Raw genomic sequence first — 141,779 nt, forward strand, 5'->3', positions numbered from 1 at the left:
AAGGTCCATACAGGAGAACCTGTAGCTCACCAAAAGAGGAGAAGCCCAAGAGCACAAATTCAGTGTGGCTCAGATTCCCCATGATCCAGGGCTTGTATCTGTGTATGTAAGTGAAACAAGAAACCCAGATGGAAAGAGGAATCGTGGACCCTGACACCATGGACCAGAGATAGGCAGGAACAGAGACAAGGAACAGGAAAAGGAAGCCAAGGAGCCAGCTGGTGATGAACAGGAGGACACGGAGCAAAAGCAACAGAACAACAAAGGGAATATGAGAATCACCCAGAAACAGGGAGCAGGGAAGGTGTGGCCAGCCATTGATAAGGGGAGGGAAATCAGGAACAGAGCAAGAAGGAAAGCAGAGCAATAGACACTGACATTTAGAGAGAGAACAAGAAGGAAATACAAGGGAAATAAACAGACAAGGAATCGAGGATCACCAAATATGGGGGGCGGGGGGGCGCAGAGAGAGATGAGGAGACATGGAAGGAAAGAGGGAAGATTAGGGTAAATCATCCAGAACCCCATGGAGGTTGGTGCTGGGACCCTGTGCCATTCCCCAGTAGCTCTGCACCAAGACCCTTTGAAAGGACCCCTGGAAATCTCTCTGCACTGTCTTCTGAAGACTCTCATTTGTCCACATCTTGCAACTATGGCCTTCACTTGTCCTCCTTTTACAGCTATGACCTTGAAATTAGCAGAAAGTCAGTGTTTTGTGTTGACAAATTAGTTTTCCTTACTTACCCTCTGGTATGTGCTTACACACATTGAAGATAGAAAGGACACAAGAGTCTGGGGGATACCCATGGAATCCAGGCAGCTGCTTTTTTAGTGCCTGCCAGGTCCTCAGGGATGTGCCTGATGGCCTTCTATGCTACTGTGGTGTCCCTTCTCTTTCCCTTCATGGTACAGAGCATGAGCTATGGGCGGGTGTTTTGTAGCTGGGGCAGGGGGGACTATCTATCTGTGTTGAATTCTGCATCCAACTCTTATTTGCTGTGGACCAGAAAACTGCTCCTCTTTTATTGACTTCTTCAATGACTCTTTCCAGGGACAAAATGAAGATAGTAATAATACTCAGGGTTACTGTAAATACTAGGGTTACTGTAAACGTTAAATAGGTAAGTCACTTGATACAGTCATTTACATGTACTGTACTAAGAATTCAACAAATAAATGTTGGGTCTTTTTTTCATTCTTAATTTAATCATTGCTAATGAAGCTTAAATTTGCTTGGTCTACCAGCTCTCCATACTGCCTTAGTGGCAATGTGTGCATGGTGTACAATGTTAGATACTAAAAGGATATTGTGAAACATTTCAAACCCCAAATCACATAAGCATCAACAAGCCTATCAGGAGTGGAGAGAGCAAAGCTCTATACAGGTAACTCTTCTCCTTTCCAGGCTCCCTAAAATCTTCATCTGAGGTGGTGTCCCAGAAACTTAGAAATAGCATTCCAATTTAAAGAAGGCTTCTACCTTTGTCATTGACAAATCTTAACAGTAAGTCAATTCTACACCCAGCATTGACCAAATCCAAAATCAATCCTGACTCTGTACTAATGTGAACCTGATGGATGTACAAACAAGCCACTCACCTTAGCCAAAGAGTTGAGTCTTCTCCTTGTGCTTCACTCATTTAGACACCTATGCCTGGAGTCTCCTGAATAACACGTTCACTCTGTGACATGGGTAACATAAGATATGCCATCATTGCCCTTTGTTGGCATCCTGAAGCTGGCAGGGTAGCACAGGGCTTCATGCATGGCTGGGCGGGGAAGGCACTGCTGGTAGAGTGAGTTGGTGAACCAAACATCACCAGTGCTTATGTTGGTCTCCAAATTCAAGTTTAGCCTATCTCACTACAAAGCTCAGGTGGGAAGTGGAGACAGTGGTGTGGGTCTGGGAGAGAGGAAAGAAGTGCTTTGAGAGATCAGAGAGGAAAAGGGCTGTTTCTTCTCTCCCAAGGATGTGTGTTCTTGGTTCTATCTGCCAGTCTCCAGGACCTTGGTTTCTTGATGCTGGTTAGAACTGAGCTCATGCTGGATGGGAGCTTGCTCTCCAGCAGAGCGTTCTCTGTGGGAATGAGGGGAAGGCAGGGAACCTCCTGGGACTGCTGAGATGCTGGTGATGCTCCTTAGGTTAATGAGAGTCCCCGTGCTCTGATGAAGTAACATTGTGAAGGTGATCTGAGTGAAGACAGGGCAGAAGGGCTTAGACTCAGTTCCAAGGCAATGCATACCTCTTGGCAGTTTCTTTCCTCCTGGGACTATGGAGAGAAAATGAAAAAGCAGTGAAAAGTTACAAAGGATTTTCCCCCATAGGAGTGAAATTTGAGCAAATTGGGTAAATGGCTAGGGCTAGAGTTAGAATTTCCATTTGGAAATTTGTCTCCTTCCCAGATCCAGCTATGTGGGATCTAGGGAGATAGGGAATAGAGGTTCTGAACAATGGTGCCCACATTTTTAGTTCTCCCAAGTGTTATTTGAAGAAGTTTGGTGATCAATACCATAACTGTGGAGGAGAACTCTACAATGTTGGGTGGTGGGGAAAGAAGTATATGTGATCTACTGAACTCACCTCTTTTTGTTGGTAGTGAAGGAGAAGGAAAGGATTGGATGACTGACTCTAGGTGTTTGGATTCTTAATTTCTTTGTATGCTGCAGGAATCCTCTGTTTTTATGTTGGTCTTGGGCTCTGAGAGCTTCACTTGCTGCTCTGACTCCTTATATCTCTTGTTTTTCTGCATCCAATCTCCAACTTTCCCCTAGCACATCTCTGCATATTTTCATTGCTGGCAGAGAGTGGGAGTTGACCTCCTTGCCTCCAGCAAGCTAACAATCAGGGTAGGGTTCTGTCATCCTTGCTAGCAGGAATCTTAGGATAGGAGGTAAACAAAACCCCAGATTATGGGAGAAGAGGTGACTTTCTAGTTATCTTTTGCTACCTTCAAACAGTGGTTTAAGACTCAGTGACTTTATTAGGTCTCCCAATTATTTTCCATTAATTCTACATGTCTACCAATCATTGCCCAGGAACCCGACTCTGCTCATGATTATTGCACAGGGCCCATGCTGATGGAAGCTCCATTTTAACACACTCTTCCATGACCCTTTGAAAGAAAGAGAATGGTGAATTGAAAGCTGGTCCTTCAAGCTTATACTTAAAGTGATTTGTGTCACTTCCATCCATAGCTCTCTGGCTCAGGCAAGTCCTCAAGGACAGCAGTGATGGGTGAACAATAACTGAGCATTGCAGAATTTCTTTTCTTTCCTTTTTTTTTTTTTGAAATTTTCTCTTCTTTGTGATTTTTAGGTTTCACTTATCAAGTAATATAGATAATTTCCGTTGCTCAGTCCCTGTCATTGTCAAGCTAAGAATATTTGAAATGGTCATTGCATTAGTATTCTCGCTCCCTCTGTCCTTCTTGGTCCCCTATGTCCTCCTTCTTCCCTCATTCAGGTTGTCCTGGACACATGTATTGCATTGACAGAATATCTGGAACAACCCTAACCTTGGCCCGACACCCTATGCTTCCAAAAATCTGAATTCCAGATGGTTCAAATAGATTTTAATATAACATGTAACAAATGTGAATCTTTCCTTTTTAATTAATTTAGGAAATGAATATAGGCTTTTTCTAAGGAAAACACAGATCCCAAGAGACTAAAAACCTGTGAAATGTAAATGCATAAGAATAAAATATTTATACTTGATAAGGAACAAGATGTAAAAATTAAAAACATGTGAAGTAAGGTTTATTTCATTTACACAGAAAATCATCTTGAAAACCAGTAAATTCATTAAAGAGGAATATAAACATTTCTATAAATTAGAAAAGGCATTTTACATTGTTCACAATTAAAATTAAAGAAAACTTAAGCCAAGCCCTGTAGTACAGGCCTACAATCCCAAGTACTTGGAAGGTCCTGGCAAGAGAATCACAAGTTCAACTTAGTCAGATTCTGTCTTGAAACACAAAATAAAAAAGGGTTGAAAATTAACCAGAATATTTTTTGAGTAACTATTGCTTTTGACAGGGTGTTGGAGTGTTGGAGCACATTCTTACACTAGTGATGAAGGGGATTCATAGACCATATTTGATGAAGACTGGTATTACCATACATTATACAAACATGCACACACACACACACACAATTACAATTAGGGAATCATTTTGAAAAGGAAAGTGGGCAGTTGGAATAACCTCCATTGTAGCATAAAGTGCCGCAATCTGGCTGGGCACAAAATAACCAAGCCACCACAAAAGCCTTGTAGATTCAAACAGCAACTCTTTATTCCTCGAACCCTTACTGGCACTCTACACGCACATTCTGGGAAAAATACGCTCCCTCCACCAGGCTCTGCGTACCAATACTCTCAGAACCCCGTGAGAACAAAAGAACTCTAAAGAAGTGGGCGCCTGAGGCAGCAGGATATGCCCTATTCCCAGAAGGATCCACCCTAAACCCGGAGCCACCCTAATCCAGCAGGATCCACCCTAAACCCGGAGCCACCCTAATCCCTGAGCAGGATCACCTTTCAACCAAAAATGCCTACTTGGCCATGGCTCTCAGCAATAAAGGAGATGTGAGGGTGTGGGCATTTACACCCCTGAACCAATAAGGCCTTGGAAGCCCACTGTCTCTGATGAGGGGTTGTAATATTGGGGAGCATTCCTCTTTGGGGTTGATTTCTGGGAGACCCTCAAATGTGGCTGGGGAAGTGAGTACCTTGGTCCTCCCCCACAGCAGCATCCGCCCTGGCAGGGCACCTGGATGTGTCTGCCCAGGTCAGGGGAGGCATCTGCAAGAGAGTGATATTTCCTGATGTCTGCAGGTGCTTAGGCAGAGCTGGGCGGGAGACAGATGAGCCCCTCAAGATAAGGTGGGGTGTGAGACAAAGCCCTGGGAGGGACTAGGAGATACTAGGTGTTTGAGGGCAGCATGGGGTAGCAGGAGAATGAGATGATTTAGAGAGAGAACATTTAAACAGGATTTGGGGCTTTAGGCAGAGGTCAGTGAGAGAGATTTTTAGTCATGGGAGGGACCTATTCTGAGATGTGTTTTAGAAGCTCACTGGGCCTGCTATGAGAGGAGAGCAGACAGAGGGAGGCAAGGTTAGACATGAAGGTCAGGCAGGAGGCTTTGGTGACAGTCAAGTGAAAGATTCCTTCTCATTTCCTCTTTTATGGACAAAGAACCTATATGTGGAGTAATGGCTTTATCTATAATAATGCATACTTTATCTATAATAATGCTTATTGGGGCAATAACACTGTCTTTTTTCACTCGGTCACCAAAGTGGCTTTTCCTTTCCCTGGACAAGAAGACTTCTATTTCACCTGGGTTCCCAATGGGAAAGCTGAACATAGACATGATGATCTTGGCATTAACCTTGTTCACCAAACAGTTTTATTTCCCTGTAAAATCAGTAACCTAGGATGGGTTCATGCACTGGATCAGGTGTGGCATGTAATAGTCTTTGAAGATATTCAGAGAGAAGTGGGGTTTTGACAAAGAAGTTGGCTTTGAGGAGAGTTGTAAGAGCAACCAGTGGAGAGCCTCTATGGAGGCAGAGAGGCTCAGTCCTCCATCAGGAAGGCCAAGGATGACTCCATTCCTGCTCCATGACTTTGGACAAGGAAGAGATGAAACAAAAAAAAAAAATGCATATCATGTACATCCATGCCCTGATATCATAGATGAGAAAAGCAACTCAGAGGAGTGCTATTAAGCACCATTTCACAGCTCATAAGCAGAAAAGAAAGAATTGTTCAGGTTACCTTACTCCAATTTTGTGAATTTATTCATGATGTCATCTTGAAATTCTTCCACTTTTACCAAAGATGTTGCACAATTTAAAATTGTGCTTTCAAAATTAAAGGCTGTATTGGAAGGAGATTTCTGTTTTTCCTTTTATGACGAAAATTCTGTATTCCCAAAGGAGGGTTTGCAGAAGGTTACTCAAAAACGTTTTGGAAGAACTTGGCCAAAGAGACACCTGTTCGGAGAAATGTCTAGGAGTCACTTGTCACACTCTGATATCTGTTAGGGTTACACGAGCTCTTTCATCCTCCTGCATCCTGTTCTGCTCTCTCTCCTCATGTCTACCCCACCCCAAAGCCACAGTCTAATAACCACACTTTCTCCACTTACTCTATTTGCCTTCTGAGTCACTCCAGGGTTACCTTCATCCTTCTCCTGACTTTACCTCATTTTTTTATCTCATCAGGCCCCTGAAAAGGAGTGACATTCCCTGTTACATATTTAGATTTATTTAAAAAAAATATTTTCGACTGGATTTCAATTTTATGCAGTAAAAGCAGTATTTTAAGTGGAAATTGTAATGAGTTTTAACAAATTCATATACAGTTCAAATTTCCACTGCAATTAAATTATACAACATGTTCATCACCTGACAGGTTTCTTTATGTGTCTTCCACGTCAGTTTCCAATCCCGTGCTCAGTTTCTGGTAACCATTTGCATTCTGCTGGTATTGATTTAAGGGGTGGAGGTTGTATTTCTTAGGTTTATTACTAGACGAATAAAGCATTGGTTTTTATGTCTAGATCCTTTGGCTTAACATAACCTTTTAGAAACCATGACTCATGGGGATGTTTCTATCAATAGTGAATTCCTTTTAATTGCCTAGATTTTCACTGTATGGATATACCACAAATTATTTGTTCATTCACTTAACCATTATCGTGTGAGTTGTTGGCAGTTTTTAAAAATACATACATAAACACATTTTTTGGTGTGTGAACACATAATTTATCTTGGTAAAGTATCTGAATGGGACACTATGGGTCGGTATGTTAGGTATATGCTTAATTTTTAACATTGTATATATTGTGCACTCTAATCAGCCAGGTATATGAATTCTAGTTGCTCCACATATTCACTGAAATTTAGTGTCGTTATAGTCAATAGAAGATATATACTTGGATCTGAGTCTGAATTCTCTGTTATTTTTGTATATGTGTTTACTTACCATACTGTCTTTATTACTGTGGCCTTATAGTAGATCTTGAAATTAGATATTATGAGCACCCACCTCCAGATTTTTGTTTTTCTTTTTAAACACTTTTTTTGGGCTATTTTAGGTCCTTCATAATTTGGATGGATATTGCATTGAATCTATAGACTAAATTGGAGAGAATTGACATTCTAACAAATTGAGTTCTCTGATTCATGAAAATAAAGTATTTCAACATTTACTTAGGTTTTTAATTTTACCCTGCAATGTTTTATATTTTTACTTGTGTAGATCTGACTTTACATTGTTAAATGTATTCCTTCATTTTCTTCATATTTCTGGATGTTATTGCAAACTGTATTTTATATTCCCATTTCAAATGTGTACAACTAAAAAAAAAAGCAATACCAGAGATTTTTGTATATTGATCTTTTATCTTGTGACTTTACTTATTTTTTTAATTGATTTTATTTTTTAAATACATGAAAGCGGAATGCACTACAATTCTTATTACATATATAGAGCACAATTTTTCATATCTTTGTATATAAAGTATGTTCATTCCAATTCATGTCTTTATACATGTACTTTGGTGCTTTTTTTTGCAGTACAGTTCTTATTTCATATATATACCAGAATTATTCAGATCTCTGTTTGTATATAAAGTAGGTTGACACCCAATTCGTGTCATACATGTACTTTGGATAATGATGTCTATCATATTTCACCATCCTTGCTAATCCCCTATCTTCTCCCTTTCCCTCCCTCCTCTATTCCCTATCTAGAATTCATCTATTCCTCCCATGTTTCCCCTCCCTACCCCACTATGAGTCACCCTCCTTATATCAGAGAAAACATTCGACATTTGTTTTTGGGGGATTGGCTTACTTTACTTGACATTATCTTCTTTAACGCCATCCAATTACCTGAAAATGCCATGATTTTATTCTCTTTTATTGCTGAGTAAAATTCCATGTGTATATATACCATATTTTTTATCCATTCAATCACTGAAGGGCATGTAGTTTTAACTTGTGACTTTAATAATCACATTTATTAATTCTCCAAAACTTCTTAGGAGCTTCAACATATTGGAGTTGAAGCTTTAAATAATTATATTTCTTTATTTATTAACTATAAGTTTTAAATTTCATTTTCTTGCTTTATTGAATTGGCTAAGAATTTCATTATAATGTTGAATAGAAATAGAGTAGATATTCTTGCCTCGATCCCTATCTTGCAGGAATAGTATCAAGACTTTCATGAGTAAGTTTGAAGTTAGTGGCAGGTTTTAATTGTACATTTTATTTGTCAGTTTGGGAAAGATCTCTTTTGCTCCTAGTTTGTTCAGTTTTAAATCAATTGAAGTTGATTTGTGTCAACTGCCTTTTATGCCCTTATGCATAATGATCAGTGGGGGGCTTGGATTATGTCTCAGTGGCAGAGTTGCTTACCTAGTGTGTGTGAGGTTTAATCCTCAGCACCACATAAAAAATAAATATATAAATAAGCTAATAAAGCATATTGTATCCATCAACAACTGAAAAATGTTTAGAACATGTTTCATGGGCCTGGGGCTGGTGGCACACACCTGCAATCCCAGTGTTTTGGGAGGCTGAGGAATGAGGATTGCAAGTTCAAAGGCAGCCTCAGGGACTCAGCGAGGCCCTTAGCAACTTAGTGAGATCCTGTCTCTAAATAAAATACAAAACAGGGCCAGAGATGTGGTTTAGTGGTTGAGTGCCCCTGAGTTCAATCCCCAGTCCACCCCCAAAATTGATCCATACCTTTGCCCCTTTAATTCTGGTAACACAGTGAATTACATTGATTGATCTCCTAATGATAAATAACCTCTGTTTCTAACATAAAAATCACCAATTTGTTGCATGTACATATATTACCTTCCCTACACATTGCTGGATTTGATTTTTACACTATTTTGTTAATAATTTTTGCATGTTGTTCATAAGGACATTTGTGTGCAGATTTATTTTCTTGCATAGTCTTTGGTGTCAGGATAATCCTGGACTTATAAAATAAATTGAAAAGTATCCCCTTCTCAATTTTCTAGAGAATTTTGTGTAGGATTGGTATTATTCCTTCCCTAAATATTTGATAGAATATAACAGTAAAGCCATCTGGATTTGGGTCTGGAGTTTTCTGTGAAGGAAGATTTGTAACTATGGGTTCTATTTACTTGATATATTTAGAAATATGCAGTTATTCTACTTATTTTTGAGTTCGTTTGGACAACTTTTATCTTTTAAAAGATTTGTTTTTTTCATTTTATCAGTTTGGCTAATTGGTATTTGAGGTATCTTATTTTGTTCTATTCAAGTTAAAATTAAAATTAAATTTTAATTATACCTCTGTTCATCCTAGGTCAGGCAAACAAAAGTTCTCTAATACAGTCTTGGAAAGTGTGTGAATTAATCCAAAGACTTTAGAACATAGTTTGGCACTATAAAAAAGTAATCTACCTTCAAGAAATCTACAGCTAGAGATTCTAAATGTAAACAATTATTTACATATTTATTAATGTCTGAGAAATATTAATAACATAGTTCATAATAAAAATGGAAACGACAAAATTGACCACAGAGGTCTAGCTAAGAAAGAATAAAGCATGCACACAGTGGAATATTCTGGGAAAAAAGAGTGAGGCAATACGGGTTCACATGGAAAGGGATCTTGATTTGTTAGTACATGACAAAGAAAAGGTTACAAAACAGATTTGCAGAGCATTCTTTTAAAAAGACAATGGAGATCCAAGCTTAGAAATTTCCTCTAAAATTAGGTAGCAAACTGGTTGAGTTTTGGCATTTTAAGGATTTGGGAAGAAATAATATTCCTGATTTACACCCTAATGTACCAACTGACATTCTCAGATTTATCAAGCATACTCACAAAGAAAATGAAAACCCATATAAACATGTCCTAGCCCTCACTTTTCCATCTTCTCCAGCACCAAGCAGATTTCCTAGTTACATTTTGTTCATTCTTCTATGTTGTGTATAGAGCTGCTTGCAGAAGCTTCCCTCTGCCCTCCCCATCTTGAAGGGGCCCAGCTGGTAATCAGAAGCTGCCACAGAAAGAAGTGGCTGGGAGAACCTTGGGCGAAGGCTCACAGCTGTGCGCATGTGCAAGAGTGAAAACCTGAGCCCTTCCAGAGGGGAGTGGAGCTTGACTCAGGGGCCAACCCTCTCTACAGCATCCTGCAGGGGCCACAGTACCAAGAGCAGCAGCCTGCAGAGAATGAATGACTGCGTAGGGGATTTGGGGTAAAGTTAAGGCTGTGACCAAAACCAGTATGCTGGGCCTCAGGGAAGTTGGTGCATGGTTTAGAGGCCAGCTGTGATGCCTCCTATGGAAGGAAGGAGCTGATTTGGGCTCTGAGGAGCTGAGAAACCTGGGATTGGCCTGAGATGAAAAGCATAGTCTTTTGGAAAGCTCCACTTGAGGCATTTGGGGAAGTGGCCTGGGGTGAAGAAGTCCCTAATGGGTAGGATTTCAGGGTTTTCCACTCAACAAAATCTTTACAAACTTCTAAAATTTAATTGGTCAAAATAGAAATAACTAAAAGTGTTTTCTGCTCTCCCCAGGCTGATTGCTTAGGGAGTCCCTGAACCTGGGCTAATTAAGAGGAGGGAGCTCAGTGGCTCAGTCCTCTTGGGAGGCGGAGAGAGGCAAGGAGAGGGAGACCCTCAACTCTGCACAGCACTGTTATTCCTGGACTTCTTCTTGAGCCCCTGCATGAGGACCACTTCCTTCTTCACGGGAGTGCAGACAGCTGCAGCTCAGAAACTCAGTACCAGTGGGGTCAGGAGTGTGCAAAGCCTCTGTGTAGAGGTGAGTGCCTTCTCAAGAGTCCCCCTCTGTGAAGGGGACAGTAGGAGGGAGCTGGTGGCAGGTTCAGGGCCTGGCTGCCTTACAAAACCAGGTACCTGGAGCCTGAGGATTGGGCTAGGGGAGCAGCAGAGTGGACAGTCTCAGATCCAAGTCCTCCTGCTGGGCAGAGAGCACCCTAGTGCTGCACAGACACAGCACAGCTTCCTGACATTAGAGAGCTTCCTGGTTAGGACAGGCATTATTTAAACCATGTATCATACATCACCACCTAGGAAATATTTTCAGCATTCCTTATGTGGCTCAAGAACTTTATGTGTGAGTGCCCATCCCACCCCCTCCAAACACAAATACATGTTTGTGTATTTTTTGGCATCAGGGACTGAACCGAAGGGCACTTAATCAATGAGCCACATCCACATTCCTTTTTTAATTTTTCTTTTGAGACAGTGTCTCACTAGGTTTCTTACACCTTGCTAAGTTGCTGAGGCTGGCTTTAAACTTGTGATCCTCATTCCACTGCACCCTGTTTACATGTATATGTGTGAGTGTGTGTGTGTGTGTATGTGTAAATATCTATAAATTTTCTGTGGCAGTTTTAGAATATAGGTTTTTAAGGTGTCCTTACCCACATAGAATTTATTATTGAAAATCATAGATGAAAAATACATAAAATAAAATTTCCTATACCCTTCTTGACTTCATTTTTTCTATATGGCATGATCAATATATTAGTTTAGTATGTGTTGTGCTTCCGTTTCTTCTGTGTGTCATTTGGCCCTTATCTCTTACTTGACTATAATAAATTCCAAAGTACAGGCATTCTCTTTTGTTCTGTTCATGACTCCATTTTTTTTTAATTAAATGAAGAGTGAATAAACAATTAGACATATAAAGTCAGGCAACAGAAATTGCTATGAAAAAAGTAAAGTCCAAAAATACTGAACATGCTTTTCTGTTTTGAGTAGGGAGACTGGAGAAGTCCTTGAAGTGGTGATAAGTGAGAGGCAGGTTCCGGACATCCCAACATCTGCTGGTCCAGGGCTGTCCTTTCTGATCCAGGTACTCTGCCTCCCAGCACTTCCCAGGAAAAACAGAGTTAGAGAAGCTGGGTCAGCTTTCAGCAATTATCCCACGCCCCAGGGTTCTCAGGTGGCGATCGGGCCACTCTGAGATGTGAAGGTTTTAAAGTCTGGGAACAGTAAGGAAGTGGGTCCTAGTGGCCCACAGTGTGTCTCCATGTGGCCATTACTGTCCAGGGCCAGGGCTCAGAGTCTACTCCTGAACATCATCTGGAATGCCTGGGTGTCCTCTAGGGCAGTTAACTGGGAGGGAATTGGGCAATTCCAGAACCAGAGTGGCCTGATTAATGCAGCCTTAAAACGGGTAGCTATAATGCGCCTATTAGAAAAACTTAAGAGAAAGGAAAACCAATAGATAGAGAAAGGGGATCATGGGAGGAAAGAAGGGAGTAAATGTGGAATTTCTGGGGATTCAAATACAGTCAATTTTACTATATTCATTTATGAATATTTTACACTGAACACACTGAACCCCACTATATGTATAACTATAAAATACTAAAAAATAAATATATAGAATTAAAAACACAGTGGCCTATTTAAAAGATCTGAGGCTCCTTCACCTCGACAAAAGGCATATTCATTGCAGAGAACAATAAGGGAGGTTTTCTTCACCCCAATAGGCATCTCCACCATTCAAGAGAGTGAGCACTGTAAAAAGGGAGTCTCACTTACAGACTCGATGCTTCCATAGTGAACTCTGGCTGTGTGCAGAGAACAGTGCTGTGCATGTCTCCTGATCCTCAGGTGGGAAAGAGTTTCTCATCCTGATCTTCCTTCTCTCTTGAGAGCAGGACCATGGGGAGTAATGCTCTCTCTTTATTTTGTTCTCCAGGTTTCTCAAGAAGCAGAAGCGAGAACCCAGTGATGGACAACCACTCCAGTGCCACTGGATTCTGCCTTCGAGGCTTTCCTGGGTCCCAAGATCTACGCAGCGCTCTTTTTGCTCTATTCTTTTTCTTCTACTTGGTGACACTAATGGGAAACATGGTCATCATCACCATTATCGGTGTTGACAGGCGTCTCCAGTCCCCCATGTATTTCTTCCTCGCTCACCTCTCTGTCCTGGAGGTCCTGATCACAACCATAATTGTCCCTGTGATGCTTTGGGGATTGATGCTCCCTGGGACGCTGACAATATCTCTGAGTGGATGTGTCGTCCAACTCTTCCTTTACCTTGCTTTGGGGACCACAGAGCTCACACTGCTTGGAGCGATGGCTGTGGACCGTTACGTGGCTGTGTGTGACCCTTTGAGGTACAACGTCATCATGACCAGCCGTACCTGCAACTCTGTGGTAATTGTGTCTTGGCTCTTTGGGTTCCTTTCTGAAATCTGGCCAGTTTATGCCACATTCCAGTTTACTTTCTGCAAATCAAACCTGCTAGACCATTTTTACTGTGACAGAGGACAATTGCTCAAACTGTCCTGTGATGATACTCTTTTCACAGAGTTTATTCTTTTTCTGATGGCTGTTTTCATCATCATTGGTTCTTTGACCCCTACAATTGTCTCCTACAGCTACATCATCTCCACCATCCTCAAGATCCCCTCGGCCTCAGGCCGGAGGAAAGCCTTCTCCACCTGTGCCTCCCACTTCACTTTCGTTGTGATTGGCTATGGCAGCTACTTGTTCCTCTATGTGAAACCCAAGCAAACGCAGGCGGCGGAGTACAACAGGGTAGCATCACTGCTGGTGTCTGTCGTGACCCCTTTCCTGAACCCTTTCATCTTCACTCTCCGCAATGACAAAGTCAAAGAGGCTCTTGGGGATGGAGTGAAACGCTTCTGTCATCTCCTCAAAGATTAGCCCTTCTCCAAGTGAGTGGTAGGTGGTACCTGCTCTGTGTGGATTATTTAGTATCCTAAGAAATCCTAACTCCTCTCTGCCACATTGTGTGTTCAATTTCTTGGCATAATTCTTATGCCAAGAAAGTTAATACGTATACAAAAACAAATTCTAGTCTCTGCCCATTAAAATCTCATAATCTTGTTATCTGCCCATGTCTACTGTTGAATTCAAAGAAGCATGTTCCTGGGATATGGGAGGAGCTAGAGAAAGGAAATCAGCAATTATAATCACTTTGTTAAAATGTATTTCCTGGGGGAAGAGAGGAAGGGGGAGAGAGGTATGTGTGAGTGGTGCCATCTCCAGATTGCAGAGGAGAGATGCTCACTTTGGTCCTCATAAGCATTGCAAATTGTTTCCCTGTACCTTTGTGTGATGTTTTAATGATATGCATATGATATGACCATATACATTTGAAATATCCCTAGGCTTTCTTTGTGTGGTTATGGCTTGATGCTATTGCTACTACAAAGTAGCATCATTTACATCTTAGCATAGAAACACTCTGGAATGGAGATGGGGTGTGGAATATTCTCCATTTGGCAACTCTTGCTCATGTTCAGAAGAAGAAAGTATTTGGCTTAGGTGCAGGGGAAACATTCCTTTTTCTAAATTTCAGAGTCTGCATAAATTTCTCTTTGTGGCAGGCAAAGAAACAAGGGCAAATAAGAATTAAATGACTAATTTTAGAAAGAGCATCTTGTGTTTTACAGATGCATAAATCATCCATGTCTATTGAGACTTCTCCTATACCCAGCCTGCAAACTTCATAATGTTCTTGTTTTTGTCTCTCCCAAATCCAGCAGTTTCAGTAGAGTGCCATACATGTTATCTTTGGCACATTTTTTTAAAAAAAATGTGAGGTTACTTTTTTTTTATAGAGAGAGAGAGAGAAAGGTTTTTTTTTTTAATATTTATTTTTTAGTTTTTGGTGGACTACATCTTTATTTTATTTTTTTATGTGGTGCTGAGGATGGAACCCAGCGCCCCGCACATGCCAGGCGAGCGCGCTACCACTTGAGCCACATCCCCAGCCCATGAGGTTACTTTTTTGATTCCCAAATTCCTAGCAATTCAAGGACTTGACTTTTGGCAATGCACACACGTGGAAATTTTGTATAATGTTGGAAAAAGAGTTACAAGGAAGGAGTTTACCCGAATGCATGCAATCAATAGATTCTGCCAGTCCTAAGTGGTGGAAGAAATTGAGCTGCCCAGTAGTGAGTGAAGGGCTATTACAGTTCCAAAGAGTACTGTGGGAGCTGTCTGATCTTGTCTAGTGAGGGTGACCAAACCATCAGATATTTACCAGGTAATTTGCACTGCAGAAACACAACAGACAACGTGGTGAGTGCATCCTTAAATCCCGCCAGCCCATGCTTTGGGAGCTGACCCATGAGCCCAGTGAGGCTGCACTGGTTGGAGAAAGCACTTCTGGTTTCCAGGCCAGTTTAGGAAGATATGTTCTCATCAGAAGAAATACCTTTTTTTTTTTTTCCTAATTTATTAATCCAGAGAAGAAGCCTCTGATAGATGAGAAAATAGAGGCTCAGAGAGGTGAAGTAACTTGCCCACATTGACTTAGCCATCAATTCTATTGCAGCCCTGTCTATAACTCTGGAGTACTAATTGTTAATATGGATGCTGGAGAATAAGAGTTTTTGTCCATTTCTGATGGGGATAAAAATGAATGGTCTCAGTAATAAGAAATCCTAATAAGCAGCAACAGTGCGCATCCTCTGGCCTACATACTGGTGGCGGGTGCTAATGAGCCCACAAAAGGAAGTCCTCAGCCTCAGGCTGTGTTTATTACTTTTTCTTTGGACTCAGTTTCTGACAGTTTTTATCCCTCTTCTGAAATCTCTCTCTCTTTGTGCATATTGTCTACCTTTCCATGACATCATTTAACACCTTCGTCCTTATAATGCTTTTCGTTAAGTATTTTAGGAGTTTGAATCATTTATTGATCATTCACTGTATTCTTAGTGGGTGCCCTAGGGCTTATCTGATCAGAATTCACTTAGTATTCATACTTAACAACACCAGGGAGAAGAAACATTGCTGGATTCCCCCTGCCTCTCTCTTGGGTTATCATTGGAGCATATGTTTTATTCATTTAGTTACAATCTCAAAAATACTTTCTTAAAATTATTATTTGTGATTTTTAAAGAAGTTGGGAGAAGAAAAAAAAGCAGGAGCATGTTTCTAACATTTGTTATTTTAACCTTATTTACATTTTCTGGTTCTTTTCACTTGTTTCCCAGATTCAAGTTACCCTTGGGGGTCATCTCTTTATTTCAAAACAGTTTTGTTACCTACCTATCTTTTGTGCTTTTATTGTTAGATATATTACATTTCTTTATGTTTTCTATTTAACAGCACAATTATGTATGAACTGTTTTATACAGTTGCTTTTTAAATCAGGTAAGAGAAAGAAGGAGAAGAAATACAAATTTATATTTTCTCTTATAATTAAAGAATTGCCTCTATCCGTGCTCTTTGTTTTATTTGTGTGAATTTTAATACTGTCTGGGCTCACTTTCTTTCATTATGAATTATTGTGCTTTTAGTCTCTAGAACTTTCATCTAGTCCTTTTTATGATTTTGATATTTTCGTTGGTATTCTCTATGCAGAGAAGCATTGTCATCGGACTTGATTTCTTAAGCATTTGCTTTCTTTAGTTCTTTAAATATATTTATAACGTGGACTTAAAAATTAAATGTCAAATACGGCATCTGGTCCTTCTCTCGTGCAGTTTCTGTTGTCGACATTTCCTCCTGTGTATGGGTCATACTTTTTTGTTTCTTGAAAAATTATTTTTTTTAAATGAGATATTTTAGATCTTAGCTTACACGGGTCATTCTGGACAATCGCACTCCATCCTCAGGGGCTTGTGATTGTAGTTTTCTTGTCAATTGGCTTAACGTCCCTGAGGGACCATTTTGGTGAAGTCATATTTCCCTGGCCATGTGTACCCTTATGACTGCCCCTCAGACGGGGTAGGCTTGGGCACCCCTGCAGTCACCCTGAAGTGACAGAGGTCTCCTTGATTGTTGCTCTCATCACACCCACAGTTAGCCTCCTCTAGTTGGCCGCTCATTGTTCTATTCCTTTTTTAATGCTCTAGGGCACAGGTTGCTCCACAGGCTGACCCAGTTGGATTCCTTTACAAAGGTGGGTTTGGGGGTGAGCATTGGAGATTTATTCATTCACCAGAAAAAGTACTTCTTACCTCTCTCTTCCTCTGTTCCTCTTGGTGGAACTGTCTGACCTATACGTCATCTCATTTCTCTTGTGCATTTATCAGACTCCTTTGTTTTTTGCTTTCTATGAAAGCCCCCATTGTTTGAGAGGCCTTCAGACTGGAACTTCCCTACACTCTGTTTCAAGTAAAGTCAGTTTCCTCATAACTTTTTCTTTAATGATTTGACCCTCCCACTGGAAAAAAAAAAAACAGTGGAGTCCTATCTCTGGCCCTGGAGGTGGGGACAGTTGTGCCACCCTCCCTTAGTAACAGTTCATCGTAGTTGCAGGGTGTTAGGCAGGGGGCAGCTTTTGAACTTTTGACTGTAGCATTGGAGGCGGAACCTGCACCCTGTGGGTGAGCAGGACTGGGGCCCACATTCCCACGGTGCCGCTTCTGAATGAAGAGTGAACAAAGGAGGGCCTGTGACCTCCTGGAAATTTGCTTCTGCAGCATGTGGGGGAAGAGAGGGATGAGAAAGGCTGGCCATCTGCTGCTCCGGGAGGACACCACAGCTCTCAGTGAGGGCTGTGGGAAGGAGTCAGTGTCCTAGCAGCACCCGGCTGCGTGGATTTCCATCACGCTGAGCTGTGAGGAGGCAGGAAGAGAGAGGGGTCGTGGCCCTCACACCAGACTCCCACTGTTCTTACCCAATTTTAGTAGATTTTGAAAGGACACTCGCAAAGTCCACACAAAGTCCAAGGACCCCACCGCACACCAGAATCCCACTGGAGAGATTTATTGGCAGAGCATGGAGCAAACTGACAAGGCTGTCCCTCAAAGGAGAGCAGCAGCTTGTTGCACTGACAGAGCAGCTTTAGAGCCTGCAAGAGGAATTTCACAAGCCTGCCTTAGGGGTTATGTCATGGCCTGGGGTGGGGTCCACCCTTGAGCAGGCACCTGTACTTAAGGGAAGCCAAGCAGCATTGCCTCAGGGTCTCTAGAAAAAATGGCTCCTAAGTCAAAACGTCGGAGTCCTAGATAAAATGGCTCCCAACCCCAAATGGCAACTGTGATGCCAATATCGATCTGATGCCAATAGATTTTCTTACATAAATGCTTTTTCCAATTGCTGCTTGCAGTTAGCGTAATTTCAAAAGACTATAAATGTTTCTTTTTTTCTTAAATTATAATTTTCAACAAGTATCCTTGTTTAATGGCCAGGCAATCTGCAGGCTCTTAATCAAAGCTGTTTAAAAGTCACTAAGAGTTTCAATATCTGGATCAGTGCTGCATTTGGTTTATTGCTCCTCTTTTCTTGAAAATGGATTGTTTCTTCCTCCTTCCCCTCCCCCTCCTCCTTCACCCTCCTCCTCCTCCCCCACTGCTGCTCATTCTTCCTCTCCTCCTCTTCTTCTTTCTTCTCCCTCCCCTCCTGCTCACCTTCCCCCTCCCCTCCCCCTCCCCATCTCACCGTCCTCCTCCTCTTCCCTCCTCCTCCTCTTCCCTTCTCCTTTCCTCCTCCTCCCCCTCCTCCTCCTCCTCCTCCTCTGCCTTCTTCTTCTTCCTCCTCCTCCTCTTCATTCATGATATTTTGAAAATTAAATCTCAGATGTTGTAGGTGGAACAGTGAGTGTCTGCGGTAGATAGTATTTACTCCTGGAAATGATACTTTTTATCTAGTCCAGATGTAAGTGTGATGGCTTCAGTTAATCTGGTCAGGAAGTTGAGCTAGGTTAGGGTATTTGGTTGTCCTTAGTGAACCACATGCTGCAAATTCCTTTAGTCCTGCTGCTATTGTTTTGGGGCCTAGAGTATTCAGACTAGATATATACATTGGGTGTAACATAAAAACAAAAACCACCTTAGCACTCACTATGTATGAAGTGTTTTAAAGTATTTACAGAGTTTTTGCAGGGGACCTTGATGTTGATCATTCCTTGGTCTCACCAGATAGATATTTGTAGGAGGGATAATTCCCCAATTCTTCCATCTTTATTTCTACTACGCTGAAACATCCTGGTCTTGATGAAACAACGTGTTCACTGATTTTTCTTCTGAATATATTTCCTGTTATTCTCAAGCCAATGAATATGCACAGTTCAAAAATGTTTTGAGCAGTTTTACACAAAATCTCCCATGTGTACAAATTATCTCTTAATTTACCTAGACTTACAGGCAATTTCTGTCATGAGGTTAGCACTAGCTACTGTTCTTAGAGAACTGATCAGTTTTAAACCTGTTTTCTCACCACCACAAATTATTTGTTTGTTTGTTTGTTTTAGAATTAGAAGGCAGAAAGGATAAAAATTATTCTTTTAACTTTCACTTTCACCTCCTATTCACTTCTTAAGAATAAGTCGTTAAGCAGTGCTGAAAACTTCAAGAGCTGTTCTAATTTTATAAAGATTAACCAGGGCTTTAGCCCTATACATGTAAGCAGTTCAATAATGTATTCATAGCATCTTTGAAATTTTCCTCATGTTGGCTCTTCGGTCTAGTTACTAAAGCCAACTCCATTTGTGGACTCAACTTCACTCACATTGGATATCAGAATGGCTGTCTTCTCTTAAATGACTTTTTTGGAAATTGCAGGTTTGGGGCATTTTGTAAGACAGAAGAACCACCAGCTAATCGGGTGCCCCCTACTCACCATCCCCTCTTTCAGGCCATTGTCCCCATCCTGCAGCTGCTCACAACCTCACCTTCGTCAGAGAATTGCCCTCAACTGGACGGGCATCTCCTTGGGTGGGAGGCTTATATTCTATCCCTACCTAAGCAAAGCCCACCGCCTAAGACAGAATGATTGACCGACAGATCCAAAATGTCATTCAACTTGACTTATCACATGTCCAAGTCTATGGAGCGTTTCTTTCCTTAAAAGTCCCATGGGGATGATCTCCCAGTTCTTTGATCCTTAATTCCACTTTCCTGAGACACTCTGGCCTCCATCTAGGACAACAGTTTGGGTTAGCTTTCTCCCCTTGCCGTATGCTGCTTCTCTCACTCTCCTTTCCAAGAGAGTGCTCCTATGATAAATCATTTCCACAAGAATCTCTGTCTCAGGCACTGGCTCTGGAGCACACAATCCAAGTCAGTTGATACTAGAAGTGGTCCTGAAAGCAAAGACACTGGAGATGGATCCAGATTCCTTAGTCAGAGGTCAGTGAACATCCCACCACTGGAAGTGCTGACGGGCTCTAGAAAGATTATATGATGGAGCAAGTGCAATGATTCAGATCCTTTTCCTTTGGTGAGACTAGTATTTGAGAGAGCCAAGGAAAATGTGAACTCTAAGGACTACGGAACTTAGTAGCTGTTGCTGAATAGCTGTGCCATATCTGGAGAGAAAAGGTAGGCTCAGTTCTACTTATGACAATATATGAGAACTGGAGGTTGTTTTACTCTGTTTTCTGTTGCTTTAGCAAAAAAGCAGAGGCTAGGAATTTTATCAAGATAGGAGGTTTATTTAGTTTCTAGTTCTAGAGGTTCAAGAGCATGGCACCAGCATTTGCTTGACTCTGGTGGGGGCTTCATGGCGGCTGGCATCAAAATGGTGGAAGTATGTGTAGAAGAGGTCACATGGCAAGACAGAGAGCAAACTAGAGGACCAAGACAGCCATTATGACTTGCTTTGTAACAACCCATTTTCAAGAGAAGTAACGCACTTCAGGAAACCAGTGCCAATCCCTTCTGAGGGCGGTGTCTGTGACCTAACTGCCCCTAGGCTTGGTAAAAGACTTCTGGGTTGATACTGCTGGGAACCTTGAACACACAAATCCTTCTACACCCTCTTGGCCTGCGATGTGGCCTACTCTCCTTTTGGACAAGTAAGTCCTTTGGACCTACTTTAGAAATATTCAGAGAACTCAAATATGGTAGCTACCACGTAAGATAGGTTTGTCTTTCTTGGAATCTGCCTCCATCCCGTCTCCTTCCACCAGTTTTATCGCGTTAGATCTCAACATAAACTGTGGCAGAGCTGAGGCTGCCGACAGAATGATGTGATAGACCAAAGCTCCTAGGGGCACTTCCCGGCCAGCATTAGCAGGTGCTGGGAAAGCGGGGAATCCAGAGGGCAGTGGATCGAGAGGGTGGTTGAAATATAAAGCTGGACAAGGGAGAATGTGTTGAGATGGAACCACTTCTCCATCACGCAGAATTTAGCACTTTGGCAAGGAGCCTAGAAAACGAATCGAATGTATGCTATTGCTGATTCATGGAAATTTGGAAAAAATAACAGCTTTCATTAAAGTAAGTGGAAATGCCAGAAATTGCCTTGGGAGACTATGAAAGAAAGGATGGAAAGGCTTAGAAAAGTGGAAATGCAGTAATTGGTCTACTGTTAGAAGAACCTACTCGCTGATCCTAGCCTCAGACGCCTGGACAACACCCTTTCTAGCAAAGTGACTTTTTAAATGTGCAGTACCTAGATTAGCTATTATGAATTCAGCTGATATAAACATTAATGTGGCCAAGTCACTGCAGTGTGCTGATTTTCAATTCCCCTATAGGTGGGAAGAATAGATATTCTGTAGATTAGACAAAGAGGAATGAAAGGAAGGGTGGGGGGCGAGTAAAAGGAAAGAGTGGAATGAATCAATAATTTTCCTATGTACTTACGTGAATACGCCACAGTGAATCCCACCATCATGTGCATCCATAAGAATGGGGTCTTAACTAGAATAAGATATATTCCATGCTTGTATAATTATATCAAAATGAATTCTACTATGATGTACAACTAAAAAGAAAAAAAAATGAAATCTTATTCACTCAAAAAAAAAAAAAGTGCATTACGAAGATATCAGCTGAGATGCTCATGTTAAGAGCTGCTGTTACAGAACAAAGGTTCTTAGCAGCAAGAGGACACAGGTAACCAGAACAGCAGAGGCCATGTGGCTGCACTTAGGTTTGCTGTAAAGCACACACACTTGCCATCCTGGGCAGGAAGGTTGAAGTGGAAGATAGGAGTTTGAACCACATGGTCTTTGGCATGGTTGATAGGAAATGGTGATCATGGGGTAAGATATATGGGCAACCCACAAGAGTGTGGCTCAATATCCCTAATCAAAGACATCAAGAATAAATGAGAAGAAGGCTAAAGCAATCATCCCAGTGGAAAGATTTGATCCTTTGGCCGGTTTCCAAATTTGGGCCAGTTCTCAGATCCAGGATCTTTCTCACAAAAAGGAAGCCAAAGTTCCAGAAGTCAAACTCTCTGATGATACAAATAGATCCAGTATCAATTTCAGAGTCTGTGCCTGCAAAGCCAACAATTATCTTTGTGAGTAGCCATTCTTGAAGAAAAGGGAATACTCAGATATTCCAAGGGCTGCAGGGTGTAAGAGAATGTGAATTGAGGTTAATAGCAAGGGACAAATAGCCCCATGGATGCCCCTCATTAGGGAGCACGTGGGAGTGAGCTTATTAGAGTAGTGCTGATCTAGAACCATCTTGCTCTAGTTCCACGGAATCCTCTCTTTTCTGCTTTTTTTCCCCTCTCTTTTCTTTTCTCTTCTCTCTTCTCTACTCCTTTCTCTCTTCTCCCCCTGCCCAACCTTTACGTTCCCAATTCCTCTCTCCGTTTCTCTTTCTCTGACTCTCCCCACCCATCCCTCTGTAACACACACACCCAACACTCTGCATCAGGCACTGTATCAGGCACTGCAAGAGGCACTGATAATTCAGAATTCTCTGACCCATCAACAGCTCAGTGCAGTGAGGGAGAGGAATAGGTTCATGAACTGACTTAATGAAGGGTCCCTAGAGGTCTGTATGGGGGTAGTTATGGCAGCACAGAGGCAGACCATCCAGCTAGACAGGAGCAGGGGAAATGAAGGAGAGGTTCTCAGATTCAGTGATGTTTGACTTCATGTTAGAAGGAGAAGTAAGTGTAATCAGGCAGAAAATGGAGACTCCCTGTGCTCTTATGCTCACTTTCAACCGGAACTTGGCTTTCTTCAAGGTTCATCTCTTAGCATGTATTTATTTGTAGTCATGGCAAGTAGACATTTTACAGAAGACTCAGCTGGCATCAAACCAACCATGAGAACGTTCGTAAAGCTATCTCATATGCAGGACTTTCCCCTCAGGAGTTTTGGATTTCAAAGGATTTCTAATTGGCTTCTACCAGGTTATTCTCTTTCTCTGTCAGGGATGAGCAAACATCCCAAGGCCCCCAGAACACTCTAAAATTTGAACAGAGAGCATCTCTGTTAGAAGGAGCTCTACATGCAGAAGAGTAGCTTTCCAAGTGGCCCGAATTCTTTACCTCGCATCTAATTTTACCCTGGAAGATGGTTAATAGGAAAACATGGAATTTGTAGCCAGCTTAGTCTCCAGTTCTGCTGTGTCAGTTCTGAGTCATGTGACCTGACATCCAACCTCTCTGAGTCTTTATAGGGTCCACTTCTTAGGAGCTGGAGGAAACTAAAAACAAAAAAAATTGGAAGAAACTGGTGCACATCGAGTTCCCAATAAGTTTCAGAGGTGGAACGACAACCTGAGGTCATCTACACTTTTCTGTACATAAATCGTGGTCCAGATTCACACGGTTAATGGGCCTCTTGCTTGGTAAAAAGAAGGTGGACTGGGGAGAAAAACGTGCACAGGAGTAAGAATTTCTATACTTAACAGACAAGTTTATGGTAATACGTACTGCAAATTGTTTAGAATGCTCAGGGAACCAATGGAAATCAGGGACGATTCATGGTCGAGTCCTCGAAAGACCAGTGATCACAAATATAGCTAAAATATGAAAGAAAAAAAAACAGATGAATGATGATAGATGAAAGGATGTATTGATTAATTTTTAAGCAAGATTACAGAATCAAAGAAAGACAAGACCCCTCTCGTAGAAGGCAGGTCAAACATGGTAGAAGAAACTGGCTACGGACAGAGTTCAGAGAAGAACATCTACCTGAGCACACCTGGCAACTGCTGCTATGTGTGCTGAGATGTGTTTTGTATAAGCAGAAAGCTCAGGGCCCAAGCCTTTTTATCAGGGGAGTGCTATGGTCTGGGAATGTCCCTCAGAATCTGTATGTGGGGAACTTCATCCCCAAAGTATAATGGCATTTGGAAATGGGGACTTTGAGAGGTAATTTGGACTAGATGACATCATGAGGTGGGGTCCTCATGATGGCCTGAGGGGTTTATAAGAAGAGGAAGAGAAACACAAGCTAGAATTTGCCCTGTTTGCCATGTGGTGCCTTCCAGCATGGTATGCTGCAGCCTTCCAAAAGCTGACCAGATGGTGAAGTCATAACCCTTGGGCTTCCCAACCTTCAGAACCATGGGCTAAATAACCCTTTTTCCTTAAAAAATTACCTGGCCATAGGTATTTAGTTATGGCAGCAGAAAAAGAATTAAGATAGGGCCCCAGACCAAAAAAAAAAAAAAAAAAAAAAATGTTGGTAGCAGTGATTTGGGGAACTCCAAAGAGAGAGAGAGAGGTGGTGGTAATAGTGAGTGAAGCTTCCAGAATATTGTGTGTGAGGGAGGGAGACAGAGTATAAGCCATCTGGATAGACCTCTTGGAGCTGTGTTATGATATGGATTTTAAAAGTAAACACTTTGAAAGAAGTTGTCATCTGGATTAAGTTGTTGGAAGTTTAGAGAAAAAAATTTTGAAAATTAGTAAAAGGTTGACTGTGTGTAGTGATATAAATTGGTTCATCTCTTGTGTATGGATGGGTTATATTTATAATTCTTTCCCTTGAATTGAAATAAATGTAGAATGTGTTGGTATAAATTTGAATAGAAAACTGAAAAGATAGGGAAGGTAGAGAGAGATTAATGAATAGGTGTCTAGACAACTTAAGACCATGAAACATGCAGAGGGAGAGATGCAGGAAGGCTTGGTGGCCAGGTAAAGAAAAAAATACAGGCAGTTCCTGGCTGGTGACATTTTGATTTTTTTTTTTTTTTAGCTGATGATTTTCAGTCTTATGATGGTATAAAAATAATGCACATTCCAAAGAAATCATACTTCAAATTTTGAATTCTGACCTTTTCCCAGGCTAGTAATATGTGTTCGAGACTCTTGTGATGCTGGTCAATGGCTGTGAGCAGCTTCCAGTTAGATGTGCAATAATGAGAGTACATGACGGGTCCCCTACAGTGCCCTGTTGTCAGCTCATCCTGGATACCGTGTATTTGCATCCCATGAGGCCTACAAAATGCCCATCTGTGTGTGTACATAAGATAGTCAACACTCTATTATAAAACTAGGCATTGTGTTAGATGGTTTTGACGTTCAGTGTGTTAGATGTACTAAATGCATTTTGAATTTGTGATATTTTCAACTTAGGATGGTTTTACGAGTCATAATCCCATTGTAAAGTCTGGGAGCGTCCACACTTGGTATTAGGAAGGACAGGTCAATTAAAAACAGAGCTACAGAAGACCCAGTGGAGTGAGGGAAGAGTCACAGAGGCAGTGAGTGCCGGGGAGTGAAGGGCAGAGGCTGGGGGAATAGGGAGAGCTCCTGTGTACAAAGTCCAGGGACATCAGCTCAGCTGACTGACCACAGGATGGAAAGCTGGGGTTCAACAGAGAAAGATGGAAGTGCCTGTAAATGCCACAGACATGGCTAAGCTGTCTAAGAATGAAACTTGGAATGTCATGTTCAACATGTTGCATACATTGTTTCTAAATACAATGACCCATTGTTTCTAAATACAACGACCCAAGGTTATTGTCTTCTTTTTACAGGTGAAGAGTATGAAATAAGAAACACCTGGACAGAAGTTGCATTTCACCCCAGGCCTGGCTGATGCCAAAACACTGCCTTGGTGCTTCCCAACCATGGCTGTTGTAGGACACTCAGGAGCATGCGATTGCAAGTATTGCCAACATGCCGACTCCGTAAAGCAACCTAAGTTTAAATGTCCGTACATAGTTCATGCTCAGATCAATGAAATACCCACCACGGGGGAAATATTGCTGATTTTTTTCATTTTTCTATTGTATGAATTTTCTTATTGAAGAATAGCAAAATAATCCAGTTTGTGACTTTGGTGTTAAGTGTGTGTTGGAGTGGGATTGTTGGGTTCTAAGAATGTGTTGCCATTTGAAAAGGAGTCCTGTGTTGAAGGAGTTTGGTAGCCACTGCCTGCTGCTTTTCCTTGACCAGCCACATTCCGCATATTAGCCCAGGTGGGATATAATCTGCATAAAAACAGCATGCACCCCCAAAGATCTCAACAGTGTGCAAAAAGGCACTGTGCACTTTATGTGGGTGTGTGTATATGGGGGGCATAGAAAGAATGGAGGGGAGGTGGATGTCTGAGCCTATTACACTGCAATCTGAATAGAGCCAGCCTCCCATGTCTTTGGACGCTGCCAACTTCAGTAATATGGAAAAACTCTTGTTGGAGATAGTTTCTCTAATTACTATGTTTACCTCCTTTTCTCAAGTTAATTGATGTTAATGATCAATTATCCTCATGGCCCACCCTCCAAAGGAAGAACCTGAGCAGGCAGAGGCCACGTTGCCAACTCAGCCGCCAGTGCCTCCTCAGAGGTGTGTATCTACCCCCACCTAGTGACCACTGTCGGTAATGCGGGGGAAGCTTGAAGGCCGCCCGCAGGAAGTGTGTTTCAGGCATGATGTCAGAGGGAAGGGAACCAGGACAGGTACTCATTTCCAGAGATGAGGCGAGTGGACAACAAAAAGTTAGAAAATATTGGGTAAAAATTTTAAAAAATCTGAAAATAGGAGGCAATTCGGAAGCAAATCGAATGTCCAGAAAATGCTTGAGATCTCTGAACAGAGAAACTCATTTCCTGGGAAGAATAACAATTATTTCTGGGGACAGAAAAATTTATTTATATTTATTTACTTACTTCGCAGTGCTGGGGACTGAACCCAGGGCCTTGCATGTGGTAGGTAAGCACTCTACCACTGAGCCTCATCCCTGTCCTGAATTGTTTGAAGGTCATGAGTGTGAGCTCCAGTAGCCCCCCAACACACACACACACACACACACACACACACACACACACCTGAACAGGACTCAGCACTTATTGAATCCCTCCAGAAGGGCTGAGGAGGCAGGGCAAAATTTGGTGAAACAGTTAGGGTCAGAAAAAAAAAACATGTTCCCAGGTACATATTTAACTGAGCTATTGCAAGCACAATATTGTCTTGTGGGTGTTGTAGGGGATGGGATGACATGAAACTGTTTTTACCAACTACCTTGAATGCTTCTAGTAGTAGCCTCAGTCTGTGGAACACACGCCCTATAGTAGGTCTGCCATAGGGACTATACCTACCACATTATCAACACAGACAACGTTGTACCATTAGGTACCATCAGCTCTCCACATCCATGTGTTCCACACTGTGAATTCCACATCTATGGACATAACCAATCATGTATGGAAGACATCTGGAAAGAAATGTGTGTCTGTACCAAATGTGGTCAGAAAGTTTTCTTGCCATTATTCTCCAAACAATGCAGTGTAACAACTGTTTACGTTGTACTATGTAGAATGTGTAATCTAAGGGTGTCTTAAACTATACCGAGAATGTGCATAGGTTCTGTGCGAATGCCAGGCCATTTTATAAAAGGAACATGAGCATACACATTTTAGTATTCATGGGGTGTCCTGGAACTAATTGCCCGTAGACACCAAGAGATGATTGATTATATTCTGTCCTATGTCAAGGACAAGGAAGACAGATGTCAAATAACAAACCCAAGATGTCAAATAACAAACCCAAGATCTCCTAAGCACTGAAAGGTCAAGCTGGGATTCAAGTTCAGGTCATGATTCCAGATCCTATTCTCCCCATCATACATATCACATTGCTTTTCTTTAAATTATCTACACTTAAAATTTAATTTTGATGTTGATTTGTTAACAAATTCATATAGCAAGACGTTCAAAAAAGTATAAAAGTGTAGCAAGTAGAAAGAGATCACCCATCTACATCCAGCTGTCCAGCACCTCTTCCTTGAGGCAGCCCCCTGTTACTGGTGCCTTGTCTACCTTTCCAGAGTGTTTAATCCATAAGTACAACTAACAAAAATTAACAAATGTTAACATCAAGATGATGGCTCCCCCAGCATCATAAGAAATTTTATTTTTATAAGTAAACCAGAAAGTCACACCAAGAGGTTCTTTCATTTAAACATCAAAGTCAAAACTACTTTGCTTGTTTTAACAAAATCCTATTCAATCAAAAGCTAAGCATAGAGGATTTTTCAAAATAAAATATGGTAATCCGCTGTTCAGTCATTTTAGTTTTGAGTCACTACTAAAGTAAGGCTTAAAAATAATTGCTGAAATTTTCTCCGAAGCTTATATGCCTTCCCAAACCCCTGTTAGAAAGCACCAAGTTACTCACAGCCTGTCTCCCATCCCTTTCTTTTATTAAAAACACTCTTCTTATTCCCAGACCTTTTCTCAGATATTAGATTGACCTTAGCCAACCAAGTTAATACGGCTAGAGATACTCTTGCTAAAGAGTCTCAGCCCAAAGTGCCGGTCTGCATTTTATTTCTAGTTATATCATGGGCAAACTAGATGGCCATTTCTTTAACAAAATGCCTTGAAGTTTAAAAAATGTTCCCAAACTCGTTTGCCACATGTTGTGTGAGTCCAGTTTTCACATGCAAAATGAATCAGCTTCATCACTCTCAGTGTTAAGTACATTTTTGCAAGAGGTCCCATTTTTAGCCAAGTCACAGCTGAGCGTTACTTTCAGCTAATTAGTACTTGTTCTTAAATTGGGCAGTTCTAACCCAAGCTAGAAGATGAGATGCAATTTACTTCCTCTCTACTCTCCTAAAATTAACCAAGCTGTAAAATTCAAGTGTTCCCTTGTTTTTCCCTTTGTCTCCCCCAGGGTTTAGTTCCATCATAAAGAATTCAACAGAACTCAGACTATTTCCACAAATCTTGCTCTTCTGATCTGAGCAGTAATGGAGAACTTCCTTTCAAAACCTCTGCTCTTTGGTTGCCAAGCAACCATTAATTTATTGCAACTAACTAGTTTTGAAATTATATATGATAGTTCACTATATAATGTGCTTTCCATGCTCCTAAATCCATACAACACTGGCCAAATCTGAATGAATATGATGTTCTTGTATAAAAAAAGAATTATAGGAGCATCTCTTGAGATGAAGAGAAGAGGGAATCAATCTGTCTATTCCCTGATTTAGGAATACAGGGATCTGTGGGATCATACAACTTGATGGCCACAAAATTGGAGCAATTTCAGGTACTGGATCCTTCTTTTTCCTAAAAAAGAGTGACATGAACTACAATTAAGTGCTCTTGAAGTACCCATTTTTTTTTTTTTTTTTTTTTTTTTGGTTAGGCTGATCCACTTTAACCCATATTTTATTATATAAGGACATTCTAAATAAACCAATAATTCGGTTTGTGGCCAATTTTTTAAGTGAGCTAAATTTAATGGGATAGAAATAGAGAATGACTTTCTTTTCTTATTAACCATTACCTCTAACATGTTCCATCATGTCTCACTTCCCTTCCCCATGTTACATGTAGGACATAGACTGTCTAAGTTAGAACTTCCATGTTGCATCCAGTTTAGAGAATTTCTTCTCATCTAAACAAGTTTCTGACCAGCAACTTGGAAACCCATGGATGGAAAGCAGGAACATCTGGCTCTTTCACCCCCCCCCCCTTTTTACCCACTCCAACCCCCCATCTCTGCCCTGGCTCTTTTGATACCAGGACAGGCAGGAGATTAGAGAGGAAAGGGCTGAAGTCTTTGTAGTTGTCTAGAGCTGTCTGTCCTTTCCTTGGCTGCTGTTGCCCTTCATGGGAAGGCATCCAAATGCAATCACGCTCACTGGGCACCTTTGTAGGTTCTTCAGTTACCCAGGAAGGACAGTAACTTGTAGTTACCCTCAGGTTCTGCATTAGTTGTTCACCTTATACCTATTACCTTGTTTGAGTAGGTGGCCCTCTTGGATGAACAATCTTCACAATTGTTTGTACCTTCCCTGGTGCCCATTGAGCCTCTTTTGCTGTATCAGGGATAGAAGTACAAGTTTAATGGCGTCCTCCCCATGAGACAAGAGCACTCCCTGCTCTCTCAAACTCTAAGGAAGGGTGTTCATCGCTCCAGAGGGCTATCTCCATGCTGCTCCTCTGAGAGGACCAAGGTGGGTCTGTGGGGTTCAACATCCAACAAGCAGTGGGATAAATAAGAGACCTCATTTCTGTGGGATGCACATATAAGCCTCTTGGAGATTGGCTGTTCTTCCTAGGGCATGTGGGAGAAGGCACTAGGGTGCTCCATTGCTGTGAATTTTTTTTCTCCAGTAAATGTATTCCTTTGTCCTTCAGCTTGACTGGGTGGTGAAATGAGGTCAATAGGTAGCTATGCTGCATTTTGCAAAGTTGACTCTGCTCTTTTAGAATTCATTGGTGCTAATCACCTATTTTCTGAGCTTTGGCTTTGTAGTTCGATGATAATGAAAAAGCCCATCTCAATATGTCACTATAAAGGCAACCACAAAACAGGAAAGGTTTCAGCAGTAGAAACAGAACCCCACAGTGTGATAGCTGCTCATCTTGGAATCTGCCAGTTTTGCTTCGATGCCTTTGGTTTTCTCAGGTTGAAAGAGAGAGTTCAGAGTTGGGTCAAAGACACGGGCCACATCAGGAGAAGGAACAGAAAAGAAGGTGTAGTAAGGCAGCAGGACCTAAGACTGACAGACAGACAAAATCTAGAAAGATTAGAAAGGAATCTGTAAGGGAGGCCATGGGAAGTGAAGCAGTCTCCACCCATCCCTCTTCTTATCCTGCAAAACTATTCCAGATGATTCTACTCTGTGCTAGGCTGGACCCCGCAAGGAGCAGACACCAAGTGAGCCATTGGATAGCGATGCAGGTACAAGCATTATGAAGGAGGGATGGAAGGTGGGAAGGTTTGGGGAAAGAGTCTGAGATGGCAGGGAAGTTCTTATGAAGTTCAGTAAGGCTATCAGGTTGTTGTTGGGCCTACGTCACCCCTCTGAGCTGCCCATGCCACCCACAGTCATCAGCTGGGAGCAGTCTCTGGAAAACATGACCCCAGCAAAGACACCTGAAGGATTTTGGAGCACAGCAGCTGGCACTGCCTGTCAGTTGAACTCCTTGTCCTTAGAGACATGAGGAGTAGTACATTTGCATGCCACTGCATACTCCAGACAATGAAATGACTGAACGAGTCAATATCCTTTTCTTTTTCTTAGCTCTTATGTTAACCCAATAATACCTTTTCTTCTATGACAAATCTCCTGAAATATAAGTACAACTCAGTGCTCTTCCTTCCATATGTTCCAATATTTGTTTACCCACAGCAAGATAGATTCTCCTCCCACTGCCTATGGACACTGCTCTAGACCCAGCTATCGTCCATTTCCAGGGACTGCATACATGCACCTGGAGATAAAATAAAATCAATCAGGGAAGATAGTTGTGGATTGGGGGATGTGAACAGCCAGAAATCTGATGGAGGGAAGGGGAAGGCAGGAATGTTTTAGAAAATAGTGGGGAAAAGAAAGAGCAGAGAGGTTGAAGAAGAGAGTGGATTTTAAAAATATCTTCTCTGATGTCCAAAAGTCTTTGCGGACATATAATCTGGGGAGACCCTAGGGCTTCTTGGTCATATGCAAAGTGAAAGGAAAAACACCAAATCTGCATCTTTGGTTGACTTCAGATTTGTCCAAAGAGGTCAGCCTCTTTGAGTCTTTGCTCTCACCAGAGAAAAGGCAGGCAGAAGGGTGCATGCTGGGCTTCTGCTACCCAGACTTTCTTTCTTTCTTGGGTCCTCTTCCAGGTTCAGCAGTTGCTATTCTCCTGGTAAGAGGCTGTATTGACTCATATGAATCATCACAGGTTATTTGTGTCATGATTTTCAACTTCAGTTTATATCCTTCTCCTTTAAGTCTGAGCACATTAGTTAAATTTTTTGGCATGCTAGACCATGCGATTAGACAAGAGAAAAAAAGGCAGATGTAAAATATTGGAAAGGAGGAGAAAATAAAATTACCCTTAATTTCAAATGATGTTTACATCAAAAATCACAAGAAAATAAATTAAGAATACAGCAAGATAACTCAGTAATGTGACTAGGTATAAAATTTATATTCAGAATCAAAAGTCTTCACATATACAAACATATTCAATTAGGACATATAATGGTAGCAAAAGACCTCATTTACAAAAGCAACAACAAAGAACAAGAACATTAGGAGTAAATTTAATAAGTAAAGTTTTATATAAAAGAAACTTCAAAATTTTCCTGAGAAACACCAAAGAAGACTTAAGGTGGACTCAACAATACAAAGAGGTCCACTTCACAGAAGAAGAAATATAAATAGTCAAGAAATACATAAAAAATGTTCAACATCTCTAGCATAATTAGAGAAATGCAAATCAAAACTACACTATTTCATCTCACTCCAGGAAGAATGGCAATTATTAAGACTATAAGTAGGGGATGGGGATGTGGCTCAGGCGGTAGAGCGCTCACCTGGCATGCGTGCGGCCCGGGTTTGATCCTTAGCGCCACATGCAAACAAGGATGTTGTGTCCACCGAAAACTGAAAAATAAATATTAAAAATTCTCTATCTCTCTCTAAAAAAAAAAAAAGACTATAAGTAACAATAAATGTTGGCGAGGGTGTGGGGAAAAAGGTACACTCATACATTGCTGGTGGGACTGCAAATTAATGCAACCACACTGAGATTGCACTATTAAGCAATATGGAGATTCCTCAGAAAACTTGGAATGGATCCACCATTGACCCAATTATCCCACTCCTTGACATATACCCCAAGGAGTTAAAATCAGCAAACTATAATGACAAAGCCACATTAATGTTTATAGCAGCTCCATTCTCAATAGCTAAGGTATGGAACCAACCTACATGCTCTTCTCAGCAGATGAATGAATAAAAAAAAAAATGTGGTGTATATACACACTGGAATATTATTCAGCAATAAGAAAGAATAAAATTATGGCATTTGCTGGTAAATGGATGGAACTGGAGACTATCATGCTAAGTGAAATAAGCCAATCCCCTCCAAAAAACAAAGGAGAATGTTCTCTAGGATACGCAGATGCTGACTCACAATGGACAGGGAGGAGTAGGGGGAATGGAGGGGTATGGAAAAGGGAAATACAGTAGCATGAATCAGACATAACTTTCCTATGTTTATATATGGATACATGAGCAGCATAACTCCACATCATGTAAACCACAAAAATGGGAAGTTATACTTCATGTATGCATGATGTGCCAAAATACATTCTACTCTCATACGTAACTAAAAAGAACAAATAAAAAAAATGCAACCTAAAAAAACTAATACAAAGAGGTTAACTCTCTCCTAAAAGTATCCATAAAAATTATATAATCACTATTTAAAAATATCATTCTTTTTAGTTAATCAGATTAAAATTTTATATGGAAAAATGTACAAGCAAAAAATAGGCCAACATATTCTGAAAAAGAAACATAATAAAGAGGAAATATATCTGTAAAATGGATTATATAATGATAATTAACATGTTCAAGTACTATCAGTGGGAAAAGATGGATTATTCAATAAATGGTGAAACAAACTAGGTAATCATCTAGAAAAATAATTGAGTTAAATTCACTATTATGTATTTCACTCCAGGAAAAAATTCAACTAAGCCAGATTTAAATGTAAAAAAAAACAAATCATAATTTAATGTAAGAAGTGAAAGATTCCACTCTCACGATGTGCTGGTGACATACTGGCAACAGGCTGAACTCAGCTACATCTGATTCTCCCAGATGGGCGCAGAGGCAGTGAGAGGCACTGAAGACAGATTTCAAAGCCAATGCCCAGAAGACTTCTGGCAACAGCATAGAAATCACAAAAGTAAAAAAGGGACAATCAACCATGACTGAAGCTTGAAATGCTACATTTTCAAGGTGAAGATATGTAGGCACCTGTTATGACAGATTAAAATCGATCTCACTTCATGGGGAAAGAAATGTACCTGTCTTATTCATAAATTGACAATGCCAATGTGCATTTCACTCTTTTAAAAAAAGAATGTACATAGAAATGAATAAGATATTTTTAAGATATTTCATAAAAAAGTTTGTCAAACCTGACATTGTTAAGAATTTTCTTTAAAAAAATCACAATGGTTCATACCACCTTAAACAAAATATACAAATGAAATTGCTAGAATACATTATCTGCAAACCATATCACAAAAGACTGACTTGCCTAATGTATAAAGAACTCCTATAATGCAATAAGGAAAAAATATAACAATTGAATAAAAAAGTGGGCAAAGGATAGAAATACAAAAGAATGCCCTCATTTTCTCTCATAAAGAGAACAATGCAAATTGAAATTACAGCAGGATGTCACTTCTCACTTATTGGCAAATGCCAACAGGTTTTCTACTACACTGAGTGAAGTGGTGGTGCAAATGCAAAAACCTGCATTAAGAGCAATTTCATAATGTCCATCAGAGTTCTGAATGTCAATACGCCTTGATCTAGTGTTTCCTCTTCAAGGAATCATCATACATATTCTGGCACAGGGAAATGATGTGTGCATTTGATTGCTAAGTACATCATTGGTTGTAGAAGCAACAGCCTGAAAAACAACTTAAACGTTGATCAGTGGAGAACAGTAAAACAAATAAATATTATAGTAGAATAATATAAGCCACTGAATAAAGGAGAAAAGGAATGTCTTATGTACAGCTATATAATGATATGCAAGGTGCAGTTATTTAATATACTATCATTCGTACAAAAAGAAAAAATGCATTTGCATCCATTTGCTTATAATATGCTTAAGAATCTCTATAAAGACATAAGAAATTGGTAAGATTGGTTTCAAAGGAAGAGAAGAATCAGGTGGAAAAGTAGAGAGAAGTGTTTTAAAGATTTTTTTAACTATGTGAATGTATTATGCTTTGTTGCCTTAATATTGGAGAATAGTTATATCCTCATTTCATATTTTGGCACTTAAAAATGGCTGTTTTAAAGATATGCTGTAAGCCTCAATCTTTAGATACCATAATTAACATAGATATATGTCTACATATGCCTCTCTGTTTTCAGTATATAAATAGGTAAAACTCAACTCTACAGACTTTCTAGAACAAACCTAAAAATCAGAAAACAGTAAAACAAATCAGCAAGCAGATAAAATAAATGTCCCAAAGTCCATGAACTGAGTGAAGTTTAGGCACTTTGCTTACAGGAAGTCTGTTAAGCTTGCTTTAATCTATCTATTTATTTATTAGAGATAACTGTATCAAGTTTGCTAAAGTAATTTATCTATAGAAAGTCAATAAGAAAGGGCAGGGCCTCCTGTAAGCAATGAGGACTGTGTCAGCTGATGATCCAAAGGCAGGTTAGGAAAAACTCTGCAGAGCTGCTCCTGACTCTTGGGACATTTGGGTCATGGAGACCAGGAGCAGGCCTTCTCTGAAATCATCTCTGGATGGCTGCGACCACTTAATGTTAATTGGGAGGGAACAAAAAGGCATTCAGAAGTGCTTAACAGTATCTTTTTTTAAAGGTTTTTAATTTTTTAAAATTATACATGAACACAATATCTTTATTTTTGTTTATTTATTTTTATGCGGTGCTGAGTATCGAACCCAGTGCCTTACGTGTGTGAGGCAAGTGCTCTGCCACTGAGCCACAGCCCCAATCTTTAATAGACTCTTTTGAGACAGGCTTTTATGCTCAATATTTAAATGGATCAGAAAAAACTTTCAATGATTGAAAGTCTAAAATTTAAGCTCTTTGGGAAACATCACAATGCAGTTCAGGTTTCTGGTGGTTTATAATCTATTTTTAAAATGCTTAAGTGAAATATTGACTAAAGATTCCAGAATAACTAGTCAGAGGTTTCCCTCAGTATTGAACACAATAAAATAACAAAATGAGTATTCAACAAATGAAAATGTCAATATTGAAAACTGGCAGAAGATTTACCAAAAACAAAGCAAGAAAACTATCATAGCACAAGAAATAATTTTATCATACATAAGAGCCCAGAGAAGCTTCTAACTTTTCTGCAATGAATGGCTCCAAAAATCAGAATAAAAAATGTTAATAATAGGTAAAATCTGTTAGTAAAGAAATGAGAATTATACCAGTCATCAGTCTAGAACAGGTTAGAATAAAGGCAATAGTAATTTAATGATTAACCATAATGGAGTAATTAAAATGATCTCTGGTGTACTCTTTGACCTAGCCATTTCTAGGAATTGTTCTTCTAGATGTATGCACATTAGGTACAGAGATATGCACACCAAGATATGAATACCTTTGTTAGAAAACTATCTAGAGTGCTTTGAAATAATGAGGCTAAGAGCAACTTAAATGTCCAATGAAAGGGGACTGATAAAATAAATTTTGTTATATCCATACAAAGGAATACTATGTAATCATTAAGTAGATGTGTGTGTGTGTGTGTGTGTGTGTGTGTGTGTGTGTACTCATACTTAAAATTAACTACTTTAAAACAAAGAAAAGGGCTGTGACTGTGGCTTAGTGGTAGAGCCTTGTCTCACACTGGCAGAAGATTTACCAAAAAAAAAAGCAAGAAAACTATCGTAGCACAGGAATAATTTCATAATATATAAGAGCCCAGAAGTATGAGGCACTGGGTTTGACTCTCAGCACCACATGATAATAAATAAAGTCTACAACTAAAAATATATTTTAAAAAAGAAAAAAAATAAGTTGCAGAAAATCATACAATGAGTCATATTTAAAAATTCTGTGTGTGTGTGCATGTATTATGATTGGAAAATAGTTAGAAAGATACCCACCAACCAAAGTGTATATAAATTGAGGATTTGGAGAAGCAGACTATGGGTTTGAATTTTTTGCATTACTCTATAGATAATTATATTTGATTTTTTAAAAATGTTTTTTAAATGTTTAAAAACAAGAATATTATTGTTAACTTTGAAAAATCAATTGATGGAATGAACCAAGAAATCAAACCTAACTTATAATTGGGTTAAAATAATGAATTGAAAATGGTGGAACTTGAGAATGGTATAGAATGGATAGGGATCCCTCTGCTAGAACATGCCCTTCCTTCCTCTGGGCAATGTCAGCAGCACTTCCTTCCCTTGGACAATGTTTCTTCCCCTCTGCAAACTTTTGGCTTAAAGAACCTGCAACTGTCTTTCAAATTCTATGCTCCTGACCAAATGATAGGCCCAACAGGAAGCTCCTAGCCTAAACTGGGCCGCACATAGAAACAGGACTCTGTCCCCAATATACACGATGGTGTGGGAGTCCAAGCAAAACCTGTCACAGCTCTTTTCAGCATGTTTCAATTGGTATTTGAGAAGGGGAGGGATTCCTTCTGGGGGGTGGGACTCAAAGGTGTCTCCCTGGAGATGTCCCCTCCATGTGGAGGAAGCCAGGTGGCAAAAGATAATGAGCCAATGTTCAAAAGAAGCTGTGGTGAGAGATGCAGAGCAGATTGTTGTAGCTCTACCAGCCCCACTTCCCTTCTCGTGGTTACATGAGAAAACAATTCTTTTGACTAAATTAGCTCAGGTTGGGTATCTGTCCTTTTCAACCAGAAACATACTGGCTAATAATAGAAAGAACAGGCAAACCAGCTAGCACATTTATTTGCTTCCACATTCCTTTCAATGGAAATGTCATGAGGATATATTAATCTAAAAGTGTACTGAAAATATTCAAAAGATTATAGATTGGGATGATTACAACTTTTATAATTTAAATCATAAATCTAGAAATAGAACAATATTTGCAAGTTCTTACAGAAAACCCTCTCTATACATATATATGTTTGAGGGACAATCTATTTGCAAAGAATAAAAAAGGAGATAGATTTTTCACAGGTTCAAAGGCCAGAGAGAAATCTGCTGACCTCATATCTCATTGCTGAATACATTTAAAATAATGTGTTAGCAGCTTACCACGTGAGAAAAGCATGTTAGAAAGATGATACTGAGAATTCAGGAAGCAAATGGATTGATGTTTTGGTCAGAGTAATGCTGGATTTAAAACCATACATGAGATAAAAAAAGAAAATGAATGAGACACACATTCAGACGTGGGACAACTTGTGCAAAACCTCATCAGAAAGGAATCCAAAATTTCAACTTGCTGTTTAATAGAAATAGAAATAAGAATGTTTTTTTAATTAGTCCATCCTGTAGAATTGAATTACATAAAGCTTTCTTCAACCCATTTGGAACATGTAAATGAAGTTCATATGTAAAAAGGCATAATTTTTAAAGCAACAATAAGAACTGGAGGAAGAAAACCAACTCAGTAGTATGCATTTCATCCATAACCACTACTTTTCAAAAAAATAAAATAAAATTCACCTCTCAAAAATGTCTCATCCTATATTTAAAAGCAAAGCCAATTATAATGTTTAAAAAATAGAAGATTAGCTGGGGGTGGTGGAACATGCCTATAATCCAAGCTACTTAGGAACTGAGACAGAAGGATCATAATGTCAAGGAAAGTCTGGGAAACTCAGTGAGACCCTATCTCAAAATTTTTTTTAAAAAATCAATAAATTAAAAAGGCCTGGGATGTAGCTTGGTGCTAGAGCACCCCTGGGTTCAAGCTGCAGTACCACAACAGGGGGCAAAAATATCCAGAGAACATGAGCTGAAATAAAGAGTATGAAATTACAAAGAAAGCATGAGTGATTTTCAAAAATGGAAATCATTTCATTAATAATTAGGTGTGATAGTGACTACTTAATAATGTAATGTGATAAAAATGCATAATAAAAAGAATTTAAAAAACCCACCTTTACATTCAATCCAACCATTTAACATGAAAATGATGTCAATGAAAATATGCTTAAAATGGAAGAAAGTGAGACAGTCACCAGAGCAGCCCTTGCAGACCTCCAAGTATGTGGAGCTGACTGAGGAGCACTCCTACTAGCTTTGACATCTGTCCCTGGGAGAGGTGAGGCTACCCCATGATGCTGCCATGGGCTCCTCAAAAAGCCCACACTTAGAGAAGTGGGTTTCCTCTGACTACAGCTTCATTTGAGGCCTCGCCAGTGATCCCCCCAAGCCCTCTCAGACTATGTGACATGCAGAAAACTTCCACTCACTTTCTCTTCCTTCACTCTGGGACAGACTTGCATGGTGGCTTAATGACCCTCCCCCCATATTTCTTCCCAGGCCTTTCTTTTCCCTAATAAATACTGGCATGTTGATCTGGTTTTACCAGCTGCTTCTCTGAGAACTAGACCAACACAAAGAAATTGATAAAATAATACATTCATAGTGAGAGATCTGAGCTGCATGGTAAAACTTGCAACCCAAGCAAGTTCAGGCACTTGTCTCCCCACTCCAGTGGCAAACTCAGCTTTTTTTTTTTTTTTTTTCTAGCAGAATTCAATGTTTCAAGAAGATCCAGTAATTCAGCATCAGGTAGTGACTGGAGATTCATAACTGTAGGTGATTCATCTCTTCATCCTGCTGGGAAGAACAGAGGAACACAATCAAGCTCCCCAGGGAGTAGCAATGGCCCAGATGGAGCTGGGATCCCACCATGGAGAGAGCACAACCAGAAATGGAAACAGAAGTTCTACAGTGCCAGTCCACAGAGGGCATGTTAAGAAAGTGAGAACTCTGGGGGACCACCCACCCACCAGGAAACCCACTGGGAGCAACAGAGCCCATCCAAGACTCCTTGTACTATAGGACCCTTGATGTAATTCTTGTGGGCTGGGATCAAAGATCCAAAAGAACTGTGACTCTCAGGAATGGGAAAGGGGTTGACAATATTATGGTGATAAAATGCCTTAAGAAAAGTATTACAAACTTAGACAATTCAACTACTCAGGCAATTTTAATAAATCATGGTGAAATTAACTAAGAAAAATAGGGAATATATTTCTGTATAGCTGTCACACACACAAAAAATCAAAATAGGTCATTAAAGTATTTTTAAAATATCAACCACCAGCCTTCTAAGAGAAAGAACTCTACCCAACACATGTTTTAACTATTACACATTTAAAGGAGAAATGAATAAGAAAATATTAATAAATTGCTTAATTTCTTAAGATATTGAAATACTTTTTAAAAGTAAAAATTGGCTTAGGAAGGAAATTAAGAATGCAATAAAATTATATTTTAGCGTAATTGTAATAAACACAGTTCTGAATATGAAAATGTGATGGGTTGTAGCCAAAACAGTCTTTAGAAGAAAATGTACTCATTTAAATGTCTTTAATAAGAAAAGAAAAAGAGACCTATTAGTGAAAAACTAATATACGATAAAATTCTAGAACAGAACAAAGTATTAATTTAAACATGCAAGCAAAAATAATAACCCCAGAAAATAAATGTTATGATCATACACAAAACTAAGAACTGGTTATTTAACAAGAGAAGAAAATTGATAAACCTCTGATAAATATAATTTAAAATACATAGAATAGTATCTACAGATATCTATACGAATACCCCAATGCAACATCTCCAATAAAAAAAAATCAACATATGCTTGCAGTCACACTGGCAAAACTCCTAACACTCCTCAGATTAATCTTCCTTACTGGCTTATGTTTTTGACCATCAAATGTTGGGAAGGTGCATGCTCCAACCTCATTTCTGGACCTGAGGAATTCAACTTCCGACTTCCAATTTGTCATATCCAATCTTGACCTCTCTTGAGCTCTAGTGGTTATATTTAATTTTCTACTGAACATCTCTTCTAATGAGAATCCTTGAATTTGAAAATCTAAAACAAAGCACTCACTAGCAACTTGTTCCTTAATTTTCTTTCAGAAAATTGTACTGCCATTCATCCAGCTATTCGGGTATCAAACCTTGGTCTTGGGCTTGATAGTCACATCCCCATCCTATCTCACATGGAGAGTCAACAACTAATCCTGTGCAACAATCTTGGAGAATGGATAGATAGATAGATACATAGATACCTAGATATATAGATGGGTAGATCTCTCTTGATTTCGGCCCTTTTCTCAACACCTCCATTGCTATCATTTTAATCCCTTTCTTCATCATGTTTTTCTTGGATCTTGCAATGATTCCAACAGCCTCTTATATCAGCCTTCCTGCTTCCAGTCAATCTTTCCAGGAGCCTGAACCATTCTTTATAAACCGTGCAATGACTTCCCGCTACACACACAGGAAGCTCAGTCTTTCCTGAGATCAGCACACACTGCCTTCTGCCCTCCTTCTGCTCATTTGCTAGCTCACATCATCAAAAATGGCACCCCATTACCATCTCCCTCCATCTCTCCCTGTCCTCTTTTCCTGATTGATTCTTCTTCACAGCAGTCACCACCTTGTAGAATTATCATATTTTGAGTACAGCTGTTTATGGTCTGCCTATCCCTCCCTCTGGGGACCAGGACACTATATATGCCCTTGACTCCTTGATCTTTCTTTATCTACTCAGAAAAAGCAGTTCCCAAAACTATCTTGCAAGAAGGAGAAGCGGAGCCCTGGAGAAGATCTTGCATTGTCTGAAGCTGTACAAGGATCCCATGGGTCATGGTCAGAGTCAAGGGAATAGCACAGTGCTAGGGATTCGAGTTTCAGCACAGAAGTTGAAAGGAGCTGACAACAGAGATCTTGACACCAATAAATGCCTGCTGGAAACACAAACAAGTTCTGGACGTAGTTCCTGACGTCTCTGATATGAGAATGGGAATATCTTCCCACGTCCATGTTAAAACTGGAAGCTTTCTTTATTTCTCCCCGTGAGTGAATCTCAAGGTACGAATGAAGCTTGCTAGCTTTTAGTCACCTCTACTCAAAGAAGAGATATCCAATGGGAGAAGGGATTAAAGGGTGTGGTATGGCATGTCTCCATTCTGCAGGCACAGCGTGTATGGAAGTGTTGGGAGAGAAACTGTGGGTCATCATGTCAGCCTAGAGGTCCCCAAGGATGTCCCCAGGTTCAGTGAGTGGGTCTGAGCAGACTCCGTGGTAAAAGCCTAGGCAGGTGTGCATTCTGTAGTTTCAGACATCCACAGACAGACTCTGGGTCACTTTTTTTGTGTGGGGGATGGTTAATAGAGCATAGTCCTGACCCTTATCCAGAAGTGGTTAGGAATTCCAGGCTCAAGTCACCCACTGGTCTTTTAAATATAGATAGTACAAATCCAAGAACGCTCTTAAATTTCAACATAGCTTTGGCACCAAAACTCAGACTGCTGTACTAAAATCAAACCACATCCGCCAGTTCTATATTTATGGACCACAGGCTTTAGAAAATGTAGAGGACAATCTGGAAAGCAAAGTAAGAACATTTCTCTTCAAAACATAGTTTTCTTGGGAAGCTTCGGGTTCCCAAAAGAGAATAATCTTGTAGACCCATTCCAAACCAGCCACACAAATAGATCCAGAGGGTTTTTAGAGGCAAAATCCACATTTTCCTATCGTGCAGTGATAAGTTTGGCTAAACTTATCTTGTTCAGTTAAGAACTTAAAACAACTGGGACAAGACCTCTAAATATCTGGCATTAGGGACTCTAATGATGGGATGAGTGCACAGTTTTTCTATTTTTAACTCTATCTCCCAGAGTGGTTCCATCTTCTGCTGGGTGATCTCAGTTCCCAGATTCATTAATACACCTTTGCTCTTCTAATTTTAAGGCATGTAGTTTCTACTTTTTGTTGATAATTTTGGGGCTGTTTCATTGGTTTCCTACCTGTTTGCTTTCTCCATTCTTCTATCACCTGTATATCCAAATAAATATATTAAGTTTCTTCTTTCTGTCTTCTTGGAAAGACTCCAATTATCCGACTCATCCAAATAATGCCAAGTTGAACAGCTTGTGCAAGAACATCTAGGTCTCTGAGTGAACCAGCAAGCAGAGTAGGAAGAACATAGCAGTAGGAATGAGATCAACTTCCTCTTTTTGACCTCATGTTACTTGTTAGATACAAGGTTGCCATGTGACCCAACCCTATAGAAAACCTTGCATACCCTAGCCCATGCATTTGACACTCCTTGGAGCTGTGCAGTTCACAGTATGGTCATCTGCATCTACCAATCCTGGGTAGGCAGACATTTTCAAACCCCATTTCTTTTAGATAGTAAGTACCTGTGCGTTAGTAGGACCAGAGTAAACCATGAGTGATAGAAAAAAAAATGATACTAACCTAAATCAAACTGTCGTTTTTTTCACATATAAAAGTCTGCTGGGATGTAGTCCAGAGCTGGTAAAGCTGCTCTTCTCCACAAAGTTCTCAGACCTCCAGACACTGGATTCCTTCCAGTCCACCAGTGTGCTGGCCATTAAATGTGAACCTCATTTTTATCATCCATGGAAACATCTGCCCCCAGGCAGCAGAATAGAGGAAGGAACCAAAAGAATAACAATAACAAATGAAAACCCCAAAGAAATACACAAAACATGTAGAGGTGATGGAAAAACGTAAGTCTCTTCCAAAGAAGACTCCAACAGCTAGTGTAGGATACGTTGCTTATATAACTTTGGCAGAACTTTCAGGAGTGGAGGTGGTAAGCTTAAGTTGTCCCCACAGGTTGAGGCTGGTTTCTGACCCTAGAACTACAGAGACTTCCAAGAAAAATGAAAGAAACCTAGAAGCACAGGCTTTAAATGCCGGATTTTATTGAGATAGAAAATTAGGCAAAAATCACCCAGTTAGTTTATGAGACATATAAAGAAAACCAAGTTTTCTGACTCCTAGTTCAGTGGACTCTTCATAATTTATGATTTCCACAGAAAGTTGTCTTTCTCTTTATGGCATATCAAATATGAAAACATATGACCAAGTATTCTTTGCAATTTCTCCCCTCAAGTCAAGGAGTTTATTTTTCAACTCATTTAATATCCAGTAGTCTTGAGACTTGTACCAGTGGATTATGGCTGAAGTGATGCTGCAGGCCTTCCAAGCCTAGGTCCCCAGAGTCTTGCAAATTCCACTCTTGCTCCCTAGGAATCCAAGAAAACTAGTCCAGCCAGCCTGCTGGAGGGGCTTCATGGGGGTGATCTGAGCATCTGCCAACAGCTGTGCCAACCACCTACTATGTTGAGTGGGACCATCCTGGATTGGACAGACTTGAGCCTCCCTGCCATGTGAAACCAAACACATAAATAAGCACAGCTTACACTCCAGCTGTACTTAATTGGCCAATCCATAGGATGGATAGCAATAAATTATGTTGTGTGTTTTCCCCCTGGGGAGGGAATAGCACCAAATTTGGGGGTTGTGCTTTATGAAGCAATAAATAACTGGTACACACCCTCACTCCCTGTTCATATTCCTCCTGTTCCTTAAGGATTCACAGAGGAAGACCATGCAGTGTGTCCCATTATTTTACCTTTTGTCACTCCAAATGGGAAAATTATTGTTATGAATCCTTCATACAAACTCAGAGAACTTACTGAACATCGGAAGGACTTAGGAGGGGCTAATATGCCTGCAGCATTTTATAACATTTGTATTCATAAGAAATTTAATTGATATAATGCTGAAGCATAATTCTCCAATTTTTAATATGATGGAATAAGAAGTTCCTCACCCTTGGCCATGTAGTTAATATTACTGGTTTAATAAACAGCTAGACTTGGCAAAGTGCAGATTGACTTTATCCTTTCTTGCAACTATTCCTGCAAAAACTGCTCTGTCAACTTGTTCATCATCTCTGGGTGAAGACTTATGCAAGTCTAGTAGTTTTTCCAGGTGCTTTCAGTAATAAAACATCCAGTCAGTTGCTAATAAAAATAATAATAATAATGATAATAATAATAATAATAATAATAATGCCATCTAAGCTGCCACCAAAACTCTGGCTTGTCATCTGTTTTCAAATTTTCTCTCCTTCCCCAGTTTGTACTTGTCTCAGGCTTGGGGACTGCAGTGAAATACAAGTCATAGTCAACATCTTCTGTCTTTCTTTATCCACCTCCTTTCTAACTTGTCATAGCTGTTTTGTTTTCTTCCAGGTTAAAGCTTGGGAAGGGAGGAGAAAGACAAGATGGGACTGGTTTTACTTTTAATCTGATGCTGGAGCCCTCTAGATGAGACCGATATCCAGAGTTTTCTGTCTTACGGGACACTCTTCTGTGTTCTTCAGAGTGATTCTCCCACAGAATAAATAACTAAAGTCCTCTGAATTTTATCATGCTTCTCTGGAAGCATTTTTAATTCTGTCTTAATTTTTTAATTCCTCCAGGGTTTGGAGATGATGACCATGATCCTTGATGTCTTTGAAAAATTTTACTTTGATGCTCAGTTGTGGTAAAAAAACATCTAACAGAAAATTTACCAATTAAACCATTCCAAGTGGCCAATTCAGTGACATTAAGTATATACACCTTGTTGTATAACTAACATCCTTCTAAAGGACTTTTTCCTCTGCCTGAATTACACATCAAATCCCCATCCTCCCTTTCCCCACTTGCTGGAAATCAGCATTCTATGTTTTGTCTCTATGGATTTGACTATTTTAAGTATCTCACCTAAGTAGACTCAATTAGTATTTGTCCTTTATTGACAGGATTCTTTAACTTAGACTTTAATTTATTTATATTCAGTTTTGTATATAACCATTTCTCAGCCATGAGACAGACAGGTTAGGGGGTTATAGTTTTTAAAAAGTCATTGTAAAAACCACTGCAGGTACCCTTATAGTCAAGGTTTAGGTCCATTCATTCAGTTCTTCCTTTCCAGTCAGAGTATGATCCCCCTGTTCTGTGCCAACACACTCAAGTCAGTGACTAATAAATATTGTCAGTAGAAGATGCTCTAACTTAAGAATCCAGGAATTAGGTCAGGCTAAGTGAGAGTCTTTGGACTCCCAAGAGACCAGACAAGCTGAGAGCTGTCTCTGTAAATTCCTCCACATGCTAAGATTAGATACCTCTTCCTGGGCTTTATGTCCTTGCCAACCCCTGCCAGCTTCATTCCATTCTATTTCTTGAACTCAACACATCTTGCTGATGTCTTGGGTTCTAAACTCAGCCTTAATTTTTACTTTTTCCTATTCATGTTTTTCAAAAGATCTCCATCTCTTTTAATTGGTGGACTGGCCAGCTGACATTGGGATAACAAATAATAATCTGTGGGTACTTTTAGATCTGAAATCTAAAGTACAGAAAACAAAAGCAAAAGCATACAAATGGGTATATCAAACTAAAAAGCTTGGTCCAGCCAAGAAATAATCCATAGAGTGAAGAGACAAGCTATGTAATAGAAGAAAATATTTGCAAGCCTATATCAGATAAGAGTTAACATCCAAAATATGTAAGAAACTCAAACAACTCAATAGTTACAAAACAAATAACCTGATTTAAAAATGGGCAAAGGATCCAAAGAGACATTTCTTAAAATAAAGTATATAAGTGGCAAACAAGTACATGAAAAGTTGCTTAACATCACTATCCATCAGAGAAATGCAATTAAAAACTACAGTGAGATGTCACCTCAGACCTGTTAGGATGACTGGCACCAACAAGATGAAAGGTGTCAAGATTGGAGAGAAGGTGCAGACGTCTCTGTATACTGTTGGTGAGAGTGTAAAGTGGTCATTATGGAAAACAGTTTAGAGGACCCTCAAAAAATTGGAAGTAGAACTGCCACATGATCTGGGGGTACATCCAAAGGAAATGGAATCAGTATGGAAGAGACTTTGCACTCCCATGCTCCATGCCAAACTAGTCACGATGGTCAAGATAGGAAATCCACCAAGGAGTCCATTCATGGATGAATGGATATAGAAAAATGTGATATTTATATATTATGGAATATATTTGGCCTTAAAAAGAAGGAAATTCTGTCATTTGGGATGTCATGCATGAACCTGGAAGGTGGTTATACTCAGTAAAATAAACCAGGCACAGAGAGACAAATACCATATAATCTCACTTATATGTAGACTGTGAAGAGTTGAAATCATAAAAGTGGAGAGTAAAATGGTGGTTACCAAAGGATGGGATGTGGGAAATTGTAAAGATATCGCTCAAAGGATATGAAACTTCAGTTAGAGGGAATAAATTCAAGAATTCTATTGCATAACATAGTGGCTATAGTTAATAACAATATACTGTATTCTTTTTAATATTTATTTTTTAATTATAGGTGGACACAAAAATCTTTATTTTTATGTGGTGTTGAGGATTGAATCCAGTGCCTCATGCATGCTAGGCGAGCGCTCTACCTCTTGAGCTACAACCCCAGCCCTCAATGTACTGTATTCTTGAAAATGCTGAAAGAATAGATTTTAAGTCTTCCTACCTCCAAAATTATGAATATATGGGGTAATGCATATGCAAATTAGCTGGATTTTACCATTTCATAATGTCTATATATTTCAAAGCAAAATGTTATACACAATTTTATTTATCAATAAAATTATTTGTAAAAAACAAATAAAAAATGAGTTTTTACAATTTCTAAAGAAGATAAAAATGTCATGGGTAGGGGGCTAGGTTAAAGGATCTTACTGGAACTGGAGTCTTCCAGGAGTTGAAGATCCAAGGCATGAATTTAAGCCCAAATCTTTAGAGTGTTTGCACACTTATATCTGTATTAGTTAATCTGAAGCAATAAGTCTGAGATATGGATGCTAGGCTTAAAGAAACGACAGAACCAAGGGTCAGTAGCAGAACCAGAAAGAATGGTCAAGGTCAATATTAAAATGAGGAGAATCTCAGAAACCAATTTTTTTTTTCTGTGAAAAAGCTAAGGCATTTTGTGCATTTGCTTGAGTTGGTAAAAGACTGGTTTAATTGTTCACAGATGAAGGAATGCTACACTGCCTGTGGCCTGAGATGCCCTGTAGTGCTTAAGGACACAGGGAGCAAGGACCACCATTCATGTGACCCAAGAAGTATTTGGGGTTTCCTCACGCAGAAAGCTGACCCCATGTGGTTCCTGCCATTTCATTTCTGTGTAGATTTCTGATGGTGTCACAGAGGGGCACATTTTTCTGCTTCCATAACATGATGATCAAACCCTAATGAGAGAGTATGTGGGATTCGCAATAGAATACGTATGGTGGTTTATATTCATTAGTTAGCAAATATTCACTAATGTTCCCCTCCTGCTGTAGCAAGGTATACTTTTGATCCATTGACCTTGAGCTTGGCCATGTAACTTACTTTAGCCGATGGAATGTGGGTGAACATTCCATTGGCTAAAGAGATGATGAAACCAACCTTAACATTTCTTTCACGCTTTGGTTTAAGTCTTGGACTCTGGTGATCCTTTATGGGAACACATGACCTGCTTAGTCTCTGCCCGTTAGCCTGGGCCCCAGAATAAACATTTGTGGGGCAGATCTGTATGAGCCTGTACTCTGGATTCAAACCCTAGAATTATAACTGGAAGCACAGAGGGATACCATGTAGATTGGCCGAACAACATGAGGTTAACACACAGATCTTTGAACCTGACAATAAATCCTTGTTTTTACATCCACTGAGTTTGGGTGGTTGTTATGAATCACTGTTATGGCAGTTATTGATTCAGAAGTTTGGTTTAGGTTTAGCATACATTGAATTGACACAATTTTTAGAGTTTCCTATATCCAGACTACTGACGTTGGCAGGGAAGGAGGCCTGGATAAAATAATAAGGACAATAAAGGACTAGAATCATCCTTTTGATGTGTTTTGAACTTCAGTCTTTTGGGCATTACCTTCAGGTTTTCTCCTTGTTTCAGTACCAACCCAACTATTATCTGTTAAATATATTTTTAGTTGACTTATCTGTTTAATCAAACAGGGATTTTTCTATTCTAATATTGCTCTAGTCATGTATCTATAGAAGACAAAAAAAAACATGGAAATTAAATAAAAATTTATATGGAAATTGAAACGTTAAACTACTAAAATGGTTTCAAAACCAGTTTGTGGAATACTGAAGTTGTAATTTTTCTATCCCAAGCATGATCTCCAATTCTGAAGTATGTCTTCCTTTGAGAGAGTAATTAGAATGTCCCCAAACTTGCCTCTGGGAATCTGTGTCTCCTCATTTCCTTGTCAAAGTCCTCAGCATTGCTTGTGACACAAAGAATTACTATGCTTCATTCGAATCAGGTCGATGATGATTAGAAGGTAGCTTCCTGGTTGTTATCACTGCAATCCAATGAGCTAAGAAGCAAATTGCCACCGATGTTCACACCTAAGTGCCACAGTAAGTACATAAATGTCCTATCCTTGGTGTTGATACCATAAGCCCTGCAGATGGTAGCAGATTCTGAATAGATTAAAAAAAAAAAAAAAAAAGCAGCCCCAGTCTTCAGAAGGTGAAACTGGATGTTCAAGAGTTTAGAGTAACAGCCCCTAAAGCCATCTCATAACAAGGTCAAGCAGAAAAGATAGTTACAAAAAGGAAAGTAAGACAAAGGAAGAAAACTCTTAAAGACAGATGCTTAATGCCTAACAGCCCCAATTGATAAAGCTTTGGTTCAATTCTCAGTTCTGATCATTATTGATCTTATCACCTTGGGAATGCTTACTGTGCTGCTATGCACTTCAGCTTGCTCATTTATACAACAGAGAGAATGGCAGCTCTCACCTCCCTTACAGAATTGTTGTGAAGACCGAAGGGGGAAAAAGACATAATAAGCAAATAATTTAATGTATTCCTGGCACACAGGAAGTGCTCTGTAAAAAATAGATATTATTGTTATGATTACTTGTAGTATAATTGTGCATTAAACAAAAGATCTTGCTTGGCATTGGAATAGGCAGTATCAAACAATTAAGGCACCCAGGAAGCAGTGTCTGCAGAGATAAACATGGTGGCTGCTCTAGGATCGGTGCTCTTAGCCCCCCTCTCTTTGCTGCCCAGCTCTGAGTGGTGGCTGCTGTACTCACCCGGCTGGGCACGGCTGTGGTGGCGGTGACACCCAGAGCAGGAAACAGGAGATAAGGGGGAGCTGCACTCCTGAGGTAGGTCCCAGAACAGAGGTTCCTCCTTTGCCTTCCGGAGCTTCTGGACAGGAAGGGGAGAAGCCAGGAGGCTCGATTGCCATCCACAGTTGGCTCGGCTTCTCCAGCAAGGAGGGAACCCAAGTCAGGCTGGAGTGTCTGTCCACAGGGTTAATGCCACACAGCACACTCCTGCCTTGATTCACTCTAACCAACGGAGCTAGTCAGCCACCATTGCACTCTTATCTAATAGGAAAGGCCCCTATTAACATTTTACTAGTGAAACAGCTTGGGGATTGATTGACAGAAGAGAAGAGAGGAAGGAAATTCAGGTGCAGGAAGTTAGATATTCATGGAAAGGGTTGTGGACTGCCCGGGAAGGGAAGGCGCCACCGGCATGTACCAGGCAGACTGAACACTTCTGAAATCCCGAAGCATCATTTTTCCCTTCAGGCTGATCCCCACTCCCCTCCTTAGCCAAGATTCCAGTTTTTCCATCACTGATGTTACTGTTCTTCTAGCCATCCAGAAACACAACTCATGCCTCCATTACAACCCCTCTCCCATCAATCTGAATATACCACTTTATTTTCTTGCATAAAATGCTACTTTCTATCTACTTCCCTCCCCTTTGTCAGCATCAGGGGCCAGGCCCTCACTCCATTGTTTCTGCAACACCAAAGCAGCCACTGACTCTTGTCTTTTATTTAATCAATCCCGACCCACAGGACTACATCAACCTTTCTTAAGTGCCTCTTTCTGTCACTCTAGTCCTCAAAAACCTCATTTCCTTGTTTAATTGGTACATGATAATTATATGTAATAGTGGGATTCATTGGGTTATATTCATACATGCACTCGACACAATTGGGTCAATCTCATTCCCAAGTAACTTTCCTTTCCCTCCCCTCAGGAGCCCTCTTTTTAAAATTCCTTTTCCCCCAAGTATTTCTACCTTCCACCTATGAGAGAAAATATCTGATGGTCTGACCCTTGATGTCTTGAGTCTGTCTTATTTGACCCACGGTGATGTTCCCCAGTTCCATCCATTAATTAGCAAACAACAAATTTCCCTGATGCCTTATTTTATATCCTGACTCATCTTTGTAACTTTCTTGGTCTTCCGTAATATGACCCCAGTTGACCCAGCAGCTTGACTTCTCCAACTATGGAACCACTCTTTTGAACCCAGCTCTATCCCCAAAAATGTCACTTGGCCCTAGCACAGCGCTGCTGCTATCAGTGAGTATTTCCAGGTTGGCATTAACATGACCATCCTGATGGATTCCTTTCCACCTAGGATGAGGTCACAAGGGATCTGCTCCCAGAAACGTGCTTGCTTTACTGAGACTGCAGGTAAGAGCTCAATATGATGCAGGAAAGAGAGTTTCTGACATGAAATTCGATTCATTCCTACTAACATTTGTAAAGCATCTTGGGTGCATGTGAAGCAAAAAGGGATACCATACCTGCCTCAAAATATTTTTTAATCAACAGGGAGAGGAAGATGCAAATCAGTGGTGCAGTAGAAAGCAGAAGAAAGACTGGGACTCAGTATACTGAGTCTCATTCCTTAGTAGCAGGTGTGAGACCTTGTGAGGTAGGCATAGGAAAACATTACCTTCATTTTCCAGATGACAAAACTTGCTTACCAGCCTGAGAGCTTAAGTGGCTTGTTTATTGTTGCAGAGCTAATAATTAGCAGATTAGGGTCTCCTAGCTGGGTGATCTTTTAAATGTACAACTCTGCCTACAACCAGCAAGGAAATGAAACACCTAGAAAATCAATTAAGCATGCTTGGGAACAGAGTGAATGGCATGGAGCTGGGAGGCCTCCTGGGCAAGATGGCATTTGACCTGGGAATTAAAAAACCCAAGAGATTTCAATCAGAGAAGAAAAAGAAGGAGAAAGAATATTCTAGAAATAAAGGAACTTTATGAACAAAGCCACAGAACAGGATAAGAGGAACAGACCAAGGGCAAGATTTCTGGCCTAGTGAAGACTCCTCCCTCTTCTCCCCTGAGAAACTGAGATAAAGGAGGAGAGGCTTGAGTGTCTCCCTGCTGATAAACAGGCTCCACCCAGAGGCCAGCAGTGTGTGTTTGGGGACAGGGGGGGCAGAGTGGCAGAAGCGCTCTTTCTCCAGGACCACAGACCTGGGGCAAGGGCAGAAGGGAGGCCATTTCCCACATCCCAGTCCTCAGACTCCACACCTAGTGCAGAACCAGGAGGACTCTGGGTGCCGAAGAGGAGAGACAGATGGCAAGTGCCCTGGAGAAGCATCTCCTTCTGTAGCCAGATGCCTGGGGTGGGGTGTGGGGGTGGCTCTGTGAGAATGCCCTGCCCCCCACTAGGGAGGAGGGAATATGGGGCTTCCAGAATAGGAAGTGGGTAGAGCAGGAGGTGATGGAAGAGAAGGGATGAGGTGGCACATCCAGGGGATACATTCACCCTGAGGCCAATCTGGGGACACTACCTTGAGACGAAAATATATCTATGGGAGAGGTTGTGGGGGGTGTCAAACTGCCAGATAAAGCTGTCTTTAACACCCCCGCCCCCTTCCTGAACTGGCTTCTCTCTCCTCCTCTGCTCTCTTCAGGAGGGTGGGGACAAAAGTGGACAAGAACGGAGGAGACAGAACCAGGCCAGTGGCATGGGGCCTCCCTGGAGCCAGGAGGTAAGTGGCTTCCTCCGTGGCATTGGAGTCAGTCCTTCCGGCTCTAAAGTCGCACAAACCCTCCTTGCTCAGTGCTTACCCCAAACGGGTAACATCCTGTGCTTTCTCACCCTGCAGGGTCTGAAGAGGGATGGGTCTAGGAGAATCAGCAGAACTCCCTCTGTGCCAGGGGGCCCTGGCACTAACTTATTCCCGCTCTGTGCCCTCCCCTCGCCCTTTTCTATCCCTCTCTCAAAACTCCTCCATGTTGTGTTTTTCACCTCCTGGCTCCTCCCACAGAGCTCTCCAGAAGAGGGGCTGCCCACTGAATGGAGCCGAGAGTGGTCAGTGACCCGGCGGGTGCTGTTGGTTGTCTCCCTTTTCAGCCTGCTTCTTGGTTCTTCTGTGCTTTGGGTTTACATCTTCCGGAACTGTGGTCCTCGTAAGCAAGATTCTGGGACACCCTGGGCCCAGGCAGCTGTCCCTCAGCCATGGGTGCCATCCTTGCCCCTGAGGCTCCTGCCCTCTGACTTACTAGCCGCTTGCCCCGGCTCTTGTATTCCCTGTGAATCCCTGGATCCCACACCTGGCTCCCACTCCCACCATGTTCTTCCTACCCTTATTTCCCAGTTGATCCTCCCCTTTGATCCTCACTGGGGATTCCTTGGCCAGCCCCTTGGGGGAGCCCTCATCCCTTTCCCTCTTCTCTCCTAGCTCTGAGCTGTTCCCCACAGGCCCCTGTGAGACACCCGTGTGTTTGGATCTCCTGGCTCGTTACCAGGCCTCTGGGAACACCAGTGAGGCCCCCTGCACTGACTTCTTCAGCTTTTCCTGTAAAAAGGCCAAAAGGATCAGTGATTCTTTTCAGGCTCTTGCGGAGGAGAATAAGAAACGTCTGAAGAGACTACTAGGTGAGGAAAGCAGGCTAGAAGATTCTCTGTGCAAGTAGATGACTGAGCCAGGACACTATGACTGCCCCAAACTCTGCACAGCAGTGAACAACTGGTTTGCGCCATCCTCGGTGGAATTTCTTGGGTTTGCTTCTCCACCCCTTTGCTCTCACATCACATACCTCTCTCCCTCCATCTTTTCTGGTCTCCATGATCTCTTCCTCTTTTCTTTACCACTTATATATGGTTGCTCCATTCTATTTAAATGCTCTTTTTTAACAAGTTCCATAACCTTCGTTTTCCCCCCAATTTTTAATTTCTATCCTATGCATAGTATTTTCTACTACCTACTCCTCTTCAAGACATCCTGCACTTCAAGTCCTTATCAACATTACCTTCTCCTCCCATCTCTCCTCAAATTCCCTCTCACAGTGACTTCTTGCTTCTCCCCCTGAAACGCTGGACCATGTCAAGCAAGTTGAAATGGAACAAGGCATAATGGAAATGGGTGATTGAGATGATAGGGGAAGAAAAGAAGCTGAATAGAAGTGAGAGGGGCTTTCATTATGGGTGGTGTGTGTGGAAAAGAATGAGTGAGCACAGAACAAGAGGAGAGACAACTGAAATGCAGGTGAGGAACATTCCTGAAGATGGAGGCTATGCATAAGAATGAATAACTGCCAGGACTGAGATGAAAACCAAGACAGAGGGGCAGATGAAAGTCAAGAAGAAGGGCACCCATGTTTGTTCCACAGTTTAGCAATACCACGGTACCAACCTAGGTTCCTTTCAATACATGAATGGATAAAGAAAATGTGGTGTATATATTCAATGGAGGTTGAAAGAGGGGTCCCAGGAAGTTGGTGGATGGCAATGAAGGTTTAGTAATAAGGACAAATAAGATAGGCAAGAATTTCCATTCCAAAGAAACCTAGAGAATGGGTTGACAGTATAAATTGGAACCCTCCCTTTTATAAGAAAAGAGTGGGAAGTAGGTTTTCTTTTGGTTGAGGAGTACTTTCAGTTAAGGTACAGAAATGAAAAGAAATACCATGCTCAGGATAAGTTCTGTTGTTCACGAAGGGATGAAGAGATATCAGGGACGCTGGGAGGAGAGCTGTAGATTTTAGTGGGCAGATGATCAGATAGATATGTGTGTGTGTGTGTGTGTGTGTGAGAATTACTGTAACGTGTTGGATTGTTTGTTTTCTGAGATCAAGAGATGAGGAGAGTCTGAACTAATGGAGTTCTTCCCATTCTTCCCTTTTGATGAGTTTTCTTCCCTGCGTTCCCTCAAAGTCCTCTGGTTCCCTGATTTTGTCCCTGTCTCTTCTGCCTTCCATTTCTATCCATTCTCCTTTGAATCATATCCCTCTTATCCCTATCCTCTTCCTTTATTATTTTGTTTAATTTTTAGCCACGATGTCAGTAAAGACTTCCTGGAAGAGATACTCAGAGCCAACATTTGAAAACATGTAAGAATTTTCTAAGAGAAGTGTGGTTAATTGTAGGTAAAAGGAGCAGAGTATGCAAATAAAGAAGAGACATTCTTTTCCTTCTTCTTTTGTTTTCCACTTTTCCCTTATTTTCCTTATCATCTTCTTGTCTGCAGTCTCTCTTCCTGTTCTTCTGCTTGCATCAAGTTGATCCATTTCAAGTTGGATGCTTTTTTTCCCATTTCTTCAAAACAGTTCCTCCCCTTTCTTCTATATTCCTGTGGGGAACTTCCCTTTCTTTCCTTTAAGTGCTGTGTCTCTCACCTCTCCGTCTCTACACCAGATTCCACCCTTTAATTCTCCCATTCTTCCTTTTCAGAAGATTCAGAGTCCTGGCACCCAGGCTCTGGGGAGGAGAAATCCTTCCAATTCTATAACTCCTGCATGGACACAGATGCCATTGAAGCTGAAGGAGCTGGTCCCCTTAAACAAGTTATTGAGGAGGTAAGAAAAATCGGGGCATTGACTTTTCTGGATATAGAACCCATAAGACCAAAGTATGCTTAGGGCTGCCATTTTTCCTAGAATCTGGGTCTCTTTACTAGGGATCCTTAAGTTCTAGTAAAGATGGAGATGGAAATGGCAATGCCCTTTGAAGAATCAGGAATTAGGGTAAGAGTGGAGAGAGAGAATAGATGTAGAGACCTGGAGGGATCAAAAGGCTCAGAAGTCAGGAGACAGAGCTATGAGAGGAAGGGAAAATCAAGACAACGGGGAGAGGCCTCATAGCTCCCTGTCCTTTTGCCTTTCTCTTTTTCTAGCTTGGAGGCTGGCACATCTCTGGTAACAGGACTTCCTTTGACTTTAACCAAACTCTGAAACTTCTGATGAGTCAGTATGGCCACTTCCCATTCTTCAAAGCCTACCTGGGACCTCATCCTGAATCTCCGCACACGCCAGTCATCAAGGTGAGAGCTGCACTGGCAAAGACATAGCTGGACCCGGGCCTGGCTCAAACTCTAGGCTGCCATCTCTTAGCGGAAGACTATAAGGCTTGGGAGATAGAACAAATGTCCAAAATTTCCTATTTCAAGAGAAAATTACTGCTATGAGAGCCAGGGACACTAGGTCAGGGTGGGAGAAAGAGCAAGAGTCAGTTCTGGGAAGACTGGAATAGTTCCAACCTTCCTTATTGCTAATCTGGATTTCTCTCAACCTCTTAACTAGTCTTCCCATCTCCAGGTTTGCCCTTTTCTTATTTACTCTTCATTTATGCCCAAGGGACCTTTTAAACTAAGAGTTAATTATGCTATTGTTTCTGTTAAATGTCCCCCATTTTAATGGCTCATCAGGTCATCAAGATCTGATCCCTAATCCTTAGCAAAGCCTCCCAAGTCTTGTGATCTGACCCTTATACACTTCTCCAGCCTTATCTCCTACTACATTCTTTCTCCCTTTTATACCCTAACCTCTGCTGTCTCACTTGTAGTTCCAAGAATGTTTCTTCTTTCTTTGTATATTCTGCTCCTTTTGCCTAAAATTAACCACACTGCACTTAGAAAATTCTGACATGTTTTCAAATGCTGGCTCTGAGTATCTCTTCTAGGAAGTCTTTACTGACACCGTGGCTATAAATTAGGTGAAATCCCTCTGTCCTGTCATATCCGCATGCTCTAAGCACTTAACACTCTAAATTGAAGACTTTGGGCCTCCTCCCAACAGGCAGCAGAGGTCCTCCTTATCAAGCAGTTAGAAGTCTTTACCGGATGTTTGTTGAGCAAATAAGTAAATAAATAGTGGCATCATCATTATTGTGGTAGGCAGTGTCATGCTATAGATTTGGCTCCTATTCTCAAAAAGTTCCACGTCATTATAAGGAAGAATATTCAAGAAGATCTGATAATCAGTGTAAGGTATTCAAAGTTCACTTTTAAAGTGTGTGCTCAGAAGTTTAATGGGTGTAGCCTTTGGAGATTTGTAAAGACCTGAGTTGGTTAAGGAAAGACTCAGAGAAGAGAATGTAAGGTGAGCCTTGAAGCATGGTCCATCTGCTCAGATGAAGGTGAGGCTGAAGGTCATCGCAAGAGCTATGGGAAGATTCTGAGCCAAAGGAAGAACTGGGAACACTGTGGTTTTTCCATGGGGTCAGTGAGAAGACTGGTCTGGAGGTAGGGTGGGGAACTGTAGGAAGAAAAGGAAGACAACATGTGAGGTTTGGTCTGGTTGTTCCTGGCCAAGGAAGCCAGGCAGAGGTGCTAACTATTGATTTACCACGAACAACAACAAGAACAAAGCTACTGAGTGCTTTCAGATTTTATGATGGCTATGTATAGAGTTTAAGAGAAACAGCACTCTCAAAGGTCTACCAGAGGTGTTAGGAACCTAAATGAGCACCATGAGATCCTGAAATGGTAGAAGAAATGGAAAGGAAGAGCTAGGCATGAGGATATAGCCAACTTCATCCTGGTGGTGATGGTCTGAGGTGTTTCCAGAGGACTTAGTGACTGAATAAAAAATGAAGGAGATGGAGGCACTACCAAATGATGGCACTGTTTTGAGTCTGGATGGCTCTTGGGAATAGAATAGGAAGGGAGATGCAACCACAGAAGGAGCACCCATGAGAGGCTGGCTCAGAAGGGAGCCAGAGAAGAGTAAGAACAGCCAGGAAAGTGGAAGTTGGACTAGCATGTGTGGGACCACCCAGGAAAAGAGAGGACTTCCAGAAGGGAGTCGTTGTTGATTCCCGATATTTCCAGATTTCTTTCCTTTCCATAGGAATGGAAAGATGTCATTGGAGACCTGAAGATAGTTTCAAAACAGTTGTAGAAATGAACACAGTTTATATGGCGTTTAGGAGAAGGGTGAGGAAGTTGAATCAGTGGCATAGACGCCTTTTTACTTTTTAAACTTAGAACCTAAGATTTGGCAAAAGGGTCAAGTGAAAGATTTTTTTATGCTAGAGGAAAAGTACATAGCTTCAATTGGGAGTGAGATGTAGATATTGATGAGAAAAAGGAAAGTGTAGAAATAAAGATCTTCAGAATCAAGGGCAAACCAGGGCATCATCACTATTGTGGTAGGCAAGGGGAATGGGGCACTCTCCTGGGGTGAAAAATTTAAGAGGTACCCCCAAACTCAGTATCAAGATAATTATGACTTGAATATTCTTTAAAAAAACAAAATCAATGCAAAAATCTACTTTCAACAAAATTTCCAATTTTGGTTTATTGTGGATTTGAGAGGGGGCAGGAATTATATCTTTTCTTCCCTAAATGGAACAAAAAAACTTTATTAAGGACTTTTTTTTGGAAAATACTTACAATATTAAAAGTAAATTAAAATTTATTGTGGAATTTATGGTAAAATAATGCTAAGCAAATTTTTGATGTTATTCATCATGGATTTTTTTCCATTAACTTAGATTTTTGAAAAATATTAAAATATGTGTCCTGTTTTCTGTGTTGTGGCTACTCCTAATTATTTCAACTAAGGTGAGTGTCTCACTTGCCTTACCTCATACTTAACTCCGGCACAAGGAAGAGTTCCATCCAGGATGTTGATTTATTATATTTCTCTCTTGCTGAGCATCCTCAAACTGGTTGTAATTCCAATATCTGCTCACATTTTCATACCCGGACCTTCACCCATGCCACTTGCCCCCAATCTCTTCCTTTATTTATAATCTAGCTCCTTCTTTGTAGGCTCTTTGCTCGCCTCTCCCCAAGCCATCTTTGGTGGAGCCTTCTCTACCTGCCCACACCTGCCCTCTCCATCCCCCATGTTCCCCATTTCTCTTCAGTCTCTCTTGTGTCCAGATAGACCAGCCAGAGTTTGATGTTCCCCTCAAGCAAGTGCAGGAACAGAAGATCTATGCCCAGGTAAGATGGTGCATGAGCACAAACCTGCCCTCAGATTTGGAGAGATTGGGACCTCTGGCACCTGTGACTCAGGTTGTCTTCCTCCAGATTTTTCGAGAATACCTGACTTACCTCAATTGCCTGGGAACTTTGCTGGGAGGAGACCCCATCAAGGTGCAGCAACACGCCTCCTTGTCCATCTCCATCACCTCACAGCTGTTCCAGTTTCTAAGTCCCCTGGAGCAGCAGGAGGCACAGGACAAGCGCTTCCATATGGTCACTATTAACCAACTGCAGGTACCTGGAACTGGAGGGCAGAGGACTGTGGGCATGACAATCTCCCAAACTTTATTTATTTATTTTTACTTTATCTTCGTCCTCCTGGTGTCCTTGGCTCCTTTCTATCCCTATTATTCACTGGCTGTATTTTTTTCTCAACGCTCCTCACTCCATTTCAAACCCAAGGAGAAGCCCTTTCCCCTTCCTTCTTGCTTCCCTTCATTCCCCCCACCCTCAGTTTTGTGTTCTTCCTCTAAGGAAATGGCACCTGCCATCGACTGGTTGTCCTGCTTGCAAGCCACATTCACACCAATGTCCCTGAGCCCGTCTCAGCTCCTTATGGTCCAAGACTTGGATTATTTGAGAAATATGTCACAACTGGTAGAAGAAATGCTGTTGAAGCACAGGTTTGTCCCAGTTGGGATTGGAGAGGTATTGGGAATGGAGACTGAGTCTGAGGATCCATAGGTTCCAAAGATCAAGGACACTGTAGGTGAGAAGGAACTGCAGAGAGGGGACAGAGTTAGTGTGCGGTGGATGACACATGAGTAAATGGAGGAAACAAGAAGTATGCAAGGCTTAGGAGCATGAAGAAGGCATATGCAAGAAATGAAGGATCCTGGGGTCTGTGGGAGGGAGCAAAACGTTAGCCTCTGAAGAGGCTGCATCAGAGGAGATGCTAGAAGAACCAGCCTGGAGCAGTCTAGGATGTTCTGGGGGAAGAAACGGTGGGAGGCTTCTTCCCAGCTGTGGTGAGCAGATCCAGAATCTCCTTGGGAAAGAATTTCCAAGATAAATTCTGCTATGATTAGGAAGTCAAGGATGGTGGGACAGGAGTGTGACTCCATATTAGTTTTGCTGCCTTTCCGATGCCTAAATGGCCATCACCAAAAGTTAGTGGCTTCCATCCGGGGATTGGACTCAGTACCCTTCTGCAGAGTAACTCGGGGCAGCAGCATCTAGAAATCCATTTTGAGGGAGAAAAGAAACACCCATGTGGGCACCAGCAGATTTACATAGGGTACTGGCTGAGAGAGCTGCTGAGCTTAGGAGATGCATCTTCAGATGAGCTGAGGTTCCTTGGTTATGGAAATAGATGAATCTGTTGAATTGAGCCCACCTCCTTGTGACTTAAGAAGGCTGCCTCTTTATCCAGTTCCTCTGTCATTCTCCAAACCTCACCAAGAAAGGCCCTTCTTGACTTGTCTGCATGCTGTGACAGTTATTCTTTGTAAATACACAGATGAGTCTGCCCCCTGGAATGCTGACTTGGCTTCCACAAAGAGATTCTTTTTCTGAAACACCGCCCCCCCCAGAACCCTACAGTTTATATGAGGTCTCTTTTTTTTTTTTTTTTTTTTTTTTTTTTGTCTCTCTAGGGACTTTCTGCAGAGCCACATGATCTTTGGGCTGGTGGGGACCCTTTCTCCAGCCCTAGACAGTAAATTCCAGGAGGCACGCAGGGAACTGAGACAGAAACTGCGGGAGCTGACAGAGCGACCACCCTTGGTGAGGAGAGAAAGCCATGTATTTTCCAGATGGGGGCGAATATTGGTGTATCTCTATGAGGGAAGGGGCCATGAGAACAGAGACCCCTCCACGTCTAGGCTTTCCGTGGAAGCAGGCAGGTTGGGAAGACAGAGACTAACTCAAGAAGCAAACTAGCAGATAAAAGATTTTCAGGCACAAATTCCTGGCCACCTCTCTGGCCTTTTGCTGAGTTCTAGAGTTTAAATATAACATTGACATTATCAAGGACTGCTTTTGACAATTTCTCATCACTCTTAAACTGTTTGCTCAGTTATCTTGAGCTCTGTGAGTGGAGGACTCCCGACCTACAGTGTAGGACTCACTGCAAGAATACATAAACACAGCAAGCACTGGACTTCCCTCTGTCTAGATGATTCCACGTTTGATGTTCAAATGTGCTTCGCAAGGAATTCATCTCTGATCCAGTGGGATCGGTGGTAGAGATGTTAATGTCTCTGAGGAGGGGCCAATGTAGAAAATATGCTTCCCTAATCAGAGACTCCTTGGAATTCTAGATCATATACATTCACATGCAAGTAGAGATATCTACTACCCTGAATACATCCCAACCTCAGCAAAGGCCACAGTTTTGCCTTGAAAATCACTTTTTCCTTAATAATTTTTGGACCATTTCTCTGCCTTAGAGAAACCTGAAATATGTATGGAATTCAGAGATGGGAAATGTATCCACAGAGACAGAAATACAGTTATTGCTTATTGAGAGATTATCACATGCTCAATGTTTCCCTAAAACTTTGAGTCTAGTAGCTGATTTAATCCTCAAAATTCTCTGAGATATGATGGATATCATTTTATCTTTGTTTCAAAATAGGGAAATAGATGTACTCCTATTAGGGAAGTTGCCCATGGTAATACAGCCAGTGAGTCGTTAGAACAAGAATGTAAACCCCAGCGGTCTGGCTTCTGGGTCTGAGTGTTATAGAACATTTCTTCTTGGGCCCTTCACTCAGGGGGGCAAATTCCAAAGAAGCTCTTGCCCGGCTCCTTTCTTGATTCAACTGAAGCCAAACAGAACCCCAGCTCTTGTTTTCTTGCTACAAAATTCCTGGAAATAAATAGCTTTCTGTAAAAGCCACTACCATGGCCTGACATCATGTGTTGAAGGGTGCAGGAGTGCCAACCTGAGACTCAAGCTTAAAGAATGTAGAAGACTTCCAAATCCTGAAACCACTATCCTTTCTTCTAGGGTACATATTTGTCCTTAGGCTGAAAAGCTGAACCAAGCTCTGCCAAGAAATAGTGGTGTGACCTTGGGGAAACTACTTCACCTTTCGGGAACAAACAAAATATGACACAATAACTACCGTGCTCAGCCAAAAAACACTGAGTGGCTGCTGTCTGAAGTTATGTTCCTGGAAAACTTAGGTTTAAACAACAGATATTCTGGGGGTTCCCAAGAAGGTGCATGGTGGCAGGTTTGAGGATCAATGGCATCTCTTTATGACTGAAGCAATGTCTAGAGACCCAGAGTGTTCCAGCAAAGAAAGAGATCTCATCTGGTCAGGGCAGCAGAGAACTTAGCGCAATATGGGGAAATCCTCCTGGTGGCTCTGTCTGAGAAGAGATGACAAGGTTTGCCCGCGGGGCTGTGTCCAGGGCTACTGCTGAAACACGATGCGGGTGCTTGAAAAACAGAAAGTTGAATCAGGGCAACTGGGACAGGGGAATAGGAGAACAGCAAGGTGGAAATGAGAGAGGCGTTGAGAGGACCTCACAGGGTTTTGACAGGTCACTGTAAAGACTTTGGTGTTCTCTGCATGAAATAGGGATTGCAGAGGAATTTGTCTTTAATGTTTTAAAAGAAAATATTTTAAGTTAAGTAAGGGATTTTCTGACTCAAATGATGTAAGAAGAAAAGTGGGGACAAGGACAAAAATCAAGGTTTTGGCTTTGATGTGACCAAAATTTGGGGTTCTACCCAAGAGTCATTAATTTACAGACTTATTGTTCCTAAGGAATTCTAATTTCAGTCGTCTTTATTCGATAAGATGGCTAACTTTTATCATCTGACTCTCTTTGCTGGGATATGTAGTCAGTGAAAATGTTTTGGAAAGTAAAAAAAACAGACCAAAAAATAAGAAAAGAAAAATAGGATACCACATTTGTACCTGTTAAATGCGCAGTATTTATATTCAATCAAAGATCTCAATTTATTTATTCAATCATTTGAATCGTTGTTTCAACAATCCATTATATGACCTTTCCTTTACATCCTTGGGTTGTTTGCAGTTTTATTCAGTGTTTCTTCATCAGACCACTGCTAGATCCCGAAGCTGGGAGGACTTTGGGTCAAGATATTGATGATTTACCTATACAGTCATCCATTTATTTATGTGGCAAATATTTATTGAGCACCTTCTATGTGCCAGACACTTCTTTACTCACGTGGAATACAGAGGAAACAAAACAGACAAGTATTCTTGCTTGTAGGCATTTGTATGGTGGAGGAAGAAAACAAACAAAAAATGTTGGGTAGTGTTAGGGCCAAAAGCGTAACAGCAAATGAAGAAAGTGATGCGAGGTGAGCAGCAGTTGTGAGTCTTGATGGGAGGGTCAGGAGAGGTCATAGGAAATCCAAGTCCTCCACCATCCATGTTTAGTTATGGTTCAGCCAGATGAGAGTCTGTTCAAATTGCACCATCGTTCATCATTGATTTTTCTATTGAATTTCCTAGGACTAGGACTTGATTAGTGGTTCTGCCTGACACTCTCCTGAAATCAAAATAACGCCAACAGAGTGGCATTAGAATATACAGAGGGAGGAGCCAGGTGTGGGACACATGCCTATAATCTCTGAAGGCTGAGGCAGCAGGATGGCGGTTTGAGACCAGTCTGGGCAATTTAGGAAGATTCCTGTTTCAGAAGAAGAAATAAAAAAGGCTGGCCTGGCACGGTGACACATGCCTGTTACCCCAGCAGCTCGGGAGGCTGAGGCCAGAGCATCGTGAGTTCAAAGCCAGCCTCAGTAATTTGGTGAGGTCCTTGGCAACTTAACAAGATCTTGTCTTTAAATAAAGAATTAAAAATGTCTGGGGCTGTGACTCAGTGGTTAAGCATCCTTGGGTTCAATCCCTGGTGCCAAAAAAAAAAAAAGGCTGAGATTGTGGCTCAGTGGTAGGTAGAGGTCCCCTGGGTTCAAGTCACAGAACTCGGGGGAAAAAAAGATATAGATATAATGCTTATGGAATTCCAGTGGAATTTAGAATATGCAGAGTATTTGGAAGGTATTATTTTACCTGATCCTCCAATTTGTGAGGAAGGTAGAACAGGCATTACTCTCATTTTTACAGCTGGTGCAACCAGAGTACTGGGGTTTAAATTTACCATGCTTGGTAAATGCTGGATCCTGTTCAGGAGTAATTGTGGTGGCCCTTGAGGATCACTTTAGTCTATAGATTTGTTTTGTTGATTTTTAGAGTAATTTACAACTTTGAATTAATTGCCAGCATTCAAAAACTGGGAGATGACGTGCCAACATTCAGATTTCCAACTTGTGTATAGGTGCACATGACATGCAAAGCTTGGCAGCCCTGGGCAGCCTTCTCGGGTGACAATGTTTGACTGTACCTGAAAAGGGCACCTCAGTACAGCTGGTGCTCCCTGTCCAGACTCCCATAGCCTTGCCCTGCTCTGAGCTTGGGATGCTGGACTGTTGCTCTCAGTTATGTTGCTGCATGGCCCCTGTTGGAAATCGTGGCTCCTGCTCATTCCTATGCCCCAGTTTAATGAGCCTTTTAACCAGATAAATTTTGATTATTTTAGTATTATCTGTCCTCAGTGATCTCTCCTTGGTTCTTAATAGTTACACATTACTTTCAGAGTTCTCTAAAATAATTCCTTTAATGACTCATTCTAGAATTTTGCTTAGGAATTAACATTAAAGATTCTCCACTGGGCTATTGTCCTTCATTCTACTTTACCCCTATTGAAGATTGTCCAAAGTTTTGCTTCCCTCCGGACTCTTGGAATTTTTCCTGAGTTCTGTCATTTCTGAAATATTATTATTCATGGTTCAGCGATGATAGATGAAAATTTCTAAGTGTCCTAAAATTAATCTACTGAGCTTCATTTCTTCTATCTTATATGTAAGCGCAAGATGATGGGTGCAGACCTCAACAGATTTAGGGAATCTAAAGTTTTAGGGAATCAGATTTAGGGAAGCCATTTATTCACTTGTGGACTCCAGCACCCTAGGGCTCATTTCCTGGATGCGAGAAATGGCCTTCAGTTACAGAGGGGATTTTGGTTTTATAGGGTACAATTAGGGTGGTTTCATCATTGGAATTTGTGGGCATGCTCGTTCTAATAGTCAGGAGCTAGTTAGGTAGGTTAAAACTTTAACTCAGGAGGGCAGCTGTAAAAGGTTGAAATTCATTGTTACTTGGACAGGTAGGAGCCCAGATTGTGAAGGATGGGTATTTAAATCTGTTCATCTCCTTCCTTCAGGGACCATTGTTCAGTATTTACCATGTGTCCTAATTTGCAATGGGGGACTGGTCAAAGTCCAGAGCCTAACACTCAGTTTTCAGTATTGGCCTCCTTCCTTCAGGGCCCATTGTTATCGGGAAGGGATTTACTGAAAGGTTAATGCTTGGCTAGTTTCTTTCCCTTCTCCTAAGCTGCTTTGTCTCTCTGCTTTTCCTCTGGGGGCTGTTTCATAGGATTATTATTTTCCATAACTCCTCATTATATATTTTACAGATTTTTCTCTTTTTATTCTATGTCTTTTTCTCTCTGCAGTCATTGTGGTTTTACTTTAGCATTTTTATCTTGAAAGACAGCTGGGGTAGTAGTCTGAATGGTGTCTGTACTCTTGAGTAACCAGGTCTCATTACAAAGGGTGTTGGAGAAATGGTCAGGCACCCACCCGTGAAGGGGATCAGCAAACAAGTCGGGAAGTGTGAAAGGGGTGGGCAGATCCACATCACCGAGCTCACATGGGTCCCCCACAGATGCTGTTGCTGCTGCACCCGGGTGCAGCCATAGTCAAGGGAGAGGCATTCTCAGAGACAGGTCTGTCTGGAGCTGGAAGGATGTTGAAAGTCATTGCAGTCAGACCCACATTCCCAATGGGAACCCATTGCTTTTCACATTGATATTGCAGAACTTCAACTAGCACACCATAGAAAGGGTCTGACCACTTCTCACAAGAAGAGACATGCACAGAGTTTATGGTTCAGAGAACAGAGCACACAGATTTGGGCACCCAAGACTGGAGCAACCTGCAAAATAATGAACTGCCCAACAGGCAGGCCCAGGAGCTTCCTCTCCACCCAGGCTGCAATGACCGGCCTTTCCATTTCCTCTAGTGGGATGCCCCTGGGGCCCCATCTCCAACCAGAGAACCAGCCCAGCTCATGTTAAAAACAGCAGTGACAGCTTTCCTACCTTCCTTGCCAGCAGATCTTCGGGAGGGAAATAAGTTACAGGAATAAAGTGGCTGGTTTCATCTCTTCTAACCCAGATTAGTCTAGTAGCTGGTTTTTGTAGGTTCCAGCTCGGCTCCGGTAGGCCAGTTGCCTGAATTTTTTTCTCTGGCTCCGCAATATGTTTCTTCATCCACCTGTGTCCTCTCTGGGCTAATCCCTGGTCAACTTTTCAAAATCACCCAATCCATTGTCTGAAATCTCCCCAGCCTCTTTCTTTTGTTTTTTTATTCTTTGGGTCATGCTCTTAGAAAAACATGTCCCTAGTTCTCTTGAGCTAATAATTTTCTGTTTCCTTTGAAGTTAAATTTTCCTTTTCTCATCCTATTCCCCTCCCCCCCAAAAAAAAATTTGGCTGAAAGTTTCGTAGATTTGTGAATTACACACTTAGCTGCTTTCTTTTTTTCTTGCTTCCTCTAGCAAACAATGTAGCCTCCAAAGCCCAGTTTTATTGGTGATTTTCTTCTTTATGACTTAAGGTCCTACAATATGATATATACACTTAGACAGCAGGCATGGGTGATGGTAGAGAAAGGGAATCACTGTCTTAACTGTCCATTTTGAGCAAAGAAGTGTGGGCGGGTGGAGTCATTGCTGGCCATGTGTGTGGTGGGTGGGGGCCGGGGTGGGTCATGGTCCTACTAAAGGAAGAGGTTAGGCCTCTCCTCCTCCCCTGCCCAGGAGCCTTTTATTCCTTCAGAGCAATGCCTGCCGAGAGCCTTGCTTTCCAATTAATAGGCAATTTGCTCAACCAGGCTCACAAGACCAGTTGCAGAGGACCCAAGCCCCTTTATGCTGAGTAGGAATGTATGGCCAGAGGGAGTAATAAAGAGAGATAAATCAGGGACTCCAGGGAAGAGAGCAGGCTCTGGGGTGGAGGTCTAGAGAAGATTGGTGAGGAAAGAGCCTTAGACTCACTCCAACTTTGTCTCTGCAGCCAGCCCACCCGCGATGGATGAAATGTGTGGAGGAAACAGGCACTTTCTTCGAGCCCACCCTGGCGGCCTTGTTTGTTCGTGAGGCGTTTGGCCCAGGCATCCGAAGTGCTGTATGTGAGAGCAGTCCCCTGCCGCGCCCCCTGCCCCATCCTATGGACTTCGCGCTTCTCAGTTGTATGTGCGGGGGACAGGGGGATCCCAGAGGCCCCTCCACCCCCTGGGTGAGCACAGTTCAGCTATGGAACACGAGTAGGCATAACATGCACTGATTTGGACACGTCACCCGACTTCCTTGGTCTTGTGTTTCTTCAACCATAAAATGAGAAAATCGAACTCCCTGACCTTTAAGGCTCCTCCCTGTTTATCTAAGACTTTAGAGCAACACATGACACGACATGAGCATGAGGTGACGTAACCTTGAGGTGTACAAATAAATAACTACAGAACACTTGGTGAGTGTCTGTCACGTGCTGGGACTCTTGCAAGTATTTCACCTGCGACTTTATTTAAGTCTGGGTATCATCCTAATTTTATAGGTCTAAGAACTGAGGCATGGAAAGGTTAGATGACTTGATCAAGGTCACACAGCTACCAAACAGCGCAGTCCAGGACTGAACTCAGGCAGTCTGATGCCAGAGCCCAGGCTTCTGAATATTGTCACTCATTTTCTTCCCCTAAGAGAGGATGCATGAAAGATGCTGGATGGCTGAAAAATAGGAACTGTACTTTCAGGATAGGGAGAGGCCCACTTGTTAGGAAGCTGAAGAGCTCAGAAAGAGGAAGAGAGGAAGTGCCTGCATTGAGAGGGAGGGTGGGAGGACAAGATCCCCGAGAGCAGAGGGGGAGATGGCAGCCCTCTTCTCCCTTGGCTCCAACTTGGCTGGCCTTTCCAGCTCAGATCTCCCTCTTCCTGGTTGACCAGTGGTGGCCAGCTCCCACTTTCCTCTCTGTGCTTGGCACTGCCTTTTTAGCCCTGCCTTTACAGTATCTGGGAAAAGGCCTTCCCCTCATCTTTCTGAGCCCTTCTTCCTTCTCTGATAGCTCCTCCAGCGCAGGCACCCTCCAGGGCCAAGGCCCCCTAAAGGTCAGTGCTGTGGCAGAGCCGGAGCTGAGGCTGATCTTGGTTCTGTTACCCTGTCCCCCACCCTCACCCCCACAGGCCATGGAGTTATTCACTGAGATCAAAGATGCCCTTGTCGCACACCTCAAAAGACTCCCCTGGATAAGTCAAAAGACCCGAAGAGAGGCCCAGAACAGGGTAAGGCCAGGGGTGCAGGCCAGTATGGGAATGCTTAGGGGTAGGTCAAACGACAGTGGAGGGGGAGAGAGCCAAAGGCACACGAGCAGGCGGGAAGTACAGCTGCCACTGTGCTGCACACACGCCTGGGGACAGTATTAAAGGCTCTGTGACAGTCAGGGAATGTGAGGTCCTTACCACCTTTCATGTCTCTCCCCAGATCACTCAACTTCAGGTGCAGATGGGAGCCCCTGAGTGGGCCCTGAAGCCAGAGCTGGCCGGACAAGAATACAGCAATGTGGGTCCCTGCCTTTTGCAGCTCTCCTCCCTCACCTAGCCAAGTCTTATCCATATCCCCATTTTCCCTGAGCAATTCTTACCCACCCACTTCCTTGCCTTGGTGCTGGCTGGGTCTTGCCAGCAGAAAAACAGTATTCAGGCTGTGATTCTTGTGTGCACACACCTGTGTCTTCTGTGACGTCCTGTGTATGTTTGTCTGTGTGCTGATGCACGTGGAGCGTGTCTGCACCCACAGCAGTAGTGGTCTCCACTAACTCATGGATGTTTGTGTATGAGGGTATTATGTGTGTTTGGTTTAATGCGCTCCTTGGCATACATAGATGTCCGTCTGTGTTTGTCTCTGTGTGCCCAAGTCACCTCTTGCCTCCTCTCCAGATACAACTTGGACCCAACTTCCTGCAGTCTTTTCTGAGCTGTGTCCGATCTCTCCAAGCTAGAAAGGTCTGGAGCTTCTTGCAGCCTCTCCCTTACCACAGGTATGGGGTCAGAGGAGATAGGGACGCGCCATCCCTGAGATACCCCATCTGTAATTAGTAGGAAAGGAATCTGGAGGCTTGGAGGAGGCCACGGGAACAGTGATATTAGTTGGAGAACTATAGGTGCCTTGGGGCAGTTAATCATGGGACTGTGTTCATATGTGCTTTCCCCACAGATGGCAGGTGTCCCCCTGGGGGGTCACTGCTTCCTATTCAATACCTGACCATGAGGTGGTCTTCCCAGCAGGACTCCTGCAACCTCCATTCTTCCATCCTGACTACCCTAGGTAAGGGCCCTTCTGGGAGGGTGGCCGGGGAGTTTCCCAGGAGAGATTAACAGTTGTTATGATGGATGAGATCCGTGGCTGGAGAATTGGGGTAAAAAATGTTGAAAGATCCTGGGGGTGAGACAAGCTCTTGTATCCCTAGAGCCGTGAACTTTGGCGCTGCTGGAAGCATCATGGCCCGTGAGCTGTTGCACATCTTCTATCAGCTGTGTGGGTAACAGGGGCCACTGGGATGTGGGATCACAGGGAACCCAAGGGAAGACCTCAAGGAAGTCCTACAGGGAAAGGAGGACTATTCAAGGGCTCCAGGAGGGACAGTCCTAGAAACTTGCAATGTTTCTGGGAGCCAGAACCTTCTGTGGCACAACCCACGTCCCTCGCCATTTCATTTTCTTGCTCTGTTTTCAACAGTGCTCCCTGGGGACTGCCTGGACTGTGACACCCGGGCCCTGCAGGAGGCACTCCTATGTTTGGAGCACCATTACGCTGCCTTCCCATTGCCCAGTGGAACCTCCTTCAGTGGCTCCAGCACGCTCCTAGAGAATGCCGCCGATGTGGGGGGGCTGGACATTGCGTTCCAGGTAGGTCAGCGGCCATGATCTGTTTTCACCAGCAGACCAAAGGCACTGTCCTCAAGTTTTCCTTCCACCTTCTCTCATGCAAATATATTTACATAATTTTCTGCCCTTTATATCTCCACATATCAGTTGGCAACTTGGGGACACACCTCATTCCCTGTAGATGCCCCCCTCCCACTTTCTGAGAAATCTATCAGTCTTCCGGAATATATTCTTTCTTTTGGCTCAGACCAGTGTGTTAGTTCAGAACAGGGAACAAAGGCCCATGAGTCTGTTTGAGGTCCTGCTTGAACGGCATCGAGCTTCCAGATGGTCTCAAGCATAAAGCCAACTCTTCATCCTATACCCCCAATCCAGGCATACAGCAGGAGCCTCCTAGAGTACCGTGGGGAGACCAAGCTGCCCAACTGGGACCTCAGCCCCCACCAGCTCTTCTTCAGAAGCTATGCCCAGGTAAGCAGGGTGCTTGCTTCCTCAGCTTGCTTCAGATCTGATAAGCACCCTATTACTAATACTCCTCAGCTTGCTTCAGATCTGATAAGCACCCTATTACTAATACTCAAAGGCATTTTCTCTATGACACACCCTCTTCAAATACCCCTGAATCACTGCCATGGATGTCCCTGCTGTCATCCTTTCTCACTTGTCCCCTTGCCATCACCCTCCAGATTACTAAAAAATTCTTCAACCAAATCAGCAACCCTCCCCCTCCTCAAAAAGAAGAAAAAAATTCTACTTCTAGGTCCCTCCATGAGTTAAGTCCGACATTTCCTTATCTCATATGTCAGAAATACAGACCCCTTAAAATGACCCTACCAGAAGCTGACTATATGTAACATTCCTCCTCAGAGACTTCACCCCCAGGAGTGGTCCCAGTTTGACATAACCCTTTTTATCACCTGTGCTTCCCCAATAGGGACAGTCCCCAGCTCCCTCGCAGAGCTGTTTCATTATTAGACTTGGCCTCTGGGGTCCTCACAAGTGGTGTCATTGCTTAGCTTGGGCCCTCCTCTACTCTCCTAGTGCCAGACTAAATGACTTACAAATGACATTACTCTACATGGCCCTTGAGCATTTGAATCCTGCTCCATTCTTTGTCTGCTACTCCTGGTGGCCCTTAGTCCCAGCCTTGTTCTAATAAACCTGTAAGAACTTGATCTGGTCAGGCACATCGTAATACTAGTGACATGAGAGGCTGAGGCAGGAGGACTGCAATTTTTGAGACCCACTTCAGAAATTTAGCAAGATTCTGTCTCAAAATTAACAAAATGGAAAGGGTTGGGGATGTAGCTATGTGGCACAGCATCCCTGGATTCAGTTCCTAGTACTAGAAAGAAAAAGTAAAGACTTCTCTGCTCCTTACCCTTCCTCAGGTCCTGTGCAGGGAACCCAGCACTGAGCCCTCCCAGGACACTCACAGCCCTCCCAGACTTCGAGTCCACGGACCTCTCAGCAACACCCCAGCCTTTGCCAGACATTTTCGGTGTCCGCGTGATGCCCTCATGAATCCCTCCAGCCGCTGCCAGCTCTGGTAACATGGACCCACAGACACAGCAATGCAGGTGGATCGGCAGCCCCTGGCTCATCCAGGCAGTGGGGCACCATCTCTTTTCCCTTCTATTCTCCAAATAAAAGGTGGCACTTGGTCCCCACCTGTCTCCTAAGGACTCTTTCCTGCTACGTTCTATTCCTAGAAATCAGAAAAGATAAGAGGGAACCATGCCAAGGACGGTAGGTAGAAAAGGAAAGAGCTGCCGAGATGGTGGGTCTGAAGGTCAGTCAGTCAGTGGGCCAAAGGGCTGGCAATTCAACAGACCATTTAGAGCCCCAAGGGCTTGGTGAGGGCTCAGAAAGCTGCTCCCAATTGTTTTCAGGATTTTATTGCTATTTTATTGTCACTGCCTCCTCCCTCTAATCTTCTGTTTTGGACAAAGCCAGGAGAGGTGTAAGAGAGAGAAGGGTGTAGGTCTGGTGTGATGTCTCTGGTGGTGGGAGATGAAACTCTGGGCGTGGGGTGGCAATCAGGTAGTGGCGATGGCAACTGCAGTCTCTGTTGCTGCACGGAGTCTAGGTACCGATGATCAGAGGTGGGGAGTGGTGTGTGAGTCCTTTTGGGGAGTAGTGACCCTGAAGCCCACTGCAGGGAAGAGGTCAGTGAGCAATTATGAAGCGCAGGCAGACGTTCAGGTTTTCATTCAGGAACCAGGCCACCACCTCAGCCTCAATGTCTCTTATAAAAAAACCATGATGCTGGCCATGTTAAAGCAGAAGGCTAGATCAAAAAGGTGGTCTCGGACAGCTGCTGCCTTCGATGTCATGTTCTCCTCTTGCTGGGCCATGTCCATCACCTGCCACAGCTCGCCCACCGAGGAAGCCAGAAAATGTTCTTCAAACTGCTCTTGGTTCTGGTCTGGAACAGGGAAGAGGGGTAGGGATGGGCGGCCCTGATCCCACCTTGACCTGGCTGGGAGAAAAGTGGGGACCAAGGGGATTTGGCACAATCGCCACCTCTTTGGCCTTGACGAGAGAGAGGTGCTCCCCATCTAGATGTCTTTTCTGATCTGGGTTCAACCATGGCCCCAAATCAAACACACCCAAACCCCACCTCTAATGCTAGCTGTCTCCTCTAAAGTGGTACCACCCTGAGGGAAGGAAGGACATCTTTCCATATGGGGAAAACCAAGGTTCTCCTCCAGGACACGCATGCTCACCCATGCAGAAGCTGCATGCGATTGCAGCTGACCCAGGTGGGCCCTGGCTGGGAACCCTCCCTGCTCCAGACAGGACATTCTACCATGATAGGGAAACGGAGCTACCTCCCAGAATCCAAACCCATCTCAGAGTCACCTTCATCTAAACAGCTACCTGAGGCCTGGCCTCAATCAGACCCAACCCTTACCTCCAGACTTTGTCTCTCTCTTCTCCACCTACCTGCAGAAGCCATTTTCTCTTTCTGCTTCCCCTCATCCATGTCTGGGCTGCCCTTCTGAGACTTCATCCCCTTCACCCGCAGCAGCAGAAGGAGGGCTGTCAGGAATGCTACCCAGCAGAGCTGGGAGCCCAGAGATGTCATGGGCCTGCCCACCTACAGCTTCTGGCCCACCAGCTCCCTAGTGCCCAGCAGGCTTCCCCCACCTGCCTCCCCGTCCCTGTCCCAGTCCTTACCCTTTCCCTGCACCGATTTCTTCTCTTCTCTTCCATAGGACCTTTGACTTCATGTGCTCTGTGACATCACAGCCATGGATCCCAAGCTCATTCCAGCTCACTAGTGCATTCCATTGCCAGGCAGGAGGAGGAGGGTAGCCAGCTGGGGATGGCAGAGGCTTTTATAATGGCTGTAGTGGGTCATCCTGTAGAGATGGCAATAAAAAGGACTTAAGAGCTTGCAAAGTACTTTCTTTTTTATTTTGTACCCATGGGTGCTCAACCACTGAGACACATCCCCAGTTCTTTGTATTTATTTGCTTATTTTATTTGGAGACAGGGTCTTGCTAAGTTACTTAGGGCCTTACTAAATTGCTGAATCTGGTTTTGAACTTGCAATCCTCCCGCCTCAGGCTCCTGAGTTGCTAGGATTACAGGTGTGAGCCACTGTGCCCAGCTTACAAAGTACTTTCAAATCCACTAGTTATTGGTTCCTCACAGGCACTGGCACTCAAAAGTACTAGTATTCTCATACCCATTATATAGATGAGGAAACCAAGGTTCACAGAAGAAATGAGCTCCTTCTCGAGATCACAGAGTTACCAATGAATGGGCAGAGCCGGACTCTCAATTCCAGCTTTTGAATGTGAACATGACATCTCTCCGCTGTCCATGTAGCATTTCTTTAAAGAGAGTGTCTTGAATAGATAAGGCCCAGACCAGACATAGCAACAAAGACGTAGCAAAAAAAAAAAAAAAAAAAAAAAATCCTGGGAACATGCTTCATGCTGTGCATGAAAGCCTAGTCTGTTCAAAGTGAAATAGAGTGGGGCAGATGGAGAGGGGAAAAATTCTCATGCTCTAAACCTGTGCATGAGCGACAGACAGACACAGAGACAGAGACATAGAGACAGAGAATGCACAGAGACAGAAACAGAACAGTCTCCTGTCCCTGAGTCGAAGCCATTATCTCCTCTTCCTTCTCCTCTATTTTTTTTCCTTTCCTAGACTTTGTCCTCTTGTACCACTTGAAGCTAAAAACCTTCTCTCTTTCTCTCTCTCTGTCTCTCTCTCTCTCTCTGTACCAAGTATGATTGAACCCAGGGTCTTACCTTGCTAGGCAAGTGGTTCACCACTGAGCTACATCCCCAGAACTCCACCTTTTCAGATAGGGTGTTGTGGTGTGGATCTGGAATGGCTCCCAAAAGCTCATGTGTTGAAGGCTTGGTCCCCAGTGCAATAGGGTTCAGAGATAGGGCTTTTAAAAAATGATTGGATCCGAAGGCTCTAACCTCACCAGTGAATTAATCCATTTGGTGGATTAATATTTTGAAGAGACTATTGGAAGGGGATAGAAATTGTAGGAAGTGGGACCCAGTTGCAGGAAGCAGACCACTGGAGGTGTGCTCTTGGGGACAATTTCTTGTCCCTGCCCCCACCACCCTCTCTTCTTCCCATCTGCCATGAACTGAGCAGCTGTCTGGGGGATGCCACTGTCATGACATTTCTGCCCTGGAGCCAGCTGACCCAGGACTGAAATCTGAAACTGTGAACCAAAAATAAAAAAAAAAAAAAACCAACCAACCACCAAAGGTCTCACTAAGGTGCCCAGGCTGACCTCAGACTTGTGATCCTCCTGCCTCAGCCTCTCATGTAGCTGGAATTGTAGGTGTGCACCATGGCACCTAGGAGTCTCTTCTCTTCTTTTACACTTTTCTTTAAGACACAGAGAAAAAGTATTTCCAGGCTCATCTCCAAGCCCTTCACTTGACGGAAGGAATTACTCTGCAGAGGAAATGTAGTGGGGCAGGTGTCTCTGCAGCTCACTTTCATCCTGCCCATGAACCTGGTGAGCACAGACATGTTGGCCCCCTGGATGGTTGTGGGTTGGAGAGACAGGATGAAGGCCTTTCGTGGAAAACCAGAAGCTGATGCCAGTCCATGAGAGACAGGCTGGGTGCCCGGGATGGGGGAGGAGCTGTCACAGCCACTAGTGCTGCCCATGCAGACCATGCCCGAATGAAGTGTGCACACGCTGGTGCAAGGACATATGCAGAAACATGTGCCCCTTGTTCAAGAGCGACCTGCAGACATGGGAAGTGTGACAAGATTTGCCCGGGCTAGCAGATGTGTTCCGGTGGAGGCTGCTCCATGTGCAGCAGATACCACCTCTGACATAATTCCTGGCCACCCAAACCAGATGACAGTGAACCAGAGAGCGGTCTGGAAGGGCACTTGATGATGAAGGAGGAAAGAGTCAGATTGAAAGTGACCCTGCTCACCCCTTCCTTGTACCCATCGAACTGCAGAGCCACAAAACTAATGCTTGAATGGAAAAAATAAAATCACTAATCTCCTCCTGGCTATTTTGAGGGAGGAGCCTGTTGATTCCCTGGCACAAAGAGATGCCATCTCCAGCTCTGTGGATATGAATGGGGAGGGGAGCTGCGGGAGGGGCAAGCTGGAGTGGAAAGAACCAGTTTTTACCTACCACCATTACTTCCACCTGCCTGACTCCTGGTGTTAAGAGGTAAATCCTTGCAGGAAGCCAACAATCCATTAAAAAAATTTTTTTTTGGTATAGAAAAGTACACACACACACACACACACACACACACACACACACAGGCTAATCATTCCATCATTGAATGATATTCACTCTGTTTTTAAAATGTAGTAGTACTCAGATCTGTTTCCTGCTTGCCTGTGGGCAGCTGGGGTGACAGGGCATTTCCTCAAACTTGAAACCCAGGTATGTTTTCTCCTCCATCTCAGCGTGTCAGTCTACGAAGTCCTGCTTCTTTTCTGTAAGAGCACTCTGGGATGTGTTGATGGGGCAAAGCGCCCCAGCCCAGCTCCTCTCCCAGGTACCTGGTGGCATTAGACTCCGAGGTGTCCTGGCTGGGGAAGCTGCTGTCTGAATTGGGGGTGTGCTTGTCCACAGAAAGCTGGGCCAGGACAGAGGAAGATAGAATGGCAATGCAGACTGTTGCCAAGATGAGGAGTGGCGGAAGACAAGAGTTCAAAAGAGAGTCAAATCTCCCCTCTACCAGCTGGGACAGGCAGACAGTATGGTCTCCATCCAGAGTACTTGTTCATGCTCTTCCCATTGAAGACAACAGTGTAGGCAGCAGCAAGGGACAGGGGAGACACTGAAGACCCAGGAGTGGGGACTTGAACATGGGGCCCTCTTTCCTCCTTCCCAGACTCACAGCTGATGCCCTTAGTGGTAGCCCCCGGTACCTGCTCCGTGCAGCTCTGACCGGGCCAGCCTCCTTCACTGCCAGCTCCTCCCTACCCCCACGCCCTGCAGGATTAGCTTTATGGGTTGAGTGTTTCCTTGGCAAGTGCTCCCTTCCTAGCCTGCCCCCCTGCTTATCAGCGCATCTACAACCCCCACTTCAACTTTATCGCTCCCTCCATCTCCTTAGACTGGAAGTCCCCAGGCTTCAGTGATCATTACCACCCACACTGCCCCAACCCTCGGGAAGGCAGAAAAATGTCCCACAAGGTGACCCCTCCCCACTCCCTGGGTGAGAACACCACCCTGTCTGGGACACCTCCTCTTCCTTTCTTGCTTTTTTTTTCCCTTTCAATTCTTGTCCTTCTCTAGAGGTTATTTTATCCATCCCTTACTCTCTGAGCACAGCAAACGAGGAAGGCAGTTCTTGGTTCCAGAGGATCCCCAAGAGGAGGGTCCCCAACATACCCCACCCAAGTCTCTCACATCTCTATGGACAAAAGACTCCCAAGAAGCAACGAGATCTGGAGAGGAACTCACTGGGAGCCAAAATCCCCAATTCAGAGCCAGGTCCAGTCTTGCCTCCAGCCCTGGGGTTTGGGGGAACCTCACTTCTCCTCCGTGCTCTGTCCTTCATTCAGAAAACAGAGAACTTGTGCCCTATTCCCCTTGACCTCACAGAATGACGACAACTCAATGACATTGATATGCCTTTTTGAGAACAATCAGAACAATAGGCACAAGCTGTCACACAGTAAAGTAATATAACCTTGACCTATCAGTGTCCATTCCTCCTGCAGCCTTGTTCCTGGAATGAGTCTTAAAATTCCCCTGCCCTCCACTTTACTAGGCTCCTGCTGTTCAACTCCCCTTGGAGCACAGACCCCTGGGGGTTTCCTGGGATTTGTACCTGAGAGTCATTCTCAGGCTGAGCTCAGGAAAATGGCAGGGGAGGAGGAGAAAGGGGAGAGTCAGACACCCTCCTTTGAGGAGGGTCCAGACAAGAGCCACAGGCTTTTGAGGAGAAGCCATCCCTGGGTTCTTTGGGGGAGAATAAGCTGGTGAGGTCTTGTGACACATGGTACCTTACATACACTTTCTTGTTATGGTATAATTGCTTCCCCTACTTTAAAAATTCAGAAGATCGCGGTGAAGAATGCTCACCTGACGGTAAGGGGTAGAAGGCAGGACTTAAACTGGGATCTGCCAGATTCCTGAGCTGGAAGCCTTTAGTTCCCACATCTCGCAACCCACAGCCTGCACACCTCCTTCATGGGACCCACCTTCCAGGCACTGCCCTTGCTCCCTCTCCAAACTTGTCTGCCCCATTCCTCAGCCTGTCCAGGTCTCAGCTGACCCAGCTGACTGCCAGGACCCAAGAAGTTCCCTCCCCTTCCCCTATCCCTGCTCCAGGGCAGCTCTGTGCCCCCAGGCTCAGCTCTGGAAAGAGCTCCGCCCCTTCCAGGGAAAGCCTCCTCTCCCTAGGCAGGTTGGCTAGTCCCTCAGTGCACGTGCACACACACACACATACACACACACACACACACACACACACACACACCCCACAACCACACCTGCACACACAAGTCACACAGAGAATATACTCACTCAGGGTGCTAAGCAGACCCTGCCTCCTGAGTTGCTGCTGCCATCCTAGCTTGTTCCTCTCACCAGAATCTCATACCCTGCCAGTGCCTGCAAGAAGACATGGGGGCAAAAGGGCCTTGGATTCAACTCCAGAAATTTCTGGCCTCCTGGCTGGTTGGAGAGCAAGACTGGGACCAGCACCTGGACCAGGTCTACATGCTGCAGCAGAAGAGGTAGGCTTCTAAGGAGTTGGTGTGAAATGCACCAATTCTCAAACCCTCTCACCCACAGGACTGTTTTCCTGATATTGCACCCTAGAATTCAGCATCAGCCTCCTGGATATGTTCTTCCCTCCAGCCCACCCACTAAAGCACCCCAGCGGGACCCTCTTGGTAGTAGTGCAGAATGTAGCATTGGGCCACCTAAGGAGACTTTGTCAATATAAAAGCAGGGGCAGAATGACAGCCCCGGCAGGAACCTGCCTGCCTCCTGGAAGGAGGACTAAATGCGAATGGATTGAAGAAGCCAAGCATATAGGATGGGAAGGACAGACAATATCAGGTTGTTGGGAGCAGGTTGCTGGAGATGGGATCAGATATTACCTGTCTTTTGTTGAGAAAACTTGGTGGAAGACAGAACAAGAAGTTACAGTTGGAATTAAAGTCGGTTGTCTGGAAAAGGGGGAGGAGAGAGATTAGTTTTGTGTGACACTTGGATGTGACCAGCTGAAGAGGACAACCAGGGTGACATTGCAGAATCCTGCCTTCAATTCTGCCTTTTATTGTGTGTACTGTGTTGGGGGTGCACCAGGTGCCCACTACATGGAGAATGAATGGGGCTTGTGCCGTTCCTGGGACCTTTAGTTCAGGAAAGGGCTGGTCTATCTAGTGCGGACCATCCCATGGTTTTTCCCTGAGGTCCAGAGTCAGGAAAAGCAGCCTGGGTGGGGGCAGGGATGCATCCTGCAGGCCAGCCTGCTGGGGAGGGAGTGGGGCCTTCCCACTCAAGAGCTGAGGGGTGGAGCAAGCAGACAGCCATCTCTGAAGCAGGCTGCTCTGTGTATCAGGAGAGTCTTGTTTTTGGTTCAGTGTCTTGCTGTCCCTGTCTTGAGACTGTTCAACATTTTGAAGAGGAAGTCCTGAATTTGCGTTTCACATTGAACCCTCCTATTGACAGAGTCTTCTGCTTATTCAGCCCCAATCCCCCACAACGCCCTATGTTGGAACCTTTGATCTCCCCTCCCCCTGCATCAGAGTGGGACTGAAGTGGTCTCCCAGGGACCTGGTCACAGGACCTCCCCTCTGCAGAGTAGCAGCGGGCCAAGGGTCAGGAGGGACAAGAGCTTTGTACAGTGGCCTTAGGACAGGGAGTGAACTCTGGAATCTAGCCCTGGCCACTCTGGACAGGTCAGAGATACACAGTTCACTGGGACTGAGGGCCTGGGTGAAAGAGGCAGGTGCTGACCCTTCACTCTGCAAGTCTCTCCCAGTGGTATTCCCTGGGATAGAGAACTCCTTCTTTAACCAGAAAACTTCTTCCCCCGGGCTCCCGGAGCCATGAGAAGAAAGGAATCCCTGAGTCGGGGACATGAGGTAAACAGCTCCTCTGCTCTGCCCGATGACCCTCATCCTGCCTAACTCTGTGTTTGCCTTTGGAGCCAAGGCTACGTTGTCTAGCAGGCCAGGCTCCAGCTTTATCTCTTGTTGGCTTTAGAAGCAGACAAGGGCAGAAACAATAATGAACTCTTGGAGGGCGTGTAGATGACTGTCTCATCCTGATTTCTGAGCTGAGAAGCCCGCTGCTCCTTCCTCCTCAGTCATGAACAACTTGCTTTGAGTCCAGGAGGAATACCTGGCCCATAACCTACCCCAAATTCTCCATCCACAGTAGACATTTGTATCTAAACAGCCCGAAGGAGTAATCAGAGCTTTAGAAGCTCATGATTTCCACAGACTTCCTAAGCCCTAACATTGGTCTTGTCCTCCTTCACTGTTTTGGTTTCTAAACTCCCCTGGCTACAGAGAGCAGGTTCAGTAAGCATGAAATCCTGGGGAACCCCACAGAAACGCACCTTCCCTCCACCTGCTGATTTCCTGAAACATCTACGCAATTTTGATGAGTCAGCAGGGTCCCAGGAACTCTTTGCAGGGATGTCATAGCCAGACCTCAGGCTTCCTCCTTCAGGAACTGCACCCTTCTATTAGCCTCCCTCCCCAGCTGAGCCACAAACCTGTGTACAAGGAATCTTCATGACAGGGATTGCACCAGAACCACGGAAACCCTTAGACCACACTTTGCCTTAATGTCCCCTTAGTTCCTTCAGTCCTTGCAGATGATGCAAGGGTGGCAAAGTGGAGATGTGTGCATCTTAGACAGAGGATGTCTCTGGTTCCCCCTGCTCCTGGCATCTCTGTGATGGTTTCTACCTGACTCCAGTTCATCCTCCTCCAGGATATGGGAGTCTCCACTGCTTCAGGCAGCCAAGGAAAATGACCTGTGTACACTTAAGAAACTTCTGTTGGAACAAAATTGTGACTTTCGACAAAGAGGTGAGATCAGAGTTTAATGGGATAGAGGTAGGCAGAAGGCCCCTCTCCCTGCTGAGCATGTGGGGACTTTGGAGGTATCCCTAGAGCCAGGAGCTCCTTCGTGGAGGGCTCCTGGCTGAAATTTGACGTTCTTGTCTTATTCCACTCCAGGAGCCCTGGGGGAGACGGCCCTGCATGTAGCAGCCCTCTATGACAACCTGGAGGCCGCCATGGTGCTGATGGAGGCCGCCCCAGACCTGGTCCAGGAGCCCACCGTGTGTGAGCCTTTTTTAGGTGAGGAGGCTGCGTGGTAATTCCAGGTGGAGACAGGCATGGGATGGTTGGCTGTTACCTCTTGAAATGGGCTTCTGAAGGGTGGGTTTGGGGAAGTACTGGAGGGCCAGGAAGCATGACACCCATGAATTGGGAGAAATACCCAAATCCCAGCCTTTGCTTTGAGCATCCATGGATTCCTTTAGCCATTTTGTATCTCAATCCTGTCCGCATCCCTGAGGACATCTCTTCCTGCCCCCTGCATAGCAGCCACAGTGGTTTTATTCACATCAAGTCCTCCTCACCTGCCTCCAGTAGTGGAGGGGTAGGGACAACGAGTTGGGCAGCCTGAGGGAGTAACTAGCCACTCTGTGCAGTTTCTGGCCACTCTGTGCAGCCATGGTAGTAGTCTACATGAGGAACTGGCAGGGACTCTTGCTGGGGATTCTGCTGGGTGTTGTGTCCCTGAGAGACCTGAGGGAGATGGACTTGTGACTGATGGCTCTCTCTGAGCCAGGTCAGACTGCCCTGCACATCGCTGTCATGAACCAGAACGTGAACCTGGTGCGCGCCCTGCTCGCCCACGGAGCCAGCGTCTCTGCCAGAGCCACAGGCACTGCCTTCCAACGCAGTCCCCACAACCTCATCTACTATGGTGAGGGCAGGGCCAGGATGGGAGGAAGGGGAGGTGGAGAGCCAGGTCGAGGACAAGGAGCTGGGCTAAGCAGGGCCTTGCCCTCAGCTCCATCTGTGGGGAAGCAGAAGGGCAGCCCTTACAGGACTTAAGGCCAGAGGCCAATTCCCAGGACCCTCTTCAGTGTCCTTCCTCTGGTTCTGCTGGACAAGTGCCCCATGCCCTGAGCTGAGATGTGGGAGGAGCAAGCAGGCAGTCACCTGGGAGAAACTGCCCCCTTAGCTCGTGACCCTGTGGTCTCCTGCCATGGATCTCTCTATGTCCCCAGGGGAGCACTCTTTGTCCTTTGCTGCCTGCGTGGGCAGCGAGGAGATTGTGCGGCTGCTCATTGAGCATGGAGCTGACATTCGGGCCCAGGACTCCCTGGGTAAGAGCTGAGATGGGAGGGGGTGCTGGGATGTGCCTGGGGGTGTGAGGGAGGTCCAGGGGGGTAATGGGACCACCAAGGCTTTTAGGCCTGGGTCCACATGCCAGCCCATGTCTTCCCCAGGAAACACAGTGCTGCACATCCTCATCCTGCAGCCCAACAAAACCTTTGCCTGCCAGATGTACAACCTGCTGCTATCCTATGATGGAGGGGACCACCTGCAGCCCCTGGAGCTCGTGCCCAATCACCAGGGCCTCACCCCCTTCAAGCTGGCTGGAGTAGAGGGCAACACTGTGGTGAGAGGCTCCCCAGCCCTAAGGTGCCTCTCTTATGACCCTTCTCTCCAAGCTCCTCCCAAAGGAGGTAGTCCCTTACTTTCTACCTCATCACCAAAATGTTCAACCTCAGGTTCCCCTCTTAGTGGCATTTGAGACTTTCATCTTAAAATTTTCCATAGTATTCTCAAATCCTACTCCCTTCATCTCATTTCCTCTTATAGAGCTTTATGGGAAAGAAAGAAAGTGGTGGGGGGGAATGGAGGGAGTGGGGAGGGAGGGAGGAAGGAAGGAAGGAAGGAAGGAAGGAAGGAAGGAAGGAAGGAAGGAAGGAAGGAAGGAGATTCATGTAAACAGAAGATGGCCAATTCTGCACTATCTGTGGGGAGTGAGCAACTGGCCTGGTCCACAGGCATTTTGTCTCAGACCAACTTCTCACATATCGACTCTCCTGTTCATCCCTGTATCTTTCAGATGTTCCAGCACCTGATGCAGAGGCGGAAGCACATCCAATGGACATATGGACCCCTGACATCCACACTCTACGACCTCACAGAGATCGACTCCTGGGGAGAGGAGCTGTCCTTTCTAGAACTTGTGGTCTCCTCCAAGAAGCGGGAGGTATGGAGCTCAGGAAGCATCAGAGAGCGCTGTGTACACACAGTACCTGCCCATTTTCTGGGATCCCAGGCTCCAGGGGACTCACAACAGGCCAAGAGGAGAACAGTTTCCTGGGACCTGGGGGAAAGACCAGCCAACACTCATCTCCTGAGGTTGTTTTCCCTCTGCTTGGCTCGAGTTCCTTCAGCTTACCTGTAACATTCTACCATTTCAGATGAGGAATTCTCCAGAAGGAAACTCTTCCTTCCCTCCCTCCCTTGCTTTCTTCCTTTTTTCCTTCAGCATAATGAGCACCTGCTGGGTTCCAGACACTGCCCAGGAGCTGAGAATACAGAAAGAGAGAAAACACGTTTCCCGTCAGCCAAATTCCTCAGTTCTGATCCCTATCCTCAATAATTGCAATAGAGTGCAAGATGTACCATTATAGGGTTGTGAGCTATGAACTGGGGCAGCAACATGGAGGTGTAGTCAACTTGGTTTGGATGGCCAAAGAAGGTGTCACAGAGGAAGTGCTCCTCCTAGGTCTTCAATGGGGAGGTGGGAGTCATCAGGAAGATAAGTCAAAAGAGAGCTTTCCAGAGAGGGAACAAGGCATAGATCAATGAGACAGTCCAAGATTGAATAACATGAAGGAAAGGAAAATTTGTGGAAGTCTATACAAGGAAGAAGAAAATGCTGCTGGCATTCAGGAACCTCCAAGATATTGGCAAGCTATAGTTTCCGTTGTTTATCTGCTACATGACAATTTCCTAGGAGCCTTTGTAGAGTCACAAGACATGGACAATTGTGAAGGATGATGGAAACATGAATGATGGGAGGGAGGCTGAGTGGTCAGTTTTTGTGACCCTCCTCAAGGAATCATCCTGGAGGTGGATAAGCTTTGAGCAGTTTTTCTTAGGAATTAGATGTCCAGTCCCTCTGTGTGGACTTTGCCACCATGCTTGTTTAGTTTTTGATATCAGCTAGTTCTCAACAGACTCTTGTGGGTCTGATACCTTCCCCTTCCCTAAAGCCTCCCAGCTATTCCCTTTTCATATTCTTGCTACCTTCACCCTTAGTTCCAGCAAAGAACAAGACCCCTACCTGTGACAAACCTTAGCCACTCTGGGTGGGGATCCTTAAACTTTCTGCTCTGAACTGCCAAGCACTCTGTCTCTCTCTTTCCCTCCAGCTTCAGTGGTATAAAAAAAAATTTTCTGCTAATGGTTAATCCCTTCAGCTTTGCCTTGGATCTGCCTCTTCCTAATTTCTGACATGCTTCATCCCGTCCTTCACCATCTCTAGAGCACAGTCCCATCACACTTAGATTTCTGGCACATTCTACAGCCTGCTGTACTGCTTTTCTTGAGTCTAACAGTACTTCCAGAGCAAACTGGACTATATCCTTGCTTAGACTTTCCACTTGCTTTCCATTGTATTCAGACTTCACACATGATACACAATGATATGGCTTGCGCATTATATCTTTTGTCCACCAATCCCAACAGGTTCTCCCATATCCCCAACCACATCTCACCTGCAAATGGATAATGCCTTCTCACCCCCTCCTGCCCTGGTGCCTGCTGCCACTTCAAGGAATGATCTTTCCTAACTCTCCTTCATTCAGTAAACTACTCTTCATCTGTTAAAGCTACAGTGATGCTATGGTGCCTTGTTTTTGCTTCTTAATAGTATATCTATAGTATTAGCACAAACCTAACATATAGTAGAAATGGACTAGTTATCCTTCAAGGAAATGACTAACTAAATGAGTGATGATAATGATGGTTACTGTTCTTCACTTCTGGGACCCAGTGGGAACTCAATAACCTGAAAATGTTGGTCACCCCAAGCTACTTTCCTTCCATGGCAGGCTCGCCAGATCTTGGAACAGACCCCAGTGAAGGAGCTGGTGAGCTTCAAGTGGAAGAAATATGGGCAGCCATACTTCTGTATCCTGGGTGCCTTGTACATTCTGTATATGATGTGCTTCACCACATGTTGTGTCTACCGCCCCCTCAAGTTCCGTGTTGGCAACCGCACAAATCCTCGAGATAACATCATCTTCCAACAGAAACTACTACAGGTGATTTTATTGGAAGAGATAAAAGGTGCTGGGAGCCATTAGCCCAGTAGGTATGACAATTTCCTTGCTAGCGTACCCCCATGTTGCTTAGTGCATGGAAGGACTCCTGGAAGGTGACCTTGCTCAAGGACCAGGACGGATCCGTGTTTAGGGTGTTCCCAGTTTAGGATAATCCGAGTGTAGGGCGTTGCTGGTTTAGGAAGATTATTCCTGCGGGGGGGGGGGGGGGGGGGGGGGGGGGATAGGGCGTATCCTGCTGCCTGAGTTCCTCTTGAGTTCTTAGGGATTCAGACAGCAGGATAATGATGCTGGTGACAAGACTGATGCTATCCAGGAAAGATACCACCCTTGGGTTCTAGAAGTTGCAGGCTGCAAATCACCATGGAAGGAATTAGGCATAAGATAAAGGAATCAGATGGAATTTAATGAGCGAAAGAGTAATTGCCTAGGGATTTATGGACTCTTTTGCAACAACATTGAGAGAGCCCTTCATATTAGTAACCTCATGCATTTGTGAAACTTTTTGCACTTTACAAAGAGGACCAGCTTTTTGGTAGTGGGATATTCAAGGAAACCTCTTCTAAAGAAGGAAGATTGTACTCCAAGTCACATCTGTGTTACTTTCTGTTCTGGTAGGGTCAGCACTTCTGGCCTGCTTTCTCTTCTGGACACTATCAATATAAGCTCATTAGCAATAATGGGTCAGCTGTCTGACTTCTAGTTGGGGACCTTGTGGATCTGCCTCTTCCTAATTTCTGACATGCTTGGATTGGGCAGCAGATTGCAGTAAATGGTCTCTGAGGTCACAGGCCTGCCTTCTGTAATGTTCTTGAGAATTGGGAGGGTGAGAAGGGCTGATTAGAGGTGTGTAGACACAAAATTCTGTAACTGGGGAAAACAAACTGTCTTTTTGGGTATAATGGAGTAAATTCAAAATAGTACTTTTAAACACATAAAATTCAACCTAGTACAACTACATTTGGGATTGATCCATGGATTACTAAAATTTTTGTCCTGGTGAGCTAAAAATAGCAGAAAGAGGTCAGGCATATAGGAATAAAGGAACAGAAATGGAAGAAGAATTTTGCAAGATAAGTAAGATCTGGGTGACTGGAGATCTATGGTCTATGGGGGTAGACCAGCCATAGGAAGAGCTCAGCATGGACGACTAGGAAAAGGGGTAGGATAGATGAGAAAGAGAAGATAAACTTCTTACAGTCAAGAAGCAAACACTCTGAGTTGGGTTAGACCAAAGACAATAGTATGCACAGAGAAAAACAGGGAAAAGGACGCCAAACTAAGTAGGCACTCCATCTCTTCAATTTCTAGCATTCGCTACCCTAATTATATGTGTAGCTCAAACTACACAAAAGCTGACTTGTAAGGATGGAGTTAGTTTATCTGTATCCAATTTTGAGAATACCTTGACTCTAAGATGCCTCATCATTCATTTATAGGAGTTACATTTTTTTCCCCAGGGGAAGGGGCAGGAGAGAGAGAGAGAGAGAGAGAGAGAGAGAGAGAGAGAGAGAGAGAGAGAGAGAAAGAAATACTCCTGTATCAAGAGCCCCTGTGAGTTTGTGTTCCATGAATATCACTTCAGGCAAGGAGGTTGTCTCTGGTGTGGAGAGCCCATAAGGCCAATAAGGACATTTAGGAGATAGTCAGTTAGAATGGGGAGTGCCTAGGAATGAAGAGAATGCATAAACATAAACAAATTGAGCGTGCCTAGACTTTCCTCTAGCTTCTGGCCCTATTTCTTCATATGTGCTCCTTCCCAGCCTTCCTTTGTCTCAGATTTCTTGGAATCTTCCTGAGTTTTCAGTGTAGATAGTGTTCTGCTCTAGGAGTTGGGAGATGTTGAGCAATTAACCACCAGTGTCTTCTTCCGTGTGTCTGCTTCTCTTGGGGCAGGACTAATTAGATAGGAACATGTTCTCAGATAGTTAAATCACACTTATCAGGTCCCCTAGCTTTGCCTCAGGACTAGGAGAGGCATGGTTAAGGCTAAGTACCCCTACCATCCTTCTTCTCTCCTATTCTTTCCTTCTTTCTTCTTAGCATTTTTGCCCTGGGTCAAAGCCACCTTGATCTATAAGGAAGTCTCTTTGAGTTCTAAATGTTCTTTCTCAGTGCAGGAGAGGGGCGAGAGGGTTAAGAATGCAGCTGTGGGGGGGTTAGAAAGAAATAACAGCCAAAGGTCCCTAGTCTTGGGTGTTAGCCCTTAGCCTTGTCCCTGAGTCATGGAATGTTTGTACTGCCAATCTGGATTAGATCCAGGGCTTCCAAATATATCACTATGACTTGAAAGATTCTGCTTTCCCAGTGCTGCTGAAAGCAAATTTTGCACTTTGTTAAATAATAAGAAATTCTCTTTTTTTTTCTTTTCTTCTACTTTTTGGTTACTTGAAAGTTTTAGAAATATTAAAGTGGACAGTATAGAATCTTTATGATTGCAGCTGTCACTGATTAGCTAGTTTATGGATCTTTAGCTTAGATAAATGAATACTCTAATAGCCAAGTTTATTGATAAGCCTAGAAGCCTTTGGCTCTCAGTCACTCTAACATTTTCTCTGTGGATCTTTTGGGGTCTAAGGAAAACATTGAGCTCTATGAACTTTAAGATCCTTTGTAGCTTAACTTCTAGATTTTATGACAGACAGCCACCAAAGAGCACCATCTCAAGACATTTGAAATTGAGAAAAATGAGCTCTTAATTTTCATGAAACTATACAAAAGTTGAATTGTGTAAGGATGGGATTAGTTCATTTCTATCCAATTTGGGGTATATCTGAAGAACTCTAAAATGCCTCATCGTTCAGCTTCCCCAGGGTCTCCCAAGAGCTCTATTAATTAGAATTACTTTCCTCTTGCACTCAAATTTCTACCTGGCTTAGGCAGAGCACCAAGCACTATAGAACTAGTTCTTTTAGGTTCCCAGGTGAGTGGAAAGTTCAAAGTTGGTGAGCTAGGTGGTTTGGATTTTAGTCCTAAATCTGAAATTAAATAGTTGTTTGACCTCAGGCAAATCCTACCTCCTGTTTGATACGTGATTTTTAACCAAGACTATATATTAGAAATTTGGGAGGCTGTTAAAGAAGACCTGTTCTTATGCTACAACCCAGTAAATCAGAATGTCCGAGCCGAGGCTCTGGCCTTGGTGTTTTTAAGAAACTCAGGGTGAGCCTAATGTTCAACCACAGTTGAGAACTCGCAGATTCTGTCTTTGAGATTTGCTCAGTTTCAGTTGGCTAGTCTTAGGGCTGCCATCTGAGCATTTAGATTCTAAAGTGCACTGTTCAGCTTGAGGGTATTAATTTTGCATCGCCATATTTCCTTTGTCTCTCTTAGAAAAGATTCCTTCAAGCTCTTCTTTGCCTTTTCCTTTCCTAGAAACATTTCACTGATTCATTCATTAAATAAATAATTAATGCTAAACACTGTTCTAGGTGTTAGAAATTCAATACTCACAGTTTGAGCAAAACACGAAGTAGATAGTGTTTTGGTCTGATAGTTTAAAGACTGATGCATATTAATTAAATGAGAGTATGAATAGCTATTTCATTACAAACGATTAACATTATTTTGTTCCATGGTATAAAAAGGACACGGTGCAAAGAGGGCTTATAACAGGGCCCTGGTCCTTCCAGGAGGCCAGAGAGGATCTTTGAAGAAGGCTTGTCTCTGAGCTGAAATTGGTGGTGAAAAGAATCTTTTAGGCAGAAGGAATGCTTATCCAAAGACCCCAAGGCAGGAAGACCCTCCTTAAGGTCTAGAAACTAAAAGTTTAGCTAGAACCCAGGGAACCAGGGTAGGTGTCTCCAGATGAAATGGTCCTTTCCAAATTACACAGGGTGCTACAAGATATATTGGGATTTTATCCTTTATCTTCAAAGCAATGAGATGTTCAGAAGGATTTTAAACAGAATAAGAACTTGACCAGATTTTTTTTTAAATGACTCCTTGCATGGTAGAGTGTTCTCTGTTGAGTCGAGGAAACTAGAGAGGATGTGGAAAGACTAGTAGCATCCACTACAGTTTAGCAATCCAGAGACAATGGCAGATTGGTACAGAGGTGTGATGGGAGGTGGGGGGAAGGAGTGACATCAGGGCAGATTGTTAAAAGCATCAGAAGGCGAAAGCATCGCTCCCCGGTGACAGATTGGATGCAGAGAGTGAGGGAACAGATGGGGCAGGAATGACATGTGTTGTTCTATCCATTTGAAATCATCTTTTACCTGTTGCAAAAAGTGGGATGATTTGTGTACACCTCATTATTCCTCATGAATTCTGGACAACCCAAAGCACCATAGCTATTTGAAAACCCAATTGATCTCTAACTCTGTCCTAGTTGGTTCAGGAGTCCTAACCAACACCCTGTGGAACAAGCACAGCACATAAAGACAGAGGAAGGGATGGGGAGAAACAGGAAACCCAGGAGAAAAAAAAAATGACATCTACTAAGTGCTTACTGTGTGCACATTACATGCACGGGTCAGCACCTTCAAGAACTTGTTAAAGTGCAGATTCTGGCAGTGAGGCTGGGTGGTACCTGAGAAACTGCATTTCTGACAAGCTGCCCATGAAGTTGATGTGACTCTGTAGACCACGGCAAAGCATTATATCATTTAATACCATTAGCAAACAAAAAAATTTAACAATGGTGACTCTGAGGTCAGAAGAGATCAAGCACGCAGGCAAAGTCACTTAGCTGGCAAGGGGAATGTAGGGGTTGGGGTGCAGGAGTGCTTCGTTTGAGAACCTTCACCTCTAAATACCAAGAGAGGGCACTTGTCTCTCCAGAACCATGAGCTGGATCCCAGTCTTCTTTCTTAGGGACCCAATCTAGAAGAAATTCATCTTCATCGTGCTTTGAGCTCACCAGGGGACACCACGCTCGCATTTATGTGCCACATCTAATCTTTCCCTCTTAAGATGAGAGGGACATGGATTGATGGATAGATCAGATATGTAGTAACTCCTACCCCCAGAGACCGAGCTACTGCCTGTTCTCTCATTTAGGTGTGACCTCTTAAGAGCTTAGAATGCCAGGCAAAGGGAGAAATTAAAGACTTGCAAGGGCAAAGTGAGGATATGTAACCTGGCAAAGGACAATGGCAAAGGAGCAGCCACAGTTACATATGGCTTCTCAGAAGAGAGTAAAATTTTCCAGGATCCATCTTCCTGAGAAAATGCAGAGTCTCTTTGCAGGTGGCCTTTCATGGGAACCACATCTTCCTCTCTTATGGCCCAGGCCCAGAAATTCCCTCCTTGGAATACAGATTAGAATACATATTAAAAAATCTACCAAGATTTTTTTTTCTTTTTTAGAAAAACAAACAACAACATATTGATCCAAACTAACCCAGGCTTGGCCTTTGGGTGCATGTTGTGACAAAGACTTGCCATTTATTTCTAATAGGCAGCTGTATTTAGGAGACCTGCCCCATTTAGAGAATCAGAGTAACTTTCATTGAGAGCTTGCAAGGCCCTGCTGGTAGCTTCATTTATTTACAAATCTGGGATTTGGGGGAGACAAAGTAAGATCTAGATTGGGGTTGACAAGTGGTTCTGGTGCCCTCCCACTTTCTATTGGGGCAGGGGATGCTCTCCACACTTTCCTGCAGGACACACACCCAGCTCTTTCAACTCAGTGGAGCCCCAGGCTCTGTTCTGCCTGCCTGCCTCTGGGCATTTCCTTGAAGGCAAAGAGCTCAGGCATCTGCCAAGCAAGAGCAATCTGGTTGGGGCAGTTTCTCAGTGAAGTAGGAAGGGCCAAACTCTGCAGGGGATTTGGTTGTTGACAACCCCTAAAATTCTAAGACATGTAGTGATGTGAAAAAATTCCAGACATTGTTGGAAGATATTTATTTTTAAAGGAGTGGTGTGGAGTATTTTCTTAGTGCATTATTAGTCAGGATTGCCTAAGGGACTTTGAGCCGAGGACTTTGGAAATCTCAGAAAAGCCCAATTGTCATCTTTTTCTCCTTTCATTCCCAGTTGTGTGTCCCCATTTCCACTTCTCCATTCCTTCTTTGTCTCCCTTTAGGTAATGCTCAGCTTGAATCTACCATTTCCCCTCTCCTTTCTCACCTTCCTTCTTTCTTTTCTTACTAAATCAATACCTGCCATCATGGTGGGCATTGTGGTAAAAAGCAGGAGACATCCCTGCTCCCTGGAGAGACAAGGGGTACCCAGACACCTTCCATGTGCTGGGTGAGGACCGTGAACACAGAGCAGCACCAGGTGTCTGCAGGAGAGACACCTGGTCTGGACACAGAGGGGCAGGAAATGAGAGCCAAGAGGAATGCTGGGCTGACCTTAGTCTTGGAGCTTCAGGAAGGGTGAGACAGGCTGACTGGGGGCAGAAGGTATTCTACAGAAAGGGCCCATCCTTGATGGAAGGCTTGACTCAACCACCAAGTCCCCATTAGCTCAGAGCATGGGGACATAAAGCAGTGATCAAAGCAGCGAGGGCTTTGTACATCATGCTTGATAATCTGGGGTTTATCTCACAATCAACATTTCTAATTAAAAGAGTACATACATGTGATTTAAGATCAAGTGACATATTTGATGAAAAGCAACTGTGTCCTGCACTGGTCCTTCTCCCCACCACCTCTCATTCCTGGGCACGACCAGGCTTTACTTGCTTTAGCTCTCCATTCTTGTCCTTATCTCCATGTCATTGAAATAATATGCATCTTTCTCCATTTATCAATCAAATTCAGACACTATCAAAATTTCTGCTGTCATATGAAAGTAAGGAACACTGCTCTTTTGCCTACACTTTTATTTTGAAAGCTTTGGGTAGCAAGAAAAGGCATTAAATAGAGAAGCCATATGATAATATTTATGACTTTTGTGTTTAGAAAGATCATTCCAGAAGCTTGGTGGGGAAAGTGGATGCAGATAAACAAGATGATAGATGCCATGGGTTTGACTAAAGGGTTGGTTCTGTTAATTCAGAGAACATGAAGCAAGAAAAATTGGGAGACTGAATTGGTACTTGGGGATGAGTGTTCCTGATAATTTACTTTGCTAAATATAACCTTGAACTTGATCCCAAAACCTGGGTATGAGGACTAAAAATCTAGAAAGATATGGATTAATTAGCCTTTCATCTTAGAAAATCTTGAATACAATCCCCAAAGAATAAAATTCCAGAAACTAAAAGGAAGTCATTATTTGTTTGAGTTTAGGGCTTAATTCTAGGGGGACCAGGTGGTTTTTAAAGAGGAATCCTTATTATTGTTTCAAGCAACATCAAAAAATCATTGAAATTTGATGTTCCTTTCCATTTTTGAAACACTAAAATATTCTTAACTACACAAAGAGTACCTATTCTAAACCATGAACCAACATAATATATCAAATGAAACTCTAGAGTTCCCCTTAAAATCAAAACAAAAGTCAAATGCTTTAAAAGTCCAATACTATTATTTTTATGGCAACTTTCACACACATACCAAGTTTTTTTTTTTTCTTTGCTCAGAGAACAGTTAAAAAAAAAGAAAGAAAGAAAGTAAGTAAACAGGACCCTATATATATGTCTGTGTACTGGTCCAGAAGATGAGCAAGGAAGGGGGTTCTCAGCAGACCCGGTACCTGCGGCCTAGGGCCCTGGGGACAGATGGTGCAGGCAGCCACTCCAGGGCCCTGGATCCCAGGTGGGGCTGGGCAAAGCATGCAGTTTCTGTTCCTTGGCCTCCTCACTGTTGAATTTGTGCCAGGAAACGCCTTCATGTGAAGGAATCTGTGAAATAAGCAAAGAGGAGCTGGCGAGGGGAAGCCCCAGCAGGACCTGCACTGTCCCCAATGTTCTCTGTTGGTTGAGGTTTTATGGTTTTCATCTCCTGAGATCATAGCTGGTGCCATTCCTTTTCTGGCCGCTAGGGGTGCTCTGATCTTCACAGCTCTTCAGGTGAACCTGAGCACAGTTCCTTCTCTTAGTTGTGACAAGATACAAAAACAGGCATTTACCCTGACATACTCAACAAAGATACAACATTTTAAAAGAAATTCAACGTTGTTGTGCAAACACATATATAAAATAACGCGGGGTTTTGGTTTTTTGTTTTTGCAGTTTGGGGGATGGAACCCAGGACCTCCTGTGAGCAACATTCCCAGCCCCTTTCATTTTACTTTGAGACAGTCTTGTTAAATTGCTCAGGCTGGCCTAGAACTTGTGATCCTCCTGCTTCAGCCTCCTGAGTAGCTGGGATCACAGGGGCACCAGCATGCCTGGCTTATTTCTATATTTAATGTAGTTTCTAAAGTTAATATATTTATTATTTTTCTCCTACCACGAGTCTGAAAAGGAGTTGACATGTTTTACAATAAAAAGACATGCTGTAGAAACATCAAGATAAAACAAAATATTAAAGTCCATGAACTGAATTTTAGGAGAGAGGAGAGGGAGTTCAAAGACTGTTGCTAGGACTGAGGACAAAACAAGCCAATGAACAACAACAGTGAACCCTTTTATGGCCAAAAAGTTGCCTTAATGTTTTGGAATTCATTGCATAATTGTCTGCACCTGAATGTATTTCTCTGAAAGAGGCTCCATAGTCCTTTTTATATACTTAGGTGGGATCGTGTTTAATGTTTAATGTGGGTTGGATTTAATCCCTGCTTCTGTATGATGTTGCAGAACTTCCACTGGAGGTAACATGCATTGAAGTAGGATGGTCTTCACTCCACCCTGACCCCAGGACTATGCCTTCTACATCTTCTGCTCAGGATAGGCAGGGACTCTTCCTAAGAACTAAAATCCAAACAGCATTTCTAGCCCAATTTCTACCACAATTATGTGTTGCCAAATAATAATAAAACCATGATGAATGTTTCGATGGTCCTTTATGGTTTGTGAAGTCCATCCAAATATATCGTATAGTGTAATCTTCACAATACCTCTTCAAGGTAAGCAGTAGAATCTCCATCTTCTGGTTGAGGACTCCTCAGGCTCAGAGATCTTCAATGACTTGTTCAAGGTCTCATTGGAAATGGTAGTTTCTGGGCCCATACTAGAACCTGCATTCTGAGATAGGCTTACAGTGCATTCTACCCAGTGCCAGCCATAATGAGATTGGAAAAGCTGGACTTCTCCCATAGTCAAACCATCCCAAGCCACTAAGATCTCTCTTTTTTATAAAAAATTTGCTTTATCGGTGCCCTGTACCTTTCCCTTCCCTCTCCTATTCCCTCGCTCCTCTGCTCTCTCTGCTCTATAGGTCTCCCTTCCATCTTTATGAAATCCCTTTTCTTTTCCCTTTTCTCTCTAGCTTCCACTTATGAGAGATTTCTGAATCTGGCTTATTTTACTTAGCATGATGTTCTCTAGTTCTATCCATTTTCCTGAAAATGACATGATTTCATTCTTCTTTATGTCTGAATAAATCTTCATTATGTATATATATCACATTCATCTGTTGACAAACAGACTGGTTCTATAACTTGGCTATTGTGAATTGTGCTGCTATAAACATGGGTATGCATGTATCATTATGGTATGATGATTTTAATTCTTTAGGATAAATATCAAGGAGTGGTATAGCGGGGTCATTTGGTGTTTTCAAAACTAGTCTTTTGAGGAATCTCCATTGTGGTTTTAGTAATTTACAGTCCTACCCACAGTGTGTAAATATAAAGATCTCTTCTTATTTATTCATTCAGTCCTATTAACTTGTGTATCTCAAATATGTTCCCAGCTGCTCATACACAAATCATAAATTACTGCTTACAACATATACAGAGGAAGTGATATCCAATGATAGATCAAGTCATTAGCATTTAGTTTTTTAAATAAACCTTGAACATATAGACTCCTGACCTGGTTGGATTTAGCCACATTTGTACTATACTGGGGATGATTGACAGGGGGGTGATGGATGACTTTTCTTCATCTTGGATAAACGTTGGAATCTTTAGACCACTCGCTTGAAAGGATTTGACTCTCCACCCATCAGAAAGCATTCCTAGTCCTGAATTTCCCTCCATAGGAGGCCTATGTGACTTACCAGGATCACATCCGGCTGGTGGGGGAGCTGGTGACCGTCATCGGGGCTGTGATTATCCTGCTTCTAGAGGTGAGGTGCAGGGGGGTCCAGACTAAGGCCATCCACCTGAGGCCCCAGGCTGAACTGCAGTCTACATTGTCTCTTTGTTTTACTGGCCTCCCCCAGATCCCAGACATTTTCAGAGTTGGTGCCTCTCGCTATTTTGGACAGACAATCCTCGGGGGGCCATTCCATGTCATCATGTGAGTGTCTCCTCCTTTTAGCCCCTGCCTACACTTAAAATTGTTCCAGGTCTCCAGTGCACTCTCTGGGATATAGACCTTAGGTGACCCTCACTCAGGTGTTTCTCTCCAGTGGACTTATATCTATGTGTGTAGGTGTGTTTTATGTGTTAAAACTAAGCCCGAGTGTGTGGGTACCACCCAAGTCACCACCATGCTGTGGGGATATAGAATATTCCCAGACCACCCTCACTCTCTGTTTCCTGCTCTTCTTCTAGCATCACCTATGCCTCCCTGGTGCTGGTGACCATGGTGATGCGGCTCACCAACATGAATGGAGAGGTGGTACCCATATCCTTGGCCCTGGTGCTGGGCTGGTGCAGTGTCATGTACTTTGCCCGAGGATTCCAGATGCTGGGTCCCTTCACCATCATGATCCAGAAGGTCAGTGCTTTCTGAAGCTTTCTTCTGGCTCAGTCAGAGGACTTTTGCAGACTGAGGGTTGGGGACAGGTGCAAAAAAGGAACTTCTGCTCTGACTGGAGCTGGTGGAACTCTGGGGGCCTCCTGATCTGTTAGTAATAATGGCTCGGATACAGTGGAGAAAGGGTCATTCCACCTTTCTTCCTCTTCTCTGTTTCACGCAGATGATTTTTGGGGACCTGATGCGTTTCTGTTGGCTGATGGCCATGGTCATCCTGGGATTTGCCTCTGGTGAGTATGTTATTCCTTCTTCCAGTGGATCATTGGGTCCAGGTCTTCAGAAAGCTCACCCTCACTCTCGCTCTCAGCTCTCTTCTGTACTCTATTTGGTTGTCCATGAGATCAGGACCACTTAGGCTGGCCAAGAAGGTAGACTCATGCGGCCTGGACCAGTCACATTTGTGTTGACTACCTGCCCTGTGAGACCTTGAGCTGGAGAGGGCTTTTGGAGAGAGAGATGGACCTTAAACAGGAAAGACTGGCCAGTTGTGGATCCCAGAAAACTGTGTGGACAAAGAGAAACAAGGCAGTGTTTGACTCTTCTTTCCTTACAGTTCAGAAGAAGAAATGGGGCATTCAAGAAGACAGTGTGCTCTCGTTCTATAGGTGGTCTTTAAAGTTGAGATAAAAGGAAAGAATTAGAACAAAGAGATATATAAGAGAGTCTGGACATTTTAAATCATGGTAGAGAAAACAGAAAAAGAAGAGTGGTGAAGAGAGACTGAGAGATATGGGACAAGCAGGGATTCAGTCAAGGCTTAGTGGAGGGTGCCAGGGAGAGGGAGAAAAGAGAGCAAGGGAAGGAAAAAATGGCAGGAACAGCAGCGGGCGGGGGAAGGAACAGGAAGGAGTTCAAGAGAGTTCTTGGCGCTGAAAAGATAAAGATCCGAAGGCCAGGAACTCTGACTCTGTCCTTGATTAGACAGGCAGGTGTATCAGAAGAGCTTTGAAGACCACCAACTCTAAAAGATCATGACTCCTTACACAGATTCTTTACTATTCCCAGAAATTTCCCTGTTCAATAGGGATTCCCACAAAAACAAAGACGGAAAAACAAAAACAAAAACCAAAAAAAAAAAAAAAAAAAAAACACTCCAAGATGTAAAGCATGAAAGGGTAGAGCTGGCAGTCTATCTAGAATGTTCTACTCCCCTGCACCCTCCGATACCCCCTTCGAAGCCTTCTCCCTTCCTCACCTGCGTCTGCTCATACACAGGTTACAAAACAGGGCAAGGGTAAAAGAGTTGCTTCCTACAATGTCCTAGACCTCACATTCCCTAAATGATCACTTCTTGGCCATTGTACTTAACTTTTTTATTAAATAGGGTCATGGACCCTATTTCTGCTCTTGGAGCCACCTTGTTGATGTTTCAATTTCCCACACGGAGAAGCCATTTAAAGGGTCTAATGCCGAGATCAGGTCCAAGGATGCCCATTACCATCCAGCAGGCCACACAGAAAGCAACGATAGCCTTCCCATGAGCATCCAGGCTCATCTAGGGAGTCTCAGGGTGATGGATAGTTATCTAAAGTCCATCGAGATAAAAGGTCCTCTTCTTTTAGCCTTTTTATGTGCTCCATTTTTAAAAATTGATGCGTATTCCACGCATTCTTTTAAACAACTTATCTTGTAAATGTTTGGCTTTCTAAAAGTTAAGAAACAGGTGACGTTATGCCATACATGTCCATACATTTTTTTTTTCTTAATGCCTGAGTATTATCATCACTCCGCATGGTGAACTTAGTCATAGGACCTCTTGGAGTTGGCCAGTTTCAGTTTCACATTTGCGGATGCGTGATTGTGTGGACGTGTGTATGTATATGGAGATGCATATATCAGAGGGAGAGTGAATACTAACTTGGCCCATGCTTATTGTCATAATTCCATTCTTTCTGGGCGGAGCAGCGTTCTGTATCATTTTCCAGACAGAGGACCCAGCCAACCTGGGGGAATTCTCTGACTACCCCACGGCACTGTTCAGCACCTTTGAGCTGTTCCTTACCATCATCGATGGCCCTGCCAACTACAGCGTGGATCTGCCCTTCATGTACAACCTCGCCTACGCTGCCTTCGCCATCATCGCCACGCTGCTGATGCTCAACTTGTTCATCGCCATGATGGGCGACACCCACTGGAGAGTGGCTCAGGAGCGTGATGAGCTCTGGAGGGCCCAGGTGAGTTTATTAGTGTGATTTTTGCTAAGGGACAGGGGATGGAGAGGAAAATCAAAGTGAGATGTTATGGTGGACCATTCCCAGAAGAGTCACAGGACAACCCAGTGAAGCTGCCATCTCAGTGATATGTAAATCTGAGGTGCATGTGGATAGACAGAGGGGACAGGAGCAGGATAAAGTGGAGGGTAGAGGCAAGAGGTGGGGCTGTTGACATGGGTGAAAAGTAGATCTAGGAGTCCTTCTTGGATCTGCTGGGAACCAGAAACTGTGCTAGTATATTCTAGTTTTTATATTTGGACCTTATGTTCTCTTAGATTCTATAAATTCCTGTTTTCCATGATCTTTTCTTGTGTCACCATAAGACAATAAGTAGTAGAGTTGGAAGTTACCCTCAGGAGACCTCTAAGAAGTACTCACCTCCTACTCAGCATAATTATTTATTGGTCAGAGTCCTTCAACATCTTCTTAATGCTAATCAAGACCTTATTACCTTATATTTTTGGATAGGGGGTAGGAGGAGGGGAGTTTTCCCAAATTATTAAAAATGTCCATATTGCGTTGAGCTGAAACTTGTCTTTTTATAATTTTTATTCTCTGGCCCTAAACGTTTTCCCCTCATACATAGGGAATACATTTTTTTTTATGCCACTAGTCAATTATTTGAATAGAGTCATCTTCCAATTTACTCCTCAAACTTTTCATTTTGGTCATGATAATCCTCTAGGGCCTGCTCTTTATTGGGAAATTTCTAGGAGCTGGAACACATGCACAAACACGACAGCTGTAACCTGTGACCTCATGGGGCTGCCAGTCTAGTTGGAAAGACAGACATCAAGCAAATGACTTCACAGAAGGTTGCAAACTTACAGCAAGACAAGTGCCATGGAGAATACCAGGTGCTCAGAAGAGGAGGCAACTCAGGAATCTGACTGGAAAGTTAGGGAATGCTTTCCTGAGGCAGTGACATTTAAGATGAGACCTAAAGATGGGCAAGAATCCATTGAGAACATTGGTGGAGAGGATAGGGGTCAGGGATTGTAGCAGTGAGGACCCATGACAACAGGAACAGAAAACAAAACTCAAACAGACTTGTTTTTAAGTAGTAGGAGGAGGGTATGTTGATCCTTTGGGGGTGGCTGGTCAGAACCCAGTCTCCATCTCACATATTCTGTCAGTCCCTTGTTCTGCTCTCTCTTGTTCTGATTCTCTTCTAAGTCAGGTTCCTTTAGTGCATAATCATAAGACCTGTTCTTGTTGCGTTCTGTCAACATCGTATAGTGCTGTTGGCTTGGAAAGAGCATCTTTGATCCCAGAAAAATCAGCCTAAGATTCACATCCTTGCAAAAAGTTTGGGTCTCATAGACCCATTTCTGAATTTAACATAAAGTTATGACCTTGATGGTGGTGCCAGTGTGGAGGTAAGGAGCCCTCACCTCGAGCCCCGTAATGGAGGAGATGATTTCCAGGGACTTGGTAATCCAGCTTATTCTAACCAATGGGCTGAGAGAGGTGAAGGATCCATTCTCTAAATGAAGGATGGGTTCTGTTACCAGAAAACAAAGGGAGGCTGAATAATAGCTGAGTAAATCATGTGAAAAAAATTCAGATTCTAGTAGATCATAAACTTAGAAAGAGACAGTTACATATATGTATCCTTTTTGCGGAAGAAAAGACCTATCCAGAGAAGAGAACAGAATGGTTAGAAGTCCTGAGATTGACTCAACTATGAACCCAAGGGAAGTGTGGAGTAATAAGAAAGTCAGGGAATGGGAGATGGTGACGTGGACAGTTGGCTATATTAAGGACTGCTAGCTCCTTCAATCAATAATGCTACCTGGCCCTGACCCATCATGACTGCACTCTGTTCCTGTGATAATAGACCACGGTCCTTTTGAAATTAGAATTGTCCAGTCCCTGATATGATTGGAGCAGTGCTGAGAGAGATCATGCCTTTTCTTACTTTGGATGTAATACTATTACCAAAAGCACCTAAAATCAGGTCAGATCTTTTAGCATATATGTAACTGCCTCTTTGTTTATGATCTACTAGAATCTGAATTTTTTCTACATGATTTACTCAGCTAAGTTCCTTACATGTAAATGTAGGACCTCACATTTTTTTTTTTTAATTCAATGTTATTGGTTTTAGAGCAGCATTCTGGTTTGGTGAGGTCATTTTATATTGCTTTTGTCACCCCACATATTACGTATCCCTCCCAGTTTTGTGTCACAGGCATATTTGATAAGCTTGTCCTCTGTTTCATCTAGGTAGTTAATGAGGGCTGGGCAAAGGACAGAACCTGGGACATGCTACTAGAAATTTCCCTGCCAAGTGAGCAGTCATTAATCAATCCTTTTCCCTCTTAAGGTATGGATGTTTAAGTTGCTGAAATTCCTTGAACTGGAGCAGCATCAGTTCATCCCTGAGATCAGAGAGATTTTATTTAATCATTTTATTTAAATCAAGATCATTGGTCTGAGACTTTCCTATGAAAAAGAAAATGAGATTACTTTGGAATGACTCATTTTCCCTGAATCTGAATAATAATGTAGGAGTCACTGTTTTATTCAAAACAAAGAACATCCTTTCTCCTTTTCCTATGAGAAAAAGCAGGCTGGCATGATCTTGTCACAGGTTAGAAGTAGATAAATGGCAGCTCTTACCGCTGATCTCTGGCGTCCTCGTTTCACACATTGCTTTTGACTCCCTTTGTTGGTGGCCTCGGTGTCCCTGTGAACCTCACAGCTCCTTCTGAGTTCTTTCTCTGCCTCTTCCCTCCTTTCAGGTCGTGGCCACCACCGTGATGCTGGAGAGAAAGATGCCTCGCTTCCTGTGGCCTCGCTCAGGGATCTGCGGGTGCGAGTATGGCCTGGGGGACCGCTGGTTCTTGCGGTGAGTGATGAGGGTGATCAGCCTTAGAAGCAAGGGCCACCGGGAGACGGTCATGAGACTGCGTTAGCCTGTCTTGGGGAGGGAGATGGAGTACAGGCGGGGGCTCAGGGAATGCTGATGGTAGTGGCAGGCTGTGTGTGTGAAAGGCTCGGATGTGAGCAGCGATGGCCCGGCTCATGGTCTGTTCCTGCCTGACCAGCATTTCCAATATACTCTGGCCTTGAGTGCTGCTTCTCCTTCATGCTCTTGCCTTATCTCCTTACCTGGCTCTCGTCTCTCGGGGGTTTCCTGAACTCTATATTCTCAACCCCGTGACCCTGTATCTGCTAACTGCCTCCATTTTCTCTTTCACATTCCTCTGTGTTGCCATCGCCCGTGCCCCACGGCCCTCTAAAGGCTGAATGCTTGTCTCCTCCATTGCACTCCAGTCCTCTTCCCCTCTCTTGATCCTAGAGGCTCGTCCTGCTTCAGCTCTGGTCTCCTCCTTTTCTTCCCCTGTGATCCCGTTTCCTCCACGTTCACCTCCCCTTCTCCCCCACAGCCTCTTCCCATCTCAGGTGAATCCTTTCTGCTTTTCTCTCAACAGGGTCGAGAACCATCATGACCAGAATCCTTTGCGAGTGCTCCGTTATGTGGAAGCTTTCAAATGCTCAGACAAGGAGGATGGACAGGAGCAGCTGTCTGAGAAACAGCCCTCTGTGACTGAGGTTGGAACTCTAGCCAGAGCCTCTCTGGTTCTTCAAACTCCTTCCCTGTCCAGGACCACATCTCAAAGCAGCAACAGCCACCGGGGCTGGGAGATCCTTCGTCGTAACACCCTGGCACACGTGAATCTTGGACTGGACCTTGGTGAGGGGGATGGAGAGGAGGTCTACCATTTCTGATGAGGATTCCCTGACTCTTGGCCTGACTCCAGGTGGGCCTGGGTGGGGACAGAGAAGGAGATGCCTGCTGATGCAAGCGTCTAGCTTTCATGCCTGTTAGTCACGAGAAGGTGTAGATGGAACAGTTTCTAAAGGGCCATACCATATTTCACCCATCACGTCAGCATCTATGCAGGTGGGCGATGGTCATCGACTGTCCCATGTATCTTATGGGTTCTTAGAAGTCTCACGTCCTGAAAATGGTGGGTATCTTTCTGAGCAAAGTTGGACTTGGCAACTAGAGACATGAGATAGGGAGGCCAGATTGATATCTGGACCATCTCTCTTCTGCCCCAGGCAGTCTTCAGAGAGTAGCAAGCAGTGCGGCCTGCCCGGCTCCACACAGCTTCATAGGGGAAGAGCTAAGCTTGGCATAGAACAGTGACCTTTCTTCTTTTCCTATCTCCCTGCTGGACTCTCTCCCACCTAGCAACCAAACCCCAGCTATGAAGCTACAAGAAGAAAGCTTCCATATCCTTGCGTTCTCTAAATTTTCTCTTACTGTGGCTAAGTACATGTAATCTAAAATTCACTATTTTAATTATTTTTTAGATGTACATTTCAGTTTCAGGAACTACATTCACATCATTGTACAAAGTTTCATCATTTTGCAGAAGTTTATCATCATCATAGATGATAAGCCCACTAAATAACAACTCCCTTCCATTTCCTACCCCTGTTTCTAATAATTGATGTTTTACTTGGTGTCCATGACTTTGACTACTCTAGGTACCTCATATAAATGGAATCATGCAGTTAAGTCCTATTGTATCTCTCCATCTCCAGTTAGCATAATATTCTCAAGGTTCATCCATGCTGAAGCAGGTATCAGAATTCCATTTCTTGTTAAGGTGGAATGATATTTTGTTGTGTATACTCACACACATCCCACATTTTGTTTATCTCTTCATTTATCTATAAATATTCACTTATTTCTACTTTTGGTTATTGTAAATAATGCTGCTATGAAAATGAGTGTATACGTATCTGTTCAAGTCCCTGCTTTCAATTCTTTGGGGCATATACCTAGAAATGGAATTGTTAGGTCACATGACAATTCTTTGCTTACTATTTTGAGAATCTGCCATACTGTTTTCCACCATGGTCTTCACATTTGACATTTCCTCCTAATGAGTGTGAAGTGGTATCTCATTGTACTTTAATTTGCCTTTCCCTAAGTTAGAAGAATATTGAACATATTGACATGTATTTATTTATGGGACATTTGTGTATCATTGGGAAAATGTCTATTCAATGTCTTTGCCTCATTTCGAAATAGGTTTTTTTTTGTTTTTATGGTTGTTGTTAAGTTGCCTTATCTAATTTCTCTCCTGGTGTGTGTATGTTTGTTTTTCTTTAATTTGTTTTACCTAGTTACACATGACAGTACAGTGATCTTGACATATCATACCTTTGAATCAGATGGGATATAATTTCTCATGTTTCTGAGTATACAGGTTGCAGAATCACATAGGGGTGGTGAATGTTGACTTTCTCTATTTGAATGGCCCAATCGCTTCTGCCAGAGGCTCCCTGCTCTATCCTTCAGGTGGCTCATTTGCAGCTAATCATCCTTGAGCCTGGAGGCAAAGGCTCCTGCTTTGTATCCTGAAACTGCCTGGCTCCACACCCATCTCCCTTTGCCCCTGTGCTGAGTTGTGAATTGAACAGCAAGAATAAAAGGCTGTCATCTCTGCCAGGAGGGAAATTTGGAACCAGGTGTCCAGGTTACAGGAGCTCGTATATAATGTCCCTCTTGTCCCCAGCCCTTACATCTCATCTCAGTCCTGTCATCGCTTCTACCAAAAAACCATTACAACTTTAAAAAGAACTATAGTCTGGAGTAGTAAAGAGGTAAGTGGCATTTGTGAAACCATAGCCAGATTCATTCAGATATATAAGTGCCGAGTTGCACTCCCCAACAGTGAGGGCTCACACCAAAGTTCACAAACACTCTCACACCCCAGGGACCTACTGGGCATGGTGTTTAAAAGTGCTGAGCCATGGTGATTCCTCTGTTCTCCTTCAAGTGGAAGCACTTCCAAGCCTCCGGAAAACTGAACTCTCATCTGTACCCCAGATCCAGTTCTCTCTGCATCTTCAGACACCTGTGCCCAGCGCTGTCTGCTCTCACTCCTCCTATTTATGTATCTCCAGCTTCTCCTCCACTAGCTCATCAGTAGATAAACATGCTGCATTCTTAAGCACACTCTCTCCACCCCACACTACTTTCAGCTGCCTAAATGATTTCTACTTCCCGTTTAAGGAAAAACTTCTTGAGATTTGTCTCATTGTCTGCTGGTCTTCCACTGATTCCTCAACCCACTGTTCTTTGACCTGGTCTTTTCCATGCTGCTGGTTCTACCCTGGGGCCAACTCATGGAGCCATCTTGGTTTTGATTCAACTCTCTGTAGCATTCAGATTACAGTTGACTATCTGCCACTTCCCATGTTCCTACCCCTCTGGCTGCTTGTCTTCATTTCCTTAAATGTCTTTGGTCCACAAGACTCTGTTTCCTCTATCACCTGGGCAGTGCCACCTCCTGCCATAGATCCCTACATGTAAGCTCATGTCTCGCAAGTGCCTATCTTTGGTTCAGATCTGTCTCCTGAGCTCCAGGCATGAACAGCTTCGACGCCAGCTATTGGACCGCTCCACTTGGATATTTTATAGACCTCTTGAACTCAACATGTCCCAAACTGAACAGCGTTTCCTCCTCACCAAACCTGCTCCTCCACCAGTGTTCTCAACCAAATAGGCAGCAGCACAATAGGCAAAGTTGCCCAAACCAGTATCTTAGGCGTCATCCTCAGTATTTCTGTCTCAATTCTTACATCCAGCACATCTCATCTTGTGGAAATTCTATTCCTTAAAACATCTGCTTTGAGAAATAATCATTTTGATTAGACAGAAAAGTAAACTTTACTATCTCTGCCTCAGCCCCTTGGCTGTTTCCCCCAGGGATATTCACTATTAAAAGTTTGTTATTTATCTTTCCAAAAATACTTTCAGTGTGCCCAAGCACAGGTGTGTACATATTTTCTTAAAAATAATATCATGGGATAGTCTATTAGAAAAACAGTTTTTACTTTTCTCATTTGATGAATTTTTAGAGACTATTCTGTATGACATAACATTTAAAAGTTTCCTTTTTTTTTTTTTTTTCCTGCTTCTTTGTAAAACGGGCCACCATCATCTCCCTCCCACATCACAGGAGAACATTCCCAACTTCTCAGGTTGCATGCACTCTTGGTCTTCCCCATCTGTAGTTCCCAGTTCAGCCAGAATGACTTGGTATGAGGCAGCCCCTGCCTTACACTATGGTCTTTGGGAAGTGCTGACCCCAGGCAACCTCTCCAGCCTTCTTTCTCTTCCTGTGCTGTGTGTCACCAAGATGAATTCCTCTCAGTTCCTGGAGAGTAAGTTTGCTTCCTCCTCATCTTCGTGATTTATGGACCTTCCTACCTCTCTGTACTATTCTCCCTTCCATCTTTGTAGCTTTTTACTCATCCTTTGGTGTCAACTTAAAGATAAGACCTTTGGGGTATGTGTGCCCACGTGCCCGCGTGTGCACGTACCATCTGGAAGAGGAGGGGTAGTCTCTGTTCCCCTAGATTAAGTTAGAGACCACCTGCTGTTTCCTGTCTAATATTTTTTTTATATTATGCACCCTACACTATTCCACTTACTGGTTTAAATATCTATTTTCCTTAGTAAACTACGCACATCACAAAGGCAAAGATGGTGCCCATCCTACTTGCTATTGTTTTCCCAGAACCTGGCATAATTCCTGGTATTGTGAAATAAATATTCATTAACTGAATCTATGAATGATTGACCTGTTTTTAGTTTAAGTTCTCACTGGCCACCCTCACTTTTTTTTTCCCCCCCCCGATACTGGAGATTGAACCCAGAGGCACTTTGTTATTGAGCTATATCCCACCCCTTTTTATTCTTTATTTTGAAAAAGGTCTTGCTAAGTTGCTTAGGGCTTCGCTAAGTTGCTGAGGCTGGCTTTGAACTTGCAACTCTCCTGCCTCAACCTCCAGAGTCACTGGGATTATAGGCCTGCCCCACTGTGCCTGGATTTCTTACTTCTTAAAGGTGTTAAAAAAAATAACTGACTTTGAGTGGAGTTGTAATAATCAAAGATGAGCAATGAGTAGAAACACTTGGAAAAGATAAAACCAATGCAAATGCAATTAGTGGGACATTTTTCCAGCTTAATTATACATGGGCTGGGGAAAGGGAGCTGCGGAAGGAAGGAAAAGGTGAAGGACAAAGAACCATGAGGAATATCAGGAGAGAGAGGAAAAGGGAGGAGGCCCCAGCAGCAGAGCTCTGGGACAGACCTCCCTGCACCTGCTACTGTGTGGCACCCTCTGTGTGGCACTGAGATCTACAAGACTCCACACCTGCCCTCAGAGGCCCAAGTGAGAAGGGAAGAGAAGACATGCACAGACATCTGTACCACAGGCCAGACACGGTAAGTGGGCCATGTGTGAAGGGTTAGACCAAAGAGCAGGTGTTCTTGTCCTGCCCTCCTGCTTGATGAAGCAGAAGTAGAGCAAAAGAAATCCTGCTGTTTCTGTCCCAGGAATTCTTCAGATACCCCAGACGGTCACCATTCTCCCCTCTTGCTGCAGCTCCACTGGCTACTTCAGAATAGAATGCAGAACATTCTGGCTCCCACATGCCTCATAGGCTAGAAGCAGGGATGTTCCCACAGGTGTCACCAGGCTGGACAAGGTATCCCCTCCCAGAGGTTTGCAAAGAATGTTCTTGATGAGGTTCTGAGTTCCGGTGAGGAGGATTGCATTGCCCCTGAGAAGTGGCTCTGCCGGCAGCCTGGGGGAAGGCCAGAGGCCAGCATCCTTCCCCCTGTGCTATACCTGAAGAAAGACAGGATAAGGTGTTGGGTCCTGGAGCTGAGGGAGATGGAGAAGTGGAGGAAGGAGAGACCCAGAGAAGGAAGGGCTGGGGAGCTCAGCCAAGACTGGGCAGAGAAATGGAGTTGGCAACGAAGGGCAAATGGTGGCCCCTTGCCACCACTAAGATCGCTCAGTGAGAAGCTGAGAAAACACCTTGATGTGGGGCCAAGGGTCATTTACCTCTCTGAGCCATGCCACTTATTTCTTAAAGATTAATGAAAAAAGATGAGAAATGTGCAGGGAAAGACATGTTTTGACCAGACCACTGGTGCCATACTTCTGGGAGAGCTTGGGGAAGTGTGGTCCCCTTTCCTGCCTGGGATGGCAGCCAAGCAGAAGCCACCTGGGGAAGGGCTAGACACACCTTCTTTCTACTTCTCCCTCTTCTTTGTCATCCCTGGGATTGAGGAGGCGGCAATTAGGGCCAATTGGGCCCGAGGGAGCAGGTGCTTGTGCAAGGCTGCAGCTGGGCAAAGGCAGCGTGTGTGTCCGCTCTTACCTTTGCTGGGCCAGGTATTCTGAGAGGGTGCTTGCTGCTTGGTGTTCCCTAAGGTCCACTCTCTATCTAACAAAGCTGTCTCTCCTCTCCTTCCTCCTATATTTCCTGCCACTTCCTGACCAAGCCTGAAGTCAACAAAGGGGCCCAGTACAAAGCTCTTCCCCAGCACCATGACCGCCCACGGCCAGCCAACCCCGGATCACCATCATGGGCTTCTCCTGCGAGTGACTACCTCAGGTTCCTGAAAACCTGAGGTTTCCCTGTTTCTCATTCCTGGGGGCAGGGTTCTCTGGGGAACAAGGCCCTTTGGAGGTGATGGGTGCACATGCAAACCCAGCCTCAGCCCCATCCCTGCACATGAGATTAGCTGAGGGAACTTGGGCTCAGACAGCCGAGGACGATGATTCCTCACTAGTCTACCTGACGTGGCTGTGACAAGATATGGAAGCCTGCAGTCACTGAAGTTTTCCTGATGTAGGAATTACTGCAATGTCTTAGCCTGCCCCCAGCTCCCTCTCTGGGTTCTCATTGCCTCTGCTATTCCTTAGCCCTCCAGTTCTGGGATAACAAGACAAGAGAAAGAGCCATGGCTTCATGAAGGTGACCCTGGCCTAGTCCATGTAGCCTCTCTTGAATTCCTGGGTCAAAGAGCATTAACCCCAGTGAATGGCCAGCTCCTTCTCCCAGGGGTTCCTGGAGCCCGGGCCCTGACTTTCCTGCTGCTCTCCCATCTAAACCATGAACAGAGAGGGCCGCAGCTCATTGGTCCCAATTATTCTCCTCTTCCCCACAAGGAGATCCCTGTCTCTGCTCTTCCCTCTCCCTCCATGAACAAGCCTGGTGGCAGGAAGGAGACAATTCCAAGGCTTTGTGACCATTGTTCTAGCCCCTTTAGGCCTCTAGTCAGTGACCACTCCCTCCCTGGGGCACAGGCTCCTGGGATGGGTGAGTTCAGTTCAGGAGTGTGACAGTGGCTGGGACACAGGTGCCTTTGCTGCATACACCCCGCCCTCTTCATCCCAGCTGCGGCTCCTACCCACCTTCTCAGGACAATAAATCTTTCAAGAGCAGATGGCCAGCCATTCTCTGTGTGTAGGCTGAGAATTGACCAACACCCCCAATCCATACTGACGCGTGTGCACGCACACACACACTTTTCTGCCACCTTCCCTTTCCCCGTCACCTTCAGGGGCCCCTTCTCACACGCTGACCTACCTTTGCCCTTGGGGCCCCAGAAAGGAAAGACAGCTACTCAATGACTTGCAATTTCCTTGGCACAGCTCACTCTTCACAAAACATTGTTCAACACAAACTCTGCCAAGTGCTCTCATGGGGAGAAAGAAGAATTCAGGGTGGGTTACCCTCTTCCTTGGAGACTCTGAGAGAGGAAAAGAGGTAAGTGAAGGAAGACTCTTACTGCCTTAGGTCACCCTGCACTCCCAGTGGGTAGGAAGGAGCCACAGCTGGGTGGGATGAGATGCAGAGGAGAGAAAAGAGAAGAGATGGCATCTGAGAGGAGCTTCCAGGGCTGAGCTGGAGCTTGCAGATCAGGCCATCTGGGGTATCTTTGGCCTGGTTAGAGAGCCTTGTTTGGGGAAATGTCAGAGACACTATTTATGCCCTACTCTAGTCAACAGTGAATAAGGGAACGGCAGGTGTACAGTCTCTTCAGGAGGGAAGGGGGCAAGGCCAGTGGGATGGAAGATGGAACTTACCCTGCGAAGGTGGCGACAGGCTGAGACTGGTTTTTCTCTGGTCCCATGGAGGGAGGGTAAGCTGGTCTCTGAAAGGTCTCCAAGACAGGAAAAACTGCATAAAGAAGCTTGAGGGAAAGGAACAGAGTCGATTACTGTACATTGATCATGGGCCAGGTGCCCCATACACCTGTCTCTTTTAATTTTCAGGAGCCTGCAAGTCAGCTGTTGTTATCCTTGCTTTCCAGACAGGCAACTAAGGGCCAGAGCAGGTGAATTAACTTGTCCAAGGTCAAGTGACTGTTACTGTGCTCATTTTGCAGACAAGGAAGCTGAGGCTCAGAGAGGTGGACTAATTTGCCCAAGATGGCTCAACTAGTAATTAGCAGAGTCTGACTTTAAACTCCAATGTATCTGGCCCCAAAGCCTATGCTTCTACTAAGCTTCAGGGCCCCTGAGACAAGACAACTCTAATGTCTCTATCAGAAAGCAATTTCCTCGAGTCTTCAATTTCAAATACTCCCACCCAAGCAAAGATGATAAAACAAATGGTTTGCATTCCTATGAAATTTTATAGCGTGCAAGGCCTTTTCATGTCCATTATTGTCTTTAATCCTAACAACAACCCTATAAAGTTAACAGAGCACCATGAGTGTCCTCACTTTACAGACAAGGAAGTCCATTCTCAGATTATCTGATAGAGATCATGGGTCTCACCAGTACAGAGCAGTACACTAACCCAGGACTTCCAGGTCCCCTTGTTTGGACAGCTGGACAAATCCAGACCTGTGGCAGGGTGGGTGGTGCTATCTATCCTCACCACAAAGTCCTTCACAAGAGCAGACACAGAAAATGAGATCCAGAGATGCTGGGTGCAGTGCTAAGCACACAAGCCTTGTGTAACCTCTGACATAGAGAGTGTTTATTTTATTTTTTTAATATTTATTCTTTAGTTAGACACAATATCTTTATTTTATTTATTTATTTTTATGTGGTGCTGAGGATCAAACCCAGGGCCTCACACATGCTAGACGGGCCCTCTGACGCTGAGCCACAATCCCAGCCCTGGAAAGTGTTTTAATAGACTGCCCTCCATGACGGACACACCGTCTCGGCCACACAATCACACCCATCACCTTCAGCACTGGCTCTCATGGGCACCCTGTGCTCTGAAGGTTTATTTCCTCTCTCTGGTCTGTGTGAAAGACTTTGAGCTCAACCCTGACTTTTTAGTAGCTCTGAGGCTCCTGGGTCCCTTGGACACTCCAGTCACCTCCTGGAGTTGGGCACTTCAGCAAAGCAAGAAGAAGGGGAAGGAGGCAAGAGAACTGCCCCCAGGGCTCTGCATGCAACTCTGTGATAAGGAGATGATAGGTCAACAGGTTTCCAACTAGAGATTCTTACACTCCGGCAAATGCCTGTCCACCTCCACTCCACCCCGATTTCTCCCTGCCCCATGTGTGTTCCAGGCAGGCATGCTGCATAAATCCAGGTGTCACATTCTGACATCGCCATTCCCCTGTCCTGGGATTATGTGTGGTGGGGACAGGGGAGGTAAGGGAGTTGCAGAGTAGTTAAGATTTTTTTTTTTCTTTTTCAATTTCCTAGTTCCTGTTATTGTCGAGACTGACAAAGGACCTCACGCTCTTGATTCCTAGGTAGGTTTAGAATTGCCCAACAGCCACCTAGAGAATGTCCTATTTGGCTTCCGTCCCTCCCTTGTACCCAGCAGGGACACCTCCTTCTGGCCCCCTTGGTTCCTGCCTCTTCACCCTCTCAGCCTCCCCGCGCATCCTGCTCAAGTATTGCCACAGAATCTGTTCAGCCCCTCATGCCCTGGCCTGGTGCTGACCTCTAGTCCAGGGGGTGCAGATGGTGGGCCTGGCTTCCACTCCATCTCCAGGGAACCCCAAGCCCCAGCTATGGCAAACGGTGTTTCATGCTCTGACTGCAGGACTCGGGGCCAAACTCAAGCCCCTAGAATCTCGGGATGTCCCTCACTCCTAGTTTATTTCCTCCTCCATTCTGCCTTTTCCTTATCCCTCGGTCGCTCTGCCTGGGCCTTCAGAAAGAGCACTCGTGCTTGCTCTTAGTGTGTCCCCTCCCACAGTTTGCATGTGTCTGAACACATTAAACAATCACCACTACTCTTAGACAAGTCTGGCATTTTACTTGGTTTTTATGACGGCAGTGGCGGGGTGTTGGGTGAGTGCTTGCGTTAAATAAATAGAATTTGAAAGAGTTCTTATCACCCGCTGCCCTTTCATTGAGTGTGTTGGGGTGGAGAGAAAAAAAAAAGAATAAAAAACACAGGTGGGGAAAAATCGGGGAAAGATCAGTGATAAATGTGGCTGCCTGCAAGGGCCATGGGTTCTAGACTAAATGCCCTTGGAAAGGAGTTTGGCAAACGTGATGAGATTAGGGATAATGGTTAGGTCCTGTCTCCTGGGCCCAACCAGTGCTATTTATTCTAGGCTCTAGGACCCCACAGCCCCCTCCCCATGCCCCTGGCTGAGAGGCCACTAGATTCTTGCAGAATAAAAATAGTTGGTGATGTTGGGCCTGGAGTCTGGTGATACTGCCCAGGACCAGAGAGCCAGCCTCCTGCTGCCTTGTTCCAGGGGCCACACATGTTATTCCCTCCCCTTTTTGTGGCTGTCCAGCCCTCTGGGAAGCACCATGGTTGGGGAGCTTCACTCTTCCCCACCCAGAGCTAGCGGTGATCAAAGGCTGTGTGCCCAGTTTCTTCCTGCTACCCTCTCCCTCTCCTCCCTGCCTGGTGGAGCCTCTGCCAGTGTCTTTCACACATAAAGACAGCCAATCAGCCTGGGAAAGATGAGAGCCCTGTTGACATGATGCTGCATCCAGCTCCTTCCTCTCCACAGCTGGAAACCCAGGAGAACTGCCTGGGGGAGCAGGGAGTGGAGAGAGGAGCAGAGAAGTTGAGACATGGAAACTTTAGTTTTTCAGATCAGAAAACAAAAGGTAAGTGACATGGCCGAGGTCAATCAAATAATTTCTGGGTGAATTGATGTTGTATTGCAGCTTTTCTGATCCGACCGATTCCTCTCCTCTCTCCATTTTCCTCTCCCAGAAAGCCAAACCCCTCAGCACATTCCGCGTACTTGTAAAGCTCCTTAGTGGGCTCTGTGCACTTCTGCAGCCTGTCCTCCTGGTCGGCCTTGGTGCCTGCAAGAGGGTAGATGGGACTGGGGTCCCTGAGGCTTGATGAGGAAGAGAGACAGAGGGAGGCAGAAAAATTCAGCCCGGGGAAAACAAGACCCATGGGACTGGGACTCACCCGGAGGCAGGTTGTGGACTTTGACACCCTCCTTCACAAGTCATGATTGTATCTCTAGGGGGCCCTGCTTGGGCATAGGCCAAGACTCTACTTAGGTGGGTCAGGGCAGAGCTGGTGGGTCCTGAGGCCTCATGGGCTTCCTCTAGATCTCAGAACCTCTCCTCACAAACCCAGGAGGCCCAGGGCCCATTCCACCCAGACCAGAGCTGAACCCCTCCCCTGACATTTTCTAGATGGGGCATTATAAACAAGGTGCTCAGACTTTCCATCAGGGTGAGGGAGGTGCTGCCATCTACATGAACTCTCTCAAAGTAGGACCAGACAATCTGCCAGCAGAGTGTCTGGGAAGGGAGAGGGGTGAGACTGGGCACCGGTGCATGGAAATGCCCCATACATGTGTTCCTAGATGCCCCCTTGGGTACAGCCCACGAAGGGGCAAATTCCATCAGGACTCAATACCTGAGGATTTTGAAGACCCCAGGAAGGAAGCCAGATAACAAACACATGCACACAATCCTTTGAAAACATCACTGTAGCATATAGATGCATTTCCACTTGAAACGCCACACATCAATTTAGGTCAAATATCATACATATCTGAGAAGTGCACTGGCTGCATGACGCTGTTCTTCACGGCTACTGCCTCCAGTATGCCTCATTTGCACCACTAACTCAGCCCTCAACCATCTCCCCAGTGCCCCTCCCCAGAGATCTCCAGGGAAGCATACACAGAGTCTGAGGCTGGCTGTACAATGTCCCCCATGGTGTGAGGCTCAGTGGGGTCTACAGAGAGAGACTTCAGGAAATGAGGGCTCAGGGCAGAAGGTTGGAGCTACATCTGCTTCTGGGATAAAAAGGGGGCATGGGGACGGAATTCACACTTTGGTAAAAAATGTATGACAGTCCTGCAACAAATGAGACCTCCTGACTTGTGAAAGCCAAAGTGATTCTGTGCACATGAAACCATGTGTGACTCCTATTTCTTGAGAATCACAGGATGCTTGAGTTGAAAAGGACCCCGAAGGGTTTCAGCACACTGGGCCATGCAGACACAAACAGGGGAGTGACAGAGCTAGTCAGACATTGCAGTGGTATACACCATTGTCCCCAGCTCTGGGCGGTGCTGGTGGCCTGCGCACTCCCCTGCTGACCTGTCTGTGCTACTCCACAGGCTTTATGAGCTGGCACCCAGGGCTTGTGAACCCAGTGACTGGAACAAACTCCACGCTGAGTGAGCACTGGTTTTGACCTCACGGCCCTGCATAGGCTCCGTCCTCACGGCCCTGTGGCCGGCCTGACCAGTCCTACTCCTGACCACAGAGTGAGGAGACCCCCTCCACGAGGGAGAGAGGCCAAGGAAACAGAGGCCTAGATAGAAACACAGAGAGAGGAGAAGGGAGAGAGGATGCAAGAAATCCAGAGCTCCATGGAGGCCTCGAAAGGTCTTGCAGGTACACATACACATACACCATGCACAACCTACCACCATCCACTGCACACACCATACACACACATCCACATGCATGTACCGTACGTACACCACATTCAACACCCAACACCACACACTGCACGTACTGTGTATATACCACTCATACATCACACACACCACACACATACACACATAGAACTCACAACGCACGCATAACCTACACCACTCACAAAACATATTATACAAACCACACACATGCACACACCATGCGATACAGCACACACCTCCACACACCACACATATCCGCACACCACACACATACCTCACCCCTGCTCATGTACATAACCCCCATACCTTAACACACACCACACACATGCACCATACATACCATACACATATATCACATATACATACCAAATACCACATGCACACCACCCAAGCATGTGTGCACACACACACACATACACATGAGCACAGAGATTAAGACTGAGGGAGCAGGGACACCTCTGCAGAGTGACAGAAATAAGATAGTGAAAACCCACCCAGACTGAACCCCTGAACCCACTGACCCTGGGTGGGTGGGGAGGCAGCTAATCGAACATAGAATGAACAAAATGAGACCCAAAGCCAGAACAAAGCTATATACGTATTTACTTCTTGGCCCTAAATCAGTGGTTCCCAATGGAGGATGATCTTGCCAGCTGGGGGACTTCAGGCAATATCTACAGAAACTTTTGGTTGTTGCAACTGAGGACAGGGAGAGACAACTGTGGTCACCTGGTAAATGGAACCTAGGATCTACTAAGCATCAAAAGATGCCTGTACGACAGGCCCAGGCCTGAAAGAAGGGTTATTTGTTCCAGAATGAAGCGTCTAGTGATTGTGCCTGAAAGGCAGGATGTGTGTCCTAGGCTCCGAATCCGGGTGTGTCCCAGCTGCTCCTGCACCTGCACTGACACACATGACTGAAGGCCTCTGGCCCCACGGGGGGCCTTTCAGTTGACTTCTGAGGACTTCACTGTTGCTTAGAGTTTGAGGCTCAGCAGCTCAGCTTGGGGCAGGCAGGACCGGCTAGAACAAGCTCCTCTTCTGCATCTTGGCCTGCTTTAGATCTATCCAGGTGGATCCTCCCTCCCCCATGGGTCCTGTCCCCACCAGTTCTCTCCACAGCATGATGGGAAACTGCCATAAGGTTGGGACAGACTAGATGTCAGCCACCCCTAGTCTGTGCACCTGCTGTTACAGAGGGGACCACTGAGCGGGATGGCGACTACCAGCACAAAAGTTTTCTCCCATTTGAAGTTTGGGCAAGTGACGTGAATGGGGTGTGAGGGCAAGACTCACAAGCTGAGGTCAGCCCCTGGGACAACCCTGCTAGGAGCACCAATTCCCTCCCACCCTCCAAACTCCCAATCCCAATGTCCATGGCCTCTTGCTGGTGGACACTCCTTAGCTCTGGGTTGCAGAACGGATTCTTCTCCCGCAGTGGGCCTGGCACAGTAGTGGAATAGGAAGAGGGCCATGCCACTCTCAGGATCCTTTCTGTCCCCTGGGAACCTCAGTCCTGGGGCTACATCCTTCACACATGAGGCTGGGAGTTAATGGGGTGTCATTGGTCCTCGGGTAGTGCTGCCGCCACATGGCCCACTCCATTACTGTCCCAAGTGCATGGTGTGGGTCCCGAGGACTGAGAGAATGGTGCCACCAGAGCCTGTACGCAGCAACTCATACCTCCCTTTCTCTGCCTCCACCCCACTGTGAGTCCATTCTCAATTTCCTGTCGTTGGTCATTGCAGCCGACCTGTGAGAAGGCAACTCGAGGGTGGAGCTGCAGGAGGAAAAGAGAGCTGGAAACTGACTCCTCTTCCTGTCCTCCCTGATCCCCAGCATGACACACCTCATTGCCCCATCCCTACCCCCACCAGGGACTAAGCTGGGGTCTTTTCCTGGAGCTGAGAAGCATAGAGGTGTGGGCAACAGGCAGACAAACACTGGCTTAATGGGCCCAAAGGTCCCGGGGTCAAGGTTTGGATTCTAGCACCTTCCCGCCACCCAGACTGAACCCACTGACCCTGGGTGGGTGGGGAGGCAGCTAATCGAACTGCACTGTTTGTTCAGGGCTGTATGGGCTGGCCTTAGGTCCAACAGCAGGAACATAAGTAGCTTTCCATTTAAAGGTGGTTCTTCTATGCCCCACCCACAGAGACACCCCACCCTGCCTGCACCCAAGTACTCCCTTGTCCCTACACATGTGCTCTCATACACACACATACAGAGTCCATACAACATGTATGATACACACCACATAACATGCACACACACCATACAACATGTGCCACACACGGACACCACAGACACTTAGTACACACTGTCATTACACACATACGCATAATACTACACACAGCATGCACACTATGTATCAAACACTCAACACATACACACAAGCACACCAGAAACATACAACACGTGTTGCACCTCGTGTACCATGCAGTCGTACATAGAACACACATGAATATCAAACACATAGGCACCTCACCTCCTCACCACCCCCACCATATATACCATGACATTCATCATATTCACACCAGACAGGCCATACCCAATATACGTACTCCACACACTCTATACAATCTATACACACATACCATACACACCAGACACCATAGACACATCATATACACACAGCATATACATACCACACACCACACATGCACACACACACGCACATATACAGAGGCAACACACATGTGCATGTACACCATGCACACCTTATAGGCATCTCACATACACACATACTGCCATGGTTGCAACTTCCCACTCGCTGTGTCTGAGACAGAAACAAAATATTACAAAGTTAGAGAGGGACCCCATGCCTATGACTTTAAACACCCAGACACCTGCCCCAGGCCGCAGGCCCTTGGCTGGCAGCAGGGCCTCCACGTCTCTCGGACAGTGAAGATACACCAGAGGGTCTCCCTGGTGGCTCCCAGTAGCTCCTGCTGGCGTCTACTGAGGCTCTCTGTGGCAGGATCAATGTGGTGGGGGTCTCTGCAGCAGCATCCCTCGGTGTGGCAGGGAGTCTCTCACTTCTCTGGAGTGTGGGATGGAGCAGAAGGGAGGTGGGCTTCAGAATCAGCGTGGATTTGGACCTCGCCTCTGCCACTCTGTGACCTTGGATGGCTTATTTCATCACTTTGAGCTTCAGTTTTCTCTGTGGGAAAATGGGGACAATAATACCTGCCTCACAGGTTTGTTGTAAGTTTCTGTGGGAACACTCAATTAAAGGACCCAGCACCCGTAGTGGTGAATAAATGTGGCCTCTACCAGAAGCTTGTGGGATAAAATACTTGATAAAATCTGGAGCATTTTTATACTAACATTTTTTTTTTCTTTGCTGATTATCTGAAATTCTAGTTTGCCAAGCATACTGTATTTTATCTGGCACCACGTCCATTGAATGTATGTGATGTTGGGGAGGGGTCTCCAGCACTTCAGAGTCCAAACTGCCCACAGTTAGGTTTTGGGCCCTGGCTAATGAGCCATGGGTGAATTTTACATCTTTAAAGGTGGAATCAAACAGAACAAAAACCCACACCCCAAATACACAAAACAAAGACAAATGTGCATCAGAGACTGTGCCAAACTAGGAAATCCTATACTATCTGGCCCTTCACAGAGTCAGCCTGTTAACCTGAAGTTGGTAAGAAACAAGAATCTTTGCTATTTTGATACCTATCCTAGGCCCTGCAAGAGGTTTAACCAGAAAGGTCCAGAAAACCTAAATCTCCAGAAAAAGGAGTCAAGGAGGCCCAGAGAAGGAGGGGAAGGGTCCTGACAGAAAAGGCGCTATAAGGAAGGGTGCTCCTTCCTGCGGCCCCTTGATCCTGGGAATGGATCTGGCCCTCCTCCTCCTCTCAGGTGAGGCTGACCTGTCCAGGCCTTCCCAAGACAGGTCACTGGGTGTCCCAAAGTCCAGGGGAGAGCTCTCTAATCTCTTTGAAGGCCTCCCCTGCAGTGACTGGCCTGGAGGCAGGGAGAGAGTCCCAGGGTGGAGAAAGAGAGGAACTGACGCAAGGCCCCCAGGTAGGCAGGACTGCGGGCCTGTCTCTTTAAATCTCAGGTAATTTGGGAGGAGAGAGGGAGTGTCCCTCCAGCTCACTCCCAGCCGGAGCTCCAGGCAGACCAGCCCAGCAGAATCCCAGCTCTGCCAAGAGTAACAAACTCAGAGCCCTCTGCAGACAGCTAGGCGGCCGCGGGGAGCTTCCCAGGGCCTTGAAGGAGAAGTAGGAGACGGGACCTCTACAGGGAGAGGGCAGGCCGGCTCTTGGGGTTGCTGATGTGGCCCCAAGGCAGAGCCCAGTCGGGGTCTGGCCTCAGCCCCCCAAAGAGCAGTTTCTGCACTCCATGGGGTTGTCTCTGCCCAAGGAGAAGGGGTTAATTCTGTGCCTATGGAACAAGTTCTGCAGATGGTTCCACAGACAGGAGTCCCCGGCTCAAAGCCGAGATGAGCAAAACCTGCTGCAGCAGAAGAGGTGAGTCTCACTGTCTACTCCTCTTCCCAGCCCCAGGCTTGTACCCCCGTCAGCCCCCTTCACCCCTGTCTTTACTTGCCGCCCCCCCTGGCTGCACAGATGGTGCACCACGACCTGAACCGGCTCCCTGGGCGCACCTTGTCTCTAGAGTCTTGGCCTGTGGGGCTCCCTGTCTGGATGCCAGGTCACAGAGGAGTGGCTACAGGGGCGCAGGTGTCCATTATCTTTACAATCTCATTCAATGAGTACCTCCCTAATGGAAAAGGGACTTCCCTGGGCCTTGCAGGCATTGTGGCATCACAGGCCCCCCTCACCTCAAAGGTGCTAGCGGGTCAGGTCAAGCTTCATATAGTCTCTTCTCTGTGCCCCCAAAACAATCTCTATGGCGGAAACACGGAGCACACATGCATACATGTAGGAATGAGGGCAAGGCCGAATGAGTAAAGCCGAAAGGGGACTCGTAATCACTAGTAATCACACATAGGACAAAATGTGAAATAGTTATCATCTCCGCATTGATCTCAGACCTTGACTAAGGCTGCGCTATCTTCCAGGCACCGGAGGGGGCGGGGGCGGGCATGGGTACCTGGCCAAAATACCAGATGTGCAGAGGACCAGGCTCACCCACATTCTCATTCAGGTTGGGGGATTTGAGAGACTCTAGAGTTTGAGCCCTGAGCAAGTCTCACTGTTGCCTCCAATCCTGAAGACCTCTCTCAACTCACTTGACTCCTACGCTTCACCCCGCCAGGGCCAGCTCAGAGCTGGAGTTGGGAGCAGGAGAGAAGAGAAACCCCTAGGATCTTGGAGCCATCCTGCTGTGTCTCCCCTCCCAAGTTTCTAATGGATTTTCCCACCCAGTTGATGACAGCTAGAAGGAAGTTCAGAACTTTGGGGTTTTCCCTGGGCCCCTAATGAGGCAGATAATATGTCTCTTCATGGAAGAAAATCTGAAGGTTTTGTGTCTTGGGGTTGTTCTCTGTCTCTGAAAGCCGGGGTCTGCCTTGGCTGACTGGAAAGCTGCCTGGGGGTTTCCTCTGATTTGCTCAAGAATTCTGGGCTGGGATGTGCCCTTCTTTGAGTTGTGACTTCCTGTCTCTCACAGCAGCCACCCACCTCTCTCCCCCCAGGCCTGGGAAAGTGGGGGCTGGGACACATGTCTGGCTGATGACGTCTTGGGGCAACAGAATGGCATTGTTGTTAGAGAATAGGTGTCACTGGCTCTACTCATCCTCTTCCCACTCCTGGGACCCTAGGGCTGGGGGCACCAGGCCCAGAGCACCGAGAGGCCCCGGTAGGTGAGCTTCTGACGGGAGGACATTGTAAGGGATTTGGGCTGGAGCATCCCGTTCCAGGCTGAGCATAGGTTCTTTCCAGTCTTGTCTGCCTCCAGTTCTTCCTAAGACCAACTAGTGGGCCCATTCTGCCATCAGCTGGGGACTCTCCTCCATTCCCTGACCTCTGCATCTATTTCTGTTTCTTGCCCTCTGCCTCTAAACACCAGGTGTCCATAATAATGGCTCCTCTTTGGATGGCACTTCCCAAAGGGAGCTGAAATTTTCTGGAAGGGGACTTTCCTAGTCTGTGTGGTTAACTAGACAAAGGAAGACACACTGGTGATTGGAAAATCATGGGATGGCCATGCAAATAAGGTCAATATGGAGAGGTGAAGGTTGAGCTGAGGAGAGATAGGAAAAAACAATGTACTGAGAACCTGGAACTGAATAGCTTCCAGCTCCTACCTTGTCTCGTGTAATCTCAGATTCAGGCTGAGGAGGTAGGGCCTCACGTCACTGTAGGAATGAGGCAGGCCCAGGGCCCATGAGGGAGGAAGAGGTGAGTCAGAATGTGTGCTGAGGGGGACTTGGAGGGGAACTTCAGGGTGGGGCCAGGTGCGGTTCCATGGGTGGTCCAGTGAGAAGGTCTCTTTCTTGGGTCTTCATCAGACAGCCTCCTACTTAAATCCACGTTGTTGGGGTCCAAGTTGAGTTCTCAACTCTCTCCCATTTCTTCCAGATCACCTCTCCCTCTGGCTCAAATTTTTTCACTTCTTGATAATCATTGCATTCAACATTTGAGCATAGGACACTTCACTAGGTTTGGAAAATGAATAGGACACATTCCTACTCTCAAGGGCTCATGTTCTGAGGGGAAAAATGTACCCAAATGCATATACACTAGGCCCTCTGCACCTGCAGATTCAATCACTTTTTCTTTTTTGTCTGTGGTGCTAGGATGGAACCCAGGGCCTTGCTCATGCTAGATGAGTGTTCTCCCACCAAGTTATATTCCCAGCCCTTGCTTCAGCAAATTCAACCAAACCTTGAAGAGGAAATAATTTTTTAAAAGTTCTGTTGTTGCTGACATGTACTGTGTGGTTAAGCACATGATGGCCGTGTTGTTAGTTCCTAAACAATACGGTAACAACTATTTACACAGCGTTCACATTGAATTGGGTCTCACAAGCCATCTAGAGATGTGTGTAAATTATATGCAAACACCACACCACTGGATATAAAGGACCTGAGCATCTGTGCATTTCCATATCGGTGGAGGTCCTGGTGCAATCCCCTTCCCAGACTGGAGGGATGACTGGATGTGGTTAAAGATGAGCTTGGTGAAGGTCACCAGAAGGGGACAGACCAGTGCAAAGGGAGTACAGAGGAGGAAGCTGCCATATCTGATTTCAGCTGAGAGCAGTCAGAGGCTGCCCCAAATGACTCTAGTCCCTCCCATGCTGGTACCTTCTCTCCAGGAGCAAAGGCAGGTATACTGGAAGGTTCTCTGTAGTTTTCTACAGTTATGTAGGTACATGGATGAATATAGGTGAACTGAAGTGTCTGAGAACACTAAGCTCTGGCACGCCCCATGCTCCACTCACTCCTGCCTCAGCAAACACACACTCATTGACTTGCATGTACACCCGTCTACTTTCATGAAGGTATCGTGGTAGTTAAAAAGATGGCCAGGCTCCAAGTCTCTAAAGAGCCACTTTCTGCAGATTTTGGCTTCCTCATCCCATTGCCAGGAGCCTCAGCTGGAGGGAGGACCCACAAGTGCTCAGTGAATATTGCTTCCCACACATGACTGCTCTCTTCTTCCTCTGTGGTCACCGCCCCAGGCATACCCCCCACCTCCCAAGAAAAACCAGGAGGAGCCATAAAACTTGAAGAACCACATAATTTAGTGGTAAGAGCCTGGGGCTATGTTCTTGGCCAAGCTTTCTGCCTTTTAACCCTGTGTAATCTTCTGGCAATGATGGGCCATGCTGCCTCAGTTTACTTTTTTGAAAAATGGGAGAATTACCCCAATCATGCTAAAGGGTTATAATGAGCAAAAGAGATATATTGCTTTGGAAACTGAATGGTGTGTTTAACAAGCGGGATTATTGTGATTAAAAAAAAAAATACATAGCAATATAGGGCAACTCCTCAAGATCGCAAGCATCAGAGAGGCTGTGAACTTCCTCCTAGCAGAACAGGGCAGAATCTACCAGAAGGTGTGTCCAACCATACTGTGTATCATTCCCATCTCCATCATGAAGGCACCTTCATCTGAGACGGTGTTTGGGGAGAAACCTATGGGATTGATGGGTCTCCACATGGTCCCCTCTGTGGTCTCTGAGCCTTCTTCCAACCCTTATTAGCATTAAGAACAGGGATGGAGAAATGGCTAATGGGGCACTCATCCCAGCTCTGCCTCTGGCTTGGTTGGACAAATCACATCAGAGCTCTGGGACTCTGTCACATGAACAGATTAGACTCAGTTTCTGGGGACTTTCTAATCTTAATCTTCTGATTTGAGCTTTTCCTCAAGACTGTCTGTATTCTACTGTTTTCCCCAGCACTAAAAACAGAACTTGACTTGTGTACATGGAACACACAGATATATAAGTACATGAGAACCAAGAGAGGAGTGTGGGGTCCAGAGGCAGAGAGGAGGGAAGTCAAAGATCCTCACTTGGTGGCCTAGAGGTGGCCTGAGTGGAAAATCATTGACTTGTCTTCTCAGCAAAAAAAAAAAAAAAAAAGAACCTGGTTTTGTGCCAGAACCCCATAGATAGGTTCTACAATCAATATTGAGTGTAGACTTCAATTTTATAATTAATTGAACAGTAAAACAAAAAATTCTAGAACCTGAAAACACCTTTCCTAGTGTGATAATTTCAGATTTGCTCTATAATTCTTTTTGCTACTTAACCAGTGGGAGCTTAAATGGCTTCATCTTTTTGTTTCTTCCTTAGTTGAGTATTTAATGATCTGTTAAGACAGTGTTTTGTATGTATGGCAAATTTCTAATTCTCTTTCATGTGAAGAATCTTTTAAAAAAAAAAATGGATCATGAACACTTGTACCTGGAAGTCAGGGTTTCTCCACCTTGGCATGATTAACATTTGGGGCAGGGTAGCTCTCTGGTGGGTGCCATCCTGTACGGGATGTTTAGTAGCATCCCTTCCCTCTGCCAGGAGCACACCCCTGTCCCTAAGTAATGGTCTAAACTCCTCTGATGGGCTGCCATTGGAGAATCTACAAGCATCTTTGATGCTCTTTGCTCTTTCCTTATGGAGCCTGAGGATCCTCAGAGATTTGGGGGTCTGCCTCCACACTACAAAGAACCAGAACTTGGGCTTTCTCTGCTGTCCCCTGGTGGCCCCATTTTATTATTACAAGTAATGTCTCTCCCTGATACCATGGAACCCATTCACACGCCTACCCAACTTTTTGTTGGATTCTGGAGTTTGCAACCAGAAGAGGCGATTTTCCAAAAAACTTTGCTGGGTTGGGTTATAAGTTGTTTCTTCACCCAGAATGTGCTCTGGTTAGGTTATCAGATAAAATCCAGGATACCCAGTTCAAGGTGAATCTCAGATTAACAAAGAGTAAATTATTAGTGTTAGAGTATCACAAATATTGCATGGGATATATATTTTAAAAAAACAGTTATGGATGTAAAATTAAAAATTAACTGAGCATCTTGTATTTTTACTTTACAAATCTGGCAAACCTAGGTTCTCTCCAGTCCCACTAGAATATCTACAGAAGCAAGAAAAGGAAGATACAGGGATTGGAAGCTTGAGGGGGGATGTCTGCAGGCTTCAGAGATGAATAGGGCCCTTTCCTTGGGGCCTAGGAATAGACAGATGCTAATTACAACCCAAAGCATGAGATGCCGGAATAAAAGTAAAGCCAAAGAAGAGAGTAAAGAATATGCTGGGGAGGGTGTGTATATGTGAGTGTGTCCCGTTCTAGTGCAGGTTCTGAATATCTACAGAAGAGGATTTGGGCAAATGGCCGGAGGGGTGGTGGTGATGGGGAAGGAGGTGTAGGAAGCTTTTCTGCAGCTGTTTTTGCATGCCAAGTATACTGTTTTTCGTTTAGATATATGTTTGCTTAAGGAGACGGCTACTAGAGAAAATAAGGATGGGGCAGTAAAATCAGGCCACCTTTTTGGCCCTGCTAGGGATTCATCCATTGCACAGCTAGCTCTGGTGAGCGCCCACTGCATTCTCAGCTTCTCCCCCAGCAGCGCAGTGCAGAATAGACAATGAACAATTCAGGGCCCGGGAGTCAATTCTAGGAGAAGGGAGCCCTGTGGGCGCAGGCATAGGGAAATCCATGTGCTCTGTGGAGCTGAGACGTGTGTGGTGAGCCCAAAACGCAGAGTGGAAGGGGAGTGAGTGGGAGGAGCAGCAAATGGAAAAAATAGTTGTACAAAGACCGTAAAGGACCTCTGTGTTCCCTCTCCTTGGGCACTGAGGGACACATCCGAATATGATAAGCTGTGATTGCAGGTGGCATTTAGAAAGGTTGTCTTGGCGGCCTCCGGAAGAAGAGTTTGGGGGTATGTAGGGTGCAGGGGCACTAGTTAGGAGAATATTTTGCTAATCTTGGGCTAGAGAATGAGGACATGACTTAATGAAGGTTAGCAGGAGCAAAAAGGAAAGGAATGAATGGAGATGGAACTTGGATGTTGGAGTGACCAGTCTGGTGGCTGCCCATGTGGCCTGGAGGGGAGGAAGGAGCTATGGTTGGGGAGATGTACGAGTCATTTCTCCTCTTCTGGATTACCCTCCCAACCCGTTTCACAGTAGGTTTCTTGTAATTACACTGCTGGCACTTCAGGATATGAACTCCTGTTGATGTTTTCTATTTGTTGGTTTTGGTATATCATGTAATTGGCCACATATAAATAAATAGGATTATTTCATTCACTCCTATAGAAAGACCAAATGGCTCAAGGCTGAGAGAGAAAATTGAATAGAAGGTAATCCATTTGTCTTAGTTGGAAAAAGTTGTGATTTGATGAGATTTTTTAGTTCATTGTCAGAATAATACTAGAGAAATCTGGAGAGTCATAGAAAATAATTTTCCCCTAAAGCAAGTGAAAAGCAGATAATAAAAAAGGAAAGACTAAGGACAAGAAAATATAAAATTTTAAAAAAGATCCTATGGATCCAAAATCAGGGAAGCCCAAAAAGAACAAAAGGAAAGAATGGGGACTTTCAAACCTGCGTGACATTCAAGGAATGAACCCTACTAATTAAATTTTCCAGCTTCTCTGCATCTATCATTGTTGGCCATAGTTTATATTTTCACAAGTGCTGAGCTCTAGTGTGTGCTGTTTGAAAGTGGCGTTTCCTGAGTATGCCTGGATTTATCACCTTTGGTAATCTGCATGCACGGAGCATACTCAAACAGCTACTGACTTGAGTGATGCTCCTCAAAATTTTAATATGCACAAGAATCAGGTGGAATTTTCTTAAATTACAGACCCTGGTTTTCCAGGCCCAAGGGTGGGCCTGAGAGTTCATATTTCTTATAAGTGCTCATAAGGTGCTAATGATTTCTTTAAGAAGAAAGGGCATAAAAATAACTTGTGAGAAGAAAGAAGAGAGACGGGGGGGGTGGAGAGAGAGAGAGAGAGAGAGTGAGAGTGTGAGTCAGGCCTTTATAAACAAGCAGCTCTCACTTTTGGACTGAACCCCAAAGATGCTACCCTCAGGAGCAGGAAAAAGCTAGAATAAAAGGAATTTCTGAGAAGGTCAAATAGGCAGAGTATCACAACAGGAAAAAACTGGTTAGCCTCTGCATGTTGACTTCCTCCACAAACACGAGGGAGGGACTTCTTGTACCCCTAGTCCATGCAAAACAAGGCTTATCCTGAAGGCAATCTCAAGGCATCCAGGAGGCTAACCCAGGACCACTCCAGAGGTAAACAGGTCAGGAGGTAAATGCATACTGAGCACAACTCCTCCCCCCTCACCTGATATGCAAGATAACACGAACACGCACTGTACATCCTGGTCCGGCACTCAGGGTATGGCAAGCCAGTCATGACACTCTCCCACTGACTGGCCAGGTGAAGAAAGACTAGGTGACCTTTGCTCTGCCATGGTCCCACCTGCCTGGGTCAAGGGCCTTGGGGTCCATCGCAGCCCAGATGCAGGTTCTGAAGGACAAAGCCTCACCACTTGATCCACCCCTGAGCATGCTCACTGTCACCACTTCTCTTCTCCCATTTCCTGGTAGGATCTGGGAGTCTCCTCTCCTTCTAGCAGCCAAAGAAAACGATGTCCAGGTTCTGAGCAAGCTGCTCAAGTATGAGGCCTGTGAGGTGCACCAGAGAGGTAAGGATCAGAGCCCAGCACCCATCCATCTACTGGGTCAGCCCCAGGCACAGGACTTCCCAGGAGAGCCCAGGACCTTGAGTCTGTACTGTCACCACTCCTCTGCTCCATAGAATCCAGGTGACTCTTTTCTTTACAAATGCCAGGAGCCATGGGGGAAACAGCGCTGCACATAGCAGCCCTCTATGACAACCTGGAGGCCGCCATGGTGCTGATGGAGGCTGCCCCAGAACTGGTCTTTGAGCCCATGACATCTGAGCTGTATGAAGGTGAGGGCCCGTGGGCCCAGCCAGGGTAAGAGATGGGGTGCACTGATATTTCCAGCTATCTCTGTAAGGGATCATTTGGGGAAACCAGAGGGAGCATATGAGCATCCCTTTATTCCCTTCCCTTTAATTCTCCTTTCTTTCTTGTCATCCTCACATTCCTAGAACACCTGGCTTCTGAAACCCAGAGGCCAAGAGGAAGAGATGGGGGTCAGCTGGGTCTCCTGGGAACCCTGAACACCCAAGCGATTCCAGTCCTCCATCCCAGTTTGCCCTTAGGAAGGAGACCATGGGTTCTCTAGTGAGGTCTCTTCAGGGTACTGGGGACACTTTGTGACTGATGGCTCTCTCTGGGCCAGGTCAGACTGCCCTGCACATCGCTGTCATGAACCAGAACGTGAACCTGGTGCGCGCCCTGCTTGCCCACGGGGCCAGCGTCTCTGCCAGAGCCACAGGCACTGCCTTCCAACGCAGTCCCCACAACCTCATCTACTATGGTGAGGGCAGGGCCAGGATGGGAGGAAGGGGGGAGGTGGAGAGCCAGGTCAAGGACAAGGAGCTGGACTAAGCAGGGCCTTGCCCTCAGCTCCATCTGTGGGGAAGCAGAAGGGCAGCCCTTACAGGACTTAAGGCCAGAGGCCAATTCCCAGGACCCTCTTCAGTGTCCTTCCTCTGGTTCTGCTGGACAAGTGCCCCATGCCCTGAGCTGAGATATGGGAGGAGCAAGCAGGGAGTCACCTGGGAGAAACTGCCCCCTTAGCTCATGACCCTGTGGTCTCCTGCCATGGATCTCTCTATGTCCCCAGGGGAGCACCCTCTGTCCTTTGCTGCCTGCGTGGGCAGCGAGGAGATTGTGCGGCTGCTCATTGAGCATGGAGCTGACATTCGGGCCCAGGACTCCCTGGGTAAGAGCTGAGATGGGAGGGGGTGCTGGGATGTGCCTGGGGGTGTGAGGGAGGACCCAGGGCGGGAATGGGACCACCAAGGCCTTTAGGCCTGGGTCCACATGCCAGCCAATGTCTTCCCCAGGAAACACAGTGCTGCACATCCTCATCCTGCAGCCCAACAAAACCTTTGCCTGCCAGATGTACAACCTGCTGCTGTCCTATGATGGAGGGGACCACCTGCAGCCCCTGGAGCTCGTGCCCAATCACCAGGGCCTCACCCCCTTCAAGTTGGCTGGAGTAGAAGGCAACACTGTGGTGAGAGGCTCCCCAGCCCTAAGGTGCCTCTCTAGTGACCCACATCCTACTTTGCTGCCCTGGGAGGAAACAGATGTTAATGCACATTCCTGATGCCTGGGTCCCTTTCTCAGCTCAGATTGGGGTTTTCCTCCTGATTTTTATCTTTCTTGTTCCTGTTCCATTTCCTGCCCACTTTCTCTGGCCTGAGTATTGGGGATTTAATCTAGATCCAGGCTTGGTGTCTGTAATGCCCAGGGCCATGTATCCTACCCAGAGCAGCAGCCCTTCCCTTCTCTCGTCTTTCTTCCTGAGCTCTGGAGAGAGTCATGGGGAAGGAAGATGAATTTGAGGTCAGAGTGAACATGACTGAGGCTGCCTCTTCAATTAAGGGCCACTGCCCTCTCCAGGGCTGCTCTCCTCCTGGATGTGCTTCTGCTCCACCCTTTATGGCATCCCCTCTGCCTGCAGCTCCTGATGCTCTCCACCTTCCCTCAGATGTTCCAGCACCTGATGCAGAAGAGGAAGCACATCCAGTGGACATATGGGCCCCTGACCTCCACCCTCTACGACCTCACAGAGATCGACTCTTCAGGGGATGAGCAATCCCTGCTAGAACTTATTGTCACCACCAAGAAGCGGGAGGTATGGGGGTCTCCCCAGCAGAGGTGGCTGGCAGGATGTGCCAGGGTCTCAGAGTCACCTGTTTTACTCTTTCTGCTGCAGGCTCGCCATATCCTGGATCAGACTCCAGTGAAGGAGCTGGTGAGCCTCAAGTGGAAGAGGTATGGGCGGCCCTACTTCTGCGTGCTGGGTGCCATCTACCTACTCTACATCATCTGCTTTACCATGTGCTGTGTCTACCGCCCCCTCAAGCCCAGGACCACTAACCGCACCAACCCCCGGGACAACACCCTCCTCCAGCAGAAGCTCTTCCAGGTGATCCCCCAGGAGTGGAGGACCAACAGGGCAGGATGCTGCTGTCTGCTCTTTCTCAGTTTGGTCCCACTGCCCTGTTCTGAAATCCACATTTCTCCCCTCACATGTCTGATATATGGGTCCAGAGTCAAAGCACACACACATAGAAACACACACACACACACACACACACACACACACACTCACTCACTCTAGGAGCAGCCTGAGACTAGCCAGACCTAAGGGGTTAGAAAGGTCTGGGCTTGTGGCTGTAGGTTCCAGGAAAGATAGAGCAGATGCATGAGAGCCCTGGATGCTCTGAGCATCTTTTTCTCCCCTCAGGAGGCCTATGTGACTCCCAAGGATGACCTCCGGTTGGTGGGGGAACTGGTGACCGTCATTGGTGCTGTGATCATCCTGCTGGTAGAGGTGAGGTGTGGATGGAATCCACAGTGAAGCTGTTGTCCCAGGGATCCAGCCTAAGGCAGGTCTTCAAGTGCCTTTGTGTCTCCCCAACTTCTCTTCAGATACCAGATATCTTCAGGTTTGGTGTCACTCACTTCTTTGGACAGACCATCCTTGGTGGACCGTTCCATGTCATCATGTGAGTCTCTGATCTCTTACTCCCGTCCCTTTCCTCTTAGGGCTCTAGTTTCCTTCCCTGGATTCCTGACTTTCTAATCTTGACTCCAGAGATCCTTCTCCAGTCATGTGTGTCCCTGTGTGTGCACAGGCTGAGTCTGAATGTGTGGGGACTGTCCCAGTTACACCTTTGCTGCCGGGTGGCTTGTATAATCCCAGCCCTCTACTCATCACCTCCCTTACTGCTCTCCTCCTAGCGTCACCTATGCGTTCATGGTGCTGGTGACCATGGTGATGCGGCTCACCAATGCAGATGGGGAGGTGGTGCCCATGTCCTTTGCCCTGGTGCTGGGCTGGTGCAATGTCATGTATTTTGCCCGAGGATTCCAGATGCTGGGCCCTTTCACCATCATGATCCAGAAGGTCAGTGCTTTCCCCCCATGCTTCCTAGAAAGAGGTCCCAGAACCAAGCTTTTGTAGAGGGCCAAATACTCAATATTTCAGGTTTTGTAAACCATACATGGTATTTGTTGCATATTCTTCTTTACTTTTAAAAAACAATCCTTTAAAAATGTTGAAACCATTCATCCATCCAATATTAAAACCATTCAAAAGCCACAACAGGCCAGGTAGATTTGACCTGCAGGCTATGGTGTGCTGACCTGTATCCTGGGGCATGGAGCTGTTAGAATAACTGAAGCTAGACCTGCTATCTCTGGATGGAGCAATTGCTAAGAGAATGTGTGATGTTCTCTTTGTCTCATCCCCTTTTAGATGATTTTTGGTGACCTGATGCGGTTCTGCTGGCTGATGGCTGTGGTCATCCTGGGCTTTGCTTCAGGTAAATTGCCTATCCAAAATGGGGGCCATGGAGGAAGGGGTTGGGGGGACCTACAGGGTACAGAATGCCTCTGGCTAAACTTGAGGGAGGGAAGGAAGGAGGGGGGAAGGCAAAAGACAAAGGAGGACGTGCAATGTCTGAGGATGCGATATCCCTCAGAGGTAAAGAAAAATTGGGAGTGCTCGGGAGAATGGCTCTTGGGATCAGGAGGCTGAATCTTGTAGAAAATGTGGAACAAAAGAACCTGGAAAAAAGGAGAGTTGTGGGCTAAGATGGTGATCCTGGAGATGAAGGGAACAGGAAGGCAATGTGCAGCAATGAGCTGGCCGTGGGCTGGTCATGATACAGTTGCCATGGTAACTCTCACCCCCTTGGGTGGAGCAGCCTTCTATATCATCTTCCAGACAGAGGATCCCGACGAGCTGGGCCATTTCTATGATTACCCCATGGCACTGTTCAGCACCTTCGAGCTGTTCCTCACCATCATTGATGGTCCTGCCAACTATGACGTGGATCTGCCCTTCATGTACAGCATCACCTACGCTGCCTTCGCCATCATCGCCACCCTGCTCATGCTCAACCTCCTCATCGCCATGATGGGCGACACTCACTGGCGAGTGGCTCACGAGAGGGATGAGCTCTGGAGGGCTCAGGTGAGCTCCCAGTGGCTGGGTAGGTTCTTGTAAGTCACCCTCTTCCTGCCCAAGAAATGCCTATGCTCAGGTAGAAGCAGGTATTCTGGCCCTACGTGTATTGGATAATTATTGCACAGTAAGCAAAACAATGCCAAGTGTGCAGAAGAATTGAATTAGCAATACAATAGAGAAATAGTGGACTCTCCAGGAAGAATTCCTCATTGTTTTCCCAACACTGAAATCCTTAAATCTCTTCTAGAATACTCAACAGGAATCAAAGCTGACAGTGGCCAAAACTACATTCAGTCAATTTTGCTTCCAAGTGAGAATGGAAGTCTTAAGTTTTCTTGACAATATTTAAGTCTGCAAAATCTGACCCAGAAAAAATGGAAGTGTTAAAAATAATGCCATAAAAATTCCTATCCTAGCAAAACCTATCTTCAGCCATATGATGAAGATGGGCATAAGACAATTAGATGAATCAAATCCCCATTTAAAAATATATTTAGAAAAGAATTGAGATCAACAAAGATAATTTCAGCAAAATAAAAATGGTAATTCCAAACACTAGAAGGCATTTAACTATGAAAACAGTGAAACCTAAGCTGACTAAATGAGATTTGCTCTGGGAAATATTTTCTCCTTGAAATGTACTGATACTAGATTTGCAAGTAGGTGTTTACATCTATAAATGGCCTCAGATTATTCTGAGGCCCTGAAGACTCCTTTCTATTTGCTTCCCTCCTCTCCCTATCCTCCTTGGAAAAGGTCTCTCCTTCTAAGGAGAATCTCCACATCCCAGCTATACTCTGCCTGGCTTTGCCATGAACGTCACATTATTGGATGAAGATGTGTGGGGCTCAAGTCCCATCAAACTCTTCCTCAGAAGAGGCTCAACAGAGTTCAAACCACCATTCCAGATCAGGGGTGTGGCTCACCCTTCTGGGGAGCCAGGAGCTGCCGAGTTTCCTGGCTGTTGTAAAACTTGTCTCTGCTGGGCCTGCCCTTCCTCCCCCATTCTTCTCAATCTGCATTGCCTGGTCTGAGCCTGGGCTCCTTTCTGACTTTCCCCTTTGTCCTCACATGCAGGTGGTAGCCACCACGGTGATGCTGGAGCGGAAGTTGCCTCGCTGCCTGTGGCCTCGCTCCGGGATCTGCGGGAGCGAGTACGGGCTGGGGGACCGCTGGTTCCTGCGGTAAGTCATGGTGCTGGGTAGGCGTCCCCTGAGCAACCACTTTTGCAGGGGACCCCTTTGCTCAGACAACCTCCGGCTCCCAAGGGCCCCATAGAGACCTGGGGTGTCCCCTAGGCCCCATATCCACTGACTGGATCATGACTACTGAGAAAGTGGCCCCATCAGGAGCATCCTAAGAGCTGGTGGACCAGAGCCTGCTATTTCCTGGGCCCTGGCTCTGAGGGCCAGGTGTCCCATGCCCATGACAGTTGCAGAGGGGAAAGGCCAATAGTGGTGGGGCTGGGAAGCAGGTGGATAGGAGAGAGGCATTGGTCTTGCCTCTCTTCTTGGGCTCCTGCTCCCCCTCACGTCCTGCTCCTGCACCCCACAGGGTGGAAGACAGGCAGGATCTCAACCGGCAGCGAATCCGTCGCTATGCACAGGCCTTCCAGCCGCAGGAAGTCCTCTGTTCTGAGGGCTTGGACAAAGACTCAGGGGGAAAACCAGAGCAGTGCCGTCCCTTTGGCCCCCACCTGTCCTTTCCTACACCCTCAGTGTCTCGAAGCACCTCCCGTAGCAGCATCAACTGGGAAAGGCTCCGACAAGGGACCCTGCGGAGGGACCTGCGGGGGATGATCAACCAGGGCCTGGAGGACGGGGAGGGCTGGGAATACCAGATCTGAGCGCTCACCCCCACTGCGAGCATGAAAACAAAACAAAGCCAAACCAACAAGAACCCGGGGGTCTCATCTCCCAGGTCCAAGGGGGAAAGGGGCATACCATGAACGCTAAGCACGTTGGGAATTACTGCTCCAGGCCTCCAGGATGCCTTGAGCTGGGCAAAGAGAAGCTGAGGCTACGGTCCTCACCTCGTCTTAGGCCTTCCTCCTTCTCTCATGGAAGTCCCACTGCACGTCAGAGCACTTTAACGACAGGTTTGCCTTCTCAGGCACCTGTCTCCACCCCTGTGTAATAAGTAAGAAGGGAGAGAGCCCTTTCCAGGGTGCTCCAGACAGTTGAAGGGGGAAGCGCTGGGTTTATGGAAAGGTGCCTGGGAGAGGGAGACAGGCACCTCCCTAGGAGTGAAAAAGCTGGGCTGAGTCTCGCCACCTTCCAATAAAGTCATTTCCTGCTCCCTGTCCCACAGGCTTCTGCCTGTCTGCATGGTGTCTGCCCGCCCTCCTCTCCACTCCGCCCCTCCTTGCAGGCTGAGGTCTGGACACACCTGAACGTTCAAATTCCCTTCCCTTTAATGTAGTGGAGGCTGGCAGAGGGTGGAGGACTGGGGAAATGCAGCGTCCAGAGGAGGGTTGGGGAGAATGCAGCAGGCACAGAGGCGGAGAGGGAGCCTGGCTCACATCTCGCGCATCCCTCCTGGGACCTGTGTCCGGGGCTCGGTCACCGGCATCATCAGCTCACAGCTTCCTGCCCAGACCTCACTCACACCTCCACTGAGCCTGGCTGCCTCAGATGCTGCTGGAGGAGCTGGATGTTGTGCAGCAGTTTCTTCTGGTGGCCAGCCAGGGTGATGCCCAGGGCAGGCAGGTCTCTGGCGGGGAAGGAGTGGGTCAGAGCTGGGCCAGTTTCTCTAAGATCCCAGACACCCCCTCTCCTGGGGCCCAGAGCTCCTGCACCCCGCCACCCCTGCTTACTCCAGGCTGAGCTGAGCCACATCACTGAAGGTGCAGAGGCCGAACTTGGAGAAGTTGTCCTGGTAGCACTCTAGTCCAATGGCCGAAAGCCAGGCCTGGGGCGAGTCCAGACAAGGAAAGTCCAGGACCACAGGGTTCAGGAGGGCCTGGGAAGGTCTAAGGTGAGGAGGGGCAAGCAGGTCAAGTTCTCCTCTTCATCTTAGCCCTCTCGCCTCAGTTTTCTTTTTGGCTTTCATTTACCCTCCCTGGCTTTCCCAGGTTCCAGCCCCAAGTTGCAGACCTGTCCCCCGCGCCCCCATCAGCTTGCAGGGTGTCTGGCTTGCGGATCATCTTGTCAAATGCAGCCACCAGCTGGCCAAAGTGAGGCCGCCGGGCACGGTCCTTCTGCCATGTGTCCAGCATCAGCAGATGTAGTCCAGGAGGACAGCCTGGAGGCGGGGGCAGCCGGAACTCCTGCTCTATTGCATTTAGTACCTGGGGGTCAGGGGAAGCATCTGGTGACAGAAAGCTCTTGCTAGTCGCGGGGAGTGTTAGGAAAGCAGGGGTGGACTGTAATCTGGAGCCACATGAGTCTGGAGTGGAGAGGGAACTCTAAAGCAAGGAATATATCATGATATCTGAGAATGTGAATGGAAGGGAGGTCTTGGAATATGTGGGCCTGGGAGGGATCACGGTAAGCTCACCTCTTGCTCACTCATGTCCCAGTAGGGCCGTTCTCCATAGCTCATCACTTCCCACATAAGTATCCCAAAGCTCCAGACGTCGCTGGATGTCGTATGCTTTCCGTGTGCAATGACCTCTGGGGCTGCCCAGCGAAGCAAGCAACTTGAGCCCTGAGGAGTGTAGTCAAATGCAGCAACGACAATGATCCCAGCGAGAGTCACATTTACTGAACAACTACTCGGGACTCAGACGTATGTTAAGGGTTTCACACTGAACATCTCATTTAATCCCCTGAACACCCGTGTAGGGTGGACATTAGGATGCAGAAGTGAGGGATAAACAATATGAACTTGTCCAAGGTTCCAGTGCTGGAGATGTGCTGGGGCATTCTGGATCTGTCCCCAGCTGTACTGATTCTGGAGCCTGTGAATCCTCCACATTAGGGGGAGGGCAGCAGTGGGCGCCAGTTTGACACTCCTGCCCTCCCAAGCCCTCTTTCTTTGCCTTAGTCCCTGAAATCCTTCAATTGCCCCTTGCTCAGGCTCCTCTCTCCCCAACACACGGGTGAGCCTCCAACCCCCAGATACCATGCTATCCTACCTGACGCCCTCCCCAGATTCCAGCTCACCCCAGAGCTCCTGCTGAGGGATGCTAAGCCTCAGGCTCTGCACTCACCTGAGGACTGTGGCCAAGACGGGCCACCTTGCACACCAGGTGGCTATTCACCAGCACGCTCCCGGCAGAGAGCGCTCGGTGCACAAAGGCAAAGCTGGACAGGTACTGCATGGCGGCGGCCACGCCCCGCTGCATGGCCACCAGCTGCAGGCTGCTGAACTGGCCCTCCCGTTGCTGAGGGGCAGAGGACAGAGGTCAGCAACAGAGTGGAACCTGGGCACACTGAGCAGCAGACACTAGCATGAGAGGACCGTTGGGGGCAGAATTTGGGATCACACAGGCCTGGGAAAGAAGGATGAAGACCACCATGGGAGGCAGGGGGAGGGAGCAAAGGTATAGGCTGTCTCCTGAAAGAGGCGAGGCCCCCAAGCTTTCCTGGACCCACGCACCCTCCTCCTCCACGCCAGCTGGACTGACCCTGAGGAAGCTGTCCAGGGGGCCGAGCTCCATGAGCTCTGTCAGCACCATGAGGGGACGGCTCTTGGTGACCACACCCTCCAGCCGCAGGATGTTGGGGTGCTGGAACTGGCCCAGGAGTGCGGCACGGCCCAGGAAGGTCATCTGCAGGCCCTCGGCACCCCCAGCCCACAGGGCCTGGATGGCCACGGCCTGCTCCCGCCGTCCCCGGGGCTGCAGTCGGCCCCTGCGCACTTCTCCAAAGGAGCCTGCAGAATGGGAGCAGGTGGCATGGGGGTCAAGGAAGGACCGTGGGCTCACAGTGTCCTACTGTGCTTAAGGGGATTCCTGGCTAAGGAGGGCTACCAGGAACCCCCAGTCCCTCCTTGTCCCTGCAGTACCTGCCCCAATGACCTCTTCAATCTTGATATACGAAGGGTCAACCTCCCGGGCAAGCTCTCGGATGGCCTGGCAGGGGTCGTCGTATGTGGAGGGGTCTGTGTAGTACTTTACCCCAAGTCCTGTAGGGAGCAGTGGGCTCTTAGGGTGTGGTGCAAGGCTGGGTGCCCACATGCCCGAGACATGCCCGCTTGCTTCTGGAAGCCGATGTGAAGGAGCCCCCTCAACACTGCCAGGCACGCACCTAGCCCCCAGACCCCCAGGCCCAGTCCTGGTCCCTCCTCCTGCCCACCTGGGCTGCTGTACTGCTGCAGCTGCTCTGTGTAGCCTGTGCCTCTCCGCTTCCTGCACGACAAACGGGTGACCTGGAACAGTGGCCCCATCTCCACCCCTGTGCTGTCCCCCCACGTCCCACTGTTGCACGGGGTTCAGGGTGGGGCTGGGGTAGTGGGAAAAGGCTGTCTATAGGGGGGTCTGCAGGGGTATCCAGGACATGAATGGTGCTGGGCAGGTTGGGGAGGTTGGGGCACAGGGGCCTCACCGCTGGAAGATGACAGCCAGGACAGTGATGGCCGCCAGCAGGAGGAAGGCCAAGGCTCCCAGGATGGAGCCAATCACCAAGGACAGCTTCTCTGGAAGCTGAGAGGACAGTTCACCTGGGGGACCAGGCCTCACACATGAGTGTGTGAAAGCATCTCACTACCCTAGGCACCCCCACACCACACCCACACACACACACACCCCACCTCACAGACCCACCCACACACATGAACCCACAACAGGCATGTGCACACCTGACTACAAATCCACACACACGCATGCGTATGCACATATATACACTTAGTCCTGTGCATGCACCCACGACCCCTATAGCCCTACACACACAACTTGCATATCCACATGACCCACACATTCACCCCTGCACACCCTCCCCAGCAGCCCCTGAGGTCAAGGGTCAGCCACGGTACCATCCTCACATCCTCCTTTCCCAGAGTCTCTGGTCTGGGAGATGCCGGGTCAGGGTTCAAAGCCTAGACAGTCTTGACCTCTCCTCAGTGTCCCCTTAGACACCCAGTTCCCATCCAGGCACCCCCTCACCTTGAGGCAGCGTCTGGAAATAGACCTTGCCCCCATAGGGGCCGTGGCCAGCAGCAGTCCGCGCTCGCACCTGGAAGCCATAGATGTGGCCAGGACTCAGCCGTGTCACGGTGGCAGTGTTGGTCTCGCTGGTCAGAGTGAAGGAGTGGGATTCGTCTTCTGCCTGGGGGCAACAGCCACTCACTGCCTGCACAGCCTGCTCCTCTTGCCCCTGCTCTTACCCCCAAGCTTTCCTCAGCTGATGTGGCCGGCAAACACATCCCCGGTGCTGCAGTCCCTTGGGACTGCCCATTGCCTCATGCGACCCCCATGCCCTCCTGTGGGGACTTCCAGCTCCTACCAGCCCTGCTGTGGTGCCCCCTGCTCCTTGCCCACCTGGTCATAGTAGCGGAGCTGGTAGTCAAGGATGTTCCCATTGGTCTGGTCAGGCTGTGGCCAGGACACAGTGATGCTGTTGGCGGCCCTGCTCACTTGGTGCACCACAGGGACTGCCGAGGGGACTGGATTGCAGGAGGGATTATTAGGGGGATGGGAGTCTCTGGGAGCCGAAGCATCCCTGGTGGGTGGAGGGTATGGACCTTAGACTATGGATTCTAAGGCAGCCTGATTGGAGGGCAGGTTTGGGAAAGGCGGGCAGGGGGTTCTAAGGAGTTATGGGAGATGTCACTAAGCTGGATAAAAGGGCTTACCTTCATGACTGGTGCTGACATTGATGGCTGCAGCGTGGGGAGGGTCAGGGCTGAGCTCAGACACCCCATTGACAGCCTGCACCTCCAGGATGTAGGGTACATGTGCTCGGAGCCCCCCGACTAACACTCGACTCTCCGTCAGGCCCCTCTGGCGGGGGTCAAAATGCACCTCATCCCTGCAGCGGCGACACGAGCCCCCACTGCCAGGCTCCTGATGCCCTCCACATTCCTTGCACACGACGTTAAAGAGCAGGTCACCTCGTCCGCCCAGCTCCTGTGGCAGGCGCCAGTGCAACATGAGCACTGAGCCCTGCACCTCAAACCAAAGCTCCCGGGGTGCTGATGGAGGGCCTGGGTGCCGTCAGGTGCAGTGGGAGGGTGGCAAGGTGGGAGGGTGGAGATGATTGAGGAAGGAAGGAGGCGAGGAGGGTTGACCATCCAGAGGAGGGACGACAGCACGGGGTTGGGGCAGGAAACAGAGGAGGCAGGTGGGAGGACAGAGGGAGGTGTGGAAGGGAGGGGAAAAAATAAGGAAATATAACAAAAAAAGAAAGTCACTCCAAATGCAAAAGGCACCCAACTTGGCAGCAGGCTCCCCTGCCTCCAGCCCCACTCCCAGACTCTTTTCCATGCTGGGCTGGGAGGCAGACTCACCAGTACAGGGGGCCTCTGGTGGATCAGAACTGGCCCGATAGAAGCCCTGGAGGCAGGGGCAAACGGGGGCTGCAGGGTCAGGGGAGTGGCTGCGGGCAGGGCATGGTGAACAGGGAGCATTCCCGGCCAAGGCCTTATAGGACCCCCCAGGGCAGGCTGAAGAGGCAGAGAGAATGGGGCGTCACTCTTGCTCCATCCACCACCCTGAGCTCCCAATGCCCCTGCATACAGGCTTCAGCACAGCTCTCTGTTCCCCAGAGCTGGTCCTCCTGAGACCTAACCACCCCGCTTCCCTAGGGCAAAGACTCCTGTCAGTCACTGGAACAGAAGTGCATCTCCAGTGATGAAGAGGTGAGGTGTGATGGGGCTGCAGGCTGGGCGAGCCCCACAGGCGTGGTTGCATAACCTCTCTCTGCAGCCATATCCACTGCTCCTTCTACTGGCTTCCCAGCCACCTGGTGCTGCAGTGAACCCTCCCAATCAGATAGCAGAGGGGGACAAGCGACCCCACCCAAGGTAATCCCGGAGTTTAACAACTTTTGGTCTGTATCACTTCTTAGGTCTGCAGCCCAAATATCCACAGCAATTGCTGTGGAAAGATCCAGAAGATTCCAGAAATTTCAGATGAATGGGTGCGAGCAAGTTTGTACGCTTCAGGAAATAAAATGAGGGAAATGGGTCCTGTCCTAAGATGGCTTGATCCTGACATTTTGGGGGACAAAACAAAGTCTGGGGTGCTCGGGGGGAGGACCCCAAGGTTGGGGGCAGGTGGAAGAAGCTGGGTAAGTGCAGGGGACTGGACTCTCACCTTGGCAGGCCTTGTCTCCATGAGCAGGCTGGTGTCCAGGCTGGCAGCGGCAACCCCCAACAGCTACCATCCACTTGCCCTCCCCATTGCAGTGCAGCCTGGGGGGGCTGCCCCCTGCCTGGCCCCCAACTCCATCCTCCTCTGGCTCTGCGTGAGCCACACAGGTGCCCACAGCTGCCACCAGGGAGGCGCCCCCAGCCCCGCTGGACTGCGTCTCAGGAAAGGAGGCAAAGGCACGGAGCACGGTGGGGCAGGTGTAGGAGAACAGCTTGACCGCTACAAGGGCCAGGCAGGCCCCTGTGTCCTGGAAGGCCACATAGAAGCCACGCTGGGTAAGAGGGCCAAAGCTTCGCTCCTTGACATTCAGCTGCAGGCCAGCTCGCTGACCAGTCCCTTGGGGCCCCACAGCCCAAGAGGAGGAGGAGGAGGAGGAGGAAGAGGCAGGGAAGCTCTCATCTGCAGCGATTGTGTCCACCTTGGTCCAGTGTTTGAGGTGCCAGGTTGAAATGTGGTCAGGGCTGTCGGGCTCCTCCGCCTGGCGGTAGTAAAGGGTGAAGGTCTCCCGGCAGGTGCCCCCGCTCACGCCCAGGCTGGAGCAGGCCCGCACGGAGAAGTGGAGTCTGATGTGTGCCCTCTGGGCCCCTCGCCGCTCCACAAAGTGCGTCTGTAGCCAGTTGTCCTGTGTGGTACCTGGAGCGGCCCCTGCCACGTGGCATGCCTCAAAGGTCCTTGTGAGGCGACGCTGGTCATCCAGAACGCTTACCTCGTCCCACTGCCGGGAGACCAGGAAAGGTGTCAGCTGCTCAGAGCTAGGGCAGGGAGGTGTTGGGGGCCCGGGAATGAAGGGGACATATCTGTTCCACTGAGACTTAATGACAACCAAGCAGGAGGAGGATTCATTGAAATCCTGTTCAGGGAGGGAGGGGGTCTTATCCCACCCGCAAGACTCAGGGTTTCCTTCCCAAATTCCACACTAGGGAACAGAAAGGGGTGGAGATGGGTTCAGAATGAAGAGTGGCACTCACCCCACCTGGTGGGAAGGTGAGCCAGCCAATCTCAGATGTCTCTCCCGTGGTGTCCAGCAACACTTCTGCTCAGAGAGAGAGGGGCACGCGGTGCCAAGCCTCCAGTCAGCACCTCTGACCCCAACCCCATTCCTATGGGGAACCAAAGACTGTCCCTCCCTGTCATTTAAGTTGCCAGCAGTCACTCAGCTGTCTGTCAGGAACCCATCTCTGAAATCCCCGATGCAGATCCTGGTCACCCTCCCCATGCCTCTCCCACTTGTGATGTCTTCCCTCACTTCTGAGTCGTTCCCATTTCCTACCCTCACTGGCCCCCCACTGGGCCTCCCCTCCTTCTTACCTTCCAGAGCCAGAACTGAGGGCCCCAGGACCAGGACCCACAGGCTGCACACCATGCCAGACACTCTGCTCCCTGACCGTGCAGCCCCCTCAGTAGCCATGGGGCATCTTCAAGGTTCCCACCATTGCCCCGGCCACCACCCTGCTCCCAGGTGGGGCTGTGGCTTTTGCTCAAATGGAGGTTGGCAGCGAAGCTTGCTTCCTAGGGATACATAGAGGCCCGGGAGAGGTGGGGTGGGTGGGGAGGAAACTGCATTCTTATATACAGCAATTTCACCCAACCTGATGCTGAATTTCAAACTGACCCCGCACCCACCAGAGGGCCAAGCCAACAGAGAGCTCTCTCAGAGAACGGCTTTGAAGACTCAGTATCCTGGAGGGCCTCGTGCCAGGTTGCTTATTGCTACTCCCTGTGTGACTGTGTCTCTGTGTTTCTCCTGGCCCTCCTTCTCAGAGGGGGAGCACAGGGTAGTGGTGGCTTACCCTTTTCCTGTGGAAGGAGTTATTCCAGTTCTTTCTCTTCATTTACTCTCCTCCCTTTCTCCAATGGCCAAATCTGTATTGGAAGTTAAAGTTAGAAGATTCTTCTCATTAAAGACAGGTGGGCAGGAATCTATCCTGTCCTTAGGGAACACAAGGATGCTCCCCGTGCCCCAGCAATGCCGCCTTGGGTATTCTAGACACTTTACAGAGGCAGCGAAGCGCGAGGGACACAGAAAAATGGCCATGGGGTATGAAGGGAGGGAAGGTAGGAGAACAAATATAAAAAGAGCATGGGCATAAAGACTCTGAAAGACAAATGAGGAGAGAGCTATGTATGTGAACAAAGGTTCTCTCCCCCAAGGGGCACTTTTTTTTGGTGGCTAACAGAAAAATAAGTGTATGGCTTAAACATATGAAAAGATGCTTTTTGTTTGCTCGCATTTAAAGGAGGACCTATTAAAACAACAGTGGCATGCCATTTGTTAGAGGCTGAATGTTGGTGCCTCTGCCCCGGATTCATATGTCAAAATCTTAGCCCCCAATGTGACAGTATTTGGAGTTGAGGACTTTGTCAGGTAACTAGGTCATGAGGGTGGAGCAGCCATGAATAGGATTAATGCTCTGATAAGAGACCCCAACGAGCTTACTAGCCCTCTTTGTACCTTGCAGGGTTATAATAAAGATGCAAAGAGGACTGTCTGCAGTTCAGAAGAGGACCCTCCTCAGAATACAACCTTGGCGCTCTGACCTCGGATCAGCCTCCAGAATGGTGAGAAATAAATTCCTATTGCTTATAAGCCACTGAATCTATGGACTTTGTCATTGAAGCCTCAATTGCTTACTAAGACCTCTTTTTTTTTTTTTTTTTTGGTACTGAGGATTGAACCCTGGGGTATTCTATCACTGAGCTTCATCCCTCCGCCTTTTTATTTTTTATTTAGAGAAAGACTCTCACTAAGTTGCTTAGGGCCTCACTAAGTTGTTGAGGCTGACCTTGAACTTCCAATTCTTCTGCCTCAGCCTCCAGAGGGTTGGGTTCACAGGTGTGTGCCAATGTACCCAGCACTAAGACTTCATTTTTACCTATGAAGTCAATAACCATGTCGGACAAGTATAGATAAGTAGGGTCTCTTCAGTATACCATATTATGAATTCAAATTGGAATCTTGGTGTACAGAGAACAGTTGGCAAATCTAGCTAGCAGTTTCACTCCTAAGAAGTCCTTGGGGTACAATATACATTCACCAGTTTGCATAGATGTTTGAGCGGGATACTCATGTGAAGTGTTTATAAGAGAAAGACTATAAACTGTCCATTGATAGGATGATGGTTAAGAAATTAAGGCACATCCTTAACAAGGAATGTGTTAATATTATGTATTAATATGCAAATAACTTCCAAGTGAAAGTAGTACTCCCAGAAAAAGATAAGGTAAGCTCTATTTTCTATGCTTTAATAATTATTCAATGAATTCAAATGAATTCTAAGGTTATGTATAACTGAACTAATAAAAATTAAAGTATATGTGAGAAAAAGTGAAAAAAGAAAGAAAAAAAAGAGAAATAAACTTAGCTGGGTGTGGTAGCACATGTCTATAAACACAGCAACTTGGAAGGCTGAGACAGGAGGATTGCCAATTAGAGACCAGCCTCAGCAAAAGGCCCTAAACAGCTTTGTGATACCCTGTCTCAAAATAAAAAATAAAAAGTGATTGGGGCTATAGCTATGTAGCTCAGTGATAGATCACCCCTGGGTTCAATCCCCAGTACCATGCACACACACACAAAAGATGAAGATAAGCCTGGTGGCACTCTGACCCTCCTCATGACTGAGTCTCAAAAGTCCATGTGCTACATGGACAAGAGCAGTAGGATCCATTTATTTCTGTTGAGGAGGAAAACATGCTGCTCAAGAGAGGATTGAGGAAAAATAAGCCAACTGGAAGGGGAATTGAACCTGGATATACGTGGCCTTGTGATTCACAGTGGTATAGAAAACTATGTGTTTCTCCATGAAACT

The 141,779-nt window shown here is 45.4% G+C and overlaps 7 protein-coding genes and 1 pseudogene across 8 annotated transcripts in view; 5 read left to right on the plus strand and 3 right to left on the minus strand.

Annotated features, from left to right (window-relative positions):
• Or6v1 (olfactory receptor family 6 subfamily V member 1) overlaps positions 1–82 on the minus strand; it is a 942-nt gene extending 860 nt beyond the window's left edge. The window contains exon 1 of the mRNA XM_076853074.1: positions 1–82. This exon is cut by the window's left edge and continues 860 nt beyond it. Within this exon, the coding sequence (XP_076709189.1) occupies positions 1–82 (82 nt within the window).
• Positions 83–12,778: 12,696 nt separating this feature from the next.
• Positions 12,779–13,720, plus strand: Or9a2 (olfactory receptor family 9 subfamily A member 2). Its single transcript, XM_076859867.2, has one exon. The coding sequence runs from the start codon at positions 12,779–12,781 to the stop codon at positions 13,718–13,720; it is 942 nt and encodes a 313-aa protein (XP_076715982.1).
• A 19,358-nt stretch (positions 13,721–33,078) lies between these two features.
• Positions 33,079–33,870, plus strand: LOC143397074 (ATP synthase subunit epsilon-like protein, mitochondrial pseudogene; annotated as a pseudogene).
• Positions 33,871–52,501: 18,631 nt separating this feature from the next.
• Positions 52,502–71,294, plus strand: Kel (Kell metallo-endopeptidase (Kell blood group)). 2 transcript variants are annotated; one of them, XM_076859879.2, is made up of 18 exons: positions 52,502–52,525; positions 52,805–52,946; positions 53,239–53,415; positions 55,210–55,334; positions 55,652–55,798; positions 58,646–58,708; positions 58,796–58,984; positions 59,225–59,373; positions 60,346–60,475; positions 66,881–66,991; positions 68,041–68,139; positions 68,339–68,416; positions 68,794–68,894; positions 69,071–69,181; positions 69,324–69,391; positions 69,593–69,762; positions 70,117–70,212; positions 71,133–71,294. In XM_076859879.2, exons 1-18 carry the CDS (start codon positions 52,502–52,504, stop codon positions 71,292–71,294), a joined length of 2,142 nt encoding a protein of 713 aa, XP_076715994.2. The 2 variants fall into 2 exon arrangements, with proteins under 2 accessions (XP_076715994.2, XP_076716000.1); XM_076859885.2 differs by lacking the exons at positions 58,646–58,708; positions 58,796–58,984; positions 59,225–59,373; positions 60,346–60,475.
• A 696-nt stretch (positions 71,295–71,990) lies between these two features.
• Positions 71,991–72,832, minus strand: Llcfc1 (LLLL and CFNLAS motif containing 1). Its single transcript, XM_076859895.1, has 2 exons — positions 72,691–72,832; positions 71,991–72,169 (listed from the first exon to the last, which is right to left on the minus strand). Exons 1-2 carry the CDS (start codon positions 72,830–72,832, stop codon positions 71,991–71,993), a joined length of 321 nt encoding a protein of 106 aa, XP_076716010.1.
• Positions 72,833–77,851: 5,019 nt separating this feature from the next.
• Positions 77,852–101,228, plus strand: Trpv5 (transient receptor potential cation channel subfamily V member 5). Its single transcript, XM_076859905.1, has 15 exons — positions 77,852–77,964; positions 80,183–80,280; positions 80,431–80,553; positions 81,050–81,187; positions 81,495–81,593; positions 81,717–81,889; positions 82,343–82,489; positions 84,342–84,554; positions 94,556–94,642; positions 94,739–94,815; positions 95,073–95,238; positions 95,441–95,507; positions 97,183–97,451; positions 100,238–100,344; positions 100,931–101,228. Exons 1-15 carry the CDS (start codon positions 77,852–77,854, stop codon positions 101,226–101,228), a joined length of 2,175 nt encoding a protein of 724 aa, XP_076716020.1.
• A 16,298-nt stretch (positions 101,229–117,526) lies between these two features.
• Trpv6 (transient receptor potential cation channel subfamily V member 6) lies at positions 117,527–131,562 on the plus strand. The gene is made up of 15 exons (XM_076859927.2): positions 117,527–117,654; positions 125,184–125,281; positions 125,428–125,550; positions 125,907–126,044; positions 126,354–126,452; positions 126,577–126,749; positions 127,227–127,373; positions 127,455–127,667; positions 127,989–128,075; positions 128,174–128,250; positions 128,486–128,651; positions 129,003–129,069; positions 129,454–129,722; positions 130,794–130,900; positions 131,271–131,562. The coding sequence occupies exons 1-15, from the start codon at positions 117,527–117,529 to the stop codon at positions 131,560–131,562; spliced, it is 2,184 nt and encodes a 727-aa protein (XP_076716042.1).
• Positions 131,563–132,150: 588 nt separating this feature from the next.
• Positions 132,151–139,815, minus strand: Ephb6 (EPH receptor B6). The gene is made up of 17 exons (XM_076859915.1): positions 139,761–139,815; positions 139,279–139,479; positions 138,939–139,003; positions 137,914–138,685; positions 137,106–137,261; positions 136,452–136,802; positions 136,138–136,262; positions 135,763–135,925; positions 135,206–135,320; positions 134,957–135,009; positions 134,667–134,786; positions 134,287–134,534; positions 133,870–134,043; positions 133,215–133,364; positions 132,812–133,005; positions 132,532–132,687; positions 132,151–132,428 (listed from the first exon to the last, which is right to left on the minus strand). Exons 2-17 carry the CDS (start codon positions 139,376–139,378, stop codon positions 132,320–132,322), a joined length of 3,051 nt encoding a protein of 1,016 aa, XP_076716030.1. The 5' UTR covers positions 139,379–139,479; positions 139,761–139,815; the 3' UTR covers positions 132,151–132,319.
• Positions 139,816–141,779: the final 1,964 nt, after the last annotated feature.

This window comes from Callospermophilus lateralis, chromosome 1 (assembly GCF_048772815.1).
Source record: "Callospermophilus lateralis isolate mCalLat2 chromosome 1, mCalLat2.hap1, whole genome shotgun sequence".
Taxonomy (NCBI): domain Eukaryota; kingdom Metazoa; phylum Chordata; class Mammalia; order Rodentia; family Sciuridae; genus Callospermophilus; species Callospermophilus lateralis.

Excerpts from the sequence above, each read along its gene's own strand:
- Or9a2 (XM_076859867.2), top strand. The coding sequence starts at position 12,779 with ATGGACAACCACTCCAGTGCCACTGGATTCTGCCTTCGAGGCTTTCCT.
- Kel (XM_076859879.2), top strand. The coding sequence starts at position 52,502 with ATGGGGCCTCCCTGGAGCCAGGAG. Across the intron at positions 69,182-69,323 it reads TTCCATCCTGACTACCCTAG|AGCCGTGAACTTTGGCGCTG; the intron begins GTAAGGGCCCTT and ends TTGTATCCCTAG. Across the intron at positions 69,392-69,592 it reads GCACATCTTCTATCAGCTGT|TGCTCCCTGGGGACTGCCTG; the intron begins GTGGGTAACAGG and ends TGTTTTCAACAG.
- Llcfc1 (XM_076859895.1), bottom strand. The coding sequence starts at position 72,832 with ATGACATCTCTGGGCTCCCAGCTCTGCTGGGTAGCATTCCTGACAGCC. Across the intron at positions 72,170-72,690 it reads AGAGAAAATGGCTTCTGCAG|ACCAGAACCAAGAGCAGTTT; the intron begins GTAGGTGGAGAA and ends TCCCTGTTCCAG.
- Trpv5 (XM_076859905.1), top strand. The coding sequence starts at position 77,852 with ATGGGGGCAAAAGGGCCTTGGATTCAACTCCAGAAATTTCTGGCCTCC. Across the intron at positions 80,554-81,049 it reads CGTGTGTGAGCCTTTTTTAG|GTCAGACTGCCCTGCACATC; the intron begins GTGAGGAGGCTG and ends TCTCTGAGCCAG. Across the intron at positions 81,188-81,494 it reads CCACAACCTCATCTACTATG|GGGAGCACTCTTTGTCCTTT; the intron begins GTGAGGGCAGGG and ends CTATGTCCCCAG.
- Trpv6 (XM_076859927.2), top strand. The coding sequence starts at position 117,527 with ATGGGGTTGTCTCTGCCCAAGGAGAAGGGGTTAATTCTGTGCCTATGG. Across the intron at positions 126,750-127,226 it reads GAGTAGAAGGCAACACTGTG|ATGTTCCAGCACCTGATGCA; the intron begins GTGAGAGGCTCC and ends ACCTTCCCTCAG. Across the intron at positions 128,652-129,002 it reads TCACCATCATGATCCAGAAG|ATGATTTTTGGTGACCTGAT; the intron begins GTCAGTGCTTTC and ends ATCCCCTTTTAG.
- Ephb6 (XM_076859915.1), bottom strand. The coding sequence starts at position 139,378 with ATGGCTACTGAGGGGGCTGCACGGTCAGGGAGCAGAGTGTCTGGCATG. Across the intron at positions 135,926-136,137 it reads AGCTCCGCTACTATGACCAG|GCAGAAGACGAATCCCACTC; the intron begins GTGGGCAAGGAG and ends TGTTGCCCCCAG. Across the intron at positions 132,688-132,811 it reads GATGGGGGCGCGGGGGACAG|ACCTTCCCAGGCCCTCCTGA; the intron begins GTCTGCAACTTG and ends TCCTCACCTTAG.